Source organism: Delphinus delphis, chromosome 2, assembly GCF_949987515.2.
Source record: "Delphinus delphis chromosome 2, mDelDel1.2, whole genome shotgun sequence".
Taxonomy (NCBI): Eukaryota; Metazoa; Chordata; class Mammalia; order Artiodactyla; family Delphinidae; genus Delphinus; species Delphinus delphis.
The window spans coordinates 22,043,228-22,175,393 of record NC_082684.1 but is presented as its reverse complement, the minus strand read 5'-3'; the positions used below and the strand labels follow the sequence as shown (position 1 = coordinate 22,175,393).

At 40.5% G+C, this 132,166-nt stretch overlaps 1 protein-coding gene across 1 annotated transcript; it reads right to left on the bottom strand.

The window, feature by feature from the left end:
* Positions 1-28,139: 28,139 nt before the first annotated feature.
* On the bottom strand, positions 28,140-84,923 carry SEL1L (SEL1L adaptor subunit of SYVN1 ubiquitin ligase). The gene is made up of 21 exons (XM_060004101.1): positions 84,744-84,923; positions 79,525-79,562; positions 78,425-78,656; positions 62,015-62,182; positions 60,294-60,399; positions 59,332-59,494; positions 56,515-56,568; positions 56,365-56,424; positions 54,029-54,110; positions 53,510-53,664; positions 50,037-50,093; positions 47,648-47,716; positions 44,873-44,950; positions 43,762-43,824; positions 42,365-42,452; positions 41,893-42,041; positions 40,853-41,018; positions 40,250-40,324; positions 38,983-39,155; positions 35,203-35,331; positions 28,140-32,364 (listed from the first exon to the last, which is right to left on the bottom strand). The coding sequence occupies exons 1-21, from the start codon at positions 84,811-84,813 to the stop codon at positions 32,155-32,157; spliced, it is 2,385 nt and encodes a 794-aa protein (XP_059860084.1). The 5' UTR covers positions 84,814-84,923; the 3' UTR covers positions 28,140-32,154.
* Between the last annotated feature and the right edge of the window lie 47,243 nt (positions 84,924-132,166).

The window sequence follows — 132,166 nt, the reverse complement described above, 5'->3', positions numbered from 1 at the left end:
ACTCAGTAACTCCACACTGCGATGCAGAGGCACAAGTTAGAATGGAGAGGAATTGTTGGGAATAAAATTATTTCCATCTTCATTTCTTCTTGCATTTCATAGTCTTTAGTCCTCCCAACATTTTCTCCCACCTGCAATGAACCTTTCTAAAGACTAAAAACAACTACTGTAAATCAGGGTGCTCCCAGAACTTTGTTCTACCGCTCAGAAAAGGACGCCCCCGCAAAACACCCAGATAGACAATGAGTAGAAATAAATAGCAGTTTCTATTTCAGGAACTTTGACTTTGGTTGCAGTAATGTCTTCCTGACAGCAAGTATGTAACCATTTTCCTGCAGGTATTTCCCCCAGTTCTAGCTTCCTATGTTGACAGAACCCTTGAGTGAGAAATTTCGTTTGATAAAGAAGATAAAAGACCCTAGTGAAAACCAGCTTGACCCATTCTAAACAGCCTGATTTTTGCCCTCGCGTGAGCTGAAAGACGTTTACTTTGAGGAGCCCAAGACTCCTGGAGGAAATTAGCTCCGTTTTCTCCAGTTTATATCAATGGACAATCAATTCACTTTATATTGAAAAGATGTACTGGGCATAGGTGAAGCCTAAGCCTCACCTGGTAAAAACCTGAGGGCACAACAGACCGTACGAGGAAGTTTCTTTCACCAGCATCCCTCCCCAAGCATCAGTTCCTCACTTTCCATGGCTGTGGCTTTTGCCAAAGCAGAAATTCCATTTGGATTGGTCATACTGTCACTCCAAAGAAAGGCTACCTCAGGCAAAGAACTAGGCTGACCCAAGATGATTTCTTAAATGGATCAACCCTGGTATCATCACACTAAACTCAGCCCTCTGGAAGGATAAGTGGAAGCAGAATCTGGATTCCATCACATTCACTCTGGAATCTTCCTGTGGGCAGAAACCCTTTATGTATCCATCTATGCCCTGTGTCATCTAGCAGAATGCTTTGCTTAGTTTTAATTCCTGTGTGGCATTTCTTCCCTGGCGACTTCTACTTAGCACTAGAGACTCAACTAATGTAGCTCTTCCTCCATGAGGCCTTCGCTAACTCTCCCAGGCAAAGGTAGTCATCCCCCTACCTGTGTTATATCCTCACTACAGCATTCTAATTCCCATGGCTGTCAGGCAATGGGAAGTAATAGGTATTCAATAAACATGAACTGATTGACTAAAATCGCTGACAGGTTAATAGGGTAGTACTAAGGAGACTGGGGCCACATCCCTATCCTGGTCAACAGGGCATCCTGCAGTTCCAAACTGAATGGATATTTAGTGTGGGTCAAAGTGATCATCCATCCAACCCAACAGTGAGTAGGGAGTTTCTGTATGTCAAGCACTATCAGGTAAAGAAAATAATAGTTCTCTCCTAAATACATGCAAAATGAAATGGTGCAGCTGATTTAGAAAACGATTTGACAGTTCCTCAAAGAATTAAACATAGAGCTACCATATGACCCAGTAATTTTGCTCCTAGGTATATACTCAAGAGAATTTAAAACATATGTGCACACAAAAATGTGAACACAGATGTTCATGGCAGCATTATTCATAATAGCTGAAAAGTGCAAACACCCCAATGTTTATCAACTGATGAATGGATAAACAAAATGTGGTGCATCCGTATGATGGAATATTATACAGCTATAAAAAGGAATGAATACTGATACAGTGCATGTTACAACATGGAAGAACCTTGGAAACACTGCGCTAAGTGAAATAAGCCAGACACAAAAGCCCACATACTGCATGATCCCATTTAGATGACTTTTCCAGAATGGGCAAATTTATAGAGACACAAAGCAGATTAGTTGTTGCCAAGGAGCCGGGGGAAGGAGAAATGAGGAGTGACTGCTTCATGGATCTGGGGTTTCCTTTTGTGGTGATGAAAATATTCTGGAATTAGATAATGGTTATGGTTGCACAACTTTGTGAATATACTAAAAATCACTTGAATTGTTATTTTTTTTTATGTTTGGCTGCATTGGGTCTTCATTGCGGTGTGCGGGCTTCTCATTGTTGTGGCTTCTCTTGCTGCAGAGCATGGGCTCTAGGTGCGTGGGCTTCGGTAGTTGTGGCGCACGGGCTTAGTTGCTCTGCGGCATGTGGGATCTTCCCGGACCAGGGCTCGAACCTGTGTCTCCTGCATTGGCAAGAGGATTCTTAACTACTGTGCCACCAAGGAAGTCCCTGAATTGTTTTTTTAAAAAAAGTCCACACCATGCACTCTGAGGGTGCAGAAACTGTCAATGAAGGAAATGTCAGTCAAATCCTAAAGTGTAGTAGCTAAAAGTATAAAAGTGTGGAGAAACAGAAAAGCCAGTGAAAAACAGCTAAAAGTCAGATTGTCTTCCCCTCACGCTCTAGCTTTCCACAGCCCAGAGGAGATTTACTCCTTAGATCTGTATTGTCCAAATGAACATTCTATGGTAATGGACATGTTCTCTATCTGAGCTATTTATTATGAAAGCCACTAGGCACATGTGGCTATTGGATACTTGCAATGTGGTTAGTGCGACTGAAGAACTGAATTTTAAATTGTGTTTAAATAGCTACCTGTGGCTAGTGGCTACTTTACTGACAGGGTAGCGTTTGCTGGTTTAGAGGGCTAGAGCCATCTTCACTGGCAGTTTGGAACAACACTGGAAGGCATCGGAGGGGGAGAGTCTATGTCTTTATGTCCCAAAGCCCAGCCCAACAATATACCGACTAGAAATCCTTCAATACTATCTCACTCCTCCCAACCTCCTCCCTTCTGTGAACTCAATGAACTTCAGTCAAAATACAGTGTTTAGTTTTGTCTTTATGGCAAGGTGCTTCCATTCAATAAATATTTATGGACCAAGCGCCCTGTGGAATTCTGGGAAGAGACAGGTATGTAGACAATGTCAGCCAAGTTCCCAAGGGTTGTTCTTGACAAGGCTGAAAGGATGAAGGGACAAGAGAAATCCCTTACAAGGACCTGGTTCCTTTCCTCCTTCCCTCCAACATCTCCTACTCATACATACACATACTCTTCCAAGTGGGAAATCTTGCTATTAAGATGTTGAAGTGGGGCTCCCCTGGTGGCGCAGTGGTTGAGAGTCCGCCTGCCAATGCAGGGTACACGGGTTCGTGCCCCGGTCCGGAAAGATCCCACGTGCCGCGGAGCGACTGGGCCCGTGAGCCATGGCCGCTGAGCCTGCGCGTCCGGAGCCTGTGCTCCGCAACGGAAGAGGCCGCAACAGTGAGAGGCCCGCGTACCGCAAAAAAAAAAAAAAAAGATGCTGAAGTGATGCGAAGAATCTTTATTTAGATTTCCTGTTTCCCACTCAAGCCTTTTAACGTCCTTAACTCCCTCAATACACCTTCTAGTTCATGTTGCTCTTTCCCTTCTGTGAACTCTCATTGAATTTGAAATCAATAGAACGTAATGACTTTCTAAGTGTTCTTCTGTAATGTGGTGTCCCCACCGCAAGATTCATTTGTTACACAAATGTTTATTGAACTCCTGCTTATTTCTGTGCCAGAATAGTCCTAGGGGCCATGGATGAAAAGAAAGACAGGGTCACTGGGCAGCTTAGCGCCTAGTGAAAAGACCCACAAAGAAACTGTTCTACAGAGTTTGGCTTAGATGTGTAAGAAGGTTTACTGAAAGCACAGGGCAAGGAACAAATGAGTATACATAGAGAAATCAGGGAAAGTTTCTCAAAGGAGGTGACATTTGAACTGAAGAAATTTGAAAGATGAATAAGAGTTTTTAAAACATTTTTTTAAAGTAAGATGTTATTCTTTTTAATTGAGGTATAATTGACTTATATTAGTCTCAGGTGCACAACATAATGATCCAATGTTTGTATATATTGTGAAATGATTATCACTTTTTAAAATGTAAGATGCTATTTTTTTCTTTACAACTTAAAAAAATTTTTCACTTATTTATACTGTCCACCTCCCAAAGTTGGATTTGAGGCAGTATGTCAAGAAAAGCTCGGGGACCAATGTTTGAAAGAATGCATTAACATCAAAGTCCAGCTCAACATCTGTGACAATGGTTTGCACTGCTAACAAGGGTATTAACTGGACAGTCACTCTGGCTGCCCTCAAGGCTTAATCCTGAGAGCAAAACAAAATAAATATGTCTCTCTGATCTCAAGAAGTTTAAAATGTCTCACCTGTACTATTGCAATACACTTCTCGTTGGTCTCTTGTGTTTAATCTTATTTTCTTCTATTCCAGTGTATCCTAAATTTCAGTCATCTGTGTCCCACCATCTGTCACCCTTCTTGCAGATGTACCTCATTCTCCATGTATCAACTGTGATATTATATACTTAACTGTTTCTTTAAACTGGCTCTCATTTTGCTCAACTTTATTGAAAGGCAATTTTTATATCATTGTCATCAGTGGAATACCAGTATCAGTTGCCATAAATAGAACATTGACCACAAAAATAGTACAATGCAAATAAAACCATGTTATCTAATCTTAGCTGGATACTGTTGGCTGCTGAAAGTTCTGAGTTTGAGGCCCTGCTTTTTCTTTGCTAAACACTGCTCTGATCCATTCCTCTCAGAGCTATCAGAATGATCTAACATGTAAATGCTATCATTTCTCTCTCTCTTATCCAAAACCCTTCAGTGGCTCTTCATTGCCAGGTCTTCTCTTGAACTCCAGGTTCTATTCACTACATTCCTAGAATGCGATCTGTTTCAATGTCAACCACACCCCTGCCTGCCACGTACTGCCCAGAGGGGAGGACAGGATGGATGAGAAGAACAATCTCATTCACTCGACGAATGTCCATCCCTCATCGATACAGCTTAAGATTGATCAGGGAGAGCACGATGTCACCACACTGATAGAGACAAGAGAGGACATCAACCAGAGAAGCCTGTTGGCATTGTGGAGCAATGGGCTGGAAAGCCCCAGAAGGAAATAGGGATGATCACCCTGGAGGACGGGCGGGGAACCCATGGAGAGGAGGGGGTCCCTGCCCTGGGTGCCCGCACAGAGTAGAGAATGCCTCAGATAGACCAGAGGCAGCACCATAGTTGGAATATTGCCAGTCAAGACCAATGCAGGGGCCCACAGGTGCAGCTCAAGTCAAAATTCGGCAGTGAACTGTCAGTGGCCCAGAGCCCTGAACTTATCCTGCGTATGATTTGAGTGAGACATCCAAAATCAGTACACCAGGACCATTCTGGCAGCCCATCTTGTGCAATCCTGCAAAAGAAATAGTGCACAGGCCAGTGAAGCAATCCATGCTCCAGGCCAGCCTCCTGGATGGAGCACCCAGCCACAGGGTACCAAAAATCCCGGCCGTATGAATCTAAGAGCTCCTTGGGGCTCTGATCAATTCCATGTGCACATAGGGAGTCCAAGAGTGCTTACAAGGGGAGAAGTAGGGACAGGTGGGGACTGACCCAGGCTCAGGGTACCCCGCCCAGATAGCACTTTCAGCCCCAACCAGTCTCAGGCACAAAACTGAAAAATTGTGAGGAAGGCATTCCAAAACACAGGACCCTGAGGCCTGGAGCCTGGGTCAGCACCCCATTTGCCTGGTCTAAGGATGGTACTGCCAGTAGTATACCTACTTTTCACTGTTGAGGTTGAAAAAGTCATATAGTGGACTAGTTTTCCAGCCTTGCTTGTAGCTAGGGATGGCCATGTGGCTTAGTTCTAGCCAATGAGATATAAGGGGAAGTTTACCAGATGGGGAGGAGGGAATGTTTGAGAAAGATTTTCCTCCTGGATATAAATGAAAGCCTCTTTTTCAGCCCAGTCTACTTTCTTCCTTCTTTTAATATGCTTTTCTAAAGATGAGATACCTGGAGCTGTGGCAACCTCCTTGTGTTCACAAGGCAACAAACCTAAAATAAAGCCAAAAAGCCAAGGACTAAAAAGCAGAAAGAAAGAGCCTAGCTCCTTTTGCTGTCATGGAGCATCATACCTTGGGACTTCCAAGACCTGGTTGGAAGATGTGTCATTCTACCATGATTAGGTTGCTGGACTCAAATGAGACTATACACCTGGGAATCCTTCATAATCTACACAATTGCATAGAGATATTAGTTATTTTTATTAGTCCCATTTGACAGATAGGAAAGCTAAAAAGGAGGAAAATTAAATGACCCCCCAAGATAAAGAGGCACCATGGGATTTTTGTTGAGAGGGAGAACTGATTTCAGACAGCTTGGGATTGACATCCAGTTCTGCCGCCTCCTTGGTGTCACCCTGGGTTGGTTCCTGAGCCTCAGTTCCATATTTATAAAGTGGGGATAATAATATACCTACATCAGAGGGTTTAGGGGAACATTAAATGAGGAGATGCCTATATAGAATTTAGCACTGTGCCTGGCACATAGTAGGTGCTCGACAAATACTTAATCTTATTATTATTTTACTACACAGATACTTGTAGCAGAGCTACAGATCTCCTGGATCTCAGCCTTGCTCTGCATTAAAAGTGAGTTATGAGAAAACATTGTTAAAGGGAGATTGCCAGAGGCTGCAGTGGTCTGTCAAAATATCTGGCATTTGAGAGGCAATACAGCAGGTGGGCAAGAGCACAGAGTTGGGAGCCCGGAGGCTTGGGTGTGAATCTTGGCTCGGTCACTTAACAGTTGTAAGACCCTTGACAAGTTATTTAGCCTCTCTGCGCCACAGTTTCTTCACCTCTAAAATGGGTTCTTGTGTGGAGTGAATGAGTTAATGTGTATCAGGTGTTTAGGGTGGTGGCTGGCACATAGTGTTAGGAATTACTATATACTATTCATATTATTATTTTGAATTATTTAAAACATTCAAAATAAAGTTTGTTCTTGAAAATCCAATGGGCTTTTATTTCAAGATGATTGGGCGGGGGGGAAGAGCGCAAAGATACCTCTGATGTCTTTGTGGCTTTACCTGTGCTGGCCCCTTTGCCTAAAACCCTCCCTTTTTTGGCCCATAAAACCACTACATATTCTCCACTCCCCCAGGGCCAAGGCTTACTCTCTCATGCTCCTGTCCCTCAAATAGGACTCACCTCTCCTTTTTACTCATCTGTGTATTTCCCGATGTCCTCAGTAAATATTTCTTCAATGGAAAGGTGAAAGAGAGTAAGGGGGATGATTTGAACCTCTTGTAGTTTGCAGACAAATACAGAACCATAGTTCATACTGGAACTTGTGTCTCCCTCTCAAACGATGAAGGGATTGTCAGAGGACTTAGGCAGGTGGGCCCTCTCAACACTAGGAGGAAAAAACACCAAGAATAACAATCTAATCTTTAATGGGAAAGAACTCCAGCCCCCATAGCCACATCCTCCACGGTTGAGGAGAAGCCGTATGGTAGGTAGAGTGAGCCAGAGTGGGCTGTGGACCCCGGAGAGCCTCTGTCTGAATCCCATTTCTGTCATTCAACAGCTATTTGAATGACATCTCTAAGCCTATCTTCTCACCTATAAAATGAGAGTAATACCAGCCTCCAGGGGTAATTTTGATGATGAAATGAGACAATGCCTGGAACTTAGAAAATGCTTACTGCTTGTTAAGCGAATGAAGAGGGCTATAAAAAGCCAGTACCATTGTTGGATGAAGCCGTGCTGTCTCTGAAAGTACAGCATTGCTGAATGTTGTCCACTACTTGTCCTTATGATGTACCATTCCCCAAATCGTCCTGGAGGCCTTCACACAGCTTCTCATACTCTCCATCTGAGGTTGATCTGCTATTGAGGAGCCCAGGCAGGCGGAGATTTGGCAACCCCCTTCCCCAAAGCCTTCTCCTCTCCAGCTGGCACAGAAACACTCCACATTTGCAGCTTACATGGCAATTACGAGAACCTACTCCCTTATACTGTTTTTCTTTTCCTAACGATGGAGCAATCACATGATTTCAACAGGAAAAACAACTCTGGAATTGGACACTGTCTGGATTGAACCATGGACTTTCTGGTCCCCATGTCTGAGCCCCTGGAAAGAAAAGACATTCAGTGCTGGTGGGATGGGGCATGAGCTGGACAAGAAGCATGGCCAGCACATACTCACAGCAGGCTGGCCAACTGGGCAGGTTGCATTTCAGGACGAAAATCAGTACGATCCTAACAAACTCGGAGCTCGTATTTACTGCTGCTAAGGACCAGCACTTTATAGGCATCGTCAAGCTTAATCATCACAACAACGCTGAGAAGCATTTCTTATCTTCATTGTATCCATGCGGAGAATGTGGCTCAGAGAGGTTAAGGAGGTCTCTCAGGGGCACACAGGAGGCAGGGGCTTTGCTAGTATTCCGTTCCTTTTGCAAGGCCCCAGAGCCTGTGTATCTTTTAGCCCCTGCCTACAGCAAAACTTCCAAACCCTCAGGTGCACACAAGTCTCCCGGGACCCTGTGGAAATGCAGATTCTGATTCACTAGGTCTGGGGTGAAGCCTGGGACTCTGCATTTCTAACACAATTCCCAGGGATGCTGCAGATCCAGGGACTTTTGTTGCAAGGGTTAGACCAGTGGTCTCAACCTTGGCTGCATATTGGATCACCTGGGAGCCTTCAAAATGCTGATGCCCAGACCTCATCCTAGAGTTTCGGATTTTGTAGATCTGGGGTGCAGCCCTGGCAGAGGAGTTCTAAATCTTCCCAGTGAATGAATGTGTCACCAGGGCTGAGGCCGCAGTTCTGGAGGGAAGACGCCAGGTCACCCTGTGCTCCCCTTTCCCAACCGCAGAGGCGTCTAGGGCTGGGCTTTGAGGTCGTCCTTGAAGAGGCCTCTCGCAGCAAACTCCCAGCCTAGCAAGAGGCCAGAGCCACCACCTGTTTCCTTGAAATAGTTCGCAGCTGTGCCGGGTGACCTCACAGGCTCGGCTCTGCCACGGGCCAAGCTGCGAACTGGAAAGCTCTCTTCCTAAGTCATTGATTCAAGTCCCTGCAGGCTCCTCCCTGTGTCCGGGCAGCCGAGGGGGAAGAGCGGGGGGCGGGGCGGGGGGGAGCCGGACTGGGGAGCCCGGAAAGGACCTGCCCCACCCAGGGACCCCACGATGGGCCGCCCCCCAGAGCTGCCTCGCCTGGGCTGCGAGCGTGCCTGACAGCCTCCGTCAGCCTCCCTCCCCAGCACTTGGGAACAATGATGAAATGACAAGTCCTTCTCCTCCCTTTAAATGATGTGTAAACAAACAACTACTGAAGTATATAAGTAAACATGGAAAATCCGTCTTCTCTTCCTCTTCCACTTCCCCGAGACAACCACAGGGAACAGTCTGGGGGCTTATCCTTCCAAATCTTTTTCTCTGCATAAATGCGTCTTTGTACACACATACACACATGTAAATACTATTTTATAAACTAAAGTCATCATGTAATATTATTCCAAACACTGTCATGGATATCTTTTCCATGTAGTTACATATACTTATAAATTATTTTAGTGTGTCTCAATGTTTCAAACATCTGAACTCAGAATCTCTTGAGGGCATTATTTAAACATAGAGATTGAGAATCAGAATAAGTGTCTCAGATGGCTTTTTTTTTTAAATTTTAAATTTTTGAAAATTTGAGATACAATTTCCATATAACATTGTATTCATTTTTGGTATATATCTCCAGTGGTTCTTATGGAAAATGTCTTGCTTTTTAGCATTCTCACATGTCTTATATAAGAATGTATCATCATTTATTAGCCAGACCCCAGTTATTGAACATCTAGGTTGTTTTCAGCTCTTTTCTTCATTTTATAAACAATACTACAAACATACACACATTGTACAGGTACCTACGTGTGTATTTCTGTAGGATAGTTTGTGGAAGAGCTAAGTCCCAGGTGTACCTGGAACTTCTTTTCCCTCTAAGAGGAAATGGAAATATAATGTGAGTCAGAGACATCATTTAAAGTTTTTAGTAGTCAAATTCATTATAGTAATATATTTTTGTTCAAGCTGATATATCAACAATATTATCATCTCAACATATAATAAAAACTTATTAATGAAATATTTTACAGCTTTTAATGCTAAATCTTGAAAACTGGTGTAAAGTTTTGTACTTTACAGCACACCTCACCTCGGACTAGCCACATTTCAAGTGTTCAATAGTCACATGGGGCAAATGGTATTATATTGGACAGTGCAGATCTAGAACATTTCTTCTTTTCTTTCTTCCTCCCTTCCTTCCTTCCTTCCTTCCTTCCTTCCTCCCTCCCTCCCTCCCTCCCTCTCTTTCTCTCTCTTTCTTTCTTTCAAACTTTTCTTCTACTTGGGAGATATTTATAGCAGACAAGGAGAAAACAATTGTGGAGCTGTTACAATCTATTTGTCCCTAAAGGAGCACTTAATATCTGTTATTGTTAACTGCTCACAAAGAAGCGCGGTGGAGAGAGAGGTGAGAGTTTTGCAGAGGATTAAGCTGAATGATACTTTACGTTAAAGACATTTTCTCTTCAGAACAACTTTATGAGGAAGACAGGGTGTGGGTTATTTCAGTTTGAGGTTAATAATTTGCCAAGATCACACAGCCAACAAACAGAAAGGCAGAACTAGAATCATGTCTTTTCTTTTATCCCACAGATGTCTCCAACACAGTTAAAGTCCATCCTTACATTAATGGTGCATGGAGAACTGTCAACAAATTAGTTGAATTATTAGAAGTCACATGGTCAGTCTAACCTAAACAGTTTTCCATTTTGTACTCTGGTTAAAAACATGTGCACTGATGCCTCCTGGTGGAAATTAGAGTTTTTGCAAGCTTCAGGTAAATGCATTTGTGCATCCCTTGTTCATTAACTGTATTTGTACACAAAAGTATGAGAATTACATGGAGGTCCTTGAAATTAAAAAAAAAAAATCATACTGAGAAAAAGCTGGAAATCACTGCAGGAGATTCTTGCATCTCAGCCTGTCTGAGGGAGAGTCGCAAACCGATCCTAGTTTAGGTTCTGCTTCAGGTGTCTTTTTCTTAATTGAGGTAGAGTTGAAATAACATTGTATATGTTTCAGGTGTACAAAATAGTGATTCGACATTTGTATATATTGTGAAATGATTACCACAATATGCCTAGTTAATATCCATCACCGTATACAGTGATCCTTTTCTCTTTCTCCCCCAAACTACCCAGCCTTAGTGAGGCTGTCAATCAAGTGCCCTGCCCTATCCTGGCTGAGGGGTCAGCTTAGAGATGTGAATCATCTCCAACAGTTGTGCTAACAGTTTCAATCAGCTGGACTACTAGAGCTGCCTGCAACTTCCGCTTTTGTGTGATTCTGAGACTTACCCCATACCCTCATGATAAATTCCTTTTTTTTATTATTTCCAGAATAAATCTAAAAGATAATATATACATTTTAATTTAATTCTGCTTCACTTTGGAAATTTGAACAAGTTCTCATAAGCATCAAAGGAATGGAAGACTTTCACTTGCTAAATGTACAGCTAGCTCTTTTTCCCTGGAAGGCAAAATGACGACCAACAACTAATTTGATCAAAATTGAGGTATAAGTATTCATTTTAGATATATGATATCTCCAGTAGTTCTTATGCAAAATGTCTTGCTTCTTAGTAGTCTCACATGTCTCATATAAGAATGTATCATCATTTATTAGCCAGACCCCAGTTATTGAACAAAATTGTCTTCAGAAGAAGTTTGACTACAGTTTGGTAATCTCTAAATGTTTGGAGCACCAGCTGTTAGGTGAGGATGTAGAGAGGCCCTTCGTGAAGAAAGTGAAACAGCCTCAAACTGGTGCCTGTTCAAGCTGGAAGACTAGAAGTTCAGCCTCCTGGTGCTGAAGCCCCACATCGAAAGCCCTTCAGTCATTAATCATGACTGCAGCAGGCTGGCCTGGGTGACTGGGTCCTCCATCACCCAAGAGAGACCCACAGAAGTCTGCTGCCCCTCTAACTCTAGGCCCTCAACACCACTATGATCCCTCCCTTCTTATCAGCCCTATGCTCATGACCCACCACAAAGCCCACTGACCCCAGCACCTCAACAGGAAGGGCCACATCCCATCCTTCACCCACAGATCTTCAGATTTCATCCCCACTCTCGGCATCAACCAGAGTCCTTTAACAAAACCTAAGGTGGCAGCACTGAGTTATCTCTGAAGGTCATATTTGTAAGCATTGAAAAATTGAATATTGATGAACTAATGGTGAAAATATAATTATCAGAACAATGACATCACCACTGTTGACTGCTAACTGTTGTGAACATGCTACTATTCTCACAGTGCTTCCACACCTGATGAAAAGTATGTCAGTGATCCTCCGTGGTTTTTTATTTTTGTTGATGATTCAGTGCAAGTTAATCATCACCAGAATGCCCTGGCAGTGACTTTTGGACTAAAGCCACGGGTTCTATCAGGAGTGGAACCAGTGCTGAGTCCATGAGTCCTCATTGAATACTTGTTGGTGGCAACCTGATGACTAAATATAGACAAGAGCTTAATGAAGCATCATCCAACTGGGTAACAACCTTAATGATAGAAAGGGAAGGACCCAGGAAACTGAATATGTAAAGGGCTCCTTATTGACTTATGCTTCTCCATTTCCAGAAAATGAGTCATTAAAGGCAGGAATGTTTGGGGGAAGTTTTGGCCACAGGGTATTCACCAGACTGGACAAGGACACTTTGCCCAAGGACAGAAGTTACTGTGGCAGGTGTGAAAAGGCATTACAGAAACCACAGTGCGGGTAATCAACCCACAGCTATGCGGGAGTTACCTGAGTGCTTGAGTAGTGAGACGAAAAAGGGGAGTCCGGGAAGTTCCATTTTCGAGGTCCACCAGAATTTTCTTCCAATCATGGAGGTGTTATGGAAAACCCTGTGGTGATAAAACCTCAGTCCAATGTTGTAGAAACAGAACATGGAGGCAGAAGCCACTCGCTCGTCTCTCAGGTGCTTAAATCCTGCTAACGAAAGACTCCTTCAGTTGGTGATATGAAAGTGAAACATGACTGATTTGACTAGCACCAATATTTTAAGAAGATACACCAAAAAGCATAAACACTAACTTTACAGTCAGATTTTTTTACTCTTAATTTAACCTTTGAACAGGCAACACAATGACATGGTTCAGGGTACACAGTCAAAAGTTTATCCCCCATCTCTGTCACTCAGTTTTCTTCCCTTTAAGCCCACCAGTGTCACTAGTGCAACATATATATTTTCTGTCATAATTTAGGCACATACAGATACGTATCTTCCTCTCTGCTTTTAAAAGCATGACACCATTTTGTTAATGTTCCGATCCTTGCATTTTTTTTACTCAATATGTTTTGGAGATCTTATAGTAGTACATAGAAGGACTCCTTTGGGTGTGTGTGTGCGTGTCTACATAGCATCATATTCTTTGGGTGTAGCATAATCCCTACTGATGAATATCAGGTGATTTCCAGTCTTCTGCTATGATTATCAACAGTGTTGAAATCCCTTCCGCTGTGCATTCTCAGTGAGAATCATATAGCCTTCAAAAGTGGTTGAAAATGGGTTCTTGGCAGAGGCAAAGAAATCTTTCTCTTCTTATTTATAAAACACAGCAATACATACAGCACATAAACACATATTCATTATACAGTCGGATACGGAGGGTGGGCCGTGAAAGACTTGAGCATCCACAAATTTTGGTATCAGTGGTGGGTCCTGGAACCAATGCCGCGTAGATACCAAGGGATGACTGTATCAGTGGTATTAAAATTGCATGAGGGCAGGAGTGTGCAATTAGGGAAAAAATACCTAAAATGATTCCTTAGGAAGCCAGCAATGAAAAAAAGTGGAGAAACTCTAACACTGCATTAGTTCAATCCCCACTGTCAACAGGATACAGGATGCAAGACTGGCTCAGACCTGGCACATCCCCTGGAAATGTGCACATTAATGTCGGAGCAAAGTCGGGATGCTGGAAGCAAGAGGAAAGGGTGACTGTCGGAGATCCCCCAGGGCTTGTGGTCTTGAGACTCCGGCTTCTGGTGGGGTGATAGTGGGCGTCTTACCAGGAGCATGGGGACCCTGGGAGCCTCCCTCAGACTCTGCTGTCCTGTGTGACCTAGGACAGGGGTTGAATGAGTGAACGTAGCCTTCCAGTGACAACCTTGCCTTTTTCTTGACTTACTCAGAAATGCTTGAAATATTAACAAAGTTTTCTCTTGATTTTAGAGCCTCTATCTACATTTTTAAAAACCCTCACAAACGTCTTCACTCAATAAAAGTCCATTCCCTCCTCCCCACTCATTTACTCGTTTGGCAGCAATGATGGTTTATTTTTATTTATTTATGTTTTGGCCGTGTCACGTGGCTTGCGGGATCTCAGTTCCCTGACCAGGGATTGAACCCTGGACATGGCAGTGAAAGCACCGAATTCTAACCACTAGAGTACCAGGAAACTCCCAGCAATGATGGTTATTCTAAACCATCATTATTCTTCTTCATTATTATTCTTAACCTCCCTTGAATGTAAATAATTACAGTTGACAATCTTTAAGGACAAGAGGCATGAGGGAGTAAAGCATTTTCTAAGAGAGTAGAACCCACATGCCCTCCACCACTACCCCACACCCCGTCCGGAAAAAAAAAGATAAATTTGTGAGATGATGTGTGTGCTAAGTAACTCGGTGGGGGGCAATCCTTTGCCCCTTGTGTACGTATAACAAATCATCATGATATACACTTTAAATATCTTTAAATATTTCATATGGCAATGATACCTCAATAAAGTTGCAACTTTTTTAAAAAGCCCTCAAATTAAAAAAATAAAATTAGTAGGGGTCCTTTTCTGGCTCAGGGTTGGTTAACACACAAGTGTTTTATCCCTGAAGACCTATGGGGCTTGCATAGCTCCCTGTCGCTTTTGGAATCCCTTTCTGTGGCTCACAGGGGACAAGGAGGCCAGGTCCCTCACCACACCCAGCTGCTTCCTTTCACACTGCCCATCAGACTTGTTTTCTTCCTTCAAAAGATTGCCAACCCTGCCTGGACTTCCTGGGGCTGAGCCCGCTTCCTTTGTCTGTTCTCATCATTCACCAGGACAGAGCCAGGGTGGAGGTTTTGGCCGGCTAGGCAGATCCCTCAGGCCACAAAGGACAAGAAAATGTCACTGAAATGCCAGAACCACCCTTGAAATTCAACCAGATGAAGAAAACTGCATTTACAAGAGTTCCTCTCAGGAAAAGTACAGATGTGATTGGCAAAGGGCTGCTTCAGGTGTGTCTGGGGAAAGGGGCAGGACCACGGGGCTGCTCCAGAAGCCCTGCTGGCTGCCAGCTGCCAGCTGCCTTCCAGGAATTGGGTCTCGTTAACATGGAACTTTTGTTTCCTGTGGGAGGTATGCATGTTCAGGGCCAGAGCTGAACTGCTCAGGGCAGCTGCTCTGCCTCCTCACCTTCCACCCTGTTCTGTAAGGGAATTCGAACAAATATTTAAACTATTAGCTTGTTAGCCTCCCCAGGGCACTCAGATGTCTGGGTCCAGCCCTAATCAGTTTTTGTATTTTCTAAGATATCCTTTCTTTCTTGTTGGAAATGTACATTTCAAAAGAAAAATAAATAAATAAATAAAAACAAAAAAAGTCTTGTAGCCATAAAGGAAAATGACAAATTTGACTACATCACAAAAAATTACGCATGACCAAAACCACCAAGACCACAGTCAAACACACATCAGACTGGGAGAGCACAGCCATTCCTTTTACAGAAAGAGGTTAATTTCCTTAATGCATAAAAGCTCATTGACATCAATAAGAATCAACAATCTGATAGGAAGAGTGAGCAAACAACATGACTATCAGTTCACAGAAAAAGAACTGCATGTGACTTCTCGTACACGGAGGATAATCAAACCTCACTCACAGAAGAAATGCAAACTAAAGAAACACTGGAGACTCTTGTTGGAGAAATAGGATCACTGTATACAGCAGATATTCCCGTGGCTCATTTCTGCAGTAGAGACTCTTCCTATGCACACCATCCGTGTCCCACATCAAGTGCCTGCTTCTCTCTGCTTCTCATGGGTGTGGAAGAACAAGACTGCAAGACGAGAGACCAGGAGGTCTGGGGAAGCATCTCATGGATGGACCTACGGGGGCAGATCTTTGTTTCTCAGGTCTTTGCACTCAACAACCCGGGAGACAGGATGACTTGTCAGGTTGCTGTTAGACCACCTCTGTCCTCCTCTCTCAGTGTTTTAAACAAACAGACAGACAGACAAACGAACACTATGTACCAGCAGTGCACAGAGGCAGCATTGATGATGCTAAATAGAGGCCCAGATGATAAACACCATGATTTTGGAGGCTGGAAAAATGACTGGGTTGGAGGGTCAAGGAACACTTTCAGTGTGCCCCAAGAACCAGATATATGGATGCGAGGGGGCCTCAGTTTGAGAACCTAAACTGTATTTACTGAGAATCAGCCTTGTCTCAGGATCTTCAGAGGAAAGAATGCACTGTGAGTTAGCAGTCAAAGTATATGTCCCAAAGACAACAGGCTAGAGATGGACGAGAGGACAAGTTTAAGAAGAGCCGTTGGGTCTGGACCTCAGTGTGTGTTCCTATGACACGGCTTCCTGCAGGAGTTGCGGGGCCGTGGTGAGGCGACGGTGCTGCTCCAGGAAACTTTCTCTCCAGTGGGGGCGCACTGGCTACGGGGATGCTGCTTTGGGACGGGGCAGAGGGACACATTCTCCACCGGGGCACCTCAAGGCTCGTCGGCGCAGGGGCCCATGTCACACAGAAGAAATCTCACCCACGGGTGATGTTACTCTAGTTAGCAGAGGATCCTAAGGCCACTTCTGAGCCTGCCTGGGGACTCTAGGAACTAACTGGAAGGAATTTGAGATGGTCCAAGGTTCTCACAGAAAGGGTGGAGCTGGAGCCAAAGAAATAGCCTTTTTGTTACTGTCAACGCGATCAAATTTTTAGCTCAAGTGTGACAGTGTCTGGGGAAACGCAGGACTCACTAGATGGGAGAGAGGTAGAGAAGAAGAAAGAAGCGCCAGGTTGTGGGACTCCAGGGCAGCAAGCTTGGGGAAGGCTTTAGCCTGTAATGGGGAGCCATGGAGGGTTCTTGATCATGTTTGTTGCAGATTGTTTAGGGAAGATTAGTTTGGGGTACAGGAGATCGCGGGGGATGGGTGCAGAAATGGCATGGAGACTGCTACTGATGGGACTGGAAGATCTTAAGCAACATGATAACAGCAGAAATGAAGAGGCTGGACGACCTGAGACAGAGCGCGGAGGAAACGTCTGTTTTCATATGGGGTTATTCTCTCTGCCTCCAGCCCCTGCCTCTCCTTTCCTGGCTGAGTCCAACTTGTCCCATGTACTCTAACTCCTATTTCAGGAAGTCCGCCCTGACTACTACCTTCCTTCCCCAGCCGGGAGGGGTGGGGTCCCCTTTTGCGCCCCACCTGGCCTCCCCTCCACCATCCCCTTCAGCCATTGGGTTGTAAGTGTGGCCTGGTCCATCCCCTCTCTAGGCTGTGTGTCTCTTAAGAGCAGTGAGCTTGAATATTTATTGGTATATTGTGTGCCCAGCCCACAGGTTCTTTGTACTTATGGAGATAGAAAAGAGGGAGGAGTCTAAAATGCATTTCTCTGAGGAAAAAAATTTCATCGTTTCCACTTGTATTTTACTTCTGTCTTTTTTGTTACATCTTAATTTTTCCTCATGTCATCTTAAAATTTAAAGGTAGCACTGATGTGTATGCAGCATAAGTGTAGGGCAGCGATTCTCAGCTTAAAAAAAAAAGGCTATTCCCATAAGGAACATTGTTTAGATTTTGTTTTTTCCTTGGTTGTCTTTTCCCTCCCTGCCCCTCCGCGAATAAAAGTTTAGTACCACAGATATCCTGCATATCTATTTATGTACTGTGGTCCTTTGGAGGGTGATAAATCATTGCAGTATCTAAGATTTTTTCAGGAATTCCCTGCCCCCCTCTAAAAACCAATTTTCTCTTCCTTGGGGGCCATATAAGCCCCTTTGAGAATGTGTGGTATAGGCTGACTGTATTCATTTTCTAGGACTGTTGTAACAAATGAACACAACTTGGTGGTTTAAAACAACAGAAATTTACTCTCTCACAGTCCTGGGGTCCAAGGTCCAAAATCAAGGGGTGCTCCCTCCAGAGGCTCTGGGGGAGAATCCTTCCTTGTCTCTTCCAGCCTCTGTCGGCACCAGGTGTTCGTTGGCTTGTGGCTGCATCCTCACAGGGACTCTTCTCTGTGTCTTCCCTCCTTCTGTCTGAGTCAAATTTCCCTCTGCCTTTCTCTTACAAGGACAGCTGTCGTTGGATTTAGGGCCTGCCCCTATAATCCAGAATATCTCATCTCGAGATCCTTAACTTTTTCCAGACAAAGCCACATTCACAGGTGCCAGGGTTAAGACATGAAAATGTCTTTGGGGGCGCCACCATTGGACCCCCTACAATGACTAAAATATTTGAGGTGGCAGGGGACATCGTGTCAGTGACACAAGAAAGCTTGGTGTGCATTTCAGAACTCACACTGCTGGTCCAGTGTACTTATTAAAGTTTTGTGATGCTTCTAGCAGTTACAATGATGTTATTGTGGAAATCCAGGGAGCAGACCCCTCTCAGATCTGGCCTATTCCCAGAAAAGACTTTTTTCTCCTTCATCTTCCCTCAGATGTAGCCATTTGGCGCCCCCTAGTGGAACCTGTGGGAACGTGCGGTAACTACAAAGTTACTTTTCAGAGGAAACTATTCACAGATCCAAAATGGTTAGCTAGGTGAGACATATGATAGAAATGAAACAACAACAAACATAACTTGGAGCGTCTATATTATAACCCAGTACAATTTACCGCCCACCCTCGAGAGAAGTGATGCCAGGCAGAGTCGGAGGAGATGCCTGCGTGTGGATTAGGGTTCTCCTGGGTCCTGCCGGGCCCTTTACGCAAAGAAAACTAATCGAGGGAGGCTACCTGCAGGAAGGAAATAGAATGAAAATGGCCAGGTATCTCTCCCGTCGATATCCCAAGAAAGGAGCGAGGCACTTTCAGTCATAAAGAGATATTTGAAAACTTCTTAGTCGTCAGTTTTTCGTAACAATATTACTTGGAAAGACTTCTGCAAAAACCGTAAGTGAATCCCCTAGCTATATTCTTTGCCAGTTTTTCATCACAGTGTTTTCATGACGGCATCCATCTATCGGATGAAGAAAGATTTGAGTGGAAAGGCCCGTTTCCCGGGTAACTGCATACACGCGGACACTTTGATATAGCACCAGCCGTCCAGGCATCCTCACCGCCCGGCCCCCTGCAGTCTGAGTGCTTCTCCTTCCTGGCACAGGGTCATGGACATAATAAGCATCCAGGCAGTACTGAGTGGAACTGCCACTCAGAGCTTTTCTTGGTTTCTTTTCAGTGGTGGCTTATGTACTAATGTTTCCTGCTTTTCAATCTGCAAAGGGCTTTGTCACTTCCGTGAGCTGCCTCTGGTGTAGAGCTCTCCTGCCCCTGTTTCTGGGGAACAGCCGCTCCTCTGTGGGGTGGGAGTTGTTATTCGCGGGCCCTCCGTGGGCCACGCACGAAAGCGACTTCCAGATGTACTTTCCTCTTGTTCGCCTTAGAGCTGTTTCCCAGCAGGGATTTCCCCTCCCTGCGTGGTGATGGGAACAATAGGTCAGGGAGATCACGGAAATCTTACACCAAGCGGGTATATCACACAGTAACAAACCCGTCAAGTACCTCTGCATTTAGGTAGGTTTTCTCAAGAGCTGACTCTGGATCTTAACTGTTTTTATAATGTTGCTTTTAAGTCCATCCACTAATTCAAACATCAATCAAATCGACGGGTGTGTCAGGCATCATGCCAAGCTCTGGGTGTACACCGGTGAATAGGACAGAAATGGTGTCTGTCCTCCAGGGATTTACAAACAGGGAGACCAAGATTAAACAAATAGTGTAAATAATCAATGATAAGAAGTGCTATAAAGGAAAAATACCGAGGGCTGCCTAACAGGTGCACCTGATTTAATGCAGGGACAGGCAAGTCTGAGCAGAGATAGGAGGAAAGTGGGCGGGGCCAAGGGGCAGAGGGGAGGCAGGAAGGCAGTTTGGAGACTTGAACAAAGCCGGTATGATGAATGCAGCACACGCACATAATCCTCCATTAGCTCTAATTAATCTTTTCACTAGCTCAGCTGTTTCAGGTAAATGGATGAGGGAGGTCTTGTTCTAAATTTATAGACAGATTGGGCTGGCGCAGTTGGGGTTAACTTAGAAGCACTGAAATCATGGAGACAGCTTTGGTCTTCAAAATCTCCTGGAGGGGCTTCCTTGGTGGCACAATGGTTAAGAATCTGCCTGCCAATGCAGGGGACACGGGTTCGAGCCCTGGTCCAGGAAGATCCCACATGCCGCGGAGCAACTAAGCCCGTGCACCACAACTACTGAGCCTGCACTCTAGAGCCCGTGAGCCACCACTGCTGAGCTCATGTGCCACAACTACTGAAGCCCGCGCGCCTAGAGCCCGTGCTCCGCAACAAGAGAAGCCACCACAGTGAGAAGCCCGTGCACCACAACAAAGAGTAGCCTCCGTTCTCAGCAACTAGAGAAAACCTGTGTGCAGCAGCGAAGACCCAATGCAGCCAAAAATTAAATAAATGAATAAATTAATTAATTAAAAAAAAAGCTCCTGGAGTCCATTTTAAATTCTTTTCTTTTTTTGTTGAGGCCATTTTTTTTTTTTTTTTGTGGTACGTAGGCCTCTCACTGTTGTGGCCTCTCCTGTTGTGGAGCACAGGCTCCAGACGCGCAGGCTCAGCGGCCATGGCTCACGGGCCCAGCCGCTCCGCGGCATGTAGGATCCCCCTGGACCGGGGCACGAACCCGTGTCCCCTGCATCGGCAGGCGGACTCTCAACCACTGCGTCACCAGGGAAGCCTGAGGCCATTTTTTAATGAAGTCCTTGAGGATGGGGCTGATGTCTGATTCATTGTGTCGCCCTTGGATTCTCACAATTTATAGCACGAGTTGTATACGGAGGAGTTATCTAGAAGCAAGTCAAACACTGATGATTTTCATAACCAATGGGCTGTTTATTAACTTCTAAGGTTGCTGATGTCATGAAGGAAAACGAAATGTGACTGTGGCAGCCTGTCTCCAAGATGGACACTGTTGGTTCCTTCCCTCCCAGTCTACCTATGCCTATCCTCCACCAGAAGGCTTCCTCTGCCCACACCACTTGAATCTGGGCCGGCCTAAGTGACTTGGTGACTCGTAGAGGGCAGTGCAGATGACGTCTGGGGCTCCCAAGGCCAGGTCCCAAGAAGCCTTGCAGCAACACCAGGGCTCTTATAATTCTTACTTTGGGGCAATTTTATGGACCCTGAGAGGGCGAGTGCCCAGCTGCTTTGGGCATCTCAGCCCAGGCACCAGACATGAGTTGAAGGAGCTGTCTTGGATTTTCTGGCCCTGGAACACGTCAAACAGGAAAAGGCTTAGGCCCCAGCCATGTGGCTTCTCAAGCCAGCCCAGCAGAGGCCCTAGACATGGTGGAGCAGAGTTGAGCCAACATTGGTGTGCTCTAGGTGGTCTTCATGCCTTTGTAAAAAGTTAATAAACCGAAGCCTCAATTAAATAGGAGACCAGAAGGGGATGCTCTCATGGCCTGAAACAACAGGGGAGCCCAGTGCGAAGAAGAAAGACTTCTTTCCTGGCAAGGATTTTGCCAATGAAAAAACGATGGACTCTATGTTTACTATAGCCTCCCCGACTTCCTTTTCCCCTCTGTAGGAGAGCTCTCCTCCCCTCCCTGTTCAGGGGACTTGCACTTGCCTTGCCATGGTTGCAGACCCCAAATTACAACTCTCTCCTGATCCCAAATAAACCCATTTTTGCTGCAGAAATAACTGGCAGTCTATTTGTTTTAGGTTAACATTTTGGTGGCCCATATGGGGACCAGAGAAGACCCCTGAAGACCATATGGCCCCAGGGCTGGTGAGCAAACAGGTGTGGTACCCACAATGGAGCCCATTGTGCTCACTGCTTTTCTTGCCAACCTTGGAATTTGAAGGTCTTTCTTTCTCCTGGATGTGAGTTTCTGCCCCCTTTGTGTTTGAAGCTCTCCAGGCTTTATTCGGGATCTGTTTTAAGGTTTAGTCCTTTCTGGTTAAGGCCTGGTTTTGTATGCAAATACTCATTGGCACTTCGGTCTGATTTTGAGATCAGATGGTTTCAACAGAAACTGGCTGAGAAGTGTCAGCCCCATCCTGTGAAACAGGGGCTGTTCTATGGCAACGGGCTGGAAAACCTTTGGCCTGGTTCCTCTGGGACCAACCTGTTCCTTAGAACTGGCTGGTATTAGGCCTGCAAGCTATTCAAGCTGCAAGATGTTTGAGATACTTGAACTGTTTAAGCTGTTTGAATTGAGTTATTTGAGCTGTTTAAGCTGTTTGAAACTTATTCTAGAGAAAAACCTCTGAGAAATGGGATCCCAGTTACCTAAATATTTTGAGGGTGCCCCTGACCCCAGGAACTCTGGCTGATTTTATGTTTAAAAAATCCACAGTTTATCCTCACGTGCATTTCTAACTAAATGGACCAACCTGACCAAAGGCAATTTAAAATAACAATGGCCATTATGGGGAACTTCTGACATCCCCAAACTTAAATTTCTTAAAAACAAACTAGACCACAATAGCTCTAAAATTTCCGGAACTCAGTAGAGCACATATTTTGATTGGTATTTTGAGACTTCCCAAGTGTTATCAGGAGCCTAAAATTGCCTCTCCGCAAAATGAGATTTTAAGATTAACTGGGGCAAACGGACTTAAAGAAAGATAAGATGGCTCCCGAAGCCTCAGGCTCTTCCTTGGTTCCACCTCTGGTCCATCTTCCTCCGCCCTTCCTACGCTGCCTTCCCCCCTCTAGACCCTCAGGTTCCCCATACTAATTCTCTTGCCAAACTTTCCTGTTTCTCCAAAACTCTGCCTGATCCCTTTTCCTCTGAACGTATCAGAACCTTTCCCTTTAAAATGAAGACTTCTGAGGATCCAGAGGTTAAACCTCTAATTTCTATATTCCCTGGACTAAAGCTGAGCTGTGAGCCATAGTCAAAGATTTTCCCAAAGTAGCGGAAATCCTCACAGGTTTGCTGAGGAATTTAATATAGCCATTCAAACTTATCAACCTGGTTTTTCTGACTTATATACCAGCTAGTTCATAGGCTTGTCAGTGAAGGCCAGGCCCAGCATTAGATGACAACTGCTAATTGGGAACATCCTGAAAGGTCTCTAGAATTACAACCAGGAGACCAGCCTACTAACTTACGTGATCAGGCTCGGGCAATCCCTAGGTGACTTCATCGAGCAATTCATAGGGCTTTTCCAAAGCCTGTGGATTGGAACAAAATTCAGTCTTGCACAAAAAAATCTGAACATTGTTCATGATTATTACAATTGGCTTTGCATTTGTATTTTAATTAATTAATTAATTAATTTTGGGCTGCGTTGGATCTTCACTGGGGCGCGTGGGCTTCTCATTGCGGTGGCCTCTCCTGCTGCGGAGCACGGGCTCTAGGCGTGCTGGCTTCAGTAGTTGTGGCTCGCGGGCTCCAGAGTGCAGGCTCAGTAGTTGTGGCCCACGGACTTAGTTGCTCCGTGGCATGTGGGATCCTCCCGGACCAGGGCTCAAACCCGTGTCCCCTGCATTGTCAGGCAGACTCTCAACCACTGCGCCACCAGGGAACAATCGGCTTTGCATTATTTTTAAAGAAAATTCTAGTCTTCCTTCAGATGCTGATTCCATCCTGGTAGCTTTTAACTCTAACTTTATTAATGGGCTGAACCAGGATCTTTCCCTTCTAGTAAAAAGGACCAAGATGGAATGGGAAACGATGTCTACTCTAGACTTGGTTATTACTCTGCCAAACCAGCTCTCTCCCACTCTCCCACCTGAAAGGGAGACTGACAGAATTCTTAATCTTCATCTCCAACAAATGAAGGCTCCTAAATGAAACCGAAAGCCTCCTAAGCTTTTGCTATTATTGCAAAGAGCCAGAACATTGGAAAAGAGATTGTTACAAATTTAAGTACTTAGGCACCTTCAGCCCGTTCACTAGCATTTGTGACATCCTCCCGATTCTCAGTGACGGGGCTCCACAGAACTACAGGAACTCTTCCCAATCCTCCCTCTTAATCAGATTGAAGAAACATTTCCCCTGATTGGGAATGAAGTTTTTCCAGTCCTGACACTGGAGCCACACTCTCGGTGCTCAGCCCCACTACTATATGGGATCATTTCCTTAATTTCTCTTTCTGATCTTTTGTTGTTAGTGTATAGGAATGCAAGAGATTTCTATGCATTAATTTTGTATCCTGCAACTTTACAAGATTCATTGATGAGCTCTAGTAGTTTTCTGATAGCATCTTTAGGATTTTCTATGTGTAGTGTCATCTGCAAACAGTGACAGTTTTACTTCTTTTCCAACATGGATTACTTTTCAACCCCACTACTATAAAGCAGCCCCCTCCTTGGAGTACTAAAATGGTTCAGGGAATTCCCTGGCAGTCCAGTGATTAGGACTCAGCACTTTCACTGCCGTGGCCCCGGGTTCAATCCCTGGTCAGAGAATTAAGATCCCACAAGCTGCATGGCGTGGCAAAAAAAAAAAACAAAAACCCAACAACAAAAACCTAGTTCAAATACTGGGGATCTCTAATGAACCTTAAGAGGTTTCAGTCTCTAAAGCTATTCTCTTTCGTTTAGGCCCTTTGAGAGGTACACAGCCTTTTCTCCTTAGTTTCTCTACCCCTATCCATTTACTACACTGAGATTTGTTAGGGAAGTATCATGCTGGCATTTCTTTCTCCCAAAAGGATAAAATAATTCTAGAACTTGATAATAGCCATCAAAGCAGCCAACCAGTGAACTCAATGACCCTTTGACATCTCTGGACCCTTGCTCCATCTCTGATGCTACTAGACTGATTCTGGAAACACAGATAATTTGTCCCTATTGAATCAGCTACCACACTCCTTGTGGGCAAAATCTCCAACTGATATGGGCAAATTTTGCAGTCCACCTCCCATCAAGATTCAAATAGATCCTTCAAAACTTCTTCCCAGAATTAATCAATATCCTATAAAGAAAGAAGCCCTTCAAGGCATAAACCCTGTAACAGATTACAAGGCTCAAGGCCTCATAATCCATTGGACTCCCCCTTGTAATACTCTGCTCTCCTTCTCAAGTCTCTTCACAGGAAGACAGCCTCCACTTCCTAAAGCTTTTAGCCTTAAAGGGATATAAGGTCACCAAAGAAAAATTGCAGTTTGCTCAAACCCAGGTTTGATATTTAGGGCATCTGATATCAGAACAGGAAGTACACCTACATCCAGATGGACTTCACGGTGATCTAAGTTTTCCAAAACTCCAAACGGAGTGCCAACTGCGAGGTTCTCTCAGGCTAGCTGGTTATTGAAAAAAAAGTCTACTCAATTGCTTTTGGCATTTAAAACCTCTGAGGGCTGGCAAGACCTTAATGACCATCCAGTGCAAGCAGCCTCTTGATAAAATGAGCGGTTTGCCCAAGACCATCCACTCACCGTGAGGACTAGAGCCCAGTCCAGAGCTTTTCTCCCCTTGCTATAGCATCCTTCCTTTCTTCCTTTGCATTTCAGCGCCATTCACTGGGGGCAGGACTGATCCCTGATCGCTTTTATGAAGGGATTAGGCAACTCAGGAGGGTTAACGGGAGAACCTGTCGGGAATGCAAGACCCAGCTATAGGCCATGGAGGTTGTGTATAGGTCCATCCCTGTGCATCTGTCCAATTTGCCATCATGACTCTGGCACTGGAATAGTGACTCGTAATTAAAAAGCCCCTTTCCTTAGTGGCAATAGGTCTACTGGGATGCAGTGTAGTTTTTCTGTAGCTAAGGCTGGGGTTTCATCCCAGTTCACAGGCCTTTCTTCTACTTCACTGCTTTAAGGTATAAATGTCCAGTTCCTAGCTTAGTTCACTGTGCCCGGTGAGACCTAATAGGTTCCTTCTTTGGTTTAGTGAACTTGAGTACAAAAAGCATTAGTTATGCAGTTTTAATTACTTTTAAGCCTTAAATGAGTGATGAAATATAAATACCAATTAACACATCTAAGGCTTCTTCAATTACTTTTTTCCTTGCCTTTGAAATAATAAAGGCTGTTGTTCACAGCTCCAGTGTGGACAGTTCCATTTACAGCATTTATTTCATCTAGAGTCAAAATAGGGACTATAGGGAAACCAGTGTGCTGTTCTCACCTCTGTCCTGGCAGTAAATTTCCATGCATCGTGTAAGATGCTACCAGCCAAAGAACATTGTCCAAATAGTATGCAAAAGCAAATAGCATCTGTATAGGTTGAAGAAAATTCAAGAAAATTCTTTACTAGTACAAGGGAAACAAGACCAGCTGGATGATTCCCTCTACTTCCTCCCCCTCCTCTCTTGCACAATCGGGATTAGTTTCTATTTGTTTTCATTTAGAACAAAAAGAGCCAATTAATCAAATTTTCCTAAGGAAAAAAAAATTTAGGCAATGCATGGGTGAAGAGTGGGGAAACCCAGATGCACAAACTCTGAAACTCACAGCTGTGCTTTCACATCTTGAAATAAATGTTTCCAAGAATGGAGGCTTCCGTTGTTCACATTTAAATCTTGAATCATGTAAAACTCAGTGACAACTTCAAAGTCAGAATCCTTGTTTAGGATACTTAAATCTCATATCTAATACTTAGAAGACTTATGAGAAATTCTTTTCAATCCTGAGAGGCTAAATAAGAGTTCTGTTGGGAGGTAGAGAGAGGGCAAAAGGAAACTGGACTGAGCAAAACCAGAAAATATTTATATGAATGTTCTCAAGTCAATTAACTGACCATATTCGACTCAACTTACATAAGAAAAAAATCACGTGGGGTTTTTGTAAGTGGGACTTAATACACAATTCAGCATTAACACTAGGTCATGTTTAAAATAAATTAATCCAGACTGAAAACATTTGGCCACTAGGAAAACCAGAGTTTTTGCTCAAGGTTGTTCAATCTGATGGCTTTCTAAGTAGTGGTGGAAATGACATGGGAAGAAATATACAAGATCCATTAATGCAGAAGCATCTCCTTTTGAACTGGTAGATCGTAAAGCTCATTTTATTTTTCACTTGACTCTTCAAGTATTTGGAAAATATCCAAAAAGTAAAAAAATCTTCCTTCTGTTTTTTTTTGTAGTTTCTACTACAGAAACTTTCTAATTTTTTACTTGCATATATTTATGTATATGTCGTGACACAGTATAAGCAAATTTCAAGGTTAGTGTAGCCAATCCAAATTAGTGTCATAAAGGTAAAAGGGAGAAGCTGTTTCTCATCAAGTTGCATCCAGTGAAGACCAAGGACTCATTTTAATGACTTGTCAGAAAGGGGCTAACTGGTAAATAGGCATCACACCCAACTCCAGGTTGAATGATCAAACTGCTGATGTTATAGCTCCGATGTCCAACTTCCTCAAAACTTTTATTTTAGTCAAGGTCAAAGTCATCTTGGGTGGCTGACTATGCTCCCAGAAGTAAAATTTGAGACCCAATTTCTCCACTTGCCACAATCTGCATCATCCAAACTTTTTCAAGGATCTGATGCTTCTAAGATGAACATTTTAGCTCGATTTCTTTTGAGTTGGCTGCTAGGAAGTTAGGGCCAGATTTGTAGCCTGGTTCTAACATGCATTTTGTGTACAAAGTTCACTCCTGATTTAATACTGTTTTCTCCTTTGTTTCCCCTTTACTTACTTATCCTAAGTAAATTTCGTCACGTTGCATGGTTATGTAGCTCTGTAAGCCCTCCTAAAAACTTTCTGGGAAAAGACAATGCATAAACAAACTTTAGCTAAGTTTTACCATAATCAGGATAAAAGTGAATACGCATACTATATATCACAGGCTGATTCAGGTCAAAGATCTGAGATTTAAAAAGGGAAACATGTCTTAGCAAATTCATATTCTGCAGGATAAAATTCAACTTATAGAAATCTGAATTTCAATAGTTAAAAGTAAATGTAAGATGGATTCAAACTGCCCCTCATCAATGCTTTCTAGAAGTTTCTGAATTTCCAAAATGGTTCATGAAAAAATTGAATGATTCAGGTTTTAAAAAAAGTCTGCCTGGAGAGGTGCCTGGCCATGGTACGTTATAGCATACAGGATAACCAGAGGTGGAATCTTTATTTCACAGGTTTCAAGATACAGTACAAAACGAATCTGTACATCTCTCTATTAACAGGATTTGTTTACACAATTATATTACACTTCACCAGCCTTTATATTGAATTTAATTAAATACAAAATAAATTTACAAAAAGTCTACCATGGTGCTCTTTCCAATGCCAGCTTACGGTCTTTTAAAACGTCTCCTAAATATTGATAGTGGTTACACCTTGATCGTATCAGTATTATGATTTTTTTTTTAATCAAAGAGAATAGTGTCATCTTGTTATTCCAAACAGGAAAGCCGGTGCATGAGAGGTGACTCCCTGCACACAACCGAGACATCCTTCTCACGCGCACATCAGGTTTTTACTTGTGCAAATAGTCACTTTAAAAATACAAATCATTTTTACTTGGAATATTTTCAATTCTCTTGAAATACCAAGTGGAAGGAGAAATGTAGCTTCTTTTCGAGGACTACTACACATTTAAAAATCAGGTAGTGCCTGTGACAATATGATATTCAGAAATTTTGTATTTTCATTTACATTTGAGAGCAATGACTAATGAAAAGTATTTTCGTGAAAATAGAAGTTTCTTCTGCTTTATTTCTTGCACAGTTGTAGTCATAATATTGTATAACATAATTAAATTCACTTTCAAAACAAACACTACCTGTTATTGGGACAAATGTAGCCCACGTTGCTCTTCTTGGTAGGTAAAGGGGCTATTTCTCTGAAGCACTTTTTGTTTTGAAATGTGCATGTGAAATGTTAGTCCAAACCTCTGAAAAAGGTTTTCTGCAGATGTAGCTAGACAATATAATACACATGCTACACACATGAAGAGCTGTGGTCTTCATTTATAGGCTTGCATGCATACTTCCAAACACTGGTTTGAAGAACAAACATGAGGAGCAAAGAAAGGGAGAAAAAAAAAGCTTATACAAAATACTTAAGTTTCCTGGAGGCAACAGCAGCTCCTTAATTAAATAAAGCAACAGATCATGGCCAGATCACCAGCAGAAGTTTCTACAACTTCCCAATGGTACAGAGATAAAATGGCTTAGCAGTAAAACTCTCACAAATTAACCTTATATGCACAAAATAACCTTATATGCAAAGGGTAACACATCCTCAACAGTATTAAGATTAATGACTCACAAGTTCATGTAAATGCTAAATAACAATGAATTCGGAAAAAAAGAAACCTTTTGGTTTAATTTTTCTGTGCCATTGGATATTAACCAAAAATAAGATAAGCCTTACCCAGAATACAGAAACAAAAGCTCCAAAAACAAAAAGGAAAAAAAAAACAAACGAAGTCCCAAACCCCAATGCTACCTTTGTTAACATAAAACAAAAAGCAAAACAGATAGTCTCAAGACTCTGGAACAGTTGACTAACCAAGAAACCAAATGCACAAGAGAATAGAAGCTAAGTAGAGTACTATTGTCATCACCTTGGAAGGCAGGAAGACAGACTATAAAAGGGATCGGGAGAGAAGGGCTACCACGGAGAAATGAAGCCGTACTCTGCTAGCTCTAAATTCTAACATTAAAACTCCTGAATCCTGGAGTTAGTTTAATGTCACTGACATTAACTAGCTTTAGTTACTGTCATTTTATTCAAATGGATGCCATTTGATTAGGTAGGTATTGAGCATTATTTTAGGAGAAACACCAAACCCAGTTCCTATTTGCTTAGGTATCATGTCTCTTGTACAGAATGAAAAAGGGAACAAAGTATTTTGAGACAGTCTTTAAATGAAGCCATAGGAACGAAGTTATTTTAAATTTACCATTCAAATTTCCAGTAGCAAATGACCCAGGGTAAAACAGGAGGTGGACAAAAGCCAAGAAAAAGATCTATTTGGGAGATTAATAAAAAGGACATGGCTAGTGGTACACTACCGGGAAGTTATTGCCTGGAGAACAAGACCACGCTTTCCCACCTGCCTCTGGGTAGTGCACACTGCTTTAAGAAATGTTTTTTCAAAGTACTAACAGAGGGAAGTAAAGATAGAGATAAGAATGCTGCTAAAGGAAAAATTAGGTGGATGGTAGAAAAATACGGAAGTTTAGTTGTTCAAGTTTTAAATAAATTAAAACAGTTCCTTCGAAATGAAGCGTGGCTGCTACTGTGGATCATACTTATTTTGAAGATTGGGGGAGAACGGGCAGGGGTGAAGACACCAACATACTGTACCGACTGTACTCAAATCTCTAATGTAAGAGATCAAACAAGTCTTAATATTTACATGAGCTGCCCAAAGCAACATGACACTTCTGAGGGTAAAATTTCTTACCTTTCAGATCTGCATTTATACATATGGTTCTCGCTGTCATCACCTCTTCCTATTAGAAGCAATTATCTAGGAGGAAAGTTTGCTTACCAGGTTTCTCATAATACTCTAAACACCAAAAAAGCACACTACTTCACATTTAGAGCCTTCATGTTCATTACAGACTAATTCACTCTAGTTCTAAATACAATCTCTACTTCAAAAACCAAAGTCTTACAACTCTTCAAGTTTTCTGGCAGATAAGGGGTTATGGAAAAAGAGTATAAAGATTAATATAAACAGATGAGGTCAGCAGGCACAGAAAGCCTGCTCACACACTAAGAGAGCCTCAGACCAGATACAGGCTGGTGAACGCTGCCATCCGACAACAAAAAGGAATACAATTTGGTTGAAGTTTTAATTTTTTCATTTGTGGTATGTGACCTTCTCTGTTTTCTTTGTTGTTGCTGTCGTTGTTGTTTTCTGTAGTACTTAACCAGACAATTCTGAAGTGTAATAGCCTTGATTTTCCTGATGTTAACAGTGGGAGGGTGGTGAATACGAAAGCTAAGCAAGTGGTTGATCTTCTACTGTAACATCAAACTGCAGAAATAAAAATCTCCCTGAACAGTACAAACAGGCTTTGGCTTTCCTCAACCACTGATTTTAATGCATCTCAGATTCTCTGAGTGTTAGTATTGTAATGGTAGTCACTGTATGCCATAGCCTGGCAACAATATTTCATATTTTAAAAATTCAGGAGGGTGGTCTGTTCTTTTGCAATAAGAAATGCAAAGTAAAATAAATCCTGGTAACAAATGCTTCAACTTTTGGGAAAGTGTGTCTGTGATCCTGGTACCCCACTCAGAGTTCTTCAATATTGTTTTCTAATCTCTCCCCTTTAGTCCATCCTCTGGCTTCCAGATAAAGGCTCTGTATACTCAAAACAAGCAAGCAAATTACATTGAGTAATTTGGGGCAAGTTCACGTGTTAGCTCAAGAAGTCAGTTCACAATGTTTTCTATATATTCCATTCCAAGGAAATGAAGTTCACATAAAACTCTTTAACATGGCCTTTCAGTCTTTGAAGGAGAGAAGTATGGTATAAAGTATGACAATCACCAACAGTAAGAAACCTCCCAACCTTGCCTTTTAAAGTAATAAATATGCTGAATATGTATACTTGCATGTGGCCTGGTAAAAGTTCCTCGGTTATCGCAGTTCTGAAACACTTTGAAGACTTTTTTTTTTTTTAACTTAAAAGGCAGTTCTATTTTCAGACTTTCAAACATGTTAAGGTTAAATCTGCAACTAACTGGGTTTTCCTTTTTACATCGATCAGTTTTTAGTGTCGACGCATGAGACCTTAAAGATGGTTGACAGAACTAATGCACATTGAAAGAATGACCAAAAGGACCCAAGAAAGATAGCTGGACACAGCAGACATTACCTTGAGTGTCTCACATGTTTCCAGGAAAAAAAAAGGGGGGGCAGGGGAGCCACTGAGAGTTGTTATTCCATACGGCACTGAAACGGACATTCAACTCAGTTTAGGTAAGAGTTACTTATCCCTGAAAATAAAGGCATCAGATTCTAAGCAGCTTTAGGAATTCAATGCTTCCTTGTGCCTCTTCCAGGAGGTGGCCACTGATCCAAAGTCCTAAATCAAATGCAAGTGTTCTTGGTAAACGATTTCCTTGTTTGTCACTGGTCAAGGCTGGCCGCCGTGGGTCACTGTGGTGGCTGCTGCTCGGGCGGCCCCTCCTGCTGTGGTGGTGCTGGCCGTGGCCCGGGAGGCCTGGGGACAGGCATGTCCTGGTGCTGCCTCTGCCTGTAAGCGATAACTGTCCCCAACAGCAATGCGATGATGGTCATGAGGTAAAGGTCCCACTCAGGTCCCAAAAGCTGGTCCATATCAAGCTGGGTGAACAGATCTCGAAGCTTAATGAGAAAAGTATAAAAATCATTATGATCATTAAAATATAATAGAAGGAGCTAGGAAAGTTACATCACAGATTAGAGATAAATACAGAATTTATTAAATCAATTGGTTTTAGTAACATTTTGCAATGTGTTCCAAAAAAAAGGGTTTTACTAAACTCAGAACTACCATATGACCCAGCAATTCCACTCCTGGGTATATATCCGAAAAAACAGAAACACTAATTCTAAAAGATACATGCACCCCAATGTTCATAGCAGCATTATTCATAATTGTCAAGATGTGGAAGCAACCTAAGTGTCCATCAACAGATGAATGGATAAAGAAGACGTGGTACATATATACACAATGGAACATTACTCAGCCATAATAAAGAATGAAATTTTGCCATCTGCAGCAAAATGGATGGACTCGGAGGGCATTATGTTAAGTGAAATAAGTCAGACAGAGAAAGACAAATAGTGTACGATATCACTTATATGCAGAATCTAAAAAATACAACAAACTAGCGAATATAACAAAACAGAAGCAGGATCAGATATAGAGAACAAACTAGTGGTCATCAGTGGGGAGAGGGAAGAGGCGGAGGGGCAATATAGGGGTAGGAGACTAAGAGGTACAAACTATTAGGTATAAAATAAGCTACAAGGATATATCATACAACATGGGAATTATAGCCACTATTTTATAACTGTAAATGGAGTATAACCTATAAAAATTGTGAATCACTATATTGTACACCTGTAACTCTATATAGTATTGTATATCAACTATACTTCAATTAAAAAAATAAAACCCACCAGACTTTAACAAAGGATCCAATCTAATAAAATTAAGGATAAAACAAGACAAAAATATAAAGACAATGAGTTCAACTGAAAAAAAAATTTTTAAAAGCCTGAAACTCAAAATAATGTCTGAGGACCAGAGCTATGGTTCCTTTCCATCAGTAACCTAATGCACTGATTTCCAACCATTTTTCACAGGAAATATTTGAAACAAACACTGGGGACAATGGAGGATGAAGGTGGGGTGGAAATCAGTATCTTGGCACACCTCACCTATAACCTATTTCTAGTGTTGACACACTAGCTAAAAAGCTCTCTTCTAATGAAAGCAGGGCTATTTTACTACTTCTCTCATGTAACTGAAGATGACAGGAATTCAGAAATTTAATAGCTGAACAAATAATGCTTTTTAGTTAGGATTTAACTAAATATTTAACAACTGAAATTGAACTTAAAACTTATTTTCTTCATCTATGATATTTTAATTGTTTTAATGTCACTTAAGTTATTCCTGGTATTTTCTGACTGATGCTTACCCACAAAGAAAGTAAATATGGGGCATAATCCTTTATGTTTAAAAAATTACATTTAAAAGGTCCCCATAATATAATATTTGTAGGTACAGGTGCTAAAATTTTTCTGGAAAAAAAATTATAACAAACTATTAACTGTGTTCCCTGGGGTGGGACCCGCAATAGGAGACTTTGTTTTTCTGTATTTTTTGACTTTCTTACCATCAATACTTATTACTCTTTTTTTTTTTTTTTTAAGTTGGAATATCTAGGTGGTAGGATTACCAGGCATTTTATTGTCTTCTTGAAACTTCTGTATAAAACACAACAACTTAACATGGTGTATCACATGACCAAATCCTAGACTGTAATCAGTAGTTTATTAGTGATAAAAACTGTGAGAGACAAGGGTCTGAAATAGTCCTGAGAAAGAAAGAGCAGGCGGACACACTGTTAGCTTTTCAGTTAAAGGAACAAGGATCCTTTGAGTTAACGGAGCGTACAGCATACCCTGGCTCACGCTATTGAACAATTATAAATTTGACATTACAAATGTATAAGCAATCAAGAGGACAGAGGCCAACATCTCCAGCCCTCTGGAGCCCTATACGTGGAGGACCTCAGTGCACGTGCTAGGGCTGCAAAAGGGAGGAGTTGTCGAATTTCTCTTTATAGATGCTGAAGCAGCATGGACTAAATTTACTTCTGTGTAACAAAGAGGGAATGCCCCTTCCAGAATCTAGTGCTGAAATGGTGCATCAACTTGTTCTAAAAGATATTAACAAAAGGTTGAAACATCATCCTTTTCTGGTCTGGCGTGAATTAAAGTTAAATAGCCCTTCTTTCTGCATACATTTTAGGACTTTCAGAGTTAAATGCTGCACCAGTGAATCCATTAGGAGGAACGATAGGTACTGTAAACAAAACAGAAAACTGGAGAACCCAAGAGCACCAACACTGTGTTGGTAACTAGAGTTGGTAGTTTTGAAGAGAATGGGTAACCCACCCATCTCCTAGCAAAGTTCTATCATTAAGCATATTTAAATAATTCAAGGTATTTTTAGAAAATATAGTTTCAGTGGTATTTTTAACATGTTCCACTATCAGAAGAATCTGAAGTACAAGAGCCTGGACAGGTTCTCAGGTTCTACTTCTTTTCATGTCTTAAATTCTCTTTTTAAGGGGCTGGTCTGAGTCACTGCTAGGCAGTCATCTGATTTAATGTTTACTGGAATTAGTTAACTACTATTTCAAATTGCCATGGTTTAGTCTCAGTTTTCCCTAAACCAGGAAACATCTGCACCAATGAAAAATACTTTAGCACTGGGAACCACTGTCAAATGTTACCTGGGAACTGTTAAGTGCTTTGTGGCTATACTCATCCCTCATCTGATGAGGTCCCTTCATCTGGGAAGGAGGAAAGAGACCAGACACTTGCAGGTCCTTCCTCCCCTCCCCCAACTTTGCAAAAACGAAACTGTGGACTGAGAAGGTTACATCATTTGTATTCTAGTTAAAAGAGACATGGACCACTTACATTTGTTTCCCGTATGTACTGCAAGAAATAGACAATACCCAATTTGCAGAGTGCTAGGAAGACTGGTACTTGTGCATCTGGGCTGGCTTCCGCTGCCATGTCATAAAAACGTTTTGCAAGGTGAATATCCTATAATACGGGTAGTAAACCAAAGTTCATTTCTTGTTAAACTAAGTAAAAATAATTACTATTTATATATTAGGAAAGTTTATTTTACCTTTCAAGTTTCATTTTAAAATTTCCCTTACCTAAAGAAAAAAACCCAAGCTTTAATTAGGTAAAATTTGTTTAATTATCTAACTGCTTAATTTTGAAAAACTTAGTTGAAAAATTTAAAAGTTAACTTGTGTTCCCCTGATCTGACATCCCACTTGCTGTGCAGATACGGTGGACACAGCTATATACCTATGCATAACACTGTTAACCTGGAGACTTCCAGGAGTGACCTGTAAGTCTCAAGTTAATATTTTCCTACTTATAACCAGTCAGTGTAAGCAATTCCTGATTTCAGTCTGCAACAGTGATCTTCAAACTGGGGTAGACATACTCAAAGTTTTCCAAGGGGTGCATGCATGGACAGCGATAAGGGACTTGCATTCTGTGTTTTCCTGTCTTAGATGTATTTCTATAAAGGGCAAAACAAGTCATTACTAATTTTGGCCCAGGTTGGAGTGCTCTGCATTTAGATAAGTGGTAGAATGGGATGGTGGGAGGTGCAAAATTCTCATTTAACAACCTCACTTCTCCCATCCCCTGACTACTGTCAAAGAATACCAAACTCATAGGTAAGAATTCCATGAGACATGGGAAAGAAAGGCTAAACATTAAGACTGACTTTTTCTACATATTTAAATATAAGCAGTTACTTTCAGCTGTTCTCCATACTTGTCCCTAAGGTGAATCCTTTTAGTTAAAAAGAAGAGCACCTTCAAATAAAAGTAACAGCATGGTCAGTGTCTTTGACTTTTTAAAAAATGTAACAAATTTTATTTGTAGTAATATTTCAGAAGACTGCCCTGCATCTCTCTCATCCTCGAGCACACACACATATTGATATCTACACTGTTATATTTAGGATATTAAGCCAAAGAGAGATTCATGAAAACAGAAAAGTATATTTTTCAAGATTCATGATAACGGAAAAGTATATTTTTCAAGATCATGCATCAAACTTTATGTGATCTGCAGACTCTGTGTGGATGATTCAATAGGGTAATTAAATCTTATCTATCAATCAAATCCTGAATTATTTATTCCAATTATAACCAATCCTCATCTTGTTTAATACTTAATATTTTTCTATCTATACTGGATGCTGGACTGATTAGCTTTTAGAGTATGAGTATCTCTTTTATTTAAAAAAACAGAAAACATAAGAAAAGGTGATCATAATGTCTTATAAAAACGAATGAAATTATTCTGATTTTTATACATGATTAATTATTCTTAAAAGCTGAATCCCAGGGTTCCCTCCCCTAATGCTAATCAAAGGAATTCTATCCCTTTTATCATAGTCTTTATTCATAAGAATTTGTATAAGCTTTACATTACAAATTAAATTATGAGAAAAGCACACTGATTAATTTTCTTGTTTTCTTGTCTTACAGCCTATTATAAAAACAGACTGTTATATTACTTTAATTCTGATTGTCTTTAGCAAATTATTACTAAGCGTATAAAAACCATAACTTACGGGTAATCTTTACATTAGGCATCAAACCCATATTACTTTTATTTGAATTAACAAAGTCAGACTTTCTGATAGAAACTAAGTCTGATTTGGCTGACTGATCTGACAATGCAGGGAGGCTTCAACAACTATGTTACATGGCAGAGATTGTCCATGAACTGAACGCACTCAGCCTGCAGCTCCAGATTCTTGATAAAACTATATTCAAGTATCTTATATTAATATAAATGTAAAATATCAAAACTTACATATTGGAATTAAAATACTCAAGTGTAATAAAATAAAAAAGCACTTTGACAAAAAACAGTGCATTAACAAAATGAAATGAACAACCTTCTAGATTTAAAAGCACATAAGGTCACAAAGTGTCTCTAAGTGACTGAATGAGCAAGGAGTATCATTAGCTATTGATAAGCCTTGGGAAAGCCTTTTAGACATCACTCCCAGAAACTGAGAAAGTATGAGTCCAGTGATCAGGGAATACCTCCTTTTGCAAGTCTCTAGTTTCCAAATCTTTGCTTTCAACAGAACTGAACAGAGGCTTAACCAAGTTATCAAGTGACAGATCATTAGAAATAATTTTAATGACAGATCAGTCTGATTTTTGGCATATGTTATGGACTAAATGTTTGTGTATCCCCAAAATTCATATGTGAAACCCTACTCCCTAATGTGATGGTATGAGGAAGTGAGGCCTTTGAGAGGTAATTAGGATTGGATGAGGTCATAAGGGTAGAGCGCTCATGAACGGAATTAGTGTCCTTATCAGAATCCCTAAAGAGCTTGCTGCTTCTCTCTCGCTCTTTCCTCTTGAGAGGACACAGAGAGAAGAGGGCCTTCACCAGACACCAAATCTGCTGGCACCTTGATCTTCAACTTCCCGGTCTCCAGAACTGTGAGAAATAAATGCCTGTCGTTCAAGCCACGGTGCTATAGTATTGTCACTGCAGTCCAAACTACCAAGACGGCATACAACTCTAAAGCAGTTTAAAGAATTAAGTGACCTTACTATAATAAAATTCTTCCCATTCCCATATACTTATTTATGTGAACAAGGTTCCAGTCATATATTTATAAAATGAAAACAAGAATTAATGGTAAACCTGTTCCACGATACTTAGGCTAATTTTTAAAAATGCTCTATTTATCTCATTAAAAGATACATTTTCAATAATTACCACAAAAAGTAAAATTTTATCGAATTTATAATATCATGAAGTTGATGAGAACAATAGTATATTAATAACTGACCAACTATGGCTAATAATATCTCGAGAATTTTTCTTAATACTTAAGAGCCTATAATCACAGGAAATAAAATTCAAATTTGAATTTATACACTTTTTTGTTTCAGATAAGCATGATCAGTGATCAGTACACTGATCAGTACACTGGTATACAATTCTGTGGGAATAATGGACTAAAATATAAATTCAGGGAGAAAAGGAAAAGATACTATTTTCATTTAACGAATTTGCTGTGTATTTTTAAAAAATTAATAATGGGGTTATCAAATTATTTTGGTACTTAAAGTAATTTAGTCATTTTATTTATAAAAATGTTAGTGTTTAAAATAGCTAGGACTTAGACCCTTTGAAACTTATGATGAGATATTTTAAATGTCAAATTAAAAATGTGCAAGAGGATACACAGTTTTTCAAAATTATTTTAAGGGTACACAGGCAAAAACTTAAGACCGTGGGTCTAAACAATGTTAGACTTCAATAGGAAGGTAAAAGAATGAATATATTAAATTCATTTCAAAATAATCTAGAAATGATAGAATTTGGCTATTGATGGACAGTTTCTCAAACAGCAGTTATCAACAGAGGCAGCACTGCTTTTCCGTTTTCATGAATCTATCTTTGGCTTAATATCCTAAATATAACAGTGTAGATATCAATATGTGTGTGTGCTCGAGGATGAGAGAGATGCAGGGCAGTCTTCTGAAATATTACAAAACTGTCTCTTAAGTTAGCACCTAAAATCTGAGCACATTCTAAAGCAAACTTATTTCCTATAAAAATGAAGATGTTTCCCCCCAAATCACAATTACATTATCCATACGTTTGTTTCACAGTCACACTCACCTGTTTAATGCCTAGTCCTTTCTCATGCATATATCCCAGGTTAAACATAGCTTGTGCACTGTGCTGCTGCTCAGATGCTAGGCGATAATGAATAAATGCCGTCTCATAATCCACGTCAGTGCCAAATCCATAGAAATGGTAGTCTCCAAGCTTAATTCTAGCCACAGTATAGCCTGAAACAAAAGGTAAATGCAAAACTGCCAATAAATAAGGTGTGTTGAAAACAGACCAAACTCTTATTTCTCCTCCTGCTAACATGTTTATATAAAATAAATGTTAATTTGTAACACACGAACTTTATAACAAATTCTTCAGCCAACATAGAAATTCGGTAAAAATTTAACTAGAAGGGTTGCTTTTCCGAAGAAGGCTTTTGTAATAGTCAGGGAGAGGTAAAACAAAGTGGGTGTAATCTCTATTTCACTAATAATACTCCTCAGATGATCAATCACTCTACTCTGTCATTTAACATTTTAAAATAATTCAACTGGGGACTTCCCTGGTGGCGCAGTGATTAGGAGTCCGCCTGCCGGTGCAGGGGACATGGGTTTGATCCCTGGTCCAGGAAGATCCCACATGCCACAGAGCAACTAAGCCCGTGCACCACAACTACTGAAGCCTGCATGCCTAGAGCCCACGAACCACAAGAGAAGCCACCGCAATGAGAAGCCCGTGCACGGCAAAGATGAGAAGCCCCTGCTCACAGCAACTAGACACAGCCCACACACAGTAACAAAGACCCAAGGCAGCCAAAAATAAATAAATAAAATAAATAAATTTATTTTAAAAATAATAAAATAAAATAATTCAACTGGACCATTGTTTAGGCTTGGAGAAAGGGATAGGCAGACGATGTTGATAGTAGTATGTGTGAGAAAGAACTATTCAAATAAAAAGGAGTGGGGAAAGGCTGAAGTCTTAGGTTTTACACCTATAGTCTATTACACGTTCTATTCAGTTCTCATTTAGTACAACATACTAGCCTCCAACTAAAAACCAAAGAGTAAAGCATAGTATGATATAAATGTCCAGTACGATAAAAACCTTGCAGTTCAACTTAGAAACCCTGGGACTGGAACTTCCATTTTAAGAATGAATACCAATCATGAAAGCAAACAAGTTAAGCTATAGTTAGTATCTCTGCTTAATTTTAAAGTGGTGAATGACATGATTTAATCTTTATGTGAGATTAAAAACAAACAAACAAAAAACAATAAAGAAAGGTCCCTGGGTAAAATTCTTATCCTAGAATTAAACAACCACTCACCTTGTGAGGCGGCCCGGTTCCAGTGTAGCAAAGCTCTGGGGTAAGTTTCATTCTCACCTACGATGGTTGCTTCTCCTACAAGGAAAGTTGAAATACAAATCAGGTGTTTAAGGAAAGGCCCTAGACTTTTAGGCTTTATCTGCAAACCAGGGTGGATACATGGAGCATAATTTAAATAAGTACTGGGATATAACAAATATTAAATGAAAAAACTATTGAAATTAAACAAGTATGGGAATAAAATACTGAGTTCAAAGGAATCATTGCATTCAGGGCAACACTACTTCCTGAGACATATTTTCACCACAGAATTAATAACGAGACTACTGAAACACTAGAGATCTACATACCACTGGAAAAGCAATGTTTCTGCATCAGCTGTAGTTTGAAAAATGTATTTACTGAAAGCAGTTAATTTTATGATGGACGTCAAATCCATTTCTATTGTCAAATGTATAAAACTAACTTTGATGGCTTAGAGATCTGAGGTAAAATAACTTGAGCATGTGTGCTGTTATGTTCTAGTTATAATAATAGAGAAGTATCTTTGTGGCTTTCCTTTTTAAACAGGTTAACCCAAGGCAGGACTAAAATGAACCTTACTCTGATCGAGAATGAAGGCTGCATTGCTTTGTGCCACTTCATAGCCTTGCTCCGCCAGCAGGAGGTACTGGATCACTGCGGCATTGTAGTCACCATCTTTATAGCTGTTATAGGCAGTCATGAGCCTCTCAGACCACCGGCCCCGTTCACATACATTCTTAAACAACTAAAAAAACAGGAAAAAAAAATCAATACAAAATTAAGAAAGGTATGTTGGAAAATCATTTCTGCACTTTGGCTATAAGCAATTGTTAAGCTTGCTCTCTCAATCAATCTCTGGCAGTTTTACTAAGTATATATATAAAAGTCTGGGATATTTATTTGAAGCTTTCACCTAGTCTTTAGAACAGGTTTATAAAAATAACAGCAAACAATTACATACCATTTACTCTGGCCAGGCACTATCCTAGTGATTTATGTATAGTATGTATATTGACTCACTTACCCCTCCCATGAGGGACCACTCTCTTACGAGATAAGTCCTAGTAACAAACAGCTTCATTTTACAAGCGAGGAAACTGAAGCATAGAGTGGTTTAGAAACTTTGCTAAGCGTTTCACAATGTCCTTCTAAAGTGCCAATTACGAGAAAGCTAACAACGTTCACTTAACATACACTTTTTGATGCTGACCATGTCTCAGATACTGTCTTAGGTGTTAGAGAGACTGTAGACAATAATATCTGCCCTTATAAACGTTCATTCCAGGAGGGAGAGACAAATGGAATAAGTGTGATTCTAACACACAGACCCTCAGAGCCTTCTTTCAGTATACCAGGGCTAGTTGGCTAAGTCTGTTTCTACTCTAGAAGAAATCATGCAAAGAAAACCAGAATTAAAACAGTAGGATTGGGGGTGGGGCAGGAGGGAGGTCCAAGAGAAAGGGGATATATGTATACATATAGCTGATTCACTGTTATACAGCGGAAACTAACACAACACTGTAAAGCGATTATACTCCAATAAAAAAATAAATAAAACAGCAGACTTTCCTATGGGGCAAATTAATTTCCTACATACAGGTTGGTAGAAAAGCCCTTACCTCCACTGCGGTGTGACATGATCGCATTACACCTGTGCCGCTGGCATGCATCTGAGCTAGGTTATAGAAAGCCAAGATATGGCCTCCCTGAGAAGCTAAATTAAAATACTTCAAGGCCTGTTTATAATCCCTCTTGACTCCAATGCCATCTGTAAGGAAAATTACACGAGAGGTTAGGAATAGTCTTAAATAAGATTTAGCTGAAGCGTCAGAGAAGCCTTACATAGGAATAAAACTAAATGAAATTCAGAATTCTTACTCTGGAAAGATGTGAATCTTATTAATATAGATTTGTACATCAATACAGATTAATATACTCTACAATGAAACATAAGATGCACACATCATTGTATTGGGAGGACATTAATCAGCTAGAAATTCGATAGCTCTCACTTCCATATCATAGTGGCATCTAGAGGAAAATAGGTAATTTAGATTTGGTGTGTCCATCATTAATTCCAGCATTACTTACTATAGTACATGGAGCCAAGCTGTAGCTGCCCATCCACCCAGCCTTGTTCAGCAGCTTTCTGGAAATACTTCAGTGCCAGATCATAATTCTGTAGAAAAAGAGGTCATATGATCACATGGTAAGAAAGTTCAAAAGGCTGATATACTCAGAAGTCAGGATATTCATTCATAAAAAGAATTAACAAGGCATACAGAAAATATTGTTAAAATCATTAAAAGGATGACCTTCTAATTTTTTATAATACAAAGATGGTAATATTTTTTAAGTCATGGGGGATTAACATTTAGGACTGTTAAAAAAAGCAAATATACTCTTTTGTGAAACAATTTGCATGTCTGCTCTCAGAAAGCATAAACAACACTAGTAGAACAGCCGGCCAGAAATTAAGAAACAGTCATCGTATCTTTTCGATTAACCAACTAACCCTTTTAAACCTCAATATTTCTAATATTAAATAAGAAAAATTCTCTCCTTATTTGTTCTTTCCTGGGTAGCTTATCAAACATTATATGATTATTATATTTCAAATATCAGACATATCCCCAAAGAAAAAATTAAAACAAAGGTCACTACTGGATTTCAGTACCCTAAAATGACTAGAAGGAATAAAAATGAGACCACATTACTGTCTTTTGTGCTAGGAAATACCTACAGATTAGAATTCTATACCTAGCTCTTAGTTTTGGGCCCAAATTAAAAGAACGTATTGCTTGGAGAGACCACACAGAGATGAGGATCCAGGAGCATCCAACATGAGCAAGTAGCACAGAAGAATGAAGAGCAATGGCCCAGGAAAACCAAGACAGCCCCCGGGAAGAAAGAGTTCAAGTAAGGTAGAACCAAAAAATGTCCTGTGGGGCTGACACTGAGGAGGTTACTGGTGAGCTATGTAGAGCAGTTACATGAGGTAAAATCCTGACTGTTGAGAGCTGAAGAGTGAATGGTAGCAGCTCACACAGTTCATTCTCTGGGGAAACGTGGCTTTGCAGGAAAGGGCTGGAGAGAAGAGAGGTGGTAGCTAGAAGGGCAAGGGGTAGAACAGAAAGCTTTTCTCCCTCTACATGGGAGGACTTAAGAATTTTCTTAGGCTTGGGTGAGGAAATAGCAGGGAGATATTTAAGTCTGGGAGAGATGGCAGAGTAGGTGGGGTAGAGAGCATAGATGGAACAATGAGAAACAGCTTCATACCTTAAGAAGGTGCCAGAGACACAGCTATTCTAAGAAGGCAGCTGCTATGGTGGGATGGGGTAAGGGGTGGTAGGGAACCAAACTCAGAGTTTCAGCTTTGCTTATAATGAAACGGCCTCACCTGGGCTGACTGGGAGCTAGTTAAGGAATACTTCCCTATCTCACCAGCTGACGGCTCATTAAAGTCAGACGTCAGATTGAAGACTTACAACTTGAACTCCTCTCCCGTAGAGGTAAGCCATTCCAAGCCCACTCTGTCCAACTGGGTTGCCCTGCCAATCAGAGACAAAGTGAAAGATGCATTACAAAATAGGCAAGAATAAATGACTGCAAAAGAAATAATTTACGAGCATATTCAAAACATGTTTTAGTACTTTTCAATTTAAAACAAAATTTTCTCCTTCCCATCAGACTAAACATGATACTGAGTTTTAGAGATTTGACTTTCAGTAATTGCTGAAAAAGTGTAAATAGTAAATTCACTTACAATTAACTTTTGGTGACTTACCTTATGACTATCTGTTTCATGAATTTATGATATAAAACATGACGTATTTAATCTTTTCAAAATTAAAAGTAGGTCATTGTTTTTCTTTTTGGTAGTTTTTCACTGGTAACCTCCCACCCCAATAAAGAAGATGCTGCCATGGGGCAGAATCAACGAACTAATATTGGGATCAGGTGGCAAGGATATGCTTAAGACTGTTGGAATGTTGTGGAGCAAAGACAATCATTGTTTTGAGACCGAAAAGAGAAAAATCTAGTATTCACCTAAACTCAGAAGGACAGAGCCATCTTTAAAAAAAGTGTCACAGTGCCCCTTTGGGAAACACTCCACTGACATTTGGGACTACAGTAACATGTACTAGTTGACAAAGAGGTCAGTGTACACACTGGAGCCAGAGGATCTTAAATATTCATAGGCAGCTTTCTCTGGGCCAAAGAAAGCCTAACTTATGTATCATGGTTATCAAAACTACCCAGTCATGTAAGCTTTAAACCTCAAGTTGCAACACAAATAGGATAAATTATATAACACCCAATTCCATTACTAAAATCATTATTTCCCTGATCAGGAAACTTCTCAATGAAATTGAAACAGAGAATTAATATTCAATAATCCAGTCCCTAAAAAAAATACATACTGCTTTTCACCGAGTAGGTTTTTTCTAGCCAATTCATCCATATGAATCATACTTACATAAGCACTTCCAATAATTCATGAAGTCGATTATGACTAACCCCCTTAACACAATAAACTTTCTTGAAAATAATAGTAATATGGTACACATTTCAATATACTGAGTCATGAAGTCTTACCATGTCAGCAGCTTTTTTAAAGTAGTGAAGAGCTGTCTCATTACTCTGAGGTACAATATCACTTCCCTCTGAATACATCTGAAAAACAGACCCCAATTTCAATACGAGCTGTAACCTTCTCTCCAATTACATTCTTCTCCTATCTCAGCTCATTCTGGGTTTTGTTAGATTTCATGGAATCTTTCAAAAAAGTTTAAAATTCCCCACAAGATATTTTAGAATTAAAAGCAAAACCTTAAAAGTAGACATTTTTTATATATTCTATGTCATGTCAAATTAATGACTTATCTATAAACATGAATATATAAAATCAGTTCACTGATCAAACTCAAAAGAAGAAATCTTTTTTATTAACTACAGTTATTTTATTTTATTTTTTAAACATCTTTATTGGAGTATAATTGCACTACAATGTTGTGTTAGTTTCTGCTGTATGACAAAGTGAATCAGCTATATGTATACATATATCCCCATATTCCTCCCTCTTGTGTCTCCCTCGCTCCCACCCTCCCTATCCCACCCCTGTAGGTGGTCACAAAGTACTGAGCTAATCCCTGTGCTATGCAGCTGCTTCCCACTAGCTATTTTACATCTGGTAGTGTATATAAGTCCATGCCACTCTCTCACTTCGTCCCAGCTTACCCTTCCCCCTCCCCATGTCCTCAAGTACATTCTCTACGTCTGCATCTTTATTCCTGTCCTGCCCCTAGGTTCATCAGAACCATTTTTGTTTTCTTAGATTCCATATACATGTGTTAGCATACGGTATTTGTTTTTCTCTTTCTGACTCACTTCACTCTGTATGACAGACTCTAGGTCCATCCACCTCGCTACAAATAACTCAATTTCATTTCTTTTTATGGCTGAGTAATATTCCATTGCATATATGTGCTACATCTTCTTTATCCATTCATCTGTCGATGGACACTTAGGTTGCTTCCACGTCCTGGCTATTGTAAACAGCACTGCAATGAACATTGTGGTACATGTCTCTTTTTGAATTATGGTTTTCTCAGGGTATATGCCCAGTAATGGGATTGCTGGCTCATATGGTAGTTCTATTTTTAATTTTTTAAGGAACCTCCATACTGTTCTTCATAGTGGCTGTATCAATTTACATTCCCACCAACAGTTCAAAAGAGTTCCCTTTACTCCATACCCTCTCCAGCATTTATTGTTTGTAGATTTTTTGATGATGGCCATTCTGACTGGTGTGAGGTGATACCTCATTGTAGTTCTGATTTGCATTTCTCTAACGATTAGTGATGTTGAGCATCCTTTCATGTGTCAAAAGAAGAAATCTTAAACCCTGAGACAAATCTTTCTTCTCACTCTGTCCCAGCGCAAATGGTTGAACAATTGCTTGGGATAAGCGATTAAACGAGGAAAAGAAGAGCCGATAGCAATGTCCACCTTCCTTTCTCCTCTACCACTGCTTTCCCCATGATAAGATGCAGGGTATGTCTTAAATTCAGGAAAGGAAATAACTAAAAGGTTATCTTAAAAGGTTTCAAGCACTGAATGTCTATATAGTACCAGGTACGGGAACTGACAAAAGGGCCAGGAGAAAGGAAAACTGAATGACCAGTAGTACTGTTTTTATCAATGTAAGTATTAAGGAAATAAGTAAAGAAAATCTTTTTTTGAGATAAGGAAAATTAGTAAATCAGAGCAAGAATCGAGAGGGCTGAAATGAAAAGTTGTTAAATGCTAACAAAAATAGATAGGCAGTGACTTCCCTGGTGGCACAGTGGTTAAGAATCCACCTGCCAATGAAGGGGACACGGGTTCGAGCCCTGGTCTGGGAAGATCCCACATGTCACAGAGCAACTAAGCCCGTGAGCCATAACTACTGAGCCCACGTGCCACAACTACTGAAGCCCACGTGCCTAGAGCCCATGCTCCACAACAAGAGAAGCCACCGCAATGAGAAGCCTGCACACCACAAGGAAGAGTAGCCCCCGCTCGCCACAACTAGAGAAAGCCCACGCACAGCAACAAAGACCCAACACAGCCATAAATAAATAAATGAAAAAAAAAAAAGATAGGCAATACCAATTTCTATGCTGTAACAGGAAGTCTAAATGTAAAGTTCTCAGGTCCCAAATGACTAGCTGTGGCAAATACTGGTTAGATCTTCTCTTTGTAAAAGCTTTTGAGATATACTCTATCTGAGCCTCCTAACCTCAGGACTTGGCTATAGATGAAAATATCCATTGGTTTATAATGTGTTAATTTTCAAAATAATGAAAAAAGGAAGTTTTGAGGTTATGCCATGACATACGGAATCTATTCTATTAAGTATCTAGACTTAAAGGTTCCCTTGCTTGAGAAAAGAACTGCATTGAGAGGTGGGTGATGGCTATCATATTTAAGACAATTAAAAGGTTTGCAGACACATTTCAACACACTCTAAATGTCTCTTATTCAGCATGAAAGTAAACAGGTAATTATGACAGACTTAGCAAAAAACTGCACAGCATAAAGAATGAATTCCTTATTACTGTGTATAATACACAGAAAGTAGGGGTGCAGACAGTGATAGCTAACTTCGATGGAGAATTAACATACTGACAAGCAAATGCTATGTTACCTTTAAGTTACTTAAGAAAATGCCTCAGAATAGCACTTATCTTAAGACAAGATATAATACGCTTGTATTGGAAATTTTATTTCCAGCTTATATTTGGTAAATTGTAGACGATGAATACAATACGTGCTTACTATGTGGACACCTCTTGCTATTACAGAAAATGTTCACAGGATGTACAGTACCTTTCCCAAGAAGGCCATGGCATGAGAATTGCCAGCATTAGCTGCTAAATTGAAGTAGTCAAATGCTCTCTGTGAGAAAGGAATTTATGAAAATTATTAGTTGTTAATAGAACCTGCCCTTGGCTTTTAACCAAAATAATTACCGCACGAACATTTTAAAAAATCTTGTTATACTGCAGTATATCTCAGTTTAAGTAAATGACAACACAACGTCTCCTGGATGTCTGAGGTACCCACCCCACTTCCCTCTCATATCCAATCCATCACTAAGTCCTATTTCTTTCACCACCAAATACTGATACATCTTGAATCCATCTACCATCCTCCATTCCCATAATTCTAGTGTAAGCTGCATTATCTCTCAGCAGAACTTCTGGAATGCTCCCCTCCCTGATCTTTCTGCTTTTATTCTTGGGGTCATCCAAAGTGACTGTTCTTAAATCTCAACATGCTGGTCCTTCCAGCCCCTTGAAGTGCTGCAGGGAATACACTGACGTGACCAGACACTGTTTATCTCAGTACTGTTTCACCTTGTTCCCTGCACTCTGGGTACACCAGCCATGTTCCTTCCTGCCTCAGGACCTATACACATGCTGTTCTTTTTGGCCTGGAATGATCGTATTACCTCCAAGGTTCAACTTAAATGTCATCCATGTCTCTTCAGAGACAAGTGCCACCTCCCCCTCATTAACCTATCATTGGACTCATTAATTCTCCTTTGTAACAATAACCACAATTTATTACATACTTGTTGGTGTGATCATTTAAAAATTACCTAATGCTTCTATTAAACTTGAAGCTCTGTAAAGGTAAGGACCAAGGGTAAGGTCCAGCATTGTATCCTGAATGCCTTGCAGTGAATGGGACAGGTGGTACTCAAATATTAGTTGAATTCATGCAATTATATATTGGGAATTCCTTTTCTTCTGTGAAAATTTATCACTGTGTAATTGTTTCACAGGTAGGCAGCATACACCACCAAGAATATCCCAAAACTTGTTGTGTATTGGTATGTAGCAAATTCTTAACCAGAATTCTGTTCTCTCACCTGACACTTTTTTACTAACCAGTTCATCTGATGCTTCACTGGCCGAATGACATGTAATTTTAATGACCTAAAGACACTTAAAGTTGTCAAAATGCTGTTTGAATAATAGTTTTAAAAAGCATCAAAATTTGGTATAGTTTTAGCGATAAATGTATTTTGTTACAAACTAATTCTTAAAGTTGATATAATATAGTGCTTGAAATAACCTTAATTAGAATACTTAACTGGTGTGGTAGAAAAACAGTTTCATTAGTTTGAAGAACATTTATTGAGAACTTAATATTATACATGCTAGGCACTGCCAGGTGCTGGGAATGAAGTGGCAAACAAGGCAGACATAGTTCATGCTGTTTTGGACCTTATATTCTAGCAGGGGAAACAATTACATAATTAACTAATTTATAATGGACAAAGGCCACAGGGAATACAGATTTTCAGAAGTCATAACTGTGGTCCATGACCTATTCTTGAAGTGGGGTTGTGGTCAGTGGAGACATTCAGGGGAAGAGATCCTGGAATTGAGTTCTGGAGAATGACTAGGATTGTTATGTGAATAAAGGAGGTGGGATAATAATATTCACTCTAGTCAGAGGGACTGGCCTTCCAGAAGTCCGGAGACAGGGAGGTTCTTAATATTTTCAAAGACCTGAGAAAAGGTCCGTGTGCCTGTGACTCAGAAAGCAAGGGGCTGGTGAGGTAAATAGAGACTGGTACAAGGCCTTGGAGGTCATGTTAAAGGTTTTGGTTTCCAAGCTACTAGAAATCACAGACCACTCAAGAGAGTTTTAAGCAATGGAACTGCACGATCAGATGCACAGTTTACAAAGACAGGCAATTGCTTAGGAAAGGCAGGCGGGTAATTATTCACACAAGTGATACGTATATTGATGGCAACAAGGGAAGAGACGAGCGATACACAGGACAAAAAGCAGACCGAAGTTGGTGAGTGGATATGGATCTGACCGCTATAGTTGTACACTCCTAATTTCTCACAAACTCAACACTGAATTTTCCTCAGTTCTAGGAAATATTTTCCAATAGGAGTTTTCTAAGACATACTTCTATCACAATACCTATAGAAAACCAAGACGTTGATGCATTTTCGGCCGTATTGAGAACTAGGTTTTGGAATTAATAAAACCTTTCCCATCACTACGAGGTATGATCACATTTTTGTTCCTCAGTTTCCTCAGGGGTTAGATCTTGAAAGCTCATTTGTGATGTTACCAACATCCATTAATCACAAAGCTTGATATTGTCACTGACTTAGCAAGAAATATATCTGGAGCATCATTTCTTGCTACAATATGAAATGTAAAGCCCTAAGAACAGGAAGGTTACCTGATGGTTTTGTTCTACTCCACGGCCTCCGTGCAGATGCAGCTGTCCCAGACCAACCTGAAAATGAAAAAGGAGGCAAGAGTAAATGGCAGCACCTGCCTCTGGCATGTAATGAAATTAGACCAACAAGAAACCATTTGGTCACAAAAAAAGGTTTCTGTTCACAACACAGAAAATTAAACATTTAGTCTTAATTCCCTAAGATATTACTCTAACTTACATTTTTTGTTTGTTTTAAAGACTCTTTTGACGTGGACAATTTTTTTTTTTTTTTTTCGGTACGCGGGCCTCTCACTGTTGTGGCCTCTCCCGTTGCGGAGCACAGGCTCCAGACGAGCAGGCTCAGCGGCTATGGCTAACGGGCCCAGCCTCTCCGCGGCATGTGGGATCTTCCCGGACCGGGGCATGAACCCGTGTCCCCTGCATCGGCAGGCGGACTCTCAACCACTGCGCCACCAGGGAAGCCCGATGTGGACAATTTTTTAAGTCTTTATTGAATTTGTTACAACATCGCTTCTGTTTTATGTTTTGGTTTTTTGGCTGAGATGCATGTGGGATCTTAGCTCCCCGACCAGGGACTGAACCCACACCCCTTGCACTGGAAGGCGAAGTCTTAACCACTGGACCGCTAGGGAAGTTCATATCCTACATTTAAAAAAAAACTAAAAATGTCCGCTTTTAGTTGCAAAGTATCCTGAAATAGAGGTGAAATAAAGGCATTTCCACACAAACTAAAGAAAAGTTCAAATCTTTTGAACTCAAGAGTATTCTTTAAGAGGGAAAATTATCCTGGGAAACTTGGAGATGCAGTAAGAAATAAAGAACAAGAGAAAGGTAAATTTGTGAGTAAATCTAAATTGGATGGACTATATAAAATAATAGTATCTTGTGGGGTTCAAAAACATATAGGATTAAAACACAGACAAACTCAAACCAAAATAGGGTAAGAAAGGAGAGAAAAAGGAACTTGGAAAAGCAAAATAAAAGTGAGATAGAAAATTGAAACTCAAATATATCACTAATTACTCTACTTAAAAGACTGAATGGATTAAGAAAAATGAACAAAACTAGTCATATGATGCTTGCAAGAGACATACCTTAAACATTAGAAGGTTGAAAGTACAAGATAGAAAAGATATTCTGGGTAAATACTAACCAAAAAAAAGTAGTGTAGCTATGCCAGTTATCAGGCAAAATACAACTAAAGTAAAAAATATTTCTGGAGATAAAAGAGGTCATTTCATGATACAAAAGTTAGCTCAACAGAAAGATAACAATATTAAGTTACGCATCCACATGGCTTAAAATATATAAATCAAAACTGATGAAATTAAAAGGAGAAAGAGACAAATCCACAATCAGAGTGGAAAATTTCAGCAATATTGTCTCAGCATTTGACAGAAAAAGCAGCCAAATTCAGTAGGGATTCAAAAGATTTGAACAGTAGGATTAAGAAACACGACAACTGACACATATCAAACACTACACCCAACGACTGTAGAAATTCACATTCTCTTTAGCCCACAGAATATTTGCCCAAACTGACCAAGATGGGGCATCAAGCAAGTTTCAAGAACTCTAACAACTGAAGTCATACAGAGCATATACTGACTACAGTAGATTAAGCCAGATATCAACAACAAAAAAGGTAAGCAGAAAATTCCCATGTACAGTTGTCCCTTGGCATCCATGCGGGACTGGTTCCAGGAACCCCCCAGATAACAAAATCTGCAGATGCCAAGTCCCTTACATAAACGGCATAGTACGTGCACGTAACCCATGTACAACCTCCCGTACACTTTAAATCATTTCTAGATTACTTATAATACTTGATGTAAATGCTATGTAAATAGTTGTCAATACAATGTAAATACTACGTAAATAGCTGCCAGTGTGTAACAAAGTTTGCTTTTTGGAACTTTCTGAAAAAAAAAATTGTTTTCAAATTTTTTGATCCACAGTTAGTTGAATCTTTGGATGCAGAACCTGCTGTTACAAAGGGCTGACTGTATGTGGAAACTAAGCAATTCATTTCTAAATTACACCCGGGTCAAAAGAAATCACGATGAAAATTAGAGCTAAATATAATGAAAATATGATAGTGGGAGAATGTATTACACTAGCTATCAAGTTCTATAAAGCTATGAAAATTTGAGACAGTATTTGCACAAGACATGTACAAGAAAATGCAGAGCATTATTTTTAACAGCCCAAATCTGGGAAGAATAAAATGGATAAATTGTGGTAGTTTCATACAATGAAATACTATATAGCAATGCAAATGAATGAATTACAGCTATGTGAAAACACATGGATTGACTTCACAAAAACATAATGCTGAGTAAAAGAAGTTGATACCAAAAAAATGCTGTATGATTTATTTTTACGTAAGACTCCTTCAAAAACAGGCCAAACCAATCTATGGTGTTAGACGCAAGCTCAGTGGTTACCTACAGGCAAGAGGAAAGAGTTAGGGAAGAAGAGTTCCAAAGAGGGGCTTCTAGGGTCCTAGTTACACCACACAAGAGGCTCCCTTGCTGATAATTCATTGAGCTGTACTTCAGTTTTGTGTACTTTTCTGTATTCATGTCATAACTCAGTAAGTAAAAAAAAAGAAAATGATACACTATACCACACACTTTTTTCTTTAACTTGAGATTTTCACTTAATACACTGAAATCAGCTTTCTACATTAAGTAGTATTCTACATAATTTTTAATGACCGCATAGAATTCCATTATATTGGAGTGTCATATTTGAGCCAATTCCCTATTGTTAAGCATTTAGAGTGTTTTGAATTTTAATTGGTGTCATATAAAAGAAAGATGTATAATCAGAAGAGACAACTTTATTTTAATTTCCGTGAGCTAAGATACGGCTAAAGTTTTTTTCTTTTTTAAAAAAATATTCCCTTCTATTAGTCTGAAAATTAACTGTTCTTAAAATGGACAGCGAAGTTCTCCTTTTTATTTTAATATCATCGAAACAACCAATGAAACAGCATATTATACATGATACTTTGATGTACTGAATATATCATACAGTTTACATTAAACAAGCCTACTTCTGTCCTTGACCTTGAGAAAATTATAGTCTAAGATAAGGAAAGGAAACAGGGATAGCTCTGAAGAGCATCTGAAATTCCAAATGTGCCAGAGACTTTTTGTTTGGGGGGGGTGACAGTTTCCATCCTGGGTGACTCCCGGAAGAGCCTTCATCACCACCGCAACGCCGCTCCATTTAAGCAGCAGTTTCCAAATGGGGTGCACAGCGGAGTCTCCCCAGCCAGCTTTCACGGAACCATCAATATGCCTGGGCCACATCCCATGTGAGTCCAAAGGGAAGGTCGTGAGAGTGTGGTAATCATGTAGCTAATAATAGCTCCGTGAAAATGTTATAGATATAAGTGCTTGCCCCCAGATGCTGTCACATACAAGGCAGTAAGATCTCGCGGGAGATGTTTAAACACATACCTGTGCTTGCACATCACCTTTTTCAGCTAAGAACTGGTAATACTGAATCAAATCTTCTTCAAGCATTCCACTGTTCATTCCTGGATTTTCCACCTCGTCAGGCAGCCGTATTCTCTGTACTACTGAGCCTCCCGTCAGTGAGATATCACTAGCAACTGAAATGTGGACAAAGTAACGATGGGGATGAAAGTCAGAGTGACTGTCCCACAGAGGGAAGTACAATTCCAGCTGCCAAATGCTGACAGACACTATGTTAAAGGAAATTGTTTCCACAGTGGTCTATAGAGTACAAAATAGTAATCTAAATTCAGGGTTTTTTTCCCCCACATAATATTAAGAAGTGGAACCCAAAGCAAATTTTTGAAAAGTACTTCTTAATCAACTAGTGTAAAGATGATTCTACTTGAGAGAAACAGTCACAGTATTTCAAGTAGTACAATGAAAATAGATGTATTTAAAATTAATTCTGTTTGGATTTTTTTTTCGTTTTGGTAAGGTGAAAGGCAAAAAGGTATATACCATGATTAGCAACAAGACGATAATGAGTCAGTGCAGATTCACAGCTCTGGAGGACCCCAATGCCAGCCCAGTATCGGTAACCCTGTAATACAACTTCAGGTGAGAAGAAGGCAGTTTCACATGCTTCAGTGGCATTCTTGTGGGAACAAATAAAGCTAACTATAGGCAGAATGTAATTTTGCTGTCCTTTGATCCAAGTACTTGGCTACATCATTTATCCTGAGTTTTACGTTGAGGTAACTTATTCAGCAACTTCAACAACCAGGCTAAGAACTAGGAAATAAATAATAAAGTTCCGAGAGCAATCAAAATAGATGCCATCAACTTTATGTAATGCAGTGTGCCCATTTACCTATAAGAGAAAATTGCTTGGTCTCTTAGAATAGATTTCAATTTTACTTCAGATACAATTTTAACAAAAACAGGTTAATCTTCCAAAGTAGCTCTTAAAGAAGGAAAAAATTAGCAAAATAGGGAAGACAAGAGACTACTAGAACAGGCACAGTAATACCAGCAATAAATGACTTCAGAATAAGGGGGAAGATAGCTAATTATAAAGAGCATAAGACAGAGCTCTCTGGAGCCATTTAGCACAGACTCAAATAGCTTTACCAATTTTAACAATCCTTAGGGAATGACTGTATAATAACATGTATATTTTTTTTTAACTTTAAAAAAAAATAAATTTATTTATTTTTGGCTGCATTGGGTCTTCGTTGCTGCGCACAGGCTCTCTCTAGTTGCGGAGAGCGGGGGCTATTCTTTGTTGCAGCGCGTGGGCTTCTCATTGCGGTGGCTTCTCTTGTTGCGCAGGACGGGTTCTAGGTGCATGGGCTTCAGTAGTTGTGGCTTGTGGGCTCTAGAGCGCAGGCTCAGTAGTTGTGGCGCAAGGGCTTAGTTGCTCCACGGCATGTGGGATCTTCCCGGACCAGGGCTCGAACCCGTTTCCCCTGCATTGGCAGGTGGATTCTTAACCACTGCACCACCAGGGAAGACCCATAACATGTATAATATTGATACTTAATGTTCTTGTTTTGTAGCCACGATTTAAGGAGACTGATAAGTAGTTTAAAAAGATTTGTGTCAAAAATATCTAATATTTCTTGAAAATTCATCTAAAAATAACTTTTCAATTACTGTTTGAGGAATAAACGTTCCTGGAGATTAAACAAACAAGTGAAAAAGACTTCAAAATTAGTAAGGAGTGTTTCAGAAACCTAGAGCAACACCCTTGTTTTTCACTTACTGAAACTCCTTCAGCAGTTTCCCTCTGTAACAGGACTAAGCCCAAGCTCCCTGGTGTGACGTACAGCTGTTTACATGAATCCTGTCTACTTGTCCTGTTGACAGACTACCTGGCATTCTATTTTCCAACGTTTTAGTTGCTCCTTTCTTCAGAAGTATCTCCTTCCAATGCCAGTATGGGTGAGGTGCCTTTTAGGTGATTCCCTGACATTCTCATGCTGTATTGTAACGACCTCCTTACTCACGTCTCCCTTTCTACATTAAAAGTTTGTTGTGCGATGGTATTATATCTTACTGATCTTTGGAATTCTAATGACAAGTATTCAGTAAATATTTTTGGAATACACATAGGGAAAATTATCCAGGATCTACCCAATTGGCCAGAAAACTAGATTTTCCTTCTTTGTTAAGTGTCATAATCCCATCAATGACCAGGTCTATAGACCCCTCCAGATTTTGGACTGGTTTCTCTGCTTTCAGTCTCATTTCTGCTCAATCTATTCTTTACATTCCTGCAAGAACTTACATATTCATTTGGAACAGTAATATGGGTCAGAGGTCATGTGGACTCACCCAAAGTCAATTTATAAAGTAGAAGGCAGATTAAACACCTCAGCAAAAAAAAAATGTGGTGGAAAGATTCTATATTTTAACACTAAGCCGTTTAAGTGATCAACACTATCAGGTAATACATAAGAGATACTCTGTAATGAACTTTATAGGACACTGGTTATTTGTATACTTAGTCCTTCATCTATTTAAATGTAAAATCCGTCATAACCCAATCTAAAAAATGATTCTGACAAACAATTCCAACTTATAGAAAACTGAAAAAGAACCATTTATCAGATTTCTATTTTAAGGGAAATCAGCCAAACTAATCATTTTAAAGACAAACTGTGGACTCTACCAATTTTCATCCACACGTAGATTCAACTGCTGTATCCATTAACAAGAAGCTGAAGGACATTCAATTGAATATTGGGTCTTAATGAATATAAGTAAATTTCAATCATGAAATCTAGAAAAGTTGCGGCCACTTGTAAACCAACTATTCAATGTTATTAGCCTTCAATTTAAATCTTACTTACCAAAACCATGTGGGCTATTAGGTTGCCCCCAAGAGCTCCGAAAGTATAATAAACAAGGGCCTGTGAAAGAACAAAAGATGCTTAACTCAACATAGTTACATATTTACCCAAGTCAAATTATAATATACAATAATGTTTTAATAATATTACCTTTGCCTGACTTGAATTAACACCAAGTCCAGAAGCATAGAGAAAGCCAAGAGCCTGAAACAAAATGATAAAAGGCAGACAGTTTTATGAACCATGAAAAGATGCAAAAATCTTTAAATGCTAAAAGATTTGAACAGTTACAAATATGCACAGCTGTGGAATTAAAAAGCCTCAGAAATGCATTCAAGGTTTTACAAATTACACAATGAAATATAACTTTAAGCAACTAAAAAAGCTTAGCTTAAAGATTAAAGACAATTTAATAAAACATCAACTAGAAAACTGAAGCTGAACACATTTAAATATGACTTTTACTTGATTCTTGATGAACAGCTATTATGAAAACAAAATGTCTTCTATACCATTACATCAACGTATTATTTATGTGAAGGGTGATACACAATGATAGTGGGTAAGAGATTACTAAATAAGCTATTGCAGGAATAAAAAGAGGCAGCAAGCGGCTAAGTTGAAGGGATCAAGGGAGAAAGGTCACTTTATAACACTAGAGCATACACAGTTTTCTTAAAAAATCCCAACCAACCAAACAATGTATTGGTAAGGTTCTACCCTCTGCCCTCTGAGGATTATCCCTGATGACATGAAAGCATAAGCTAAAGTTGTAAACACAGGTGCTATTCTCAGCAAAAGCCACGAGCTCTTCTACATTTCCCAGCCTCCCTTGAAGTTAGGTAGGGCCACTGCCTGGGATGTGACCAGAGGGGATGCAAGCCATTTTCAGACCTGGCCCTTAAAAACATCCCAGAGAATCCTCCAGTCCTCCCTTCTCCCTTCATGATGGCTTGGAAGCCCCATGTTCCAGATGGTATATAGCTACATGACGGAAGCAGCCCCTGACCCTGAGTCACCATATGAAGAGTAACTCAGGCAGGAGAGCTACATGGGACCTGGCATAAACAAGAAATAACTCCTTGCTGTGTGAAGCCACTGTGATGTGGTGCTTTGCTTCATCAGCTAGAATTAATTATGGTGGAGAGAGTGCTTTGCAGTGTATAAAGCACTGTGGCATTGTAAGGTTCTATTATTAGAGGGAAAAGATGCCTTAAAAGTAAAACCATTCCTCAGAACAGAATGTGTCTGAAGATAAAGAATATATGTGTGAATTTTACATAACCTGATTTATGTAAAAAGGGAAAAAAAGCTTTGAAAACAAAGGGGACCAATTAAGATATAACCTGTTTATAAACCAAAACCAAGACTACATAAGAGTTGCATACTGATCAGGTTATCAGTCCTGTGGAAAACAATGGTCCAAATGCCTTTACTGTTTATAGTCTGAAAACAGACTTCCTCTGTGACTAGAAATTCTGTGTTATCTTTAAGCAAATCCCACACCATCGATAAATCTTTATTATTGAAGGCATTTTTTTTTAAGTGGGCAAAACACCTTTGTAAGTAGAACACAAAACCCAGAAACCATAAAAGAAAAGATGAATAAATTCAACTAAAGTTGCTTATTTTACATGAAAAAACGTATAAACAAAATTAAAAGACAATATAAAGAATATAGATAAACAGCCAGATGCAGAGGTACAAAGGGCGAGGTCCGTAAGAGTCCTGAGCGCAGGAGCTTCTGTCCCCATGGAGTTGGAGTGTACCACCTCCTGCCACATGGATGTATTCACCAACCTGGAGGCTCTCCAAACCCCAGAGTTGAGGGATTTTTATGGAGGCTTCTTCACATAGGTATAATTGATTAGTAACTCAATCCCCAGCCACTTTCCCTTCCCTCTATTGAGGGCATTTTAAATAAATGTGGCCCCTAAATCCAGGCATCAATCCTACCATTACTAGTGGGGAGTCAAGCAGATATTATGTATCAACTGGCTCAAAGGGCAATATGGAATCAGAACATCTGCTACACAGTAGCCTAACTAAAAACATTTTACTTGAGTTCGTCAGCCTTTAGCTGTGTCATTCAGTTTTAGGAAACAAAGATGATGAAGAAACGAACTAAAGGACACCATGAGGAAACAAATAGACAAACTGAGGCAGAACATTCTGTAGAAAAACTGGCCCTATCTCTAACACAGAAAAAAAAAAAAAAGGTGTGGGCTATGCTAGAAGTAGCGACCAAATATAAGTATAGTCCTGGACCAAATACTGATTTGGACAAAACAGATGTAAAGAAAATGTTTTCGCTCAACACCGTACCAATATGGTATGGGTGTTATATGATGGAAAAGTTTACTGGAATTGGAAGAGCTAAAGGCTATTGATTGAAAAGAGCAAGTTATGGAACAGTAGGCAATGACATTTTATTTTAATAAAGAATTTACACGAAGAGAAAGGTCTAGAAGGGAGGGTATGCATGGACTAACATATTACCAGTGCCTATGTCTGGGAGGTACATATGTGATGTTTACTTTCTTAGCTTTTTTAGTTTGTATTTCTAGTTTCCTTATAAAGGACATGTACTGCTTCTGTAACAAAATATCTTTTTACAAAAATACCAAGATTCACAGGAGCTGGAGCACCTGACCTTAGGAAAAAAAAATACAACGGTGAGTAATTTCAGATAAAAAACAATTACCTTCGTTTAATTCTCTGAAGATTTAAGTTGGAAAACTACAAATATAATTTTGGCAAGATGCAATTGCAAAAACGCCTTAAGTGACTATAAATGTTCTCAAACTAAGGAAAAAGACTGTCCAAAAAGACTGGGAAAATGATCTGCCACAAAATTAATATTTACAGTTTTACTTGTTAAAGGAAGTCAGGGCAAAGAAGAGTACCACGCTGTTAAAATAAACCAGTGCTGTATGCGGAGAGATCCTTCACGGAAAGTATACTTACAGTTTGTCCCTTGGGAGAACCTTCCTCAGTCAGTTTCTCAAACATCTCTTTAGCTGCCTGGATATTCTGTGTCAGGTAATCACCAAACAAAAGAGCATAGGACACTCTCTCCAGGGCCTTGGTATGGTTCATGCTTGCTGCCTTTTGAAGATACCGATATGCTCTTGAAACAGAAGTAATGAAAAAACAAATTAGCAATATTTTGGAGCTGCCATTTTTTTCAAGATCTCCTAAAATGCAGCTTAATTTCCTTATTCTATAGAATCCCTCTGATATTTTATTTTTACTAAAGTAGCATTATTTACAAAACTTACTTTTGTTTTTACATAAGGTACCAGTTCTGTTATTGCAATATCTTGGAATTCTAATTACACTAATAGTAATCCTAAAAAATTCGATTAAAAAAGTTAACTAGATTTGCAATGTGAGAACTATAATATGGTGTCCGGTAAATAATCTAATGAATGATATAATCACCATAACTGTCTTCTTTGCACAGACTATAACAAAAATCAGCTGAAATTAAAGGGACATAAAATGTTACAGGACAATCACTTGTTTTATGTTCTTTCATTCCTAAATTCTAGACTTTGCAAGAAAATTACAAAGCAAAACCAAAAAATCAGAAAACACCTAACAGCAATTCCTTGTTTGTTTTATGTCACTTTGAATTCTGGATACTGTATGTATTCCTGGCTCTGAGAAATTACTATAACTTAATCAAATATTGCCATTTGCTCACTGTTCATTCTTGTGACTGGTTTTAGGACCTTTTTACCCCAACAAGCTAAAATCTGATAAAAGTAATGCCCCTAATATTCATATATCATATTGAGTTTTCTTGTAATGCAACTTAAGAAATCCTTTGTCTCTGGCAGTACATTAAATTTAAAAAGTACTTATCCATTTATCTCAGTAATGGCCTATCTCAGGGTAAGAATGGAGTTGGCTGTGCTACCTACTCTCTTTTTTGGCTTTTCTTATTGCTTCCATTGAGGATTTTCATCCCAGTCTGGTACATCATTTCCGCTTCCTGCATTTGCCGTCTTTTGGCAGCCTCTTCTTCAGCTAAAAATAAAATTTACATTTTGAATTTACATGGATAATTCTGCACCAATTATTTATCAAACATCAGTATGTATTCTTTCTTTTGGGTAGTCATGCAAACATAATCCATGATCTTTCACCATTTCCAAGTCTGACTCTAAAGCCACATGGTTTTCAGTATGGCCTTTATCTGACAAAAGATAAGGCAGGAAAAAAAAAACCTCATTGAAATCACTTTCTTTCAGAGAAAGCAATATCAACCTGCATTTGGAGGGTACTTTTCTGCTAGTAATTCTAACTTTTTATATAATTCAACTAAAATTTCAGTAGGAGCTTATGATTATATATGCCAAGGTCAGCTAAAATCAGGACAGTAAAAAACAGAAAAATACTGTTGTAGTCAAAGAACACTTCAGTCTCACCTGAAATGCTGTATATTTTACAAGGAGAAAGTATTTGATTAATTACATAACAAAAATTAGTAAAAAAATTGATTTTTATTAACTACAGATCCTGATTAATTAGTGTTCAAGTTCTCTACTTTTTTTCCTATGCACTAATACAACCCTGAAAATCACAGAATTATTGCAGATTTCTCAAAAATTATTTTGTTACTGTAATATAGCATTTAACAGAAATATAGAACTCACCAAGAGACATCTGAGTATTTCATGAGGACTAATATTTACAGGAACAGAAGTGAGCTGTTCTTGCAATATAAAAACAAAATCTGATGTGTTAAACTGGAGTACTTAATCATACTGGCCTACATCCAAAGACGGACTGTAAGACATATTCTAGGAAAGCCTAAATAGTCTATCAGAGCCATTATTCTGAAAATGTCATTTGGTATCAAATGAGGTATATTCAAGGTTTTCCGTTGTTTTTTATTAGTTAGAAAGTTTTTCCCAAAAACACAGCTTGCTTGAATTTAGAAGTCAGTCCCTTCGTACTGACATGAACACTTAGGACAGTTAAATATGCTATATTTGTCAAATGTTACCTTAGCACAGTGCATTTCGCTCAAGTATTTAGGAAAGGTATGATCTATCTTTCTTTTTTTTTTTTTTTTTTTTTTGTGGTCCTCTCACGGGCCTCTCACTGTTGTGGCCTCTCCCGTTGCGGAGCACAGGCTCCAGACATGCAGGCTCAGCGGCCGTGGCTCACGGGCCCAGCCGCTCTGCGGCATGTGGGATCCTCCCGGACTGGGGCGCGAACCCATGTCCCTTGCATCGGCAGGCGGACTCTCAACCACTGTGCCACCAGGGAAGCCCTATCTTTCTTTTAACCACTATTAATTAGCCTTCACCATAATGTTCTATTTCCTTTATTGCCAAAAAATGTTTCACATTAATTAATTTAGCAGCCTGCCTGAGAGTTTCAGAACAACCCGTGCACACCAATGGAAAACCACCTCTAAATAAGGCACAAGTGTGATAAGCCGCTTGAGTGACGGCCTGGAAGTAAGTACACTGCACGCTTCCTGCGCTGACATCCAGGCTTTAAGGCAACAACCTCGTCATCGACGTTGACCATTTCTCACAAAGGTGGAAAATGGACGGCTACGAAAAGGCCTTTAAACTGTTGCCTGAGACACAAAACAATGTGGATGTGCCGCCTACTGAGCAATACTTACTTTCACAAAAGCCCCACTTTTCATCTGCCTTGTAGTCATAGGTTGTAGCACACCACAGTCTGCCATCTTCCCTCCCATCTGAGGTACACTCATCATATTCCTTATCCAGGAACAGAAAAGGGAAGTGACAGGGCTCCCCGTGTGCTGTGCCTTCAATGGCGGTCAAAGCTGGAAAGAAAAAAAAAAAAATCTAAACATGAACAGCACCTCTGGTATTCATGGATTTAACACTGTCAATTTCAACTATGAGAATCCAAAGACACAGATACATGATTTGTAATGGGGAACATAAAAGACCCGGCACTGATTTTGTTCAGGGACGACGTGAAGGTGAGTCAACTTATTGAGCATGGCTAGCTGACTACCCAGCTCTATATCTAGGTTAGAATTTTGGAAGGTCTTGAGATAATAACCTTAGAATATCAAACGTCTACTGAAAACAGCTGCCCAACCAGTGAGCAAAAAATAAGACAAATGCAACTGAATCAATTCCACTGCTCAGCACAACTCTCCTTTTTTTCCTATCTGACTGCTGTAAGTCAATTTCTTCAATAATATAAAGTTACACAGGGAAAATGCTCCCCCAGGCAAAGTTAATCACTTACATACTCCTCTGTGATCCCCCAGCATTTTATTAGAGTACTGATCACACTCACTGAGCTTCTTTCTTTACAATACTCTAGCTCCCACTAGACTTTGAGCTTGTTAAGGGTAAAAACCGTATCTCTGGGCTTCCCTGGTGGCGCAGTGGTTGAGAGTCCACCTGTCAATGCAGGGGACATGGGTTCGTGCCCCGGTCCGGGAAGATCCCACATGCCGTGGAGCAGCTAGGCCCATGAGCCACGGCCACTGAGCCTGCACGTCTGGAGCCTGTGCTCCGCAACGGGAGAGGCCATAACAGTGAGAGGCCCACGTACCGCAAAATAAAACAAAACAAAACCATATCTCTAATTTGTTCTGTAAGTTCTTTCCAAGTATCTCCTAGGTGCTGGGAATTATGCCAGGTGCTGGAAATGACGTGGAGCAGAGGTCTCTGCTACATGGAACTTACTGCCTAGCAAGGAAGAGAGACATTAAACACAAGTATGATTGATGTTATGGAAAGGAAAGCTCCCCGTCAGGAACTGCAGTTTACACTGAACCTCATGGATGTCTAGGAAAAGGTGGTGGATGAAATGCTTTGGGGTGGGGTAGGGGGACAAGCATTGTAGACAAAGGGAAAAGTATGCGTTAAGAATCAAATGAAAGACAGCATGGCATATTAGAGAAAATAAGGTTCATTATCTCACAACATGTAGTGTGAGTGTCAAAGTGGACAAGAGAAGAAGCTAAAGAAGCACAAAGAAGCCAGACTAGGGAGGTCCTGACAAGTCTTACTAACTCAATTTGGATTTTATCCTGAGAACAATGGAAACTCAAGAGTTTAAAGTAGGAGTGACATGCGTATACTTATACTTTACTTAGAGAGGGGACAATGTAATGCCAGGCTGGATGCAAGGTGACCGGTTTAAAGGTTGTGATAGTGGTCTAATCGAGAGGTAATGGTAGCCTGAAGAGGACAATGAAATGAAAAAAGTGGATGTACTCAAGTGATGCTAAGGAAGTAGATATGGTACTACTTACTGACTAGATGTGCAGATGAGAGGAGAGAGGAATCAAGGAAGGCTCCCAGGTATTAGGCTTCAGGATGTGAGTAGGTGGTTGTCCTTACTAAGATAGAGAACACTAAAGGAGGAGTAGGTTACTGGGTAGGGATGAAATGGATCAGGAGAGAGACAAGTTAAGCTTTGCTCCTGCTACATTCAAGGTAGCTAACAAAAAATAAAACAAGTGAAATGTCTTAGACATCTTTTCAGCTGTAGCCAAAAAGAAAGTTCTTCAGTTTACAGATATATCTGAAGGCAAGAGTATGCATAAGAATGCCAATTAAGAGGTATATGAGAATACCAAAGGGCCAGGCCTGAGCCTAGCCTCCAACCATACGGTAAGTATGAGTACATATATGCCAACGTTCATTTTGCTTTTACATGGAGAATTTAATCAGGCAGCAGAGCTTAGTAAGTAACAGTATAGGTTCTGGAGTCAAAACACCTGACTCAAACCCTACTGATTATTAGCTGTGAACTTTGAGTAAGTTATTTAATCTCTCTCCTTACCCATAAAATTATTTGGAGATAACCTCCTTATCTACAAATAGGGATAACAGTCCTTGCTGCATAGAGTTACTCACAAAGATGAACTGAAGTAATACGTGTAAGGGGCTCATCATGGTGCCTGCCACGTAAGGCGGTAAGAGTCTAGGAGATGGCAATTGCTATTTTATTCCTGGCACTTCTGCTCTGAAAGGCTAGAAAATGTATGCTCTTTCTTTCCTGTGTAAAGAAGAATACATTCTAAGACTAATTTGAAAATTATTTTCAGTAAGTTATGAAAGGCAAACAAATTCAAAATGGTTTACCACCAGATAAATGTCATTCACCATCCTGGTAATCACCGACCAGAGGCAAATAACTTTTTCACCTTTGATTTGTCCACTTTTTAAGAAATGATCTTTAATGCAACATATAAGCAAAGCATCCTTTATCAACAACCTCAGAGGCATCACTTTGACTACAGAATCTGAAAAAGGCGCTCCCATGCACTGCTACTAGATTTAAATTTGCTTTGGAAAGATAATATCTGTACAACTGCAGTTTGTAAACTTGAATTTCAACTTAAATAACATACAGTGGTTTAAAGTATATTTGATTTTTCCCTATGATAACAGAAATTTCTGTTTTAAAAGCAAATAAGAATTGTCATAAGAATTCTAATTTGCCAGAACTTATATTTTCTAAGTGGTTTAAATACAGGAAAGCATTCGTTTTCATGTGATGGAACAATACAGCAGAAAAGAAACTGGAGAGAACCCAAAGGTTTTTAGCAACAAAAGGTTTTAACCTACTACAGAGTCAGCACTAGTTTTAACCTACTACTGAGTCAGTACTAACTTAAGCAGGAAGAACTCCTAGGGTACGCCTGCTTTATCAATTTAGTAAAACCGAAATATCTTGGTCAAAATAATGTGTTTATTATTAAGTTAGTAGAAAGAAAATTTGTATCTCTCAGCTGTCTTCTCCAAGCAAAATCACCACAGGGAAACTGCTGTTACCTTTTAAACTTATTTTAAAGTCTTCCAAAAGGTACTGACTGGGACTTGCTGGTTTCAAGTCAATAATCTCAAGTTGATATTCCTCACAATAGCGTTGATTTCAGTTAATTTTCTTCCATGGAGAAATTCTCTAAGAATTTTGAAGCTATTATTTTAAAAACAGCCATGAAAACAGTACCAGTTTTAAAAACAATGGTAATCACTGCTCTGGCATAATGAGGCTGACTGAATATGCAATTTGAGTTAATGATAGCCAGTAATCAAATGTGACACTTAAAATGAAAGGGAAAAAAATGTGTTAAGTCAACTCTGCACCTTCATGTAAAAATGACATAGTATCACAATCTATTTAGACCTTGAGAGTAAGATATTTAACTTAACGGTATTTGAGAACTTATAATAATGAACAGACTGCTGCTCTATATTTAAACTAGTAGAAATTTGCTCTTGCAAAAGTCAATTAGAATCATTTAGGAAAGCTAGAAAGGTTTTTAACAACCCCCCACCCCCCTGCTCCCGCCCCAAACCCTACCTGAACCTGTAATCCTTCAGCGCTGGCCAGAATATAGGTAAATGGGAACTTCCATACTGTTGGCAGGAGTGTAGAGGGGCATTCAGTAATATCTGTTAGAATTGAAAAGCTCCATACACCTTTCAATCCCATTTTTTCACTTCTGGGATGTTTACTTAATAGAAGTGCTCCCACGAAGATAAAAAGAGGTATGTCCAAGAGAGCATTTGTGCATCATCATAATTTTAAAAACATAAAGCCAAAAAGAACTCAAAGGTTATGATAAGTAGGTTGGTTAAATCAACTACAGTGCAGGAGTTACAGAGAAACCTGGGCATCAACACAGATGGAATCAAAGGTCACTAAAGAATGGTGTAGACAGAGCAGAAGATAAAGGCTGAGTCTTGGGGGCAACCTTACGTTTCAACATCAGGCAGGTTCCGAGGAACCACAGCCAAGTGAAGAAAGCATCTTCAGAGAAAGGAAAAAAATACATGAGGGGTCGGTAAGGTAAGGACCAAGAACTGACCAGGTATTCAGCAATTAGAATGCGCCTGGAGGAGAGTGGCTCTAGTGGTCTGGAGGGGACCAGGGCCTCGTCACACTCCGATTAGAGAATGGAAAGAGAGGAAGCAAAATCAGTGAATAGAGACAACTCTTCCAAAGAATAATGCTATGAAGGGGAGTAGAGGAGTAAGGTGGTTGTCGGAGGGGCACTGGGGGCCAAGTCTTGGTTTTTCTAATATTCAGATATTATAGCATGTTTGAACGTTGGTGGAAAGAATTCAAGAGTGTGGGCAAAGACTGTCGTTTGCCATTCAGTAAACAAAGAATGTTGTCTGCCATAGAGCCACCAGCCACTGCAGCTGCATCCCCAACAGTGCACCCTGAGGGGAATTCAGGATGGAGAAAAACAGGATACTGGCTCTATATAGTTAAGATGCATATCTAAGGAATAATTTCAATGAGCCCAGACTCTTGCATCTTCCCAAACATAGAAAAGCACTAAAATCATTAACTTGAGATGTCTGATTTTTGTGATTAGCAGTAATATTTTGATGTCTGACTACATGCATTTTTTTCTTCCCAGCAAAAACTATATATCCTGGCTCCTCCCTTACCTCTTAGGAGCAGTCCTCAGAGCTATCTGAGAGGCTGTCTCCCACCATACAGTCCTCAGTAAGGTCCCCGAATAAAACATAATTTGCAACTTTTAGGTTGTATGTTTTTCTTCAGTTGCCAAGAGAAAATAATGTAAATGTGGCTAGAATGTTGCTATTGGTACTGAATTAAATGTCCTGGAATACAAATACTCATCTTTTCCTCATTTTTAATTGTAAGATCAAAACAAAACAAAAACATCCACCTCTTGATCCATACAGATAAAGCCAAGGGATTTAGCTCTCAAATTCCTCATTTTAAGAGCATTTACACTCTGTTAAAGACTGATATTATATCTATAAGTTTAGATGGGTATTCTGTTAATAAGACGACTATTTAATCATGCTGCTTGTTTGAAGCAATTTTGTACTTCCAAATATACAGCAGTAAGTAGCATTTTAGTCAAATATATTTAGAGTCAAAAATATACTTATAGTCGGGCTTCCCTGGTGGCGCAGTGGTTGAGAGTCCGCGTGCCGATGCAGGGGACACGGGTTCGTGCCCCGGTCCGGGAAGATCCCACATGCCACGGAGCGGCTAGGCCTGTGAGCCATGGCTGCTGAGCCTGTGTGTCTGGAGCCTGTGCTCCGCAACAGGAGAGGCCACAACAGTGAGAGGCCCACGTACCACAAAAAAAAAAAAAAAAAAAAAAAAAAAAAAAAAAAATATATATATATATATATATATATATACACACACACTTATAGTCAAAAATTATATTTATAGTCAAATGTATTTATAGTCAAAAATTGAAACACATTTAACGTTAAAAAGGTACCAACCTCAAGATAACTGTCATATAGTGTTCAGCAATTTTAGTAAACACAAAGATAAAAACTCAATCAACCAACCAATTAACATCAAACTTCCTAAAGTACTACAGACAGAACACAAATAACAGATGATTTGAAGCAAACCATACTTGAGATAAAGCAAATGGCATAGGCCAAATAAAGAGGTATTTACTGTTGACTGAGAAATATGGTATAGTAATCTTCTAGGGAAAATAACAATTTTATGTTATTTGCTACAAGAAGACTGTTTTCACCCAAGGTTGAGAATTGCTAACTAGAGTTGAGAAATTACATTAATGAAGGACAGACAGACATGCAGACTATACTAAGGAAGGCACTGCTTTAAGGATTAAGATGTATTTTTCAGAAAACTAATGAAATGTAGTCACCTAGAGAATGAACAAAAACATTAAGATCAGAGTTCATATAAGCTCAGTTCTCTCTGTGAAAATAATCATTCAAAAGAAGAAAGCACTGGCCCATGTGCCCAGAAGAAAGTGACAGAAGCTTCACGACACTTAGGTGACAGGCAGTCAGAAACCAGAGTGAAACTTGCTCAGGAAAACTGCTGCTTAAGAAGAGTGAGTTTGGGGACTTTCTGGTGGTCCAGTGAGTAAGACTCCACACTCCCAATGCAGGGGGCCAGGGTTCGATGCCTAATCCCACATGCATGCCGCAACTAAAGATCCTGTGTGCTACAACTAAGACCCGATGCAGCCAAAATAAATAAATAAATATTAAAACAAAAGAAAACAGTGAGTTTCAGTAAATAATGGCTGTAAAGGCATTTTGAGTTCAAAAGCCCTGGTGGGGTGCTTTTCCACAAGGATGGTCTCCCAAAGGCGTTTCTTTCCACAAATAATTTCTTGTACAACCAAACAAAAGAAACAACGATAAAAGAAAGCTCTACATTATAGACCTGTTGTAGGTTATGGCCTATGTTTCCTTAACCATTTATCTTCTGTTTAGTCAGAGTACTAAGGTTTGTTTATTCCTTTCCACCCCCCCCTTGCATGTGACAATGAAGCAAAAATGCTATCCTATTACTCAACCAACTTTCTTACTTCAGAACCCAATTTTAAGCATGTTTAATTAAGTTTAAGCTCAGTGCCATTCAAAACAGACCAAGATGCTGGTTATTTGATTTTTTTTTTTAAGACTATTAGGGTAGTGTGTTTATTGTAGAAAAGACAATCCAAGCAATGGGAAAGTATACAAAATTAAAGAAAAATCACTGTCATCTTTAGTTACCACTGAAAATTATCTTTCTCCAAAGGTAATGACTGTTCCTAGAAAAGAGGTTCATTTTTCTTTTCAAGTGCAAATGTGGGGAAACAAATGGCTTTCTTTCCCATAAGGGACCTGTGATGGTTAACTCTGTGTATAAACTTAGCTGGGCCACAGCATCCAGATGTTTGGTCAAACACAACGCTGGGTTTCTGTGATGGTGTTTTTTGGATGAGATTAACATTTAAATCATGGACTTTGAGTAAAGCACATTACCCTCCACAATGTGGGTGGGCCTCAATCAATCAGTTAAAGGCCTAACAGAACAAGAGCAAGGAATTCTGCCAGCAGAGGGCCTTCAGTTCTATTGATATTTCTCTGGAGCACCCTGAGCAATAGAGGATCAATGGGGCGAGAGCTGGTTCCTTATACGGGGTGAGGGTAGGGGTGTGTCCAGGGGCTGGGCCGGAGCGGTGGCTTAGGTGGTCTGCCCACCCCTTTATGGTGGCGTGTGCAGGAGGCATGAGCAGTGCCCTGCTTTTGCTCCCGACCCCCTGCTTTTGCTCCAGGCTCTTCAAAAGTGGCTCTTCAAAAGTGGCAGTTGGGTTTTTTGGTCTCTGTTATCTTTTGTCCATAATTTTGCCCCGCTGTCACACGCACGCAGTTATTTTTAGTCCCATACAGTTTCTATATATTTGTTGCTCGAGGAGAGATGTGTCCAGGGGCAAGCACTGCAGCACTGCAGCAAAGGGTCCCGGGCCCCAGGCTTCTCTCAATACTAAGTGGATTATTTACAATGTGACATTTTCACTTATCACTGACATTCCTTCAGGTGGAGCCAGTGTAGACTGGCTAACAATTCGTAACCCCTTCCTCATCTCTGTGGGGCTGGGGATGGTCAAGTGATAGTTTTGGCAGTTCTACTAGTGACTTCCGAGGGAGGCTGCCGCTCCTCTGATGCAGGCACCACTTCTTCCTGCGGACCTAGGACCTGGAGATACAGCTACCACCAGGTGTGACCGGCTGGGACAAACATGACGATGAAGTCAATTTACTAAGGAGACTGAAGAGGAGAGAGAGAAGGAGCTGGAACCCTTGATGGCACAAGCCCTGAACCACCTTATCTATGGAGTTCTGGTTATGTGAGCCAAATAAACCTCTGCTCCTGCCACTGGTTGATGGATTTTCTGTTATTTGCCAACAAAACATGTTCCTTTTAAAATGACTATTGAGTATTCTGTAACAGGGGAATACCACAGTGTAATCATTCCCCTCTTGGTGGCCTTTCATTCATTCCTTTTCAACAAATGTTTACTGAGGTGATATGCAGAAAACAGTTAACACAACAGACATGACTGCTATCCTTTGAAAGGTTGGCCCTTGGCTGGCATCTGGGAACTTAGACTCTGGGAGGGTTCCTGCCACCCTAACCCTAGTGACTCACTGTACCTAAACTGCTTGTACAAACCATGTGGTTTATGCTCAACATCTGCTTTCCTTCTGGGAGTCTGCAATTTTGGTAGATTCCAGGCGGACAGTGATTATATGACTAGTCTCCACTAAAAACTCCAGGCACTGGGTCACTAATGAGCTTCCCTGGAAGACATTTCACATGTGTTGTCACTTGTGCTAGGGGAATTAAGTGCATCCTGTGTGACTCCACTGGGAGAGGACCCTTGGGAAACTTGTACCTTGTTTCCTTTGGACCTCATCCCATGCTGATTTTGCTTTGTATCCTTTCACTACAATAAATCATAGCTGTGAGTACAACTATATCCTGAGTCCTCCCAGCAAATCATTGAACCCAGGGGTGGTCTAGGGGGTCTCCCAATATCAACTGGCATCAGAAGTGGGGTTCCCTAAACCAACCCTGACTCACTAATAGATGGTGAAATTTTGGGAAAAGAAGAATAACGGGCCCGGTGTGATGTATCTTTGGTGCCCAGCTGATTATGGGGTTATCCATGGTATGCAGCAGTAGCTGATCTGCTGTATGTTATGAGAGGCAAAAGTTACCTGTGGAATCTGAAAATGATAGATCCAACTCCTGGAGAGTAGGCCTGCTGCATCCCACACTGCTTCTGGCCATGCTGGCTAAAGTGATGCCTTTGGGTTTTGCTCTCTCCTCCATGGGAGGAAAAAGGGGCCCCAAATGCCCGAAGGTGAAAAGGCCAAAAATGTTAAAAGTCTGCATTCTGCTCTTCTCCAAGTTGGCTGGGGGTGGGGTTTAAATCAGGCGCCAGGGCTGGAGCAACATTTTAGATAAAACAAAACAAAACAACAACAGAAAAAGGGAGGGAGGTCACACCACAGCAGTTTTTTCAGCCGAGCTGCTGCTGCAGTACCTCCTCCACTCCCCTTCCTCCCCTGCATTCCAGCCTGGATCTTCCCTGGCAGCTGCAATGCTAACACTGCAAACACTGAACATATTGCTAGGAGTTTAAGTAAATTTGCAATGAGGAAAAAAGAAAAAAGGAAAATTTTTTAGTGACTTTATATTTTGTGGGTATGACATCTGGATGTATGGTAAAAATGGATATAAAATGTTAAATGCTTGTAACTGCATACATGCCAGAGGAATCATCCTGATCAAGGGAAGCTGCAAAAAAAGAAATGTGTTAGTGGGACACAACTTCCTTGCATTTTGCCGCCAGTGGGCGGGTTGGAATTTAAACTCTCTGAGTATTGGAAACAGAACAAGTCTCTGTAACTGATGAGTTTTGCTATGGAAGATATGAATTTTTGCTTGTTGGAGCCTCTGGAAAAAGGGAGGCAATAAGAAAGAAAGGTGACCTACAGATGGAGATCTACTTTTGGAGTTCTAAAAAGCAGGTTTTAGTTGGCTAATGAGAGCTTGTGAAAGTGGAGGTCTGTCCCTTAGAGACCGATGTGCATACTTGTGAAGGGGTCGATTTGGACTTGAAGAATGACAAAACCAGACGGTCATAGGAAAGCCTTATCTGCCACTTGGCCTTTCTGGCCTGTAGCATCTAGTCTTTGCTGCTGAAGAAAAGTCTGACTTTTTTTAAACTCCTGAATTCACAGATCCTAACTGCCTGTATCTGATTCTAAGCTGAGGCCTGATATTGTCTGGTGTAAGCTTCCAACCTAAGTGGGAGCTGTGTTGAACTGAAAACAGGCATAGGCTCATAAATAAAACTCATACTCTGTGACCTCTGCACATTAGGCCACCTCGCTGTGGGGTCTACCCTATGAGGACATCATAGCTGCTCAGCTGCACCGTCTGGGTCCCATACAAATCCCAGCAGGAAAGGACTTGTTCTTTGATGGGACCATCTGAAATCAAGCTGCTGACTGCCTGTATAGTGCTGACACAGAGCCTGACCACATTCTTAACTTGTGGCTATAGCTGAAAGCTGCAATTTGGGAGAGGGTACATCACAGCAACTGTGACCTCTGATCACTCCTGACAGGCTGAGCCGACTCCAACCCCCTCTAGAGCATGTCTAACTGAGGTCAACTCCCTGTGCCTGTGTCTCCTGAAGAGCAGCCATTCGCAACGATGGACTACACCTCTGACTCTTCTTCCCTCACCTCTCTCCTGCTGCACACGCCTGACTGCAAGCTGATTAGTCATGCAGCCATCCTCAGAAAGGGGCTGATCTTTTCTAGGCTGTACACCAGATAAAGTCACCAGAGTGAAAGGGGTGGGAGGTTATGTAAAACTATTTTGAAATTTTTTGAAAATTCAGGAGTTTTGTCCTGACCGATTCGTGAAAATGACGTTTTTTCCGGTTCGGCTGTATAAAGGGGATTTTCTATGAAGATGTTTTGCACCTCTTTTACAGAACCCCTCCAGTTGAAAGGTCTGGATGAGAGTAGGGGATGACTGTAAAAACATAAAACTATGAATGTTGAGTGGAAAACACTGATTTTAGAACAACCAAGGGAAATAAACCAAAACCCCTGCAGCTGGAAAGGCACAAGAGAGGGGAGAGGGCATTATGATCTTTGTTCTTCAAAATTACTTCTGGAAGCTTCTTCCTTTTCCTGAAGGAAAACTCTCTGTGCACCCCTCCAAGCTGTTGAGAGCGCTCTGAGTTCAGACAGCTGAGCTATGATCATACCCGGCAGCGCTGACTGAGGCGGCAGGATCTGACCCAACCCCTGCACTTTTCATGCAGAAAACCTCCCGATGCTGACCACACTCACGAGGTGGATGAACTGTTGTCACAGGCAACAAAACTGTTTGGAACTGATTGGCAGTCCCCCTGAAACCAAGCACTGAACTAAATTTTTTGGATTGGACTAGGATCCCTAGGATAAGATACCCACAGTGGGCAGCCACATCATACTGCCTAATTTATGTCTTGCTCGGGGTGCCCAACGATTGTAAACTTTCCGTTTCTTGGGAATCCCCAAAAATTCCTTCTGGGATTGTACTTCTGTGTGTGTACCCTGACTATCACGACACTGCCTCAGCCCTGGAAGGCTTTCAACTCAGCTTCAACTTACTGGCCAGACTTGTACTGGGCCTGAACTGATGCTTAGAGCCAGGTAAAAAAGGTTAAAACAGAAACTTAAGGAGGAAGCTACCTGTCTAAGATAGACCTTTATGATTAATGGGATTTCTTATTTGGCTAAGACACGTGAAGAGCACAACTGAAATCAATACTGCAGGTTGGTCTCACTCTGCTGTCTGGGTCATATTGATAATAATTTTGCTGTGAAGACAACCTGGCCGATGACCAAAGAGGTATGCCACGTAGAGTAGAGTGAAAATAGCAGGCCTAAACTTCTATCCTTGAAAAGGCCTGCTTACAAGGCTGGCCCTTGGCTTGTGTCTGGGAACTTAAGATTTTGGAAGAGTTCCCACTACCCTAACTGTTATGAGTGACTCACCTCAACTGTACAAAAAATATGATTTATGCTGAACACGTGCTTTCCTTCTGGGAGTCTGCAATTTTGGTATGTGCTAGGCACAGAGAACCTATGTGACTAGCCCTCTATAAAAACTCCGGTACTAGGTCTCTAAGGAGTTTCCCTGGTAGACATTTCACACGTGTTGTCACAACTTTTTGCTGGGTAAATTAAACACATACCGTGTGACTCTTCTGGGAGACCACCCTTGCAAGCTTGCATCTGGCGTCCCCCAGACTCACCCCATGCACCATTCCCTTTGCTGATTTTGCTTTGTACTCTTTTTCTGTAATAAATCATAGCTGTAAATACGACTATATGCTGAGTCTTGTGAGTCTTTCCAGAGAATCATCGAGCCCGGGGGTGTGGTCTTGGGGACTGGGAATAAGTGTGAAATGTTCCAACGAACAGCAGAAAGCAAGTGTGACTGGAGTCCTGTGAGTGACAGATGAGGTCAGAGAGGAGAGGCTTGATCACATAAAGCCTTGTTTGGATTTTATTCTGAACATGACAGGAAGCCATTGGTGGCTTGTGAACAGGAAGTAGGATCAGTCTGCCTGCTATTAGATAACTGGCATCAGGGGAAAGGGTGAAAACAGGGACACTAGATAAGAACTCCTTACATACAAGAGATTCATAACTACCCTTGGGTGGTTCAGGAACTACTTTAGAAAGGAGAAACCTAAGTTTATCTTTAAGGATGAGCAGAAAGGCGATACATGGATTTGGGCAAGGGGGTGAGGAAGGTATCCTAAGCAGTGGGGTGAACTTGTATATGCCTCTGAAGAAGGGTGATGGGTTTAGCATCGCTGGAAAAGGGCAAATGGGGGGAAGCTTTGGGAGATGAAGTCACAGAAGATGGCGGCCACATGCACCCAGAGGCTTTGTGAATCTTGCTAAGAGGCAAGCCCTTCATCTCATAGGCAAATGGAAAATAATGGGGGTTGTAAATAGGGGAGTTATAGGATCAAATTTGGGTTTTAGGAAGATCAATATGCAGAGACATGGGTAAGAGGCTGACAAAGGAAGCAAGTCTAGAAGTAACTGTCATATAACCCAGGTCTAATGTAGCTGGGAGTACACAAAAAGTCATGCATATGCAACTTATATGTATGTACATAGCCTTTTCGTGTATTAATAATACATTAAAAACAAGTTTGAATGAAAAAAAAAAGCAATTATTGAAAAACTAAAACAAGTGAATCTGAATGTTTATAAAGTTGTTGGTATGACCACACGGAACATTACTGAAATGATTTTAAAACACATCATATTATTGATACAAATCACTAGTAAAATAAATACTAAGAACAAAAAGAACCACAAAGAAACCTTAAACTGCATTCGGTGGTTAGTGGTAAGGTTGCCATTGTTATTTTGAAATGATATATACTTTATTTGTTTGATTAAAGTAATATAACATTAATGTTGTTAGGTACCATGATTTTCAGCATCAGGGCAAGGAGACCCAAACATAAAAGAAAGAAGCAAAAATCCTGATGGGTGGAAAGGACTAACAGCAGACTTGAAATCCACTCTCTCTTTTTACTGCCCAAGAAACAGAGAGACAGAGAGGTGATGTGATCAAATCATCTGAGACACATGCTAACAAGAGGCCTTCTGGCAAATGCACTCAAGGTATTTACCACCAGGAGAGTCCTTACTTGTGCACTGCTTTACCAGGTTGGACCTGGTTTGTCCAGACTGTTCACTGTACATAAACCTAGGATGTAAGTATTTATCAGGTGTGACTTCCTAGAAAATACCACACAAGCCATGCAGTTATCAGGGAATAAACTGGAGATGTTTCATAACCGACATAGCTCCCTTTTGTGGAAGTGACACTCCATATCAATCACTCAAAGGCCTCATATATTAAAAACATATGTTAAAATAAGCCAGAGCGCATCTTAACTGAGGTTAAGACAGGACCTGGGAGCAGCTCTGGCAGCCACAGATCTGTGACTTGTGTCTTGTGATTATTATATCTTTGAAAATATTAGTCAAGTTTGATAGTGGGTAGGATCTCTGATTCTTGTGAGTTTGTCACTCTGACCCTCTGTGTTATCTCACTTGTAATATTTAATTTGAACTAGAATAATCAATATCAATGTTATATTTCCTAACCTTACCCACCAAAAAGGCCTATTAATAATGACAATTCAGTTGCAATGCATATCCTTGGTGTCTAGATTACAGTATCTAAAATAAATACAATTTCCCACTAAAAGGAATATGGATTCCCTAGAGAAATGGCTGAGATTCATTTTGGGGTAAGGAAAAGTATAAGATGAATTTGGGACATCTTGTCCTGCCTAAAAAGGAAGAAGTTTAAAAGTTACCTACGATTAGTCAAAAGGACAAAGGAATGAACTTAAAGGGACTCTCAAGAGCCAAAAATGCAATAATGTGAGCAATAAAAAAGCATGATTGCAAAAGAGTAAAGCCTAGCTGTATAAAACCCATGGATTTGTAATGATGCTCAAAAGCAAAGCAAAACAAACAGAAAACATATTCACTGGTCTCTTTTGGAGGTCGCTAGGGCACCAAATCATTATCTGAAAATATTTCAAGGGAAAGAATCAAGCATTTATCTTGCTGTGTGGATTATATTTCTGGGTAACCAAATAGTTGATGAGGGAAAGTTCTTTAGAAAAGAACTCCTGATAACAAATGCAGGAGGAATGATAAGTTAACAAGTCATTATTTTGAAACTCCTAATGAAATAATGCATCCAGACAACAAACGAAATGGTTCCCAAAAGCTCTGGGTGAAAGGTCAATGAGGAACTTTTGAATGGCTGGGTCAGGCTGACACCACCCGACCTTGCTGACCAATCACTAGGAGTGGGACAATCAGATACTATGTAACTCCCAGGTAATGCAATGGGAAGCATACAACACTAACTATAAATATTATCGATTATAAAATAGAACTAAATCTACCCAGGCCTTTGGAGCCAACTTCCAGTTCATAGACTAGACAGCATATAGTGGAACAAGTTCAATTACATTACTAGCATATGACCAGCTAGATCTAGAATGAGGGAAATCCTATGGCACAAAGGATATTCTTTCTTTAACAAATAAAATGACACTTAAAAACAAGGAAGGGAAAATTGTTACAGATTAAGAGAAACCTAACATCTTAGTGTGGACACCGACTGACAGAAACCAATTCCAAAAAGACATTTGAAACAAGTGGGAAAACTAAACGGAATCTGGGTACTGGCTGATAAAGGAATAATTGCTAATTTTGTGGGTGTTATAATACTATTGTATTTTTCATTTTGTTGAAAAAAAATTCTTACTTTTAGAGATATGTACGCATGTAAAACAATGTGGAATTTGCTTAATAATCTAGGGGAAAAAAAGAGTAAATGGATATGCAGTGGCAAAGATGAAACAAGAACAAGAGTGTTGATGGCTGTTGAAGCTGGGTGACGGTGCATACATGGGGGTCATTACACCCTCTACTTTTGTACTTGTTTGGAAGTCTCCCTAACAAAAAAGAAAGGAATGAAAATAAATATTTGGCAAAAATTAAAAATGGTAATATACACTTGGCTGAGGTACAGGAAAAGGAACAGACTTACTTTTCTGCAGAACAGTTTAGCAATATGACTCAAATGTCTTTTCAAATTTTATACTTTACTTTTAAGGTTTACTTTTAAGAACTAACTCTAAGGAAATTTTCATAGATGTGTACAAAGGTACACTTAAAATGGTCTCCCAGCAAAAAAAAATATTGTTATGGTATATTTACATGTAAAATTTTTTATAGCCATTAACCATTAAATTGTAAAAGAATATTAAATAATATGGGAAAATGTTCAAGACAAACTGTTAAGTGCAAAACGCAGGCTGTAAAATAGTATATACATTTTGAACCAGTTTAGTCTTCTTGAAACCATACATCTAGACAAAAGCCTGAAAGAGTATTCTCCACTATGTTGACAGCTGTTATTTCTACTTGATGGGATTAAGGTACTTTTAATCAAAGAAAAAAATGGTTTCTCTTTTTTTTTGTATAAAATATTTGTAATAAAAATTATATTTTTAAAAGGTAAAACATGGATCAATTCTCGAGATTGGCTAATAACAGAATAAGCAGATATGGCAGCGATCTTTGAAATAATAAACCAAATGACAGATGGGTGGTGGGACAGGGCAGGGTGGATACATTAATAACTAATTTTTAAAAGAATAGGTATTTAGCACACTCTACTGTGAGAAAGATCAAGCTGTAAGTTTAAAAATTAGAGTGTCAAGAAAGCAAAAGTTAGAAGAGGATTAAAGTTTTTATGTAACTTTAGGATAAACAACTAAATCAAATTACCTAGGATGACTGAAAAGATTATTGTAGTAAAAATCCTAACACAGTTCTGAAAATAACCAAAGCAGCAAGTTAGACAACACTTCCTGTCTGAGTTTCTATTTTGTGTACCACTCTGACAGACTGTTACATACTGGAGTCCAAAAAGAAATGTTTGAATACTAATATAATACAAATGCAATTGTGACTATCAAACTCAGCTTCTGTAACTTATCCTGTAAAATTATACGCTATACATTATATGTGGTGAATATCAGTAAAATAGGACTACTGCACCTTCCATACTAGCTTTAAAATTTCAGTTGCCTCCTTCCTAAATAAGGCAAAAGTAAACAAAATGTCCAGACTACCTGGTTTCCGTACTTTCATTGGCTCTTCATAGTCCTTGTTTTCTGGATTTGCAGATTCTAGAAAGCTGATTTCTTCTGTGACAGTTTCCCCTTCTTGGCTTCTGAGGCCATCTTCCTCTTCTTGAATAGGTGATTCCAATTCTGATTCTTCTGAATCAAGGAATATCTGACCAGCGACTACTCTGCCTGCTGGGCTATGGTCCTCTACCGACTCATCTGACGGCAAAGAAGTCTGACAATATAAAGTATTTTTAGTTTCCACTACTAACAAGACTCCCTCCAACCTAATTTGACCATTTCTTTCACTAATCCAGATACACCTCCTTCAGTTCCTTGAATGTGTCATACTCATTCGCCTCTATACACTTTGGCATGTGTCCATCACATGCCTTCATCACCTGCCTAAAACTGACTCTTCGGATTTCAACTTAGATGTTACCTCCCCACAAGAAGCTTTCCTTAAATTCCCCAAGTCTAGGTTAGGGTCTCCCCCTACTTGCTCCCAATATATCTTATACTTCCCCGTATGACAGCCCTGTACTATAACCTCCTGTTTCTTACCTACATTCCTTCCAATCTAGAGATCAGGGATCATAACTGATCGGTCTCTTTGAAGATGTAATAATCAGCCTTATTCATTCAATCAACCAAGTAAGTGCATTAACAGACTTTTTTAAATTGATAAGTGTAAACAAATGGCAGAGGTTAAATCTTCAAATTAAAAAACTAAAAAAAGAAAGAATAAAATCAATCTCTCATTAGGCAGTAAAAAATGTAACTGCCTTCAGGCTCTTCCACACACACACACACACACACACACACACACACACACACACACACACACACACACACAGAACACATTTAAGTTGGAATTAAATCTAGTAACCAACACTCTTAGAAATATTATTCTCTCTCCTATAGGTCAGTGATTTTTCCTCCCAGAAGAACTAATATTGGCACTAGCTATCTTTCTTTTCCTTTTTTAAAAAAATATAGTTCTGTTGCTCAGAAGATGCAGATTTCACATCTTTTTGAAGATACATCATTCATGCTTTTAAATTGGGCATCAAATACTGGTCAATGTAAATTTGAGTACACACCTTGGAATCTAAGGTTTCATCCTGGTTGCCTTCTTCATCTGTAAAGAAATTTTAAGACAATTTAGTCATCTTTCTTGTTTGGAAATTGCAGGTATGTTAAATGAAAGCATTTGATAATACAACAAATAATAAGACACTGGATAAATAAATCTATAATTATCTAAAAATTGGTTGTATTCAACAACTGTTCAGAAAAGGTTAAGTGAAAGGAGAAAAGGGCGTTGAGGGTGGTATTTTTTTTCTCTTTATTCAGGAAAGACATTAGCTTCATCTGGTACACAGGTAGGAAGACCAAGACCACCACCACCAAAACCAGACATTTCTTCAGATGCCATCCAGTTCTTTTGTTATAGTTAGTCCACTACTGAGAATGAGTTGCTAAATTTATAAAAACAGAGCCCTGATTTTGCGGTTCGGGATTCTACCCATTCTTCTCCTCAGCTCAGAATCTGGAGTTACTCTAGCTTATTTTAGTGATAACTAGCATTTTATTGTTCACTAAGACTACTAAAGATGGACATTAAGAATTATTATTATCTGACAGCAGAGTGGCCAAAGATAGTTAGAATTTGTGTTCGACTTTACTGAAGACATAACCAGATATGCATTAAAAAGTAGCATCACACTATCATGTATTTACTCACAAGAGATCTATTTATTAAGAAATCAATAGCTTATATCAAATAAATAATAAATCCAGCCACTATTTACATCTTTCTTCCAAATTCATATTGGCTGTTTTGGTTTTGTCCAATTACATTAAGTTTCCTTCTATTATTCTTTTTGCATTTCTCTGCTACTTCTATTCTGGCTGCTTGCTATTCTTTTTCCTGCTCTTATATAAACACATTCAACAACCCAACGGCCATTCACAAATATTTGATCTTTGTATTCCAAGCCAGTTAAAAAAACAACTGTCAGATGAGCTCTAAGTTTCCTTCTTACTATTAAAATTACCTGATTTTATCCAGATGTAAGCTTCAGTACTGCCAGCTCCGTAAATTATGTGAGAAATTAACCAGTAGACAAAATGCTATAAGACCATGTGATTTTTTTACTAGAAAATTTGGTGTTATGGTTGCCATTTATCTTTACTTCATATGGTTAGATCCTAAATATGATTGGTAACTTGTAACTTTCCAAAATACAACAAAAACATGTTTTGGAGTTTGTGTGACCAAAGTACTGAGCCAACTTTAAGAAGTATAATCAACTCATTATGTACCAAATACCCAACTCTATTTCACAGTATTTGTTTCTTTTGAATATCTGAGAAAAATCAGTCTACTGGTGAGGTTGTGCCATATATAAAGTGCTGTAAATTCAAAGAAAACTTAAATTATAGCTATTTTCACACTCACTACTTTTAGATTACCTTCCAAATATTTTATTTCTGGTGGGTGGGGAGGAGAAGGGTATAGCATGTATTAGTCCCACAGTGCCCATAACGTTTAGGTAGTGATGTCAATTAATGAACAATCATCCTTCATGCTCACTTCTTCACAAGTATTACCCAAATCCCAAGTTCTAACATATGGTTCAAAGTCCATTCTCAGCAGATCTTTGGATAAAGGAAAAAAAATTCATCTCTAATAACAAAGTTGTATGTGTGAATGTATTTAATTAGTCATAAACATTAGCTAGTTAATAAATCAAGAGCAGACATTAAATGTGAAATGTATAGGGTATATCCCCAAATACTGAAACTTTAGATTAGTTGGAACTCAAATCACTAATCACTCAACTGAGTACCTTGTCACAATAGTTCACATATGCAACTAATAAGTAAATAATATAGATGCCTATAAATAAATTTTAAGACATGTACATTTGAGACACTACAAGCTGTTAGGCATTAGAGTAGCAAAATGTGTTTCTGAACTCCCAGAGACATGGGAACTTGTGACATCGGGGTTACTCTGTATGAATGGCATCATGCTTCTCTTTCTTTTCTCTCCACGAACTAGGAATATATACTCAGGTTACTGGTAAATAAGAGCTTTCCTTCTCATTTACTAAACTGGGAAAGCATACTCCAGATGGTAATCTTAAAGCAAAGGTATTTTCTCTTTGAAACTAATATGTCCATTCACATAACACTTTAAAGAAGTTTCTTATAACCTAGAGACTTACGACAGGCAGTCAGGTAAGGATTAAAAATACTGAAGTTACACATAAATAAAAAGAATATAGTAATGCTTTTATCAGAACGCATACATCAAGCAACAAGAAAAATGCAAAAGGAGTCAATGAAGAGCTATGGATTTCTCTCAAGAGTATCATATCCAAAATACCATGGTTTACATTACTTTGGTAATCATACCCCTTCCTTTGAAAAAGACCAATTTTCATTTTTATTGTATCAGCTAACAAAACGGCAAAATACCAGGGATACTCTTTCAGGGAAAAGTGATCATTACAAATTCATTTTCCAACTTGGCATGTAAATTAAACAGACTGATATATCTTCAAACACAGAAAGTCTTACAAGTTTAGTGAAAAGAGACCAGATATCCTGTCTTTGGCTTTGCCATTGAATCTGTGCAGATCCTAGGATACTGCTGATTCCCAATTACTCCAAATCCAAGGCCTGGAGAGCCAGGCTCAAAACCTGGCTTCATTACCTGTTAACATTGCACACACGGTTCAATATAGCAAGTTTGCTCAGCCTCCTCTTCCTCAAGTGTCAAAAGGGAATAATATCATCTGCCTTGTTGACTCTCAACAAAGTTTTAAGGAACAAAAGAACAGTGAAATGAAACATATCCTGCAATCTGAAATCTACTCTTTAAATACATGGTGTTAATTAATATAACTGTTACCTGAGATACCTAGCAATGGACCTAACTGACAAGATTCTGTAATATTGTTTGGCATGAAGAAAAAAAGTAAACCATTTTAACCAGTAAGACACTTCCTGTCAAAAACAAGAAGACATGTGAGAAAAGTTAAAGCATTTTTCATTATTATCTTGAGAAAATGAGAGTAGTATCTTTTAAATCTCCTCCTTTAAATTTATCTATTCACAAGAAAACATTTCTAATAAAAGTATTATACTTTTACATGCCTTTAAGACAAGATATTAGATAACAGCTAGTAACAATGATAGGATCAAGATTCCCTTTGTTGGCTGATCAAATTCTACCTGGCAATAAATGCAACTTGCTCTGGGTAACCACCAACACTCAAACATTATGTCAACAGAAAATTATGACCCAAAACTTGATTTTTAAATAGGAGTAAATCTTTAAAATAAAAATGAGGCTGATATCCTGTATAAATAAGCAATTTAATGAATAAAAAAGTCAACTGAAAATCCATGTACTCAACTTATAAAACTTTATCTCACAAGCGTTTTATGATATTTGCACTTCACGTGAGAACAGCAGTGCCTTTATTACTGATCAGCATGCACATCTATATAGTTTTAGTTCTGGCTGAGTAAGATTTTCGCCTCTCCCAGAGAAACGTTTTGGCAGTTTAACTATGATGGAAATCAGAACAGATGTTTTGTGAACATAGTCCTTTCAGTACATCAACACAACCCAAAGATTTAACACTTCAGTATTAACAGTCTTCTATTATAATATATGGAGAATCCCAACTGTTGACTAAAAAACTTCTTCAAGCATCATCTCCACTGACATGATGCTTTAGATATGTGCAATCTAGTCAAAGGAAGATGCAGGAAAATGTTTACATGCTTTAATTTTCTTTAAGTTCTGCAAATTGAATTCAGAGGGATATGCACCATATTCTTTAATTAGTAGTTCTTACACTTTAGGGTGAAGAATCACTTGTGGAGCTTTTTGAACTACAGGTACCCCAACCTGTTCCAGACCTAAAACTGCATTTTTAACAAACCCTTAAGAGGAATTCTGATGCAGGTGGTTCATGGTCCATCAGGTACTCTACAGTACTGATTTCATACTTCCTTTGATCAAATAACTGCTAGCAGTGGCTTCAGGAGTTACACAGAGTTTTAAAGATTTGGTCAGGAACACAAATCAACACTAGAAGGCGGGGGGCGGACCTCAGAGCATGATGTTGGCAGTAAAGTAACTGGCATATGCTTGTTGCTTTTGAAATGGTATCTTAAACCACACTATGGATAGAATTTTAGGTTTAGACCTCTTATTTTAGAAGCAGAATGACATTACAGCACTGACTTACAACTAGGACGGATAATTTGAGGATTCAGATAACCATCTGGGAAATTTTCTGTTGGGGAAAAAAAAAAAGAGTTGACATTTATACCCTGCCTTGTTCCAAAAAAAATTTAAAGCCACAGAACTGCTGTTTTGTTAACTGAAACTGATTAAAATTCAAAAGCTTTATTGTACTGATTGTTTTTTTAACCAATACTCAGAAACACTAAATGCTTCTTTACCAACACTCTCAAAATAGACGTTTTCAGATGTAGGTGGATTAAACTATTAAAAAAGAAATGATAATTTTCAGAGCCAGGGTATAAATCAGCTAACTGGAAAATCAAAAGCATATGAGTTTCTCTATCTATGTAAAAAGTTAAATCCAGATGCTATCCAGTTTACATTTATAAGAACCAAGATTTTTTTTCAAAAATCATAAAATTACTGTCAGCAAACATGGGGCGGCTCAGAAACACTGTGACACAGTAAAAAAACACTTTCTTAAGAATATTTCTTTAAAAGGGGTACGGAGTAGGCACATTTACATCAAAAGTCTCCATTTTTTAAATAAAGAGACAAGGCAATCTCAGGTGCTAAGCAAACCCACCAAACCACTGTCAACATCCTGGTTTTGATGGACCTGGCTCTGCCCAGACAACCCCAGGTGTACCAATTACTTAACTTACAAATCCCAAAGCCAAAGTTTCAAAACCGATACAGCACATAATCTACATGAGAGTCGTGGAAGCTCCGGAAGGGCTCCTGTGTCACTGTGGGTCTAAGCCAGCTGTCAGGATTCATTCTCATGGAGTCACTACTCCTTCGGGAGGAGTCGTGTAAAGTTTGTGAAGTGAGGAGAGGTGTGAGCAGGGGGACCGCCCCTTCTTTTCCTCCCCTCTCAAGCTCCCCTAAACACCCGCTCTGACCCAGGCCAACCGAAGCCCAAGAAATGACAGCGAGTGACAGGCTACTGCGAGGTGTAAGCTGGAGCCCCCACGGCCCTGCCCCGGGACGGAGGCCGGGGGGGCGGTGGCTCCCGGCCTCCAGTCCGAGGGGGCGGATACTGACCCGAGGAGGCGGAGGCCGAGCCCAGCAGCACCGCACAGAGCAGGAACGTCAGCCCAACCCAGACCCGCATCCTGCTCTCAGGGCCGCTACCACCCGCTGGAGCTGTCGCTTTCCCCTCTGCCACCACCAACTCAGCCGCCGCCACCGCCGCCGCCTCGCTGCTGCTCTTCCTGCTCTGGTTTCCTTCCTCCGCCCCTTCCCAGGCCTCCCTGCCCTAGCATTCAGCCAATCCCCGCCCGCCGTCGTACGCTCCTCGCCCAATCGCCGCGGCCTTCCCGCCCACCTTATTGCCCCGCCCCTAGGGTCAAGACTTGGCCAATCATTACGCGAGATTTTCACACCGGCTTTCCCGGTTGGACCACGGCCTCACCGACATGGCCCCAGCTAATTGGTAGCTCCTGGGTTTAATCATCCCGGAATCAGAGCATGAGTCCAGGGTTGGACGAAAAGTCACCCAGGACTACAATTCCCACAATGGACTTCAAGGGCCTCTCTCTGTGTGTGCTCTTGGGAAACGTAGTCCATCGTGGGGCAATATTTAAAAGTGCAGGTGGTTGTAGAAGTTAAGAGAACTTAGCTAACACCAGGGCTAGACACCAACTCCAGGCCGTGAACTCACAGGTTTGTTTTTTCTTTTTTGAGCCAAATAAATATCAAGAAACACACATTATAAGGTTAAGAGTTTGTAATATGTTAAGCTCTTCCTCTTTGTTTTGTTTAGAAAATTTGAATTGGACATAGTGGTATCAGCACTGAGGAAAAATGCAACAGCTAGACTGAATTCGAGGTACTTTTTTTTAACGTAAACGAAACAGTACCATATATACGGAAACCAGGATGGAACTCACTACTGGTCCCCCTTTCCCCTACAAAACAAGAGGAAATAAACCCCACCCAGTACAGACTATGTCAATGCTAGTATTCATTTTTACGACATCCACCAGATAATAATAATCTGGAAAAAGGGGTAAACAGTCTTCACAAAACCCTTTCAAACATTTGTCCTCATCCCTCTCCTTTTGTAAGTTACATTGTTTTCTTCTTCATTGACTACCTAGGTCTTACATTGACTAGGTTCAAGAGTCAAATGGTGTATTTGGAGATAAAGGTGACAGATTGCATTGTAGAAGTGGAAATAGTCTTGTGTATTAAGTACTAACTCCAGGCATGCTCCAACTAGGTAGCAGAGCAGTGGCTTAGTGTTCCTACCCTTTCATCAAATTGTCATTCTGCTTTCCCTAGTATTCACCCACAGTCAGCTCTTAGGTCTACAACCTAGACATTCTGAGTTCAGGATTTTGGCAATGTCCACACTGGCCACATATCTTCATACCATCTGTGTTCCATCTTCTTTGCGGAAGAGTCCTCTTTTCCAGGAAGGGGATAAAAAACGATTGTCAACATTCACATTGGAGAGGATGAAGGAAAAATATTGTCCCATGAAAAAGAGTTCTCTTTTCTACTACTACCACACTCATCTCTATTTTTGTCATTAACAATGCTTCCTCAGAGTTTCTCTCATTTTAAATCATAGAGTAAAATCTAGTATACTATGTGACCATTTTTCTCTTTCTCACTGAAAACTTCCTTACTGACCCTCATTTTCCCTTACCTTCTTGATGCACCTGAGTTCTAGCCATGCTCACCAACACCATTCTCTCTTCACTGTAAACTAAACTGCATACTATGGCCAGATGAATTTTCCTTAAACACTGCTTTCATCTTCTTTTTCAAAAATTTTTAATGGCTGCCTTAAAACTGACAGTTCTACTTTCTTGTGGGAAGTATTGGGGAAGAAACTTCTGCCCTCCATAAGAGAAACAGTGATTATCTGACTGATAAGATTGAGGAAGTTTCACTGTTTGGTTGAGACCCAACTTCTTTTTTCATCTTTTTCTTTACTGAGTGCTTCTTATATTCAAAGCCCTGTGCTAGGTGCTGCAATGACAAATTTTCAGCTTCTCTTTTACTACTTTCCCAGTTTCCACATTCACACTCTCTTGCCTTCTCATGGGCTCCCCTACCCTCTCCCCACTGCCCTTGCTTCTACTTCTTCTTAGCCACAACCCTGGCATCTTCCCAACTTCACTTCCATTTCATCTTGGCTCAGTCTTCTCTGTCCAGGCCAGTCCTCATTAATCCTCATTTCTCTAAGTGTCTACAGAACAGTCACAAACTTGCCTTTTAAGTGGGTGGTAGCTTGCTGAGGCCAAAGACAACTATGCAATTCAATGTACAGGAATATAGCATTGGACTTGTCACCTACTAGCACTAGATAATTATTTGTTGATTAATGAATACACCTTACCAATAAAGTGTTTTTAAACTATTTTCAAAGCACATGCTGTCTACCATAGTTTAATCTTAAAAAAATCTACCATACTTTTATCTTAGAGGAAATATTAAGGAGCACTTGCACCCCTATTATACAGGAAATTTACTTCACTCCTCTTACCTCATCTGAAAAATGGGTATGTTAATAATACCCTCTTCACCAGGACACGAGGTCTGTTGTGAAGTTTGAGATATTCAGGGAGGAAAAAGTGCTTTCTTCATTATAGAATCGTCTACAAACATTCTTTCTTTTTTTTTTCCCCCACATTTCAATTGACAAGTTTTATTTTATTGTTGACAAAAAATCAGTATTTCCCAAATTGGTCCTGTTATAAACATTACAGGAATGCTTGTTAAAATACAGACTCCCAGCCCTCTTTTTCTGGGTCTGGGGCCTAGGTTTAATCATATCCCCATGTAATTCTTTTTTTTTTTTAACATCTTTACTAAAGTATAATTGCTTTACATTGTTGTGTTAGTTTCTGATGTATAACAAAGTGAATCAGCTATGTATACATATATCCCCATGTCCCCTCCCTCTTGCGTCTCCCTCCCACCCTCCCTATCCCACCCCTCTAGGTGGTCATAAAGCACCGAGCTGATCTCCCTGTGCTATGCGGCTGCTTCCCACTAGCTATCTATTTTACATTTGGTAGTGTACATATGTCAACGCCACTCTCTCACTTCGTCCCAGCTTGCCCTTCCCCCTCCCGGTGTCCTCAAGTCCATTCTCTACATCTGCATCTTTATTCCTGTCCTGCCCCTAGGTTCTTCAGAACCACTTTTTTTTTTAGATTCCATTTATGTGTGTTAGCATATGGTATTTGTTTTTCTCTTTCTGACTTACTTCACTCTGAACGACAGACTACAAACATTATTTCTTATTGATTCTTTGTTTGAAGCAAAGGAGCAAAGCAAATTAAAAATTAATTTTTATTAAGACTAATAAAGTTAGCTTTATTCCCTTAATTTGAAAAAGATTTAGAGCTGCTAAAGCTATTGTCTTTAGCCAGCAATGAGTAATTGACATGTTCTGAGACCTTGACTCCCTGGGGGAAATTCCAAGTCTCCAGAGCAGATCTAGAATATGGTGTGGGAAAGCCAGGTTTATTTTGTTAGCCTACTACACTGCATTTTGATTAATTAGTGAAAAGGTGGTGAATTCTCCATGGCCTTATCCAGTCTGAGCATACACTCCTCAAGGCTTCCTGCCAACATTCCCAGTTAAAGTTGTGTACTCATTCAATTTGTACAAAATGTTAGTATTATTTAATTCATAGACTTTTTTTTAACTGTTTGCTCAGCTGTCTGTACTCTGTTCTACTTGTTCATATCAGTGTTCTAGGTCATTGTCACAGATTTCCGAGTTGCAGAAAACCTGTTTGCTCTGCATTACAACACAGCATAGGACCCAATAGAGGTAGATAATAAGTGCCTTTTTATGCAGTTGACATTGATGTGACCTTATTCCATTGAAATGAATCAAACAATCAGCAAATATTGAGAACCTCCTGAAAGTGTTGAGGACGTGAATCCAGCTTGTTCTTCATTTAAGGATGGTGAGATAACCCTCAGAGCCTTTTCCCAAGAATGGAGTGATTGTCACCAACTCTAGTTGAGTATCCTTGCCTGTGCTATTCTTAGAGATCTATTTGAGTTGGCAATGTGTGAAGGCTGCCAGCACTTGCATGAACATATCTGCCAGGGCAGGATAAGGGCGAGACAGGGAGCAGGATATTTTCCCCACGGGGATTGGAGAAGAATGTACAGTACTTTCTTTGAGGTAGATGAGGTGAATTAAAGTCATTATTTTTATGTTTCTTTTTCATGGATAAATGAAAATATAAAACCTTGCACCATATTGTGAGATAGAACCTGGCATCTCTTTGTGTACATTCCGCGCTCCTTGAGTAAACAGACAATGTTTTTATATCTTATTGTATACCTAGAATTCCAGGATTGTATATGGCAGGTAGATAATTTAGTAATCAAAATAAACAAGCTTTGAATATTCCAGTCACTTCCTATGGTTATAATTAAGTCTTGTAAAAGTCAGGATGTGGATCCCAGATTACGGAGAAGCGTATTTGATATACTACCTAAGTTTGCGGTAATAGAATGGATGGGGTCGTGTGTATGAGTGTAAGGCTCTATTTACCAAGTGTCATCCTGAAGTGACATTTACTTTGGAGATGTGTATTCTTTCTGAGCAGTGTTGACTCCCACCAGATAAAGGAAAAGCCAGGATACCTTTATACCCTGAATAAATGGACAGGCATCTTTTGACCTGACTTTTTCATAGATTTAACTACCAGTTCTGGAGAAAGACTGGATTAAAACTAAATTTCAATAAGAATTTGATTAAGTGAATCTTAGAAAATGGAGATAAACTGCTGGGAGCTCCCATTAGATTCAGAATACTTAACTCCTGCGTCGATGGCAGTGTGTTTCATTTGTGAATGTTGGATTAGGGACATTGTATTCACAGGATAATCCTTCCTTTCTTCCTTCATTGATTCAACACATATTTTGGGGGCACAGTCAATGTCTTCCAGCCAAAGACCACCAGGAATACACCAGTAGTTGAACACATTAGGTTTAGTACTTATGGCAATGAGGAAGAACACACACACTCTAGGGTGTTTCAGGAAGGGGGCTTTAAATAGAACCTGTTATAGGACTTGGGCTTTGGTTGTGTTATTTGTGGGAGGATCCAGGAAAGCCAGTTTTGCTCTGGATTGGATGCTATTAGAAATACCCCTGATTTCTATGATTTCGTAGAAATCAATCCATACATCTTGTCTTAAGGGAGAGGAGACTAGAAGCAGGATAAAACTGTCATTGGTGAAGAAGTAGCCATTGCTCATTTTGGCCAAGAGAGGAAGTGTTGTATTTTGTGGGTGGTCCAGGGAACTTGTTTTTGTCTGTGCTTAGGTAAAATTATGAAACGGCCTTGCTTTGTCTCATTTTACCTTGGTCTCAGAGTAACCTGTCTGTGGTTGGTATTCTGTGACATTGTTTATGTCCAGCAGGAGAATAACATGGCCTGGGTGTGGATGCCAGGCCAGCTTCTGGATGTCACGGGCCGCTCTTTGTTTACCTTTCTCAGCACCTCCTGTGAGGCTCTTGTTGCTTGGGATTTAGCAATCCTCAAAACACACAAAAGTCATGGAGTTTACATTCTAGCCAGGGGGAGAAAAAAGAATAAAATAAGTAAGTAAATTATGATATATTAGAAGCTCATAAGTGCTCTAGAGAAAAAACATAAAGCCAGGGAAGAGAATAAGGATACTAATGGGAGGGTTGGGACCATTTAAATTTAAAGTAGGGAAGTCAGGAAAGTCTTCCCTGTAATGCACACATTTGAACAAAGACTTAAATTGATGAGGGAGTGAATCATGAAGATGTGAGAGTGAAGAGTCTTCCGGGAATAAACAGCAGGAACCAAATGAAGGTTCCAAGGGAAAACCTTACCTGTTAGGGTCTAAGAACAGAAGGGAGGCCTGTGGCTGCAGAAGAGGGTGAAGGAAGGCATAGCAGGCGAGGAGAAGCAGGGGATGTCAGAGAAGAGATTGGGGCCAAAAGGTTTAGGGATTTGGGGTCAATATTAAACGGTAATCAGAATGCGATTTTTTAATATTCTGAGACTGGCTATCTTGAAGTGTGGCTTGAGTAATGGCCTGGAGATTTCCCCTCTGCTGCACCAGAATGACCCAATTAATTACACAAACGTCTTTATTAATTGTTTGGACATAATGCTAAAGTAACCAATTAAAACAATTGTACTCAAAAGTTTGATTCAGAGGAAGTTTATACACTGGTTAGGAATTAAGATAGATAAGTGCAAAATAGCCATTATCAAGAGAAGGATCTTCAAGTAAGGATTTTTAAAATATTCAAATAATATTGTAAATGAAAATCCCTTGGAAGTAAAATAGGGTTTTTCATCATTTCCTATACTTGAATAGGCTCCCACCTATACCGGACTGACTTCGTATAAATCCAACTCAAAGGGGTGCACTGACAAAAAAGAAATATGAGTTATATATATTAAAATATACATTAATAAATATATATCCATATATGCATGAAAAATGTGTGTATACACAGGCACACATGTATGTAATTAAAACAACTGAGAATAAATTGCAGACATGATGCCTCTTTATCCCTAAATATGTTAGTGTGTATTTTCTGAAAACAAAGAATTCTCTAACATAATCACAGAACTGTTACCAAAGTTAGGAATTTAGCACTGATTCAAATACTGTTATCTAATCTACCGACGTTATTTGGGTTGCCCCAATTTGTCACAATGATGTGTCTTTTTTTTTTTTTTTTGCGGTACGTGTGCCTCTCACTGCTGTGGCCTCTCCCGTTGCGGAGCACAGGCTCCGGACGCACAGGCTCAGCGGCCATAGCTCACGGGCCCAGCCACTCTGCGGCATGTGGGATCTTCCCGGACCGGGGCACGAACCCGTGTCCCCTGCCTCGGCAGGCAGTCTCTCAACCACTGCACCACCAGGGAAGCCCCCAATGATGTCTTTTTTAACAAAGGAAAATCCAAGATCGTGAGGTGTATCCAGTTTGTCATGTCTCATTAGTATCCTTTAACCTGGAACAGTTCCTGAGGCTGTGTGTGTGTGTGTGTGTGTGTGTGTGTGTGTGTTCCTGAACCTCACTATATTGACATTTTTAAAGTGTATAACATGTTATTTCATAGAATGTGCCCTAATTTCAGTTTGTATCATGATTAGATTCAGGTTATGCACGTTTGGCAAGAACACCTCAGAAGTGACGTTAAATTCTTCTCAGTGCATCACATCAGGAGCCAAGTGCTATTGGTTAGTCCAAATCCTGGCAGTGATCATTTTAATCAGTTGTTAAGGAGGGATGTTTCCACTCTATTTACCTTTTATAATTAATACGTATCTTGTAGAGGATACTTTGAGACTATGTCAACATCTCATCATCCCTCAAACATTCACCCACTAGTTTTACCATGTGTATTCATGATTCTTGCCTGAACCTATAATGACCATGATGGTTGCCAAATGGTTATTTTCTAATTCCATCTTTATTTCTACATTTTTTATTAGCTTTCTCGTGTAGGCAGAGCTTTCTCTTCTTATTTATTTATTTAATTAATTTACATCGGTGCAAATTCATAGATTCTTTATTCAATAGTTTATAATCTTCACTATCATTATATTTTGAGGTTCAGATCATCTCATATTTGGCCAGTGGGTGCTCCTTCAAACTGAGTCCTGTATCTTTCTGACATGTCCCCATCATTATTTGAGCATCCCCTTACATTTTGAACTATTTATATATTTTCTGCTTTTCCTAACCCAGCCCTGGAATCAGCCATTTCTCCAAGGAAGCCTGCTTTCTTTCAGTGGAGAATGGTGTTTACATTCCAGGAATACTCATTGCTACTGTGGGTTTAATGCTTCCAAAATCTCTTAGTGGATTGAGTTGGGGAGTGTGTGTGTGCGTGTGTGTGTGTGTGTGTGTGTGTGTGTGTGCGTGTCTACATATGCATATAAACATGTGCATACATATGAATGCATACACACACCCATAATATACATATGCACAGCCACAAACATCTATATCCATTTCTATATCTATTTATCTCTTTATATTAAAACCTCTGAGGAAATGAATGAATGAACCATAGAGAAAATAGAAGAAAATATTTGCAGTATATATATATATATATATATATTTTTTTTTTTTTTTGGCGGGGGAGGTACGCGGGCCTCTCACTGTTGTGGCCTCTCCCGTTGCGGAGCACAGGCTCTGGACGTGCAGGCTCAGCGGCCATGGCTCACGGTCCCAGCTGCTCCGCGGCATGTGGGATCTTCCTGGACCGGGGCACGAACCTGTGTCCCCTGCATCGGCAGGCGGACTCTCAACCACTGCACCACCAGGGAAACCCCTGCAGTACATATATTTTAAAGAGAATACAACTGGTGGGGCTGTAAAGGCTTTCAACTGTTGAGTAAAATTTTTCTTATACGTTGAAACATACACCTACTGTATAACTCAGGAGTTTCATTCTTAAGTATGTACTCAAGAGAGATGAGATCATGTCCACAAAATGTCTTGTGCAAAAATGTTCATAGTAGCTATATTCACAATAGGGAAGATTTTAGAATAACTTAAAATGTCCACCTTCTGGTGAATGGATAAACAAGCGGTAGTATATTTATACAATGGAATATTACTCAGCAAAAAAAAAAAGAAAAAGGAAAGATGACTGGTTTGTACACATCATGGATGAATCACAAAAACATTATGGTGAGTGAAAGAAACCAGACACAAAAGAGAGTACACTGTTTATGATTCCATTCTATGGAGCTTGAGAACAGGTGAAACTAATTTATAGTGACAGCACTCAGAATAGCAGCTGCTTCCGGTGAGGGTAGGTAGGGCCACTGGAAAGAGGCAAGAGGGACATTTTGGATGGTGGCAATCTTCAGTAGTCTGATTAGTGTGTGGTTCACATGAGTATATCTATTTGTCAGAATTCATAGAACCATGCCCTTAACATCCATGCATTTTACTGTATGGAATGATACCTTGGGGCAGGCAAAATAATGACCCCCGCCAAAGGTGTTCATGTCCTAATCCCCAAACCAGGGAATATGTCACCTTGTGAGGCAGCGGTCCCCAACATTTTTGGCACCAGGGACCAGTTTTGTGGAAGACAATTTCTCCACGGGGGGTGGGGGGATGGTGCAGGCAGTAATGCAAGTGATAGGGAGCCATGAGGAGCCATGGGGAGCGGCAGATGAAGCTTCGCTCACTCGCCGCCGCTCATCTCCTGCCGTGCAGCCCGGTTCCTAACAGGCCACAGACTGGTATCGGTCCACCGCGCAGGGGTTGGGGACCCCCGTTACAAGGCATAGGACTTTGCTGATGTGGTTAAGGGTCTTGAGATGGGGAGATTCTCCTGGATTATCTGGATGGTCCTAAACATAATCGCAAGCATCCTTACGAGAGGGAGGCAGGAGGCTCCAAGTCAGAAAGAGAAGAAGTGATGATGGAGGCAGAGGTTGGAGGGATGCTGTTGCTGAAAGGGGGTCATGAGGAATGCAGACAGCCTCTAGAAGCCTCTAGAAGCTGGAAAGGCAAGGAATGGGTTATCCCTTAGAACCTCCAGAAGGAACACAGCCCTGCCAACTTGGCGATTTTAGCCTTTGAAGGCCTATTTTTGGACTTCTGACATCCAGAACTGTAAGAGAATAAATTTGTGTTCTAAGCCACTACATTTGTGGTAACTCGTGATAGCAGTAATAGGAAACTAATATACGCCTCATTTTAAAATATATTTAAAAAAAAACACTTCTTAAAAAAGTAGTCTCATGTGCTACTAAGAAAAAAGCCGTGTTGTAGAACAGACCTGGGTCCTACTCTGGATTGTGTCATCTGCCAGCTCAGCCAGGGAACTTTGTCAATTTATGGAACCTCCCTGAGGCTCAGTTTCTTAATCTACAAAGTCAGAATCACTACACTTGCCTTACTTCCCAGACCTGTCATGAAAATTAAAAGCAATAAAATAAGAAAGGATTCTGTCAACAGAAGACCAAAGAGTAAGGCCTTATTATTGTCAGACTTTTATCCAGCACATATGCATTAATGACCAATTGTGGTCGGGCAGTTTGAATTCTACCTCTTGTGTGAAAGGTAACTAGAGTAGAGGGGCAAAGGTCATGGGGAGAACTTCTTATCAGGCTGTCCTTGTTCATGTTTTTAAAAATAACTTTTTATTTTGAAATACTTTGACTCATAAGACATTGCAAATATGTACCTATTCATTTTCAAAGGGTGCTTATTATTTCTCTCTATTTATTCCACTCCTACTGACAATCTGGACAGATCCTAGGTTTGCTGAGTTCCTAATCGTAGTAACTAAGCTTTGCTGTGCACTCGCAGTGTCCCTAGCACTGTGGTAGCACTTTACATATGCAGTTGTCATTTAAGCTTGATGTTAATAGTAATATGAGGAAGGTACTTCAATTTTCCCTATTTTGTAGACAGAGAAACTGAGGCATAGAAATGTTTAGTAACTTCCCCAAGCTGAGTGTGGGCACCAGTATTTCAACCTGGAGACTGATTTCAGAGACCAAGAATGAAGAGGAAGAAGGCGTCCATCCTTGTATCACAGAATCATTTAGAGACATTTCTATATTTTGTACACAAATATACATGCAAAAGGAGTGCATGTACACATACGAGGGAGTGGTTTTTGTGCTAAGTCAAGGAATAAAGGAAAAAAAAGGATTTATGATAAAGAAAGAGAGGGGAGGAAAAAGTTGGAGACCATCTGGAAACTGTAAACATTTTTAGCAATTTTTTAAAAGCACCGATTAGGTGGCGACTAAGAAAGAGGGCAACCTGGGTATTCTGTCCTTGAGCAGTGTCACTAAATGTACCAGAAACCATTTTTAGTTATTTATGGATTTTCCAGAAGACCTTGGGAGTTTAGCCAGGGAGTAGGCAGGACAGGTACCTCCAGTAATGAGGGCCAGGTCCCTACGTCAACTCCTCCACGCTAATTAGCCAGGCCTCCACCATTTTCCTCATCAGAATTTCTCACTTGTCAGGCTTAAGAATGGAGTTCATAGTTTAATAACAATTAAATTCATCTCCAAGTCCTGGCAATTCTTGTCCCCTAATGTTTCTTGAAAGTTCTACTTTCTTTTCTATTTCCATGGTCACCATCCTAGTCATAACCCTTATTACTTCATGTCACATAAACTTGCTGATGGGACCATCATCAGATTCATTTTCCTCAAACTCTCTCACTTAAAAACTTACAAAGTTTTCCTATAACCATGGGTAATGAGTTAAAATTTCCCCGTGTGACCACCAAACACCTTTTTTTCTCTCCTGTCCTCTACAACTCCAATTTTATATTTTCTCCCCTAACATATATGTATTAGGGCAGCTTGGGCTGCCATAACAGAATACCATAGACTGGGTGGCTTAAAGAACAGAATTTATATCTCACAGTTCTGAAGGCTGGAAGTCTGAGATCAAGGTGCCAGCATGGTTGTATTCTGGTGAGAGCTTTCTTGCAAACAGATGTCTTTTTGCTGTGTCCTCACAAGGCACGGAGAGTGAGTGAGTGTGCCCTCAGATTCTGATGTCTCTTTTTATAAGGACACTAAATGTATCACAGGACCCCACCCTCATGACCTCATCTAATCACCTCCCAACGGCTCCATCTCCAAATACCATCACATTGGGGGGTCTAAGGCTTCAACATATGAATTTGGGGGGAGGGTGCATGCAATTCAGCCCACGGCACATACATTCTGCTTCAGGTGCAATTATACTGCTTGGACACTCCCGCACTTTCCTGTATCTGTCCTCTAGCTAGACTGCTTGCACTTATTTCTTGATTGTCTTAAGACCTTTCCAAAAACCAATTCTAGATTCGAAGAAGCGTACATCCAGTTTAATCCGTCTTTTGTTGGACTTTTTCCCTTTTCATAAAATATTCCTTTGTGCTATTTTAGTTTGTATGTATTTGATCTTAAGCATTTTGCTACATATTTTATTCCAAAATTATAACTGGGTTGTAGTGAGGCAAGTGCCGCGTCTTGCAGAATAAATAGCGTTATAAAGAGAATCTCTTTATTATGAAAAGATTTTGACAACCTAACTAATGGGCTACTTATCTATAGCACTACAAGACTCCATTACCAGCAAGACAGGAGAAAAGCACAGTAACTGAGAGTTTATTGTGGCAAGATTTAGAATCATAGAATTTTCAAGCTTTTGTCTCTCACATTACATATTTTAAAAACCTCATGCCTTAAGAAGTGACTTGTTTAAGATCATATAGCGGGTTAATGATGGTGATATAGACCCTGATCGCTTTGTTTCCAGCCTAAAGTTTATTTATTAAAATGTATGTTTTTCATTGGCTGTTGTATTAGTTTTCTATTGCTGATCAACAAATTTAGCAGATTAAAAACACATTTATCATCTCATAGTTTCCATGGGTCAGGAGTCCCGGCACAGTTTAAACGAGTCCTCTGATTAGGGTCTCACAAGGTTGCAACTGAGGGGTCTCAGACCTAGGTTCCTTCTCTGAGCTTATGTGGATATCGGCAGAGTTCATCTCTTTGAAGCGATAAAACCCATGGCAGCAAACTCACTGCTTCTTCAAGGCCAGCAGAAAGAGAGTTTGTTGCTTCAAATCTTTGGACGGTAAACTCTTTTAAAGGGCTCATCTGATTAGGTCAGGCCCTCCCTGGATAACCTGTCTTTTGATTAACTCAAAGTCAACAGACTAGGGACCTTATATTTGTAAAAATCCTTTCACTTCTGCCATATAATGTAACCTAATAATGGGAGTGACATCCATCAAAATTAAAGGTCTGTCCTCCACTCTAAGTCAGGGTATGTACACTGTGTTAATTTTTAAAAATTAGGAAAAACACCTACAGAGAAAACAAAGTCACTTCTTGTTTGATTTCCTAAACTAAACATCATATTGATGTATCAATATTTCTTTCTAGTCATTTGTTCCTATTGCTGTTCCCTGTGCCTGTTAGGGTTTTTTGTTTTTTGTTTTTCACTTTAAAAATAAAGTCATACAGTGTATACAACTAAATTTGATACTTTATCCATTTGGTATTACTTTGTAAGAATTTTTACATGTTGTTATATATTTCCCCTCCCCCCTAAGACATACTGTTTTCCTCTACTAAAAATATCTTTTCAGTGGGGGAAAAATGAGAAATATAGATAAGTAAAAAAGGAAAACAAGTCAACTGAAATTGCAAGATTTAGAAGTCGCATTGTTTAGGAAAAATATTTTGATAACTCTTTGAGGTGTAAGATGGAATCCTGAGTTTCAGGATGTTGGAGGATGTTAAGATTTTAGAGAAGGGGAAAACTACTCTGAAGCTAGAGGGGAAGAATATGGAGCTCCTGGGATTGTGGGAGGGGGGAGTGAAGAGCAAAGGGAGGAAAAAAGGAGAAGCAGAACAGATGATGGTGTGCCAGGCACTGTGCAGCCTGACTGTCCACGCCCCTCTCCCCAGCTCAGTCTGCATTACGTCTGCTAAGACTTAGAAATCTTGGTATGGGGCTTGCCTGGTGGCGCAGTGGTTAAGAATCCGCCTGCCAATGCAGGGGACACGGGTTCGAGCCCTGGTCCTGGAAGATCCCACATGCCATGGAGCAACTAAGCCCGCGAGCCACAACTATTGAGCCTACATGCCACAACTACTGAAGCCCGCACACCTAGAGCCCGTGCTCCGCAACAAGAGAAGCCACCGCAATGAGAAGCCCGCGCACTGCAACAAAGAAAGCCTGCGCACAGCAACATAGACCCAACGCAGCCAAAAATAAATAAATTTAAAAAATAAAATAAATTTTAAAGATGCAGTAAAAAGGAATCTTTTTTTTTTTTTTTAAAGAGAGTAATAGGAAATGATGGATAGGTCTTTTTTTAAAAAAAGAAAGAATTCTTGGTATGAAGGACTTGTTGTAAGGCAGGGTTTCTCAACCTTGGGATGATTGGCATTTGGGGACTGGATAATTCATGAGGGCTCCAGGTATTGAAGAGAGTTTAGGATCATCGCTGACTTCTACCCACTAGATACTGGTAACGGCCCCACCTCTCAGTTGTGACAGCTAAAAGTATATGTAGACGTTGCCAAATATCGAACCGTGGGGCGAAATCAGCCCAGCTGAGGACCGTTGTTGTAACGGAAATGGTAGAAGGGGCTAAGCTCCGTGTTGGGTGATTACGTTGACTTTGTGATATGCCAACTTGCTTAAGCTGAACTGCCTTCCCAGAATTCCTCTTCCTGTACGTTTCTAGTTAGGGTGGGTCCCAAGACTTTTGTGGGGGATTCAGAGGGCAGAAGGGAAGCAGCAGCTCACACAGGCTGTAGAGCCCACACACGTTCTTGCTGATCTGCTGACTCACCCCATTGGTGTGAAGCAGCAGCTAGACCTGCAGCTGCTTTACTTTCTTGAATCCTCCTTCAGCATCTCCAACTCCAGGTATGTTAAGCTGAATGGAGAACGGCTCTGGCTTCTGCAGGACACTGATGTCCCTGTATTAGTCTGCTAGGCCTGCCATAACAAAGTACCGCAGACGGGTGGCTGAAACAACAGAGATATAATTTCTCACAATTCTGAAGGTTAGAAGTCTGAGATCAAGGAGCTGGCAGGGCTCGTTTCCTCTGAGGCCTGTTGATGGAATCTTCTCTCCATGTCTTCACATCATCACCCCTCTGGGTGTGTTTGTGTTCTAATTTCTTCTTCTTAGGAGGATACCAGCTGTATTGGATTAGGGCCCACCCTAACGACCTAATTTTAACTTACTTAACTCTTTAAAGATTTTATCTTTAAATACAGTTATATTGAGATACTGGGGTATATTAGGGTTTTGTAGAAAAACATAAACAGTAGGTCTCTCTATCTATCTATCTTCCTATTTATATTTATAATACATATTTATGTGATCTATCTATCTATCTATCTATCTATCTATCTATCATAACAAATAGAGGCTAAGAAGTCCCAGGATCTACCATCTGCAAGCTGGAGACCCAGGAAAGTCAGTGGTATAATCCCAGTCGGAGTCTGAAGGTCTGAGAACTTGGGGAGCTGAGTCCAAGGAAGGGAAGGAGAAGACTGATGTTCCAGCTAATGCAGGCAGGGGAAGGGAATAAATCCTCCTTTCCTCTACTATTTGTTTTATTTAGCCCCCCAGCAGATTGGGTGATGCTCACCCATGTTGGGGAGGGCAATCTGCTTTACTGACTCCATCCATCCAAATGTTAATCTTATGCGGAAACACCCTTACCGACACACCCAGAAATAATGTTTAATCTGGGCACCTCGTGGTCCAGTCACGTTTATAAAATTAAAAAATTAAATAATAAAAATAAAATGAAAAATTTAATTTAAAAATTAAAATAAAATTAATCACCACATGGAAGTTAGGACGTGGGACATACATATATATAACACCACATGGGAGTTATATATGTATATATGGAATATCACTCAGCCATAAAAAAGCATGAAATTCTGCCATTTGCAGCAACATGGATAGACCTAGAAAATATCATGCTTTGTGAAATGTTAGATAGAGAAAGACAAACACTGTATGATGTCAGTTACATGTGGAATCCAAAAGATAATACAAATGAATGTATATGCAAAGCAGAAACGACTCACAGATAGAGCAAACAAATTAGTGGATACCAGCGGGGAGGGGGAGTGGGGCAAAGTAGGGGTATGGGATTAAGAGATACAAATTACTACATATAAAATAGGTAAGCAACAAGGATGTATTATATACCATAGGGAATTTATAGCCATTATCTTGTAATAACTTTTAATGGAATATAATCTGTAAAAATACTGAATCATTATGCTGTACACCTGAAGGTAATATAACATTGTAAATCAACTATACTTCAATAAAAATAGTCTTCACTTCCATGGCTACCCACTCTGCCTCCTGATGTTCCGTGATGGACCCCAACCCAGGCCAAGATTCAGCAAAGCACAATTCAAACGTGCCATTTCTACATATAACTAGAAAGGTCTGACTTGAGCGTCTTGAGTATAAAATAAGGGCACAATTTCTTTTCTTCACCAGTCTTATTGAGAAATAACTGACATACATCACTGTATAAGTTTATAAGGCATACAGCATGATGATTTGACTTATATATATCGTGAAATTGTTATCACAATAGGTTTAGTTAATATCTATCATATCATATAAATAGAATACAAAGAAAAGAAAGAAGCGATTTTTAAATTTATAAATGTTATAAGAGATTAAGATTTAAAACCTCACCTCTTCTTCCTCATCCTCTCCCCCAAATTTTATCATGCTTTTAATTGTATCAATAATTAGCTCTTGCATCATTGTAATGATGTAAACCTTGTTCACCGCAGAACCTATTAGAATACTGAGATTACATGTCCTTTCTTTTTTTTTAAATTGAAGTATAACTTACAACACTATTTTAGTTCCAGGTGCACACTATAGTGAGTTGATATTTCCATACATTACAAAATGATCACCACGATACCTCTGTTTACCACACAAAGTTATAATATTATTGACCGTACTTCCCATGCTGTACATTTCATCCCCAAAGGGCACAGTTTCTTAAATATTTAAAGTACAGTAATTCTAAGCTCTTATCTGCCATCATTAGCATAAAACCATTTTCTTTTTCTGGCGTTCTTTTCTTCAAAGTCAGCGTGGATAGCTTTCTAAAGTACTAACTGATGTGCTATTTCTCAGCCGCCAGGAATAGCTGTTATCCTTCCTTATTTGAAAGCTAAAGGAAAGAGCATCCACAGCTGTGGAAACAATTCACCCCGTGAAACAGAGATGCCAGGTTCTTGATTTCTGTCACTCTAAAGTGGAGCAGGATGGATTTTGATATGACACAAAGGGAGTTTATTTTTCTATTCCAGGAATAGGAAGGAAGAGAGAGAGGCAAGAGGATCCCCAGTCTGCAGCAGCAGAGCTGATGAACTGCAGTGAGGGGACGAAGAAGGGTGCTCTGCAAGACCCATGTCCTCCCCACTCACGGACCTGTCGTGGGGTGTGTGTGTGTGTGTGTGTGTGTGTGTGTGTGCGTGTGCACACGTGCACTCACTGACAGGAGTCATGAGGAATGTCCAGGACAGGAGGAAAATTCCTTCCTTGAATTTGAAATTCCTTGGGTGTGAAATAAAGAGATTTTGTAGCTCACTTTCTACCCGGTCCTTTGGAGACATTGTCTTACTCTGTTTGGGATGCTAGAACAAAATACCACAAACTGGGTGGCTTATAATCAACAGAAATTTATTTCTCACAGTTGGTTCTGATGAGGACCTTCTTCCAGGTTGCAGACTACAGACTTCTTGTGGTATCCACACATGGCAGAGAGCAAAGAGAAAGTAAGCTCTCTGGGGACACTTATGGGGGCACCAATCCCATTCATGAGGGCTCTGTCCTCATGACCTCATCCAAACCTAATCACCTCCCTAAGGCCTCACCTCCTCATACCATAACATTGGGAGTAGGGTTTCAACAAATGAATTTGGGGGGGACACAAACATTGTCCATAAGAGATGTTAACCTTATAGTGTCTCCTCATGTCACCAGGCATAGGGAAGTGTGAAAATGGGGACATGGAATGTCTAGTCACAGGAGGGTCAAGAGTGTGGTTTGGAGAGGCTCTGAATGTTCTTAGGTACCTGAGGAGAGAGAGTGGAGCATGAGAGCCAGTAGGCTTGTTGCTGGGAGCCGGGAGGGTGGCTGAAGTCCCATCGAATCTTCTACGTCACAGCGCCAAGCTGTGAGCCAGGTCAGCAGGGAGAGGTCAGAGGCAGTGCTGGGCTGAGAGGACAGTGGGGGAAGATCAGGGACCAGGAATACTGCCTCGCCTTGCTGCCACTTTGTGATTTAAACTTTCCTTAATGTAAGATGTCCCCCTGGGATGGGGGTTGTGTGCGGGTCAGTAGATCTTAGATTGGTTCAATTTTAAAGTGAAGGTGAAAAACCCTAAACCAAAGCAACAAAAAAAATTTGCTTTATGAGACTGAAGGAAACCTAACCCCGAAAAGACTAAATTGTCCGCCATCAGAGAGGTGCCTGGCACAAAGATCAGAAATTAAAATGAGTAGTATTGCATTTTATTCACTGCTGTGACTCTGGAAATACACACCTGGTACAACCTCAGTCACCCTTACAATCCTCACAGCGACCTGAAAATCATATGTGTGGTTGTTTTGCTGCCTGCTCCCTTCTAGGGGAGCAGGAACTCAGACCTGCCCTCCAAGGTCGGAGTCCAAACTGCCCACCTGCGGACTGCGCTGCCTGCCTGCTGCTCTTGATGGTCTCATGCGCCACCTTGTGGCCATCACTTGATATGGCGCCCGCTCAAGGTCGGAGGCAGGAAGGTCCTTCCCTCAGTGCCTTTAAGGTCAAAGGCTGCTTGGAGGGAAAATGGTCTTAGGCTCCAGGAGTTACAGATCTTGGTGACATACACATGACTGTTTCCCACAAAGCATGTCCATGGCATCAGGATGGCGGAGGCAGAACGGTGCCAGAATCAATACCCCGCTCTGCCCAGACTAGGCGTCTCCTAGGACTACCTGAGCCCTGGCTGACGGTCACAAGCCTACCTTCCTCGCTCTCTGCGGTGTCTTCTTAGGTTCTCCTTTCCAGCTAACAGGCCTCATTTGGGGCCATTTTGTCCTTCAGACGTGTTCTATTATATTTTTTAAAAAATAAACTTTTAACCTTAGAATGGTTTTAGATTTACAGAAAAGTTGCAAATGTAGTACAGAGTTCCCATATGCTCCACACCCAGTTTCCCCTATTGTTAATGCGTTCTTACATTGATGTAGTACCCTTGTCACAATGAATGAACCAGCACTGATACATTATTATTAACTAAAGTCCATACTCTATTCAGCTTTCCCTAGTTTTCAACCTCATGTCCTTCTGTTCCAGGATCCCATCCAGGACACCGTATTGCATTTAATCATATCTCTTTAGGCTCTTCCTGGCTAGGAGAGTTTCTCAGATCTTCCTTCTTTTTTATTTGTTTATTTATTTTTTTTTGAGATTGACAATTTTGAGGGATCCCGGCAGGGTATTTTGTAGAATGTCTCTAAATTAGGATTTGTCTGACGGTTTTCTCATGATTAGACTGGGATTATGGGTTTTGTAAGAAAGATCACAGAGGTGAAGGGTTCCTCTTACCACATTAGGTCAGGGGTACATACAATCAATAGACTTATCACTGCTGAGGCTGACCTTGATCACCTGGCTGAGGTAATGTTTGCCAGAGTGCCCCACTGTAAGGTTACTCTTTTTTTCTCCCTTCTGTACTGTACTCTTAGGAAGAAAATCTCTGTATGAAGCCTTTTTGTTATTTTTGAATCTCAATGAAAAGATCCTGTGTCTCCAGGAGCGATTCTGTTTTCCAGGGTCCTTCCATAAGCAATTTATTATTTGTGGTTCAAGGAACATTAAAAAATAATATTTGGACCCATTTTCATGTATAACTATCCTCTGAAGGCTATTGTTTTGCAAAGACAAGATACTACGCTGGATACCACAGTAGTGGGGGAGGAAGCCTTCACCTGCCATGCTGAGCTGGTGTCACGCTTGTGTTCCTCCAATGACGGACGCAAACGGACACACCTGCCAGACCTGTGCCCCGCGTTTCAGAGCTCGGGGGTGAGTACAAATGGAGGCCTATGCTCTGTGTTTCCAATGAACTAAAACTTATAAATTAAGCAAACCAACTGTTGTATCCGCCTGCCAAAACAAATGCCCCCCACGAAAAATGTGCAAAGCTACAGATTTAAATAACTGCGACTCGGCAAATATCAGACAGCTGAATTTAATTACTATCACTCAGGCCTGGGTGTTCTGTTGATGGTCATGTTTGGGTGAGTCATAAAGACATAGGTAAGTTACAAATTACACATTTATTCCAAAATTTTAATTTTTCTCGCCTTAATTTCAGCGATATCTCTACTTAGGTTGTTTAATCAAGATTTTTCACAAAATTTCTGCTCTATTAAGGAGTGCCAAATTACGTAATCTTTCTGGAGGCATTGACGTTCTTGGATAGCTTTTTACTTCAAATTGGAGAAACCACTTTGCTGAGGCTATAGCAATTTGAATGGCCAATAAAGTTTTTAAAGCACTACTTAAATTCAGAAACATACAGCAAATATTATATAACATGTTCAAATATTGTGATAGGGTTGCATGTGGTAAATTGTATTTATATTACAGAAAATATTACATATTTTAATTCATTATACAATTGCTATTTTTATACCATAATTTAGTTTTTTAAAAATATTTTTATTTGTTTTTGGCTTCGTTGCTGTGCACGGGCTTTCTCTAGTTGCTGCGAGCAGGGGCTACTCTTCATTGCGGTGTGTGGGCTTCTCATCGCGGTGGCTTCTCTTGTTGCAGAGCAAGGGCTCTAGGTGCGCAGCCTTCAGTAGTTGTGGCGCGTGGGCTCAGTAGTTGTGGCTCACAGGCTTAGTTGCTCTGCAGCATGTGGGATCTTCCTGGACCAGGGCTCGAACCTGTGTTCCCTGCATTGGCAGGCGGATTCTTAATGACTGTGCCACCAGGGAAGTCCCATGTACCATAATTTAAATTGTTCCCTAGAGTAGTATCTAGATCCATTCATGGATCTTCTTTCAAACTTTTCAATGCTGAGGTATTATAAAGAGAACTTAAAAATAGTAGTTAGATATTCAATTTGTTAAAAATCTCTCTTCAGTTAGCAATATACCCTGATCCGTGATTTGCCAGAGATAGGCTTTCTAAAATTTGTTTGGGAAATATTTATACATAATCATGAAAACATTTTCATTTTTTCTAAATTCTTTATATTTTATTAGAATATCACTTTGTTGCATATTTTACATCAGTTTCTTCCAATTTGGAAAAATATTCTCTAAAATTAAAAATATATAGTTTAATAGCTTTTTAAAAATATTTATTTATATATTTGGCTGCGCTGGGTCTTAGTTGTGGCACGTGAAATCTTCGTTGCGGCCCTCGGGATCTTTAGTTGCGGCATGTCGGATCTAGTTCCCTGACCAGGGATCGAAGCTGGGCACTGGGCCACCAGGGAAGTCCCTTAACACAGGGGTCCCCAACCCCTGGGCCATGGACTGTATCCGTAGCCTGTTAGGAACCAGGCCGCACAGCAGGAGGTGAGTGGCGGGCGAGCAAGCACAGCTCACCGTCGCTCCCCATTGCTCCCATTACTGCCTGAACTTCCATGAAACCGGTCCCTGGTGCCAAAAAGGTTGGGGACTGCTGCCTTAATAGCTTTTGAAGTGGAATATTATAGTAGATCTGTTTTGTTTCTTCTTTAAAATTAAGCAATGGGGCTTCCCTGGTGGCGCAGTGGTTGGGGGTCCGCCTGCCAATTCAGGGGACGCGGGTTCGTGCCCTGGTCCGGGGGGATCCCACATGCTGCGGGGCGGCTGGGCGGGTGGGCCGTGGCCGCTGGGCCTGCGTCCGGGGCCTGTGCTCCGTGGCGGGAGGGGCCGCAGCGGTGAGAGGCCCGCGTACTGCAAAAAAAAAAAAAAAAAAAGTAAGCAATGGATCATGTCAAATAAATACAGACAGCACAAATTCAAAATTAATTTTATTTTTGATGATTATGCACTTTTTATTTGGGTATACGATTTTGCTGAACTCTCCTAGTACATCTTAGATCTTCTCTAAGTGGAATCTCGTTTCTTTAACAGAATGTAGCACACACCTCATTATGAGTCAAATTTTGGTATAGGGTCAAATATCATGTTCCATCATGGTAATCCATCTTTGGGCAGATCCAGAAACCCTGCATTTCATCTCTGCATTTCATCTCATGTTCCAAAGAATAGCATTCCTATTGGTGCAGATAAGCCCATTTCACCCAGCAATAAATTCCAACTATGTTCGTGTGGAACATAGCACAAACAAATGCTTCTGGACTTTTGGTAAAAATCCTGGCTTACTCATCTTTTTGTTTGCCAGCCATGTCAGTGAGATTCGGCAAGCCTTTAAGCTTTTCTCATCAATCTCTTAAGTCAACACCTAAAATTGCAAGTTATTTTCTCAGTTTTTCAGTAAAGGCTAAACGTATTTTCACAACTGCTGTAAAACCAGTGAGATATATACATTTTGACTTGTTTTCCTTTTCTGGTAGTTCAACAATACATGTAATGAATATACATTTTTTTAATATGAATTTTGATGCTTGTACAACCTGACTGAACTGAGTAATAATAACTTTTTAAACTTTATGTATGTTTTCTTTCTTCACCTTATTACTCCTGAAATAAGTGGCCTCATTTTCTGTCCTTGAGAGTGATCATTTACTTCATTATGTTTATCTGCATTTTATTTTTGTTTATTTTAGCACCAAAAATTGAAACCATCTGTACTAAACCTGAACATTTTCCATTGTTTTCTGTAAATACCATGCTTATAGTGAGCCAAAAAGCATCATTATGCCTGACAAGTTCTGGATACATAACATCAACCTTTTAAGAACATCACGATAAGGGTCTCAACTGGCACCGCTTATGTTTATTGAATATTATCGATTGCTCTTTATTCATCCCTTTTTTCAGTGCTATAATTGCATTTATTTGCTTTCTGTGTGCACATTATGTTTTGTGATATGTAGTTGTATCTTTATTTGATAAAGAATATGAGGTTGTAGGAACTTCATCTGACCTATCCATATTGTGAATTGATGAGAAAAATCTGCTAATTAAAAAAAAATAGCAATTAAATTTTCATTAGAGAATATATAATAAATTGGTCAGGAATTTTATGTGAGTCATGCTTGACAGAAAGTTGCCCTTTTTTTTTGGTTTCCGGTTTTAAAATACTTACATAATGTGTTGAGTTCCACTTTCATATATTTTATTAATATTTCTATCATGATCTCAATGACCTAAAGCATTAGGCAATAGAACTCAAAGTGTGTATAATTTAGACATATTTTCATCTAAAATATGTATGTAAATAAATTTAAAAATAAAAGTTTTATGTATATTTTCAAAAAGTATTTTTCTTTTGAAGTATTCAAAATTATGTTAAAATTAAAGGTGATGTATAAATTATAATTAATGAATATGAACTTTTAATAAAAATGAAAGTTAAAACATTTTAATATAATTTTTCTTAAAATTTAATTAAATTACATTAAATATTTTATAAAAATAAAACTATTTGCAATTCCAGCATTCAGGGTCTCTATAGTTGCCAGTGTAAAGTGTCATACGTGTTATATTTAAACCTATTTCTACAAAATTTAAGAGTAATTGCAAAATGTCCCTTCATTACCATTTGCAACTGCTATGAACATCGTGAAGTTTTTGAGACTCTTCAGAAATGTGAATTGGAATAGGAAATACATCAGGAAAAACAAATGCTTGGCACTACTGGGAAATGATAGTTTATTTCGAAAGAATCTGTCTCAGTTCCTTCAGACTGCTATAACAAAATACCATTAATTGAGTGACTTATAAAGAGCAGAAATTTGTTGCTCACGGTTCTGTAGGCTGGAAGTCCATGATCAGGGTGCTAGCATGGTTGTGTTCTGGTAAGAACCCTCTTTTGGGTTGTATACTGCCAGCTTCTTCTTGTATCCTCACGGGACAGGAAGGGGTTAGGATTTCAAAGTATGAATTTTAGGGGAATGCAAAACATTCAGACCATAGCAGAATCTATTACCTTTATGCTGAGAGGGAAAGGTTATTTTGTGGTCTCTTTCCAAAGCAGTATCTACACTTCCTACATTGGCCGCAGAGCAATACATCTGGACACAACTACCTTCTGTTTCAAGGGTTTAGAGCAAGAGATATGCAGAATCATTTTTCCAGCCTGGATGGTGGTAGTTACGAATGATGTTTATGTTGCAGGTTGCACTGAGCCTGAGTACATTCTTGGTGCTTGCACACGCCTCTGTGTGTGAGTGTGTGTGTGTGTGTGTGTGTGTGTGTGTGTGTGTATACCCTAAGACATACGGTCCAGGGCAGCTCTCTTTTTGCCCAAAGAGCAGTACTGACACCTGATATCAGACATTAAAGCAGTGTGGGTAGAAGAATAGATTCAGAGTTAAGAATTCATTTTGTCTTTTTTTTTTTAAATTAAAGTATCGTTAGTTAAATACAAAGATGGTTTTAAATTCTTATAAGGGAATGGCCCCAAAACATACAAACAAAACTAAACAATCCCTGCAAAAACCCCACCAGAGAACTCCAAAGCATTATGTGAATTTTTGTCGAGATGATCACATTTTTTTCCCCAGACTACCTATTGTTTTTCACAGCCCAAAGTGCACATGTAATCCAAAAACAATTCATCCGAAAATGAAAAAGATCTTGTGCATAATATCAACAGGTTGTGGTTTCCCTGTGTGAGATAATAGAAAATAGATATATTCGTCTTTGCCTCTGGTTTCTGACACAGGGCTCCTGAACCCTTGTAATTTGCTGGGTGATAGGACAGTCTTTTTTCTAATGAGATGACTCTTGGGCTCCTGGATGGGGGCTGGTCACCAGAAAGATAAAGCCATGATTAGGAGCTTGGAAGTTTCAGCCTCAATCCCCGCCCCCTCCGTTCTTTAGAGAGGGGAGAGGGACTAGAAATTGAGTTACTGATTGATTATGCCTACTTGATGAAGTGTCCATAAAAATCCCCAAAGTACAGGGCTGGGGAGCTTCCATGTTGGTGAACTCACGGAGGTGCTGGGACAGTGATGCCTGGAGAGGGCATGGAAGCCCTGCCCCTTCCCCACATTCCTTGCCCTGTGCATCTCCTCCATCTGGATGTTCATGTGTCCATATCCTTTTATAATAAACTGGTAGACAGTAAGTGAACAGTTTTTTTGAGTTCTGTGAACTGCTCTAGCAAATTAATCAAACCCGAGGAGGGGCTCCAGGGAACCTCCAATTTGTAGCTGATTGATCAGAAGCACAAGTGACCACCTGGACTTGAGATTGGCATCTGAAGTTGAGGGGGAGGCAGTCTTGTGGGACTGAGCCCTTAACCTGTGGGATCTGATGCTATCTCCAGGTAGACAGTGACTGAATTGAGTTAAATTGTAGGACACCCAGCTGAGGTCGGGGAAAAACGCCGCACATCTGGTGTCTGAAGGGCTGTGAGCATGGTCATGTGAGAGTAAAGAAGAAACACAGGAGGACTGAGGTACTTTTTATACACTCTGTTATTCTCCATGGCGCTTATCCCAATGCATAATTAGTTTAAAATTTTTATGTTATCTGTTTAACATTTGTTTTCCTTGTTGGGGTTTGAGGAAGATAATAAATCCTACCTCATTACTTCTCTGGGTTCAGAATCAATTAAGAAATAAAACACAGAAGACAGACAGGGATAAAAACATCAGTGTTGTTACTGATGACACTGCCTTGACAACTCCACTTGCTGCTGATGTTCATGAATCATTCAAAGGGAGATGCCTGAGTTTTTGCAAGTTCAACTGTGTCCTTGGAGGATATATGCAATACTCACAATCCCCCACTCCCCACTTCTTTCAGGAGATACTGTAAACATTTCCAGAGATTAAAACAATTAATTTCAATCTCTCTTAACAACAACAACAACAAAAAAGGCCATATGGCTTGCTGGGAGCAGAACTGCAAGAGGAATGGGGCGGTGGGGGGAAGGGATAACTTGGGAGATTGGGATTGACATACACGCACTACTATATATAAAATAGATAGCTAATAAGAACCTACTGTATAGCACAGGGAACTCTATTCAGTACTCTGTAATGACCTATGTGGGAATAGAATCTAAAAAAGAGTGGATACATGTATATGTATAACTGACTCACTTTGCTGTACACCTGAAACTAACACAACATTGTAAATCAACTATACTCCAATTAGAAAAAAATTTTTAAAAAACGGTACTCTAAATTCAAATTGTGTGATTATCCAATACACAGTACAGTCTCAAGGACAAATGCTATTTCAGTTTCTAGCTCTGTTACTTACTCAGTCTGAGTTTGGGGTCATGTTCTCAAGCATGCAGACTCAAGTTCTTCATACGCACAATTAGGATATTAACATCTAGAAGAAAAGAATGAAATAGGAATATGACGTAAGCAAGTTGTCCACTACGCAGACTGTGGTGTGCAGAGACAGCTCAGAAAGCATGTATCAGTCTAGAAACATGTTTAGAAACCCATCTCCTACTATTAAATGTATATGAATGTCTTTATAAGTAGACTATTTTATGTCCGAACAATATGAATTCTGTTTCCACAGATGGTTAACCTGTGTAAGGCATATTTTTTATTCAATATATGTGACATATTATATTTACTGAAAAAAAAAAAGTATTGCAACAGGAAGGACTTACACGTTGGCAGCACCAACTGCCCAGCAGGACTGGGTCGCGGAGGGGAACGCACGGCGCCTGCCTGCGCGCCTGCGCAGCCACGAAGGCGGGCGGGGAACAGGGACTCTTTCCGGCGTGTTCGCTGGTGTTGGTTGGTTCGCAGCCTGGCGAGTTCTCTGCGTGAAGTCTGAAACTGGCTCCTGTACGTGGAGGGCAAGGAGAGACTGAAGAAAGAGGCAGGCACTCCACATTGGTAGGTGGCAGGTTTAATAAGCAAGGAAACTTACATACGAGGCTTGTCTTGGGCGGTCCCAAGATTCTGCCCCCGCCGGCCAGAATCGGAAAAGTTAATATAGAGGCCTTAACAAGGTTCAGGGGTGCATTCTGTCCAGATGGCCAACACAGCACCTTACTCTCTCAAGGCTGCATCCTTGAAAACAGCTCCCAGTGTGGGGCCACAGGGCAGAAGGTACAGAGGAGGGCTGGGAATCTCTTATTGCCCCAGTCCAACGGGTGGGTCAACCGGTGGTCACGTCCTCTCAATAACCTCCTCCAAACCCGGTCCTTCTTTCTATCATGTTGGGCTGGGGGTGATGGATATGGATATTTAGGGTAGAGGTGTGGGGGGGGGGGATCACCAAGATTCCAGAGTTCTGAGCCTGCTGTCCTAGGATCTCTGGTTTAAATGAGAGACGCCAATTTTCACTCCTCTTGAAAAGATGGCTTGCTTGAGAGAGGTAGGTAGGTAGGTAGGTAGGTAGTGAGGTTGTGTGAGGTCACCAGGGGTCTTGAACTGGGAGGGAGAGAAGAAGGGAGCGAATTCAATGAAATTGGGGTAGCGCAGAATGAATGTTCAGACAGAGTAGAAACGTTATATGTTCTTGGAAGGTGGGTAAGCAAAGCCAGGTTGTTGCTTAGAGTGAGACGGATGGACGGGGAAGGATCAGCCGTGTCTGAGCCCTGGAGGTGACCAGGTGGAGGTGAACCTGGTTGTGGAAGGTAAATTAAGGTGAGGAGGTATAGGAAGACACAGGGGCTTGCCTGGCATACAGATTTCAGCTTCCCGCCCCCCCTGCCCCCAATAGAAACGCTGTTACCTCTAACGAAATTGAAGTCAGGATCCTGCAGCTCATTTGAAGGGTTGCTGCTAGTGGCAAAAAATAACAAGTTTGTGCTCAAAGGGGAGCTGAGTAAAAAGCCATGGCTAAAGGAATGTAAAGAAACTTGCCAGTTAGGCTTGGAGGCCAGGCCACCTTGCAGAAGAGCATTGCATGTGTTTGAATTTTAAGAAACACTGGTTTGAATTCAAGGTTATGTGGAGTTTTGAGTGACTGCTCAGTATGGTTTATTTAAAAGAGGACATATCTGCACACAAACCAAAATGACCTGTATAAAGCTAAGGCAGTGACTATATATGTATGCTAGTCTATACACATCGGGCATCCCAGCCATTCCTTATTTATTCATCCAGTTTTACATTAGATACCATTTTTACTAGGGCTACCATAGGAAATTGAATAAATCCAACCACAGGGACAAAGTGGCCTTCAAAAATGTAGGTAGTAGCCAAGCAAATTTTACATGTCTTGTGCAGTTTTGCAAGGAAGTAGGTAAGAAGGTGGAAATGTGTTTTGCAAATCTGCAGCTGCTGAAGCATTTGATTTTAAAGACTAAGGGGGTGACCTAGGATGGCAAGTTTCTTTCACTTTTTTTTTTTTTTTTTTTTTTTTTGGTACGCGGGCCTGTCACTGTTGTGGCCTCTCCCGTTGCGGAGCACAGGCTCCGGACGTGCAGGCTCAGCGGCCATGGCTCACGGGCCCAGCCGCTCTGCGGCATGTGGGATCTTCCCGGACCGGGGCACAAACCCGTGTCCCCTGCATCGGCAGGCGGACTCTCAACCGCTGCGCCACCAGGGAAGGCCCCACTTTTTTTTAAAGGAAAGTTTAGGGCTATATTGATCCTGTGGTATCATTGAATTCCGCCTTCTCATTTTAGAAAAGATAACAGATGCACAGAGAGTCAGAGTTTTGCTAAAGATAATAAGACCTTGCTAGCAGTCAAGCAGGATCTGGTAATCTGAAGGCATCGTGCTCTGATAAGACTGGATGTCTGTGGGGTTTATGTGACTTGCTGGGCAGCAGGGTCTCCTGAGGGTGCCCTCAAATCCCTCTGCCTGCTTGTCCCCATGCATAGGCCTTGTGGAAGCCTCCTGTTCCCCTGACACCCCCGGGGATGACTTAGGAGAGCCTCTAGGAGGATGAATGAATCCTGCGTGTGTACTTCCTGCCCCCACTGTGTGACCTCTGGCTGCCTGCCGTGGCGAGCTAGTTAAGAGAACACAGAGGCTTTAGGGCTATTTTCTTTCCTTAGTAATCTCTCAGGAAGCTTCATTTGTATGCAGTCTCTCAGGAAGTGTCGTTTGTATGCAGTGACACTGGAGGAAAGGGAGGATTCCGCTTTGGAAGCTGGGACATCGGATTTGAGGAGGGGAAGGTCAGTGCATCCTGCAGTTGCGCAGCTGAGTCTGCAAGACGGACCTCCTTGCCTGTCCCCTTCTCATGACCACTCCTCAGGCAGGAATATCCTCTTTAGGGTTTAACTCACTACCAAAGCCACCTCCTCACTCCTCCTCTGCCACACTTTGGAGGCCTTTCAGCCTTCGGAAAGATGCTTACCTACTGTGCGCCCCCTCCCTTTAAATAGAAGAGAAAGACACAGCCAGGGAGGTCAAAGGAGTGATGCTGAAGAGAGAGTGTAAATCAGTGATGTCAGCTTTCCTTCCCTGTCAAACCCAACCCCGGAGCTATGTTCAGCTAGTGCACATAGCATTATTCAACAGATTTTGGCTGCTTGAAAATAAATTTGCGGGTAAAAAAAAGAAGATTGAGATTTCAGAACACGGTGGGAGTATGTTTAACATTGATTCTCTGATCTCAGAGAAAAGAAAACAAAGGCAATTTTCCTGTGACTTTTTTAAAAATTAATTAATTTAGTTTTGGCTGCATTGGGTCTTTGTTGCTGCGCGTGGGCTTTCTCTAGTTGTGGTGAGCGGGGGCTACTCTCCGTTGTGGTGCACATGCCTCTCATTGCAGTGGCTTCTCTTGTTGCGGAGCACAGACTCTAGGCACACAGGCTTCAGGAGTTGTGGCTCGCGGGCTCTAGACCGCAGGCTCAGTAGTTGTGGCGCATGGGCTTAGCTGCTCCGCGGCATGTGGGATCTTCCCAGACCAGGGCTCGAACCCGTGTCCCCTGCATTGACAGGCAGATTCTTAACCACTGCGCCACCAGGGAAGCCCCAATTTTCTTCTAATTGCAATCAGAATATCTTGGAGATGAAAGGAATCTTAGTGATTATTCAGTTTCCTTGTTGTTTTACAAATAGGGATTTAATGACTTGTATTTCTCGCTCTCTGAACCTTGCTTACATAACCTGTACTCATATATTTTCATTTTTGAATTGAATAGAACATCTGTTGGATAGATACCCTAACACTTCTTCCCTCACATTTCCCATTCCTTGCTCATGCTTCCTGAATGTCTGGCTGTCGAGTGGCTCATTAAGCTGGGAAGCAGGCAGTGACTTTGGGGTCTTTATGCTTTAATCCTGAGTCTTGTCATGGGCTCATGACTTCTGAAGCAGGGCCCTCGACAGTTACAAAAACTGCCTGAGGTTCAGATTTACAAACACTGACAATTTTCCCAGGGCTGTTTTGATGAGTGCAGTTAAAAAACACAATGCAAGTTCCCCCACCCCTACCCTTCCCCTTTTAAAGTGCTATTACATGCTACAAACTGTTAAGTAATGTAGATAATCTAGGATGTTAATAACCAAGGTCCGTCCTCCAGAACTACACAGCAAATAGGTGCAGGATTGAGGTCCAGTTCCAGCTCATAGCGATGTGAAGTGAAGGCAGCAAAGTGGCTATGAGGCTTGAGACACAACACCCAAGCTTCACCAAAGCCTGAACTGTATTTGGCCCATAGTAGTTTCTTAATGAATGCTTGTTGAATGATAAATTTGTGTGTTTATAAAAAGAGGGGTCTTAAATGCTTTAAAATAATGAGCTAAAAAATATATCAGAACATGTCAACTTTGCCCTGCTTGAGCATACTCAGATGATATATGTGCATGGCAGGCGATCAACACGTGATATATATATATATATTAATTATATATGTGTATATATATGTGTATGTGTGTGTATACATATAAAATACTGCTGTTGCAAAGCTACAACTGCTGCTACTGTTATTCATCCACCCAACAAATATTTTGTGAGTATCCACTATCTGTAGGATGCTGGAGCTACAACTATGAACAACAATCATTTGTATGATGTAGTGGAAAGCGTATGGGCTTTGGAATCAGACACACCTGGGTCTGAATCCTAGCTCTTTCACTTACTACCTCCAGAGTGAACTGGGCTTGCTCACTTCTCTGAGACTTAGTTTTCTCATCTGTAATGTGGGGATATTAGTAGCATCCTTGAAAGTAGGGTTGTTATGAAGACTAAATGAAGTAAATAACATCTGTTAAGTTTACAGAGTCACAGAATGTGGTCAGTATAGGAAGTTTTTCCACGGAAATGTTTCAGATGCTGTGGCCTTTCGCCACGAGAGGGCGGCATAACCACAGTGTTTGGAACTCGCCTTTCTCACCACACAGATGGCTTTCAGCCTTGAACACAGCGTTACCCTCGTACTGTGAGTTTAATGCAACATTTAAAGGCCTAAACAGCTTAGTATAATACTTTAAAAGCGGCAGGTGCTAACCTCCAGGCTTCTATTCAACTGGGTATCGATAGGAATGATCAATTAAGTGTTCCACATTTCCAGATGTTGAGAATATTTTTGCAATTAGGACTCGGCTGGATCTGACTTTTTGAGTCTTAAAAATTAGGCTATGTTATCTAAAAGCATCAGGCTGTCTGTGGGTATATCCAGAATTTCATGGGGAGTTGGCCCAGCTGTTCAACCCGGGCCTCCTGGCAGTCATTTGAAGTTTGTACAAATTCTTTACTCTGTATGAGACAATCTTTTATTCAACAGATATTTATTGAATACCTACTATGTACCAGACGCTGTTCTAGGTGTTGAATATTCAGCAGGAGGTTAAAAAAAAAGACAAATCAAGACATCATCACTGTTAGTAATATATGAGATTTATCAAATTCCTAAATGAAAGTAACAAATAGGAAAGAAGCGGCACAATAATAGGGCAGGGCTACCCATTCTCACCCCTGGATCTGGAACTATTGTAGGTCCCTAGGAATGGCCCAGCGCTGGCCCTCGCCCATGGCTGAGGCTGGACTTTGCCAATGTGATGTCCCAGCAGGGAACATGCATATCAGTGATTCTAAACCTTTGTGCCATGACACACAGGTGTGTTACTAAGAATTATAAAGAGTACACAAGAGGAAATTTGCTATTACCATGAATCTCAGCCTGGAAATCAGGGAGCAAAAGCTGTAGCTTGCTGTATCCTCCTATGAGTCATTCTAATTTTATTTTGTTCCCTGATTCTGTTAGGAGGGCGGAAACTTCATCTCAGTCAGTTCATGGCTCTAATTCTGCGTTGGGTGGTGCAGCAGGGGGTGATGTGAAGACACTGGTGAGTTGCTGGGGGCGGTCTTTCAAGTCATTGATGTCATCTGGGCCGAAGGCGTCTGTTTAGAAGTCCATGACTCATCTGGTACTTGGTTATCAGTTCGCTCAGGTTGACAAGGAGACATCCATCCTCTCTCCCATAAGTTTCAGACTCATTAGCTCATTCTACTACCTCCTGTGCCTCTAGGGGCACAGGAATTAATCTTTCACACTCTGTGAGGCCGCAGTAGCCCTGTCTAGCTGTCCCGGAAACACCAGGTAGCCTTTTCTTCTTTGCATCTTGCTGCCTCCTCCAAAGGTTCTTCCCTGAGAATGGGGATCCTCTTTCCTGCTCCCAGATGCCTCGTCTCACACCTCCCTGGGATTTTAGTGCCTCCCTGGGGTTAAAGTGCCCCTTTCTCAGCATTCCTGGCTTCTAGGATCTCATTGCTTCCCCGGTACACTATTTCAAGCTTAAAAATTCTTTTAAGTCTAGGATTGGGAGAAATCCTTGCTCTTTTATCCATGATTTCTCTCTAAAAACTGATATCCCAAATTCTCTGTTTCACCTAAATTCCTAGTCTTATGCAAAAACCCAAATCTAGAATGAATCTTAAAGGCTGCAGGATTTTCCCCTTGCTGTGACTCTCTACCTCCCTTCGTACTCCAAAATAAGCACAGGCTAAACTTGCTGCTTGGGTGTGGGGAGAAGGATAGAAGGGTGAAAGGAAATACAGGGAAAAAATATCGGTTAGTATTTCAAATACATTATCCTGCCACACCAATAATAAAGCACCCACATTAGTGAATGATTTATCCTTTTTATAAATTGGAGTAGTTTCAAGGTTATCCTATAACAACTTCCATGCTATTGTTCCTTTGGATTTCAGCTCAATCATTTCTTCCTCAGGGAAGGGTCTTCTGACCTGCCCTCATCTATGCTTTCACAGCACGATTTTTCTCCCTCTCATAATACTTACTCTCATTTAAAAGAATTATGACAAAGTACACATGACAGAATTTGCCATCTTAACCATTTTTTAGTGTACAGTTCGGGGGCATTAAGGACATTCACATCGTTGCGTCACCATCACCACCAATCTGTCCACAGAATTCCTTTCATTTTATAAAATTGAGATAGTTTTAAGTTATTTGTGTGATTCTTTGATTAGTGTCTGTGTACTCCACTAGGCTCTAAGCTCCATAAGGGCTCAGACTATGCCCCGTTGTCCTCATTGCTATTTTAGTCTCTGGTACAGTGTATACCACAGAGTAGTTGCTCAACTGGTCCTTACTGAATGAGTGGGTGGCTCTCACTTGCTCTACTTATATGCATTCTTTTTTTTTTTTTTAAACATCTTTATTGAGGTATAATTGCTTTACAATGGTGTGTTAGTTTCTGCTTTATAACAAAGTGTATCAGTTATACATATACATATGTTCCCATATCTCTTCCCTCTTGCGTCTCCCTCCCTCCCACCCTCCCTATCCCACCCCTCCAGGCGGTCACAAAGCACAGAGCCGATATCCCTGTGCCATGCGGCTACTTCCCACTAGCTATCTACCTTACGTTTGTTAGTGTGTACATGTCCATGACTCTCTCTCGCCCTGTCACAGCTCACCCTTCCCCCTCCCCATATCTTCAAGTCCATTCTCCAGTAGGTCTGTGTCTTTATTCCTGTCTTACCCCTACGTTCTTCATGACATTTTTTTTTCTTAAATTCCATATATATGTGTTAGCATACGGTATTTGTCTTTCTCTTTCTGACTTACTTCACTCTGTATGACAGACTCTAGGTCTATCCACCTCATTACAAATAGCTCAATTTCGTTTCTTTTTATGGCTGAGTAATATTCCATTGTATATATGTGCCACATCTTCTTTATCCATTCATCCGATGATGGGCACTTAGGTTGTTTCCATCTCCGGGCTATTGTAAATAGAGCTGCAATGAACATTTTGGTAGATGACTCTTTTTGAATTTTGGTTTTCTTAGGGTATATGCCCAGTAGTGGGATTGCTGGGTCATATGGTAGTTCTATTTGTAGTTTTTTAAGGAACCTCCATACTGTTCTGCATAGTGGCTGAACCAATTCACATTCCCACCAGCAGTGCAAGAGTATTCCCTTTTCTCCACACCCTCTCCAGCATTTATTGTTTCTAGATTTTTTGATGATGGCCATTCTGACTGGTGTGAGATGATATCTCATTGTAGTTTTGATTTGCATTTCTCTAATGATTAATGATGTTGAGCATTCTTTCATGTGTTTGTTGGCAGTCTGTATATCTTCTTTGGAGAAATGTCTATTTAGGTCTTCTGCCCATTTTTGGATTGGGTTGTTTGTTTTTTTGTTATTGAGCTGCATGAGCTGCTTGTAAATTTTGGAAATTAATCCTTTGTTGGTTGCTTCATTTGCAAATATTTTCTCCCATTCTGAGGGTTGTCTTTTGGTCTTGTTTATGGTTTCCTTTGCTGTGCAAAAGCTTTGAAGTTTCATTAGGTCCCATTTGTTTATTTTTATTTCCATTTCTCTAGGAGGTGGGTCAAAAAGGATCTTGCTGTGATTAATGTCATAGAGTGTTCTGCCTATGTTTTCCTCTAAGAGTTTGATAGTTTCTGGCCTTACATTTAGGTCTTTAATCCATTTTGAGCTTATTTTTGTGTATGGTGTTAGGGAGTGATCTAATCTCATACTTCTAAATGTACCTGTCCAGTTTTCCCAGCACAACTTATTGAAGAGACTGTCCTTTCTCCACTGTACATTCCTGCCACCTTTATCAAAGATAAGGTGTCCATATGTGCGTGGATTTATCTCTGGGCTTTATATCCTGTTCCATTGATCTATCTTACTGTTTTTGTGCCAGTACCATACTGCCTTGATTACTGTAGCTTTGTAGTATCGTCTGAAGTCAGGGAGCCTGATTCCTCCAGCTCCATTTTTTGTTCTCAAGATTACCTTCGCTATTCGGGGTCTTTTGTGTTTCCATACAAATTGTGAAATTTTTTGTTCTAGTTCTGTGAAAAATGCCAGTGGTAGTTTGATAGGGATTGCATTGAATCTATAGATTGCTTTGGGTAGTAGAGTCATTTTCATAATGTTGATTCTTCCAATCTAAGAACATGGTATATCTCTCCATCTATTTGTATCATCTTTAATTTCTTTCATCAGTGTGTTATAATTTTCTGCCTACAGGTCTTTTGTCTCCTTAGGTAAGTTTATTCCTAGATATTTTATTCTTCTTGTTGCAGTAGTAAATGGGAGTGTTTCCTTGATTTCACTTTCAGATTTTTCATCATTAGTGTATAGGAATGCCAGAGTTTTCTGTGCATTAATTATGTATCCTGCTACTTTACCAAATTCATTGATTAGCTCTAGTAGTTTTCTGGTAGCATCTTTAGGATTCTCTATGTATAGTATCATGTCATCTGCAAACAGTGACAGCTTTACTTCTTCTTTTCCGATTTGGATTCCTTTTACTTCCTTTTCTTCTCTGATTGCTGTGGCTAAAACTTCCAAAACTATGTTAAATAAGAGTGGTGAGAGTGGGCAACCTTGTCTTCTTCCTGATCTTGGTGGAAATGCTTTCAGTTTTTCACCACTGAGGACGATGTTGGCTGTGGGCTTGTCATATATGGCCTTTATTATGTTGAGGAAAGTTCCCTCTATGCCTACTTTCTGCAGGGTTTTTATCATAAATGGGTGTTGAATTTTCTCAAAACCTTTTTCTGCATCTATTGAGATGATCATATGGTTTTTCTCCTTTAATTTGTTAATATGGTTTATCACATTGATAGATTTGCGTATATTGAAGAATCCTTGCATTCCTGGAATAAACCCCACTTGATCATGGTGTATGATCCTTTTAATGTGCTGTTGGATTCTGTTTGCTAGTATTTTGTTGAGGCTTTTTGCATGTATGTTCATCAGTGATATTGGGCTGTAGTTTTCTTTCTTTGTGACATCCTTGTCTGGTTTTGGTATCAAGGTGATGGTGGCCTCGTAGAAGGAATTTGGGAGTGTTCCTCCCTCTGCTATATTTTGGAAGAGTTTGAGAAGGGTAGGTGTTAGCTCTTCTCTAAATGTTTGATAGAATTCACCTGTGAAGCCATATGGTCCTGGGCTTTTGTTTGTTGGAAGATTTTTAATCACAGTTTCAATTACAGTGCTTGTGATTGGTCTGTTCATATTTTCTATTTCTTCCTGATTCAGTCTTCGCAGTTTGTGCATTTCTAGGAGTTTGTCCATTTCTTCCAGATTGTCCATTTTATTGGCATAGAGTTGCTTGTAGTAATCTCTCATGATCTTTTTTATTTCTGCAGTGTCAGTTGTTACTTCTCCTTTTTCATTTCTAATTCTATTGATTTGAGTCTTCTCCCTCTTTTTCTTGATGAGTCTGGCTAATGGTTTATCTATTTTGTTTATCTTCTCAAAGAACCAGCTTTTAGCTTTATTGATCTTTGCTATTGTTTCATTCATTTCTTTTTCATTTATTTTTGATCTGATGTTTATGATTTCTTTCCTTCTGCTAACTTTGGGTTTTTTTTGTTCTTCTTTCTCTAATTGCTTGAGGTGCAAGGTTAGGTTGTTTATTCGAGATATTTCCTGCTTCTTAAGGTAGGCTTGTATTGCTATAAACTTCCCTCTTAGAACTGCTTTTTCTGCATCCCATAGGTTTTGGGTCGTCTTGTCTCCATTGTCATTGGTTTCTAGGTATTTTCTGTTTCCTCTTTGATTTCTTCAGTGATCACTTCGTTATTAAGTAGTGTATTGTTTAGCCTCAATGTGTTTGTATTTTTTACAGATCTTTTCCTGTAATTGATATCTAGTCTCATGGCATTGTTGGAAAAGATACTTGATACAATTTCAATTTTCTTAAATTTACCAAGGCTTGATTTGTGACCCAAGATATGATCTATCCTGGAGAATGTTCCATGAGCACTTGAGAAAAATGTGTATTCTGTTGTTTCTGGATGGAATGTCCTATAAATATCAATTAAGTCCATCTTGTTTAATGTATCATTTAAAGCTTGTGTTTCCTTATTTATTTTCATTTTGGATGATCTGTCCATTGGTGAAAGTGGGGTGTTGAAGTCCCATACTATGAATGTGTTACTGTCGATTTCCCCTTTTATGGCTGTTAGTTTTTGCCTTATGTATTGAGGTGCTCCTGTGTTGGGTGCATAAATATTTATAATTGTTATATCTTCTTCTTGGATCGATCCCTTGATCATTATGTAGTGTCCTTCTTTGTCTCTTCTAATAGTCTTTATTTTAAAGTCTATCTTGTCTGATATGAGAATTGCTACTCCAGCTTTCTTTTGGATGCCATTTGCATGGAATATCTTTCTCCATCCCCTTACTTTCAGTCTGTATGTGTCTCTAGGTCTGAAGTGGGTCTCTTGTAGACAGCATATGTATGGGTCTTGTTTTTGTATCCATTCAGCCAATCTGTGTCTTTTGGTGGGAGCATTTAGTCCATTTACATTTAAGGGAATTATCGATATGCATGTTCCTATTCCCATTTTCTTAATTGTTTTGGGTTCGTTATTATAGGTCTTTTCCTTCTGTTGTGTTTCTTGTCTAGAGGAGTTCCTTTAGCATTTGTTGTAAAGCTGGTTTGGTGGTTCTGAACTCTCTCAGCTTTTGCTTGTCTGTAAAGGTTTTAATTTCTCCATCAAATCTGAATGAGATCCTTGCTGGGTAGAGTAATCTTGGTTGCAGGTTTTTCTCCTTCATCACTTTCAGTATGTCCTGCCACTCCCTTCTGGCTTACAGAGTTTCTGCTGAGAGATCAGCTGTTAACCTTATGGGGATTCCCTTGTGTGTTATTTGTTGTTTTTCCCTTGCTGCTTTTAATATGCTTTCTTTGTATTTAATTTTTGACAGTTTGATTAATATGTGTCTTGGCGTATTTCTCCTTGGATTTATTCTGTATGGGACTCTCTGTGCTTCCTGGACTTGATTGACTATTTCCTTTCCCATATTAGGGAAGTTTTCAACTATAATCTCTTCAAATATTTTCTCAGTCCCTTTCTTTTTCTCTTCTTCTTCTGGAACCCCTACAATTCGAATGTTGGTGTGTTTAATGTTGTCCCAGAGGTCTCTGAGACTGTCCTCAGTTCTTTTTATTCTTTTTCTTTTTTCTGCTCTGCAGTAGTTATTTCTACTATTTTATCTTCCAGGTCACTTATCCATTCTTCTGCCTCAGTTATTCTGCTATTGATCCCATCTAGAGTATTTCTAATATCATTTATTGTGTTGTTCATCGTTGCTTGTTTCATCTTTATTTCTTCTAGGTCCTTGTTAAATGTTTCTTGCATTTCGTCCATTCTATTTCCAAGATTTTGGATCATCTTTACTATCATTATTCTGAATTCTTTTTCAGGTAGACTGCCTATTTCCTCTTCATTTGTTAGGTCTGGTGCGTTTTTATCTTGTTCCTTCATCTGCTGTGTGTTTTTCTCTCTTCTCATTTTGCTTATCTTACTGTGTTTGGGGTCTCCTTTTTGCAGGCTGCAGCAGGTTCGTAGTTCCCGTTGTTTTTGATGTCTGTCCCCAGTGGCTAAGGTTGGTTCAGTGGGTTGTGTAGGCTTCCTGGTGGAGGGGACTAGTGCCTGTGTTGTGGTGGATGAGGCTGGATCTTGTCTCTCTAGTGGGTAGGTCCATGTCTGGTGGTGTGTTTTGGGGTTTCTGTGGGCTTATTATGATTTTAGGCAGCCTCTCTGCTAATGGGTGGGGTTGTGTTCCTGTCTTGCTAGTTGTTTGGCATAGGTTTTCCAGCACTGTAGCTTGCTGGTCGTTGAGTGAAGCTGGGTGCTGGTGTTAAGATGGAGGTCTCTGGGAGAATTTCGCCATTTGATATTATGTGGAGCTGGGAGGTCTCTTGTGGACCAGTGTCCTGAAGTTGGCTCTCCCACCTCAGAGGCACAGCATTGACTCCTGGCTGCAGCACCAAGAACCTTTCATCCACACAGCTCAGAATAAAAGGGAGAAAAAGTAGAGAAAATTAGTAGAAGTAGGAAGAAAGAAAGAAAGAAAGAAAGGAGGGAAGGAAGGGAGGAAGGAAGGAAGGAAGGAAGGAAGGCAGAAAGGAAAAGAAGGAAAGAAGCAAGAAGGAAAGAAAGGAGGGAGGGAGGGAGGAAGGAAGGTAGGAAGGAAGGAGGGAAGGAAGGGAAAAAGACAGAAAGAAAGAAGATACAGTAAAATAAAATAAAGTATAATAAAGTTATTGAATTAAAAAATAATTATTTAGAAGAAAAAAAAGGGACGGATAGAACCTTAGGACAAATGGTGGAAGCAAAGCTATACAGACAAAATCTTACACAGTAGCATAAACATACACCCTCACAAAAAGAGGTAAAGGGGAAAAAATCATAAATCTTGCTCTCAAAGTCCACCTCCTCAATTTGGGATGATTTGTTGTCTAAAGGAGGGAGGGAAGGAAGGAAGGAAGGAAAGAAAGAAAGAAAGAAAGAAAGAAAAGTAAAGTATAATAGAGTTATTAAAATTAATTATTAAGAAAAAATTAAAAAAAAAAACATTGGATGGATAGAACCCTAGGACAAATGGTGGAAGCAAAGGTATACAGACAAGATCTCACACAGAAGCATACACATACACATTCACAAAAAGAGGAAAAGGGGAAAAAATCATAGATCTTGCTCTCGAAGCCCACCTCCTCAATTTGGGATGATTCGTTGTCTATTCAGGTATTCCACAGATGCAGGTACATCAAGTTGATTGTGGAGCTTTAATCCGCTGCTCCTGAGGCTGCTGGGAGACATTTCCCTTTCTCTTCTTTGTTCTCACAGCTCACAGGGACTCAGCTTTGGATTTGGCCCCGCCTCTGCGTGTAGGTCGCTGGAGGGCGTCTGTTTTTTGCTCAGACAGGACAGGGTTAAAGGAGCCGCTGATTTGGGGGCTCTGCGCACTCAGGCCGGGGGGAGGGAGGGGCACGGCGTGCGGGGTGGGCCTGCGGCGGCAGAGGCTGGCATGACGTTGCACCAGCCTGAGGCCCGCCGTGCGTTCTCCCTGGGAAGTTGTCCCGGGACCCCGGGAACCTGGCAGTGGCGGGCTGCACAGGCTCCCCGGAAGGGAGGTGTGGATAGTGACCTGTGCTTGCACACAGGCCCCTTGGTGGCGGCAACAGCAGCCTTAGCATCTCCTGCCCATCTCTGGGGTCCGCGCTTTTAGCCGCGGCTCGCGCTCGTCTCTGGAGTTCCTTTAAGCAGCGGTCTTAAACCCCTCTCCTGCGCACCAGGAAACAAAGAGGGAAGAAAAAGTCTCTTGCCTCTTCAGCAGGTGCAGACTTTTTCCCGGACTCCCTCCCGACTAGCTGTGGTGCACTAACCCCTTCAGGCTGTGTTCGAGCCGCCAACCCCAGTCCTCTCCCTGGCATCCGACCGAAGCCCAAGCCTCAGCTCCCAGCCCCGCCCACCCCAGCGGGTGAGCAGACAAGCCTCTCGGGCTGGTGAGTGCCGGTCGGCACCGATCCTCTGTGTGGGAATCTCTCCGCTTTGCCCTCCGCACCCCTGTTGCTGTGCTCTCCTCCACGGCTTCGAAGCTCCCCCCTCCATCTCCCGCAGTCTCCGCCCGCGAAGGGGCTTCCTAGTGTGTGGAAACCTTTCCTCCTTCACAGCTCCCTACCACTGGTGCAGGTGCCGTCCCTATTCTTTTGTCTGTTTTTTCTTTTTTTTCTTTTGCCCTACGTGGGTAGTTTCTTGCCTTTTGGGAGGTCTGAGGTCTTCTGCCAGCATTCAGTAGGTGTTCTGTAGGAGTTGTTCCATGTGTAGATGTATTTCTGGTGTATCTGTGGGGAGGAATGTGATCTCTGCGTGTTACTCTTCCGCCATCTTCCCAGCACCCCCACCTATATGCATTCTTGAGTAGGAAAGGTGGGAGGTACAGCTAGTGTGCCAGAAATTTCTCACAACTCTGAGTGCACGTGGGCATGTGTTGTACAATTTCACATCTTCTAGGAAAATTTGAAGACTTTGGGTTAACGTGGCGGACTCAAACTGCGTCTTTCCCCTAAAACCTAATGAAATAAAGAAAAATCATAAACAGTAACCAAAGGAGGAAAGAGATATAGTTATAAGATTATAGGTATATAGTATCTATCTCTCTCTATATAGATAACATTTATCTATATAATTATCTAGCTATCTAGTTATAGACTTACAGATATAAGATACAATACCTTTAACTTTAACAATAACTTTAAAAAACTAGTCTTGGGCTTCCCGGGTGGCGCGGTGGTTGAGAGTCCGCCTGCTGATGAAGGGGACACGGGTTTGTGCCCTGGTCCAGGAGGATCCCATGTGCCGCGGAGCGGCTGGGCCCGTGAACCATGGCTGCTGAGCCTGCGCGTCCGGAGCCTGTGCTCCACAACGGGAGAGGCCACAGCAGTGAGTGGCCCGCGTACCGCAAAACAAACACACAAGCAAACAAACAAAAAACCTAGTCTTTATGGAAAGACTCAGAAGATGCAGGAACAGTGCAGAATCCTAGCCATGCCCAGACTCTCCAGAAGCTAGACTGGTGAGACAACAAAATTCTGAGAATTCTCACTGATAGCTCCAAATTTGAAGAGAAGCCAACTGAGCAAACTGACCTTTATTTTTCTTCATCTGACTGAGGAATAGTGGAATGGATACTGAAAGAAAGCAATGAGTGGGGGTAGCTCCATGGTCAGGCATGGAATTGGAGAAGCCTGCTGAAGCCCAAGGTCACCTGGTGAAACCCAGGGTCACCCAGCAATGGGAGTGAGATACACACATTGCCATGTGCGTGAAATCGGGTAAGGTGGCCATTTGTGCAGTACAGATATCAAATAGTGGAAGAGAGAGCAGGATTAGGTTTTCCAACCAAATATGCCCTGCTCACCATCTCAGGTGAGTTCTTCCATCTGAGTCTTGGACAGGAAACTAGAAGTCTCAGATGCAGTGCAAAGAGAGTCAAGCAGTCAGCCCACTGCATCAGGTCAGATAGAAAGTCTGCTCAGGGCTGTCAAGCATGAGCAAAATATAAATAGCATGGCAGCAATGCAAACCTACTACAACAAAAGAAACAACAAGCAAACCACAAACCAAAGCAAGCAAGCAAGAAGTATAATACACAGACTTCATTTTAGAAGAAAACATAACTCAAGAAACAGAAGAAAATTCTTTGCAGTCACTTTATGTTATAGAACGGTTTGTTATAAGAGAATAAATATAATCAGTCAAGAACTTAAAGATAACAAAACAATAGAGTAAAATCAGAGAGTTACGGAAGAGCTATGAAATTAAGTTCAAGAACTAAATAATGTCACTATAGAACTAATAACTGGTAACAGCAAAGAACAAAATTTAAACATTGCTGAAATTTGAATTATTAACCCAGAAGAAAGGCTTGAGACAATCTTGGTAAATGTAATTAAGAAAACAAACATTAAAGCAAGTAAATTGGGGACTTCACTGGTGGTCCAGTGGTTAAGACTTTGCCTTCCAGTGCAGGGGGTGCAGGTTCAACCTCTGGTCAGGGAGCTAAGATCCCACATGCCTCCGGGCCAAGAAACCAAAACATAAAGCAGAAGCAATATTGTAACAAATTCAGTAAAGACTTTAAAAATGTTCCACATCAAAAAAAAAAAATCTTAAAAAAAAGCAAGTAAATTGAAGCTAATAGATACAAAATGCAAAAAAATTCAACATAAAAGTATTGGGCATCTCTGAAGTGTTCAGGGAGATAATGAAGAAAATGTTCTCTAAATTGAAGACAAAACTGAGTCTGCAAATCCAAAGGGCATACTGTATTCTAGGAAAATTAGAAGCATAAAGCTCAACACTAAGACATATTTTAGTGAAGAAGGTGAAATTCAATGATAAAGAAATAATTCTGTAGGAATTTAAAGAGAAAAAGCAAGTCCTCTACAAGGAGAAGAAAACCACTGGTTGGTCTCAGACTTCTCCACAACAGTATTTAATGGCAGAAGACAATGGAACCAGACCTCTAAAATCCTGACGGGGAAATATTTGACCTTGGACTTTTTTACCTATCTAAGATGATGTTCAGGTGCAAAGGGACTTTGAAACACAAAAGAACTTAATAGCACCTGTAGGAACTTCTTGGAAAAAAACTACATGCAAGTAGAGCCAGCCATTTAATGTATGAATCAAAATACAGAATACAGGAATGTTAGAAGCCCTGGTAAATATTGGTGGTGAAAACTGAATTCATGTAAATGTAGAATTAATACTAATTAACTATGGGACATACAGGTAAAGAACAAATGTAAATGTTATAAACATAGACCATGTAAAAATAATAATATAACTAGCAAATATCAAGAAGAGGGGGAAAGAAGAGGAAGAAATGTAGAAATAACAGAGTGAAGAGAAACTCTACCGAAATATGCAGCCTTAAAAAAGACTGCAATTCCCCGATGTTTTTAATAAATTCATTTCTTAAGAGAGACCTTTAAAATAATTTTTTTTGAGAAAGTGAGAAAACATTTGTTTGATGTTAAATAACTCCTTCTATTTCACCATAGTTTCCTTTACTTTTGTAAAATGAAAGTAAATTTGAAACTAATACTTTTTAATGAAAAATTCATATCTTAAAAATAAACTCACTTTAATAAACACATTTCCCCCTTTTCTCTTTTTCATTCATCTATCTTTCCTTCTTTCTGTATTTATGCCTAGAAAGGCATGTGTGATCATTTTAACTTAATACTAACAGTTATTCCTGGCTATGGGATTTGGATTTTTTTTTTACCTTTGGCTTTGTGATTTTTCTGCATTCTTTCCATTTTTCTAATAGGTATGTACCATTTTTATCAAAATGAGTGATTTTTATTTAAAAACCAAAGAAAAGAGTGGAAATCAATATGATGTGTTAACAGTGGTTAATTCTGGGTGGGTGGAAATTGGATGATTATTAGGCTTTTCTTTGTAATTTTCTATATTTTTTTAATTTTAAAAAAATTTGAAGAGAGAAAAATAAGAAGGATAAGTTGAGAATATCTGCTTTTTATCAACTGAATAGCAATCATGCGAGTGTCATTTGTGGCCTGCCATAAATTCAAGGACAGGTTGATAGGACTGGCTGGCCAGAATGGGTTGTAGGATCCGTCATAGTAAGCCACAGGATGACAGGCTGGCGTGGCAAACGGCCACTCTTGGGTGGTCCAGGAGAAAGGTGACAGCGTCTGGGTATTAGGAGTCTTTTTCAAGGCATTGGGAGAATCATAGAAATTTCAAGAGAACAGACAGACCTATTCATCATTGCATATACTTAAATATGCCATGACTCAATTTTCCCCTTGAAGTGTAACACCTAGTAAAGTCTGGGAACGCTCATAGGTGTTAATTTTTTCATTGACTTTGTAATTGAATTTTATTCTACTTATTAAGTGTTCATCACAGGGGAAATATATCAATGAAAACTGGTGAAACAATAAAAGTTTTATACCAAAAATAAGAGCAGATTGATTTTGTTTTATTAATAGGAAGAGGATAGGATGCCCAGACAATAGGTAAAACATAAAACTAGTGTGGCTAAAAAGTAGCTGCACATTATAATGTCCGTAACCATGCTGGTCTGACCCTTCCCTTGTTGCTCTAAGACAGGCAGGCACAGTAAAGTTGAAAGAGCATGAACTTTAAAGTCAAATTCCTGCTCTTCTACCTACAGTTGCCTTTTCTAGGAAGTGGAGATCCTATGGCCAGCTTGGTTGGGTTTGATTCAGATGACCTATGTGTAAAGAGCAATGAACAGTTCAAGGGAGGTAATTGCTATTGGAGCACATGATGAGCAGGGCAAACCTCTTCCTCTTCTCTGGAATGACCACCGACTAGCTGTTGCCTGAAAAGTGTGCTCTCTTTTCCTTACTGCTGTCTTTATTTCAAATTGACCAATTACCGACCCACGCAGGGAGTCCCCTGGGGCACCTGCAAACTTAAACATGAATTAAACTTTATTCAGAGGGAGAGGTGGGATGTTCTAGCCCTGATGCTGTAAGAGACGAACATGTGCGTGAGGCCCATGTCTTATCTTGGGTACCGGAGAGCTGGAGGGAGCGCAGAGGTGAGTTGGCTCAGCATTCCTCACTTTCTAGGTAAAGACTGTGACCCAGAGGGGAGAAGGCTTGCTTCACATATTGCTAATTAGTCGTGATGCTGTGATAAAAGGACTCAGCATCCTGACTTAGCATAAGCACCTCTACTTTGGGCCACCAGGGGAGTTTGAATGGAAGGACTGGCTTATAAGGAAGTGTGGAAGCTTAGAAACTAGACTGGGGGTAAAGAGTTGACCCTCAACACCCCTGGCCTAGCCTGTGGGCCCTCCATGAGGATGCTGTAATTCCAGCAGCCTGCATGTCCTTGTGGGAAAACGGTCATTTCCTTGTTGCCAGGAAGCGTTGCTGTCTTTTCCCCTCTCCTCGGTTCACCTGCTGATCAGCACATTGTCCAATTCCAGAAGCACCGCTGGTCAATAACTGTTCTCTGTGATGTGTCCATGGCATAGACTTGAACGTGGGCGTTCCTGAGCCTTGAGAAGACCACGTGGAGGAACAAAGCCAGAGATGGCACCTGGAATGCTCCTGGACACAGAAGCAAGGAGCCAAGGGCAGGGTGTGGTCTGCAGTGAGGGAGTTGAGAGCAGTACAGTCAGAAAAAAGGTGGGTCCCTGACATAAGTGTTGAGGTCTCACCTGTGGGTTTGTTTCAAGACCCTGGGAGTGAGAGCGTTGGTGATGAGGTACTGCAGGGTATAAGCAGTTAGTTCATAGAGGCTTCAGGGCAGGCAGGTCTTTAGCCTGCAGTTGGTGGATTTGACCGACCGCGATTCCCTCATGTGGGACTGAAAGTCTGTGTCTTGGAAGTTTGCGCTTCTTTTGAGACAAGCCCCTTGCAGACGCTCTGACAGGACTGGGCTGAGATTTGTGTTTTGCCACACTTTTATCTTAAGACCCACCTGCCCTCTTCTCTGCTCACTCTTTTCCTTTCTCCAGGGTCTTCCCATTTGCAAAATCGAGAAAGCACACGTTTAGAAATTCCAGGAGAATGGAACAAAGATGCTTTATGAAAAGGAGACATGATCTCATAGAAGAGGGCTGTTTATTTACTCCAGCCCTGGAGAAGTTCATTCTAAGGGCACAGTTTTGAAGCCGATGACACCTGTGAGGGAGCTGGGTGCTTAAAGTAAATTGGGAATAAAAAATGCTCATTGCCTCGGGCCCTAAAATCTAAAGGAACTAGCACAAATTTAAAGACAGACTCTCAAAGTTACTCTTTCCTCCCCACTGGCTTTAATTTCTATTTTTGCTGTTTTTTTTCTGAACTTCTTTTTATATTTGGAGAGAGGAGGAACATGTTCTTGGGGACTTGGGAGAATTGGGTTTAAGCTGATAACTCTAGACATCAGGTATTAGTAATGGCTCTCAGAGAAAGTTGGTCAGAGCAGAAGAAGGTGGGTATGGAGTTGGGTTTGCTCACCTCCAGGTCCATTTTCTCCAGAATTTCCCTTTTCCTTAACTTGTTCCCATTTGGTCCTCCCCCCGAGGCTGTGGCAAGTCCATTGGCCTCCCTGGCTTTTATATTATGAGCCAAAGATTCCATAAACAAGATCACCCTGCCCCCCCCCACCCCCGCCTTCCCCCCAGTTCTGAAGAAATGGACTGTTGTTAGGCTTGACACGTAGTAGGTGCTCAGATATTCATTCAGGTAATAAGTGAATATGTTCTAGGTTTAAACACAAATGGAGAAGGTGAGGCTCAGAGACCTTCTCACTCTTTCCAAGGTTGCATCCTAGCAAGTAGCGGAACTTAAAGTCTGGTCAAAATAAGGGAAAATGCATATAAAAGTAGTAAACGTAGTGGAAGCAGGGTCTTCTCAGCGTCCCAGGATTAGTGTGGGGTGTTCAATGTTGGAGTTATAGGATGAGGGCAGTGTAGGCTGGAGTCACTGATAAGACTTCCTGGAAAAGCTGGGGCTTGGATTGAATGAGAAACAGTGAGAGGAGGTGGGAGGAGCACGGTATCCCAGGTGGGAGGCAACAGTGAGCCAAGCCTGAGAGGCAGCACAGTTTTATTATTTAGGGAGCATCTGGGAGGGAGACCAGTTGGCTGAAGAAGTCTGAGTAGAGGCGCTGCAGTAGATGAGGTTGGAGAAGCCAGCAAATGCCAGGCTGGGAAGCACTGACCATCTTTATCATTTGCACCATCCTGGTTCTTGATCCCCAGGGATGAAGTGGACTCTGTGGTGCGTACACTGCCCGGATGCCACCTCTGAGATCCAGCATGTGTTCCCGCAGCTGCCAGGTGTATTGCCTGCTGAGAGCTCATGGCTGAGTCCATCCCTGGGTAGGGAGCTGCCTCATTCAGTGTTCTGCCCTCTAGTCAATGACTAGTTGAGATGGGGGTGCAAAGGCCTGGTCCTTTTGCCCCAGATGTGGGCCAACCCCTAAGAGCTGTGTCGGTTTTGGAGCTCCCGTGGGACGGGCTGAAGTCGCTGCCCCAGTGCAAGGCCTCCCTCCGTCCAGTTCTGCCCCTCTCTCCCCTGAAGGTGTGGTTCAGGAGTGTGCTCTCCAGTACACTCTCT

What these genes read in the sequence shown, in the direction of transcription:
- SEL1L (XM_060004101.1), bottom strand. Translation starts at nt 84,813, where the DNA reads ATGCGGGTCTGGGTTGGGCTGACGTTCCTGCTCTGTGCGGTGCTGCTG. An exon ending in AATGAAAGTACGGAAACCAG is followed by an intron (nt 62,183 to 78,424) that starts GTAGTCTGGACA and finishes TTTTCTTTCCAG; the next exon opens with CTTTGACCGCCATTGAAGGC. An exon ending in GTTCTCCCAAGGGACAAACT is followed by an intron (nt 56,569 to 59,331) that starts GTAAGTATACTT and finishes ATTTTGTTTCAG; the next exon opens with GCTCTTGGCTTTCTCTATGC.